We start from the raw sequence: 139,621 nt of genomic DNA, 5'->3' as shown, positions 1-139,621 counted from the left end.
CAAATGATTCCTTCATATAATTTTAAGCCCTTTGAGTTTCTTCTGTCTCAAAGGGGCTGTCAAATTATCAACAGTCATTAAACATAAATGCTTTGCTAAAGCTGGGAATAAACAAGAAAAGCAGGTGTGCAGAGAAGGAATCCGTTACTCTGAGAAGGAATCCTGATTCTGAACATGCAGTCTGTTTGAGCTTTATAAACGATCCCATCTTAAATTGGGCGCAATAGAAGTAGACCGAAAGAGCTTTCTCTAATGAGCGTGCAGTGTGGGAGGTTATTTTAGTGTTTGTGTTGCAGAATGACCTCCTTATGTCTCCTTGAAGCCTCCACTGGTATAGCTACACTGCGATTAAAAACCCATGGCGGGCCCATGCCAGCTGGCTGGGTCTGTGAGGCTTCTAAATTGCGGTGTAGACATCTGGGTTCTGGCTGAAGCCTGGGCTCTAGGACCCTGTGAGGTGGGAGGGTCCCAGAGCTCAGGGCTGCAGCCAGAGACCCAATGTCTACACCGCAATTAAACAGCTTCTCAGCCCCAGCCCCGCATGCCTGAGTCAGCTGGGTTGTCTAATTGCAGTGTAGACATACTCTGTGTGGTGAAAAATCCCAGATCTTGTTAGGTCCTTGTTAGGTTGCTTTCCTCTTCGTTCTTCTTGACATTATAATTGGCAGTAACTGTAACTCCACATTGTTTCTCTTTCATTCTGACCGTTTGTCCTCTAGAAGCCATTTGAAAATCAACACGTATGCATGCTGCCTTGCCAGGAAATCCAGTGGTTTTGCTTTCACTTCGCCTGTGACTACATCAAGATCCATCTAATGCTCTGTCTGTGCTGGGGGTTAACCAGTGTTATCTGAACCACCTTTAAACCATGCTCCAAACAGACTCAGGCTTAAGTTTGTCTGGCCAGTGTGATGAAGGCCTAAGTTCCCTCTAAGCTGTGCAGCCACATGGCTGTGCGGCAGGCTATCAAGGGCCACGCAGGTGGGGAGAGGAACCTCTCCCCCAGGCTGCTGTGGTAAGAGAGGGCTGGTGGGGGGAGTCCTCTCTCCCCCGCTCCTCCCGCGACAGCCTGCACCTCAAACCTCTCATCCCCAGCCCCACCCCAGAGCCACCCTCCTATTTGAAGCCCTCACCCCCTGCACCCCAACCCTCTGCCCCAGTCCTGAACCCCCTCCCACACCCTGAACCCCTCATCCTCTGCCCCAACCCAGAGCCCACACCCGCAGCTGAAGCCATCACCCCTCTGCCCCAGCCCTGAGCCCCTCTCGCACTCCAAACGCCTCAGCCCCATTGTCGCCACACAGCACCTCCATATTGGTGGACATAACAAAATTCATTCCATACATGGATCTAAAAAATTAGAGGGAACATTGGTGAAGGCATACACTAATGGTTTTAAAACTGTTATAAAGACTACTTGTCTTCCTGTGGTCTATAATCTAATCTCTGCATAATAGAATGCTTTTAAAACATGATTTGATAACAGTTGTGCCCTGTTCACACTGACTAAGGAGACTTATGCCTGAAATGGTTTTATGCAGCATTTAAAACTGGTTTATGTAATACAGTGTGGAGACAGAAGAAGGGTGTAGCCATGTGTCTGTATCCCATGAGTCTGTTAAGTAGAGATTCTTTTTACAAAAGGGTGAGAAACAAGCATGGAATTCTGGGATTTGTAGTCTTCAGTCATAAAAGGCACAGAATAAGTCCAGCCAGGATTCCTGAAATCTCAGTTGCCATCAGTAACTAAAGAATGCTCTGGAAAGTGTGAGGTAGAAAGGCTGCCTATTACATTTGTAGGTAATCCTGCTGTTCCTGGGGAAGGATAGTAAGAGTGAGGCTGTAAAGTTTGGAATTTTCTCTGGAGTTGTTAACTTCACGTATTGTTACATGTTGGTCCTCATGGTGAAAGTTGGTGTGGCCTGCATGAACTGAGACCAATTTCTAGTTATTCCCCTTAAATGTGAATAATTTGAGCCCAGTGTTGCATAGGGCTGCAGTGCTATGTGTCCTACCGTATCTAATCCATAAAGGTGGCTTCCTCCTTCTCCAGGACTTAGAGCTCCTGCTTGTTGCCAGAGTGACTCGAAACAGTGAATTCTTTGGTACTTAAAGCATGGTGGACTTTGGAAGTGGTGCACTGCCTGACTTCACCTCTTAGTTTATAGAGTATTATTCTGAGTGCACAGAGTCAGGGTTTCTGTGCCTTATTCCTGTTGGCTAGCTGGAAAATTCATCCTGGAGAATGGAACGCAGGGTTTTTCTCCATTTCTCCATATGGAAGATACTATCTGTAACTATTTTCTAGCACCTGCGTTTCTCATGTAGTTTTTCTCTTCTATAGGATTATATTTGCCCAAGGTGTGAATCTGGTTTTATTGAAGAACTTCCTGAGGAGCCCAGGTAATGTGCTGTTCCTGAAGGATACTGTGAGCATTAACTTGGGATCTTCTCTGTTCTGTTTCCTTTTCCTGGGGTGGGAGATATTACAAACTAAGGGGACCAGTTGGACAACCTCTAATGATATTTGGCTTTTCTCAATGAAAACCTTGGGGGCCCAGCTACTTGGTTTTTCCAAGTACATACTTAACTCTCACAGTCTGTGTCCACAAATAAGTCAACATGTTTCCCAACCATGATGGTTAGAAGCCTGATATCCTGGCTAGTGACCCGTGGACCATTCAGAGAACTTTCTGCAGTCTTGACTGGACTTTCTCTGCCCTGTGCTGATGGGCTGCTTGCTCCAAACCCCTCTCTTCCCCACAGTCTTTTCATCTTAGCTTCACTCCATACTTCTTTTCTCCCATGCCTTGACCCTTCATCCCCCTGCCCTTTTCTTTCCTTTCCTTTTAACTGATCCCCTGCTAACTAACCCCCCCCCCAAAAAAAAAACAAACGAAAAACCCACCATGCAACTTAAATCCCATTTGCTGCCATCACATTGTTTACTCTGCTTGTATGTTCAACCCCTTCCCCCACCCTGCGTCTGTCTTGTCTAGTTAGTTTGTAAGCTCTTCAGGGCAGGACCGTCTACTGTTCTGTGTTGCAGGGTGCCTTGCACAATTGTGCCCTGGTCTTGGTTGGTCCTTAAGCACTGCCAAAATATACATATTAATTTAAATGAAATAGTAAGCATGACAGTATCTGATTTCTAACAGGTTTCAGAGTAACAGCCGTGTTAGTCTGTATTCGCAAAAAGAAAAGGAATACTTGTGGCACCTTAGAGACTAACCAATTTATTTGAGCATGAGCTTTCGTGAGCTACAGCTCACTTCAGCTCACGAAAGCTCATGCTCAAATAAATTGGTTAGTCTCTAAGGTGCCACAAGTACTCCTTTTCTGATTTCTAACAGTTTTTCTGCTATGTAGACAGTAGCACCTAGCTGTGGGTTAATCGGGGGTAGCTCCCCTCCGCCCCCCAAAATCTGAGAGAGCATATGATGTCTCAAAGGGCACTGTGAAGAAACATCCACTATTATCCATACACACAGCAGGAAGCAGTGATACACACAGTTATACAGAATGTGATCAGGATGTGGTTTTTGCCTTGCAAAAAATGCTTTAATGTGTGGACACGCTGACCTGTTTTGGCTGTAATGGTGTGTTTGCCAGTGCAGGTCACACGTAATGTGATTCTTGGTCTTGACTTGCAGAGAGAGTGGCCTTGAGATTTAAACAGTGCAAGGTGACAAGATGTTAAAGAAGTCCACTTACTTACACGTTTAAGAACAAACAAGTCTCTGCATACATCAACTGTATCAAGTATTCATTAGTTATTCCTTTGGATTGCAGTAGGTTTTCTAAACCCATGAAGAGGCATAGCTCCATCCTGAAAGGCAGCATTGTCTGGTAGATGGAGCTAGAAATCATGCCTAGCTAATCCTAGCTTTGAGAGTGACTTGCTGTGACATTGGCAGAGTCACTCAGGTGTTCTGAACCTCCGTTTACTCTGCTGTAAAACCAAGATAACATTTAGCACGCACATGAGCCATGAGGAGTAACGCTCATACGGCTTTTTGAAAGCATAGCGCTATGTATTCTCTTGTAATCATTTGCTAACTCTCATTCTCTGACTGGTCATGTGATTTTGCAGTGCAAAAAAGAGGACTGGTTCTGATGAGTGGGTTTCCAACAGCAGCATTAAGCATGTTTGCATCGTTGTCGTGTTGGCATCCTAAACCTTACCCTCATGGTGCTCCGGAGAACGTAGCTGAGTTGCCTAGGGGTGGAATGGGTAGAGAATGCTTGGCTGATGTAACAGGTGGGTCTTCCCTAGCAAAGTTACTGTTCTGCAGCTTCATGAGATGCGCACGAAGTGATCAGCAAGAAGGGGGGGGGGAGGTCTGAATGTTCAGGGAGGTAAGGGACAGCAAGAAGAAAAATTACACGAGTGATTGTGGTGGAAAACAGCAGCTGATGAGAAAATGTGTTGCCTGTGAAATGGTTTTGCACAACTCGTAAAGTGGTATGACGTCTGCCCCTACCAAGATCCCATCCCTTGGTTTCCACCTACTCTGCGCCGTCGCGAGTCCGCATTCCTGAGGCTAACCAATGCTGTTCGCTCTTCTCAGGAATGCTGAGAATGGTTCCAGCTCTTCCGCATCGACCAGCGATCAGAGCAGGCATCCATTCGAGGTGAGTAATAGCCACTCCCCATCCCCTACTAGATTCTTGTTGGTTTTGTTTTTTTTTTTCCTTGCCATTGAATCTGAATATTTCTGCAGGGATATCATTTTATATTGTCCCCCTGGATTCTGCCAAAGTTTGAAGGTAAATATCATCCAAGCGCTGCTTCTAGAACTCTCTAAATAGCCTGGCATTCTTCTCCGAGTATAGCTGAGTTTCCCCCATATCCCGTTTTTGTTAGGAGGAGCCATGCTGTGGTATATTGAACTGTTTATCTGGGCATGCCAGGGTCACCGTTTAGAGAGTCAGCAGTTAGCCTCCGTTGCCACACAATGGTATCAGAAAAATAATGGTTATTTCCTAAGTCTAATTTCAGCTGATGCTGTCTGCTCATTGCAGAGCCTCTGCTCAGCACAGAGCCCTCAGCTCTGATGCTGGAGCTGTCTGCAGAGTCTGGCTTTGTCTCGTCAGAGGCCTTTGTTAGTAGAAGTAAAAGGTCTCTCCTTGTGACCAACCTGCCTTGAATTCTCTTCGCTACAGAACGTGGATCAGCACTTATTCACCTTGCCACAGGGCTATGGCCAGTTTGCCTTTGGGATTTTTGATGACAGCTTTGAGTTTCCTGCCTTTGGGTCCAGTGGCCAATCTGAAGACAACAGGGACTCCGAGAACCGGCGGGAGAGAGAACACCAGTCTCGGCACAGATATGGTGCAAGGCAGCCCCGAGCCCGTCTCACTGCACGGCGTGCCGCTGGCAGGCACGAGGGAGTCCCAACGCTAGAAGGGTGAGAAGTGCTTTCTAATGCTCTGCTCAGTGCCCAGGGCTTGCTTTTCTTTTTAAGGTGGTTTAGCTGAGAACCATAACATTTGTTTGTGTTATCCATTCTCGAGGACTAGTCCCTTATTAAACACTTCCTACATGGAGTTATTCTCCTTCACAGGTGCCTTACTTCCTATGCAAACAGCTGCTTTTGGGAGATTACATTTCAGCTGGAATAGAACCCTTATCCAGCCTGTATCTTGAGTGAAACTGACTTGCTGGCCGTGGTTTACCTGTACTCTACAATAGATCATACCGCAAAGAAGGGAATATGCCTGGGAGCTTTTAACTAAAATATGCCCTAGACTGAGTAAGCATCTGTCTGCCCTGATTCTTTTCCTTGAGCATGGTCACTTGTGGGCAAAGCAGCATGAAAACCAGCTGATGTGTCCGATCACTGGTGAATTTCTCCACTCCTTACAGTCAGCAGCTGGAAATGATGCTACCTCCCAGGCCTATGCTAGAGTGGATTGACTTTTCTCTAAGTGCATCCCAGAGACACTGTCCACTTCCCACTTTTGTGTAGAAAAATGGTCCTCTCTGAATAAAATCCTTTGACTTCTTCCTGTGGCAAGAAATAAGTAGTCACTAGGATGCAGTTGCACTTTAAACCGGATACTGCATCTTACCTTTCGTTCCCCCTGATGGTACCACAGTATTTCCGACCCACTCTGGACTTCAGGGCTGTTTGTGGGATTTAGTGGATCCTAGTTCTTCTTTGATCTTGATTTTGCTGTCTTTCAGAATCATACAGCAGCTGGTCAACGGCATTATTGCACCTACGACAATACCAAACCTAGGACTAGGCCCTTGGTGAGTTGGAGTTACGGGCTACTCTACCTAAAGGTCTGGTTGTGTGCAGCCCCAGTGGAGACTAAAACCCTGTTGTCTTTATTCTTAAAGGGGAGTCTTGCATTCGAATCCAATGGACTATGCCTGGGGTGCCAATGGCTTGGATGCAATTATTACACAGGTAAACCTGGCACCTGTTCTATGCCTCTGCCACTGGGGGATGCTCATGTGCAGTGGTTGGTACTGGGGTGGAACCCTTTCTCTAAGAATCTACCCTTCTCCCTTCCATAGAGGGATAGCACTGACATCTGTCTTGGTTAGTAGGGACTCACAGTCCAGTACGTCTCCAAAACCTAGCGTTGAGTCAATGTGTGTAAAAGTAGCTACAAGAGGTGCTCAGGTTTGCACTCCATTGCCAGGGAAAATGTCTTTTGTTTTCATGATTCATGTGTCTTGAAATGCACAAGGAGGAGGGCTCTGTTTACTTCCCCCTGCAGTGGCTTATCCTTTCAGTAATGGTTTCTTAAAGGAAGCAATGTATTTGAAAACACAAGCTCTGCGCCTAGAGGGAACAGTATGAACAGAAACATGTTTCAGTCAGGGCTTGGCTGCGGTTCCAAAAGACAAGCATGTTGTCCTGTCTGCCGCAAGCTGACAACCTGTTTTATGGCTGTTGGTGGTTTAGGGAGGTAGAAGAGGGGGACCACGCTTGATTCTGCTCCTGGTATTCCTCATGGTGTCCGATAACAAAGGCATCCATTAAATTAAGAGGAAATAATTCCTTTAGCATATGTTTGGCAAGTGGAATTCACTGCTGGAGAGTTCTAAGACCAATTGTCATGACTGGGGCATGGGCGGTCAGACCTAGTGGTTGGAGCAGGAATCTGGAACTAGGAAGCAGCCCAAAGTAGGGAGATCCCAGCTGCAGGCACAACTCCCTGTTCCTGTGCTGGGTTTGTATAGAAGTTGTGAACCAATCAGGACCTCCAGCGTTCTGCCAATCAGATTCCAGGACTGGAGTCCTCTGCCAGGGGCTTCTATTCTGGCAACTGCTAGCAGATCCCTGGGTGGCAGGTTGGAACTTACTAGCTCCTAAGAGCCCTGTGGACCAGGGTTCAAGACTTGTGGTTTCCGCCATCAATACATACGTTAAATTTTGTGCTGAGGGGTGTCAGCTGGTCCATTCAGAGGTCAGGGGGAATCTTTCTCCTCGATGCAGCTCTGCAAAGTTGCCCAGGTCTGTGGTGGGGAATTAATATTTGAAGCATCAGGAGTTAGCAAGCAGTAAAGGCGGGATACAGGTGACAGGACACGGTTAGATGGCTCAATACCTTGGCCTAACAAATCCTATGTCCCATCCAGCCAGTGTCGTTGTCCTGTACCATATGGCGTTTTGTCTTTCAGTTATTAAATCAATTTGAAAACACTGGGCCGCCTCCAGCAGACAAAGAGAAGATCCAAGCGCTCCCCACCGTTCAGATAACAGAGGAACACGTAGGTACGTCCCCTGCCTCCTTCACCGAGGAGTCCAATGAAGAGCTTTGCAGAGCTTTCATGTGGTTTTTCCCTTGGAATTTTCATGTTGGCGAGTAATCTATCATAGGGCAAAAGAATTCCGGAGGCAGAACTAGGCACAGCTCTCTCCTACTCCTGCCTGAACAGAAGTACTGTAACGCTGATAAGTTTGCAGTAGGCCGTTAACTGCCCCATCTTTAAAAGCTAATGTAGCTAGAGACGTATAAAGATTGGAGCCAGCACAGAAATTGGCCGACTGTCTCAGTCTCCCAAGTCTGCAGCCTGTCTTGGAAATGAGAGGTCTTTACTATCTCCTGGGCATTGTCGCCTTTTAGGGGAATCTCACACCCAGTGGCACTGCAGCGTAGGACTGGTGGTGTAGAACAGCTGGCAGCATGGTTCCCACTACCTAGAGATCTGCTCAGGCCTCATTTTAAAGCCCAGACCGAACCTGTTGAGTTGTTTTCATACCTGACCCAAACCTGATGCTTTAGTTGGGTGCGTCCCATCGGCTTCGTTTCAGGTAGCAAGGCTCTCGCTCACACTGCTGCCCCCACCCTCGCTGTGCCGGACTACGCTCTCTGGTCTCCACCCCCACACTCCACTCACCCCCCGGGAGGTTCTAGCCATGCCACTGCTGGGTGCAAACAGTACGTGACACGTCGCACTCTGCTGGGGCTCCTTCCTACAGGACTGGGGAGCCCAGTCCAAGGCATGCCCCTGCAGGGAGCGCGGCTGTCTGGCAGCGGTTTCAGACAGCCCCCGCGCCTTTGGCCACAGGGTTTCCTGGCAGGCAGGCAGGACGGGGACAGAATCCAGCCCACCTGCCTGGCTAAGCCACCATCATCCCACGTCTGCTGTACTGTGGTGTGTGTCTCCCACCCCTACCTGCACAGCAGTGCACGTGGGCTCCTGGTGCATTCCAAGGCTCCTCTCTGCATCCTGGTGCTGCCTGGCTTCCTGTTTGGGAGAAGTGCGCGGAGCTGCGCAGCTGTCCGCCGACTCCTTCAGCCACTGCTGCCACCTCCACTGAGCTCTGGGGACAGGGAACCGGATCCTTCCCTTGCTCCCTCAGAGTCCAAACCAGAGTCTGAGAGCGTCAAGTTCTTTTCAAGTCTGATCTGACACCTGGAGTCAGGTTCTGGTCAGGTTGCCAGCCTCTGCCGCTGTGTCTTCTAGATGGGCTATAAGCAGCATTAGATGACACCGTGGTAAAAATGCACCTGGTGGGGCTGCAGCAGTGTGAAATTCTCCTGAAACTATCAGTGCTGATGCAGCCACTGCATGTAAAAATCTCTTGGGAGCAGCGAATAGTGTGTGCTGGCCGTCATAGCCGTGCATAATAAAATGCCGGACAGACTGGCTTACAGGAAGAGAGATTTGAATCTGTTAGGGTTCATATAGAATTAGGCTTGGCAGACTTTGATTTTTATTTTTTATACGATCAGTGTTTATCTTTAAGCAATTTTTTTTCAGTTTTTTTATTTCCGTTTTCACAATGGTGGGAAATGATGGGAGGGATCGGTCAGTACTTCTTTAATGATGGTATTTGTTGAGACTCAAAGTTAGTTTTATAATTGTTAAAATACAAATTGTCGACCTCGCCTGTCAAAATATACAAGGTGAAGTTCCATAACTCAAATTCTAATAGGTTCTCAAACTGCCTTTTTCTTTCTTTACCAGTGTGTCAATTTTGATGATTGTTTGATGATTGACGGAAATATTTTTTTGTGGGTTTGTGTGTATGGTGACATTGACATTTAAAAATAAAAATCGAATCCTTCCAAGCCTACATATGAAACACTGGCAGCAGCATGTTGAGGAAGGGAGTAAGAGAGAAAATATAGGTAAGGAAGGAGAGGAATTTGGGAATAAGGTGGAGAGATACAGGCAGCTATCCCAAGTGACAGAAGCTCTGGAGGCAGTAGCTTTCTCCCCAGTGCTGGGGAGACTGTGAAAGGCCAGTTGCCAGATGACCTAAGGCAGGAATAAAGAGTCAGTCAGATGAGCTGGAGCACGTCCCTGGTGAGTTTTCAAAGCTGGACAGCTCTGAACCAATTTCTGAACTGGCTGGGGAAGCCAGCGCTCATTCCGCTCCCAAGCGGTGAATGAATAATACCCAGTCAGCCCTCTTTATTCCTCGCTTTGTGGTTTTGTGCCTTGTAGGGTCTGGGCTCGAGTGTCCTGTATGTAAAGAGGATTACACACTTGGTGAAAATGTCCGGCAATTACCCTGCAATCATCTATTCCACAATGGCTGTATAGTCCCCTGGCTGGAACAGGTTAGTTACACCAGCGCCCGGATCCCTTTGATGCAAGGGGAATATTATATACTCTGGCCACGTTCCATTATACTGTTCCCATTGGTAAATATTTCTATATCCTGCTGATGCCAGAGCATGAGCAGCCTTTTGCCTCTGAAGAAGGAGGTAGGCAGTAGCATGACTGGCTGTTACTTGCACTGTTCCCGTGTCCTATGTCTAATCCTTTCTCTCCTGGCTTTTTTTTTTTTTTAATCTCCAAAGCACGACACATGCCCCGTGTGCCGGAAAAGTTTAAGTGGACAAAACACTGCCACGAATCCCCCAGGACTCACAGGGATGAATTTCTCCTCGTCATCTTCCTCCTCCTCCTCCAGCTCACCAAGTAATGAAAACTCATCAAACAATTCATGAATCCTAGTCCAGCCCCAATCCTGTGTGCCCTGTCCATAGTCCTTCCTCCCTAGCCAACGTAAGCAACTAAGGGCCTTCCGCAGCGGAGCAAGGGGGGAAACCAAAACCCAGAAATTCCCTCACGAGGCCCCTGGTTCTTCAGAGACGAGACACCTCCGGCTCTCCAGTGGGGGGAAGATCTCTGAATTCATCGCGTCGCCATGCGGACTCTTAAAACTGCTGTGAAAGACCGTTAAGCTTCACAGATTGGAAACCCAAGGTGCTGAGCTATTGTCTGCAACTCCAGCTGGGGGAAGGTGGTTTGTATGGTTTTGAGATTCTGCTCTTTATATTCTCTCCCCACGCCCCGCTCCTCCATCCCTTATGCTTTGAAGTTTTAAACCTTTAAAATGACAGTGTAACAAAATCCAGTTTGCGCCGAGGATCTCCAGGTGGGGAGGGCGAGTGAGGGTCAGGGAGTTGCCACAGAAAATATGAACTCACGGAATAGACCAAGCTATCCTGCCTTCCCCTGCCACAGTCCCTTTTTGTTTTCTTTATAACTTCACCCTTCTCATATTCAACACAGAAAGGGTTTTTATAATTTTAAATTATTACTGCTGTTAAATAAATGGACGTTTCAGCTCAACAAGAAGTTATGCATGATTTGTGGATAAATACAGGGTAAGCTCGTCTGAGTGCTGTACGATACCTTCCCAGTGGCTGGCCAGTCTGTGCTGAGATCATTGTGCCCTCCTTCCCTCCCAGTGTGCTGGTACACAGTGACTTCTTTAGCACTAGGTTCCTACTGACCAGCACCCGTGTACATTGCCAGCCTGCAAATCATCAAGCGCTGTCGGCTGTGGGATAGAAACTTGCAGCATCTTTGTTCAATTTCTGTATTTCTACCCCCCCTGCCACCCCCCGCAGTCCTGCCCTTCTCTCACCCTGGATGCAGAATGTTGGCTGCAGGACTGAAATTGTACCCAGAGCGAGGACCAGCCGAACGCCATCATGATCAGATAAAATACAGAGCAAGTGACGCTTGGAAAAAAATGTATTTCAAAGCTACTTCAAAATACAGCTGCTTTAAAAATCTCCAGGAGCTTGTGAATCAGTTTCCTTGCAAGAGTTGGTTTGATGGGGGGAGGGTAGTGGGGGGGGGAACTTTTGTCCTACTGTTCAGGGGCTGGGGGGCAGGTTTTGATTTGGTATGAGCTTTTTTAATAAACTGATTCTCTCTGGAGAGAGGAAGTCAGAGCAGGTATGCTCAAAGTTATGTTTTCATGGGTTGTGGGCAGGACCTATTCATTTACTATTCTGATCACTTTAAAACTTCAGCTTCAGCGGCGGATGGTATGATCCTGAAGGCATCTATAGTAGGAACCTGTGTAGTTGGGGGTTTTCCAGGCCTGCCTGCTGGAAAGAGGGACCTGCCCCATGTAAAGGGGAGGCTGTGACACAAGCTGTAGCTGGAGGATTAAGTGAAGCAACTGATCCCATGGAAGACCCCAAAGAAGCACCATGGGTGTGTGGATCCAACTGAGCTCTGAGGCTGCACAGTCAGCAGGGAGCTAGGTGGGAAGTCAAGCTGTCGGACCATAGAAGATGCTGTATGATGTGTCTTCAGGGTGAGAGGCAGAAGCTTACTTCTGGCGTCAAGTGGAGGATTCTCAAAAAAAAAAAAAAAATCTTCTCTTGAAAGCTGGCCACACTGACATAGTCTGGCCGTAGAAAGAATTCTGAAGTCTTAGCCGAGATCCATGGTGGTGAGATATGTAATGTGTGTTGAAGGCCTTCATAGAAGTGTACGTAGGCAGGAAGATAGGTAAGGAGTCTGCTGTAGAGCGATCCTTTTCCTCCAGGGCGGGTCCGTGTGGCAAGGTGCATGAGTATTCTCTCCTCTCCAAGGCCAGGTTGACAGGTTTTACCAATGTGGCTATGTCAGGAGTGTGAGGGGGAAAAAATCACCCCCGTAACTCACGGCTTTGCCAGCAAAACCCTTTGTGTAGACACCTCTTATACCGCAAAAGGGACTCTTGCTGGTATAGATAATATCATTCGGGGAGATGGTTTAACTCCACAGGCAGAAGAACTCCTTTTGCTAGCATAAGCTGCACCTCCCCTAGGGGACTTTGCCCAAAGCTTTTGAAATGTGGACTAGCCTCAAGTAATGTGAGTGTTCAACAGGAAGAATCTGTCCTACCCTGCGAACTCACAGCTGCAGTTCTGTGTGTTGCTGGTAGGTGGCGCAACAGACCCAGAGGTGTCAAACAGTCTGGTTGTGGCAAAGCTAAAATGTTCTGAGAGCTGAAAAGATGATTGGGGGGGAAAAACCATTCGTCATTCTTCCCCTCTAAAGTGGTGCTCTGGGTTACATGTTACAACCGCAAGCTGTCTCCTGTTCCTTTCCCAGGTGTCTCATGGCAGTCAGCCCGGTCATGTATTGACCCAGCTAACCTAGCCTTCAGGTGAAGGCTTTTAGTCTGACTCGGGGGCCAAGGGGGCCTGGCTTATACCTTTAGTTAAGGTCTGTGGCTCAGGATGTAAATTTTAGGACTCTGCACTCTCTTAGCTCCGCAGCAGAGCTACCACGGGGCTCATTGGGAGGTTTGCACAAAGGTCAAGGAGAGGATCTGGCCTTTATGTCGTAACAAAACTTTTTTTTTTTTTTAGTCCTTGACATTGTGCTAAGAAGGGAAATATGCTCCTGGTTAAGACCAGTGGCCTTTCTTCCTCTTCCAGCCGCCTTTCTCCATTTCTCTTCCAGTCTGTCACCTCTTTTCCCTCCCTTGCAGTAACTTCCAGTCTCCCACTGGTGGATCCAGCTCCCCTTCCCTTGCCCCCCTTCCGTCTGCTAAAACCAGAAATAGCTCACCTTGCCATCTAAAGTGTCGTTGGTCATGTGCGTTATCGCCCCAGCAAGGTTAATGGCAAGCAAGGGAGTACGTACCTATCTCATTGTTTCAGGCTTGCTGCAGACTCAGGCAGAGACCGCTGCCTCAGCTGCACTTGGTGCACATTTGGAAGGTTATCTTCGTAACCGGCGGGCTAGAAACCTTTTTATAAAATGAAAGTTTAGACTCCAGATGAGCCATGTGGGCCACATAAATGTACCATGCTGGCCCGTGGCTGTATGTTTGACACCATTGCTATAGGATGTGTAGTGACAAAGGCCAAAGTGTGCCCCGTTGTGATTAGGGCGATCCATATAAAATTGACTGCCTTCCATATATCCCTGCCATAGTGTATTTCCATTGGGGCAAACGCAATGAGAACCAAAACCTAACTATCTGAGCTCTGAGTCTTTGGATCTCCTGGCAAAATCAACCTATGGACCCTTCCCTGACTGCTCCAGTGCTCCTCTACCCAGACTCTTGGGGTATGTTCTGCTTCACCTGGAGTTTCCCTGTGTCCCACCGGTTCCCCATTGCTTAATGTTGCCAGGCTACGATACTGGTGACTCCTCTAAATTGACTTGTTGTCCTAAGGCCCCATTGCTAGTTGGCTTTTAGGGCAGTCCCTGTTTTTAGGATTCAAGGGTAGAAGCTCGGCTGTGCTCTGAAAGGTTGAGAATGCAACCAGGAAGCCATGTGCACTGTGGAGAGTGGGAGGAGCTGGTAGACTGGCTGCTGGGCCCACGTTGACAGTCTAGTGTGTGAAGTGGAGCCATGGGAGAGGCTGGTAGGATGACTTGAGTAATCCTGCAGCTGTACTTTCTGTTCCAGTGACACTTCATAAAACAAACTGGCTGTTACACGCCAGCTGGGTCACTTGGATTGCCACACACTTCAAACCCTCTTGTCTCACTTCTTGGTTGCCTTGTGCTGTTGAAAATCTTTTGCCCTGTTTTCATGTTAGCTTGACAGCTCCGGGTGGGAAGGGAGGTATGGTATTCCGGGTATCCCCTTTAGAGGGTCGTGCCAACACCTCCACAACTTTCAACGGCATCTGTCTTGAGATGCTCGCAGAGGTGCCTTGTGCACCATGTGTTGGCTTTTATAGATTTGTTAAAGATGCATTGGGGCAAGATGGTTCTAGCCCTGCTTTGTGGAGAATGCGCAACTTCGAGGTTGTTACTGACATAAAGGAGGGACCAGTGCCATGAAAACCCAGGGGCTGTTTTAAACACACAGCGGTGATGGTTGTGGTAGTACCCAAAGCCTCAGATCAGGAGTGGGAACCCTATGTCTCCCAGAGAGTTAAATCATGGCAGCATAACCCCTTCCCGTTAAGGATGAGGTTTTCCAAAGAGTTCTGCTCCCACCTCGGCAAGTGGTCAGATGTTCTCAGTGGGGATGCTGCTGAGTCCTTAAGAAAATCAGTGCTGAAAATCTGTCCAGAAGGATATTCGTTCCCTCCAGTTCTTTATGTTCTGTCATGTGCAGGGCATTGGTCCATCCTAGTTCAGCTGTGCTGTTGAGGCTGCTGGAAGTCTAAGGAAACCCTTAAGCACAGGTCTGTGTCTTAAGATCCATCCTCCCTTGGATGGATCTTAAGGTTTGTCTAGCACCTCTTCTTAAACGGTTTCGGAAGGAAAACTAGACCATTTTGCTAGAGGATGGAGCTGCTAAAACGTTGGGAGAAAAAGCCCAACTGTGAGTGCAGCGCATGGCCACCGAAAGCGTGTCTGGGATTCACAGCAGGGTCTAATCCAGCGAAGCCCAGGGGAGCTACTACACCTGAGCAGCAGTGCTGGAATGTTTCTCCTGTCATGCTCACCAAGTGGACAAGTGTCAAAGTTCCTTTGATCTTTCAAAAGGCTGGTATCTTCGAGACGTTGCATCAGGGTCGGTGGCTTGTTTGGAACGTCCTGAGCTGGAGGGTGAGGCTGGAATTTTGTCACCAGGGCTGCCTTGCTTGAGGGCCAGCTCTCTCAGCTCATTGATCTTGCTTCTGAGGATGAGTGGGTTTAGACCCAGGATGGACAGAAGAAAGCATTTATCTCATCATTAAAACACAGGTCTGGGAGACAGAGGTAGGTTCTATACCCAACTCTGCCATCGACTGAGACCTTGAACACCTTTGCTGTGTCTTCCCACTTGTAAAACAATCCACTCCACATAGGGTGGCTTAATTCATTCATGTTTCTAAAACACACAGTCTCTCAAACTGCCAGAAGGCTTCCAAGAGTTTCCTCGCCAGCTGTTGAACCTCAGCCCCTTGTGGCTAACGGTGGTGGTGTGAGACCTGATTCCCTTTAGCAGAAGGCACCATGGGGTTAATGCATGAGCTTTTCCCCTGAGCACAGACCTGTTCTAAATCTGGTTTGGTGACAAAGCAAACAAGTCTGGCGGTTTCCGCTCCAGTCACCGTGCACATCTGATGTTACCAAATGACTGTGCAGTTTTGATTCCCAGAATCTGGCTCAGCAAGGGTGTTGCAGAACCGTGCACTGCCAGAGCCCTGTGTGGGACGCTGCCGTGCTTGTGCTATGTCTGGTTCCAGCCATCGTCAAGATCGCTACATTCACCCAGTTGTTTCCTTCAAAGGAAACTGGAGTCAGCGCTGTAGCCTGTGCCCCTTTAAGGACCGAGCTGCCTTCAGACACATGAAGGATGACTCTGGCTAAAGTAAGAGACTTAGATTCTGGATACCAGGGTTCGATTCCCTGCTGTGCCACACACCTTGGGCAAGTCATTTGGGCTCAGAGCCTTAAAGGTTTGGGATCTGGGCCTTGATCTCCCAGCCTCTGTAAGCTGGAGATAATAGCACTGTCCTACCTCAGAGGGGTGTTGGGAGGTGATGCCTTAGGTGGATGGAGGTCAGATTACTCTTGAGTGCTCAGTAAGGGGGCTATAGAAGTAGCTCAAACCAGCACACCTGCATGCCTTGAACTGGTTGAGGTGCAAAATGAGGCACTTCCTGGAATTGTTTTTGGTTGGGGGCTGGGGTCCCTGCTGGGCAACATAAATGCCCATGACTAGGGGATGTAACCAACTAATAAAATCTAAAGCTTCCATCCCGCGCTGTGTTGCTCTGGGTTTCATGGAGAGGGAAGCCTTGCGTGTGCTTTTCTGACCAGAACCGCGCTCCAGCATTAATCCCTGAGATGGGAGGTGGGGGCAAATAGATTTCTCCTGCAGCTGAGATCTCCTGAACTGTCTCTTAGTGGGTGAGATCAGGAGCCCTGTGCTCCGCATGGGATCACAGGTGACCTTTCCTGCTCTGTAAGAGGATGCTGCTGTAGTAGGGAAGCTGTTGTCCCAGTCTGATGGGGTGGCTTGAGTCCACTAGCCTCATTTAGTTACTGAGAAACTGGGCTACTCTGTGGAGCTTGACTTGGATTCCTACTAAATAGCAAGGGGTTTTCCCTCCTCCTCTTCCTGCACCAGGAGGGGAAGCACAGTGATTAGGATCAGGCAGCTGCAGTTACTTGATTCCACAATGGAGCCTTTGATGTCCTGGGCACAGCCCCATGCCCCGGTGTGAGAGGCTGGCAGCAGTAAAATGAAGATAGGCCAGTTCGTGTACCAGCACAAAGGAGCAAGTCTCTCTGCTGCATCTGAGAGAGGCCCTGTGCCTCCCGAGATCAGAGGGGAGCCTGTGTACTATACACCTAAGATAGGAATTCCTTGGTCAGGCTGGAGCAGCGGTGTGGTGTACTGGCTCTGACCTGGGAGTCAGGAGATCTGGGTTCTACTCCTGGCTCAGCAACTGACCCCTGTGTGCCCTTCGGCAAGTCACTCTCCTCACTCTGTGCCTCAGTTTCCCCTCCTTTGTCCTCTCTCTAGATTGGCATCCCTTTCCCAAAGAGCTCGCACTCAATGTACAGCACCTAGCACCATTTGGTCCTGATCCCAGATGGGCCATGTCAATGTTCCTGTATCACAGATTATGATCCCTGACAGGGCTGTTGAATCACAGTTCCTTGCCTCAACATGGTCACAGCTGGAGTCCACCGGTCTGCAGCCCACCTTCCAAGTAGTTCTGTAATGCTGGGCGCATAAGCAACATGTTTTCCTCATGCTGAAGATGCTGAGACTCCCAAGTGATTGGGTGGCCTTATGAACGGGAGCATGCTGGACTCCACAGGGGGCAGGCTCCTGCTGGAGAGTAGTAACAGAGCTGAGCTCGTCCATTAGTGGTGGCACCCACGCGCCATTCGCAGTTACAAGGGCATGCACACAGAGAGCGACTTTGAACCGCTGCTTCCTAGCAATTGGAACCCATCGTTGCCTTTCTCCACCTGGCTTCAGACCTACCTTGTTGGCTTCCCCTGGGCCTAACCAGACAGCCCAACCGGATGGGCAGAGTCTGCTGCTGCTCTGGCACGGAGGCCTTGGGTGAGAAGTTTCTCTTCCGGCAGAGCTTGGTCTGGGGGGTGGCGACAGTTAGGAAATCCAGTCACTGCCCCAGTTCGTGCTGCTGATGTCCAGAGAAGGGAACTTCCTCCCAAATACAGATGGTAGCAGCAGGGTGACTCCTAGCGCAGTGATGCGTAGAAGGAAGCACGGGTGTCTTGCTTTCATTGCGGCAGGGATTGCAGGCTGGGCTGTAACCTGGTGAACACAGGCCAAGAGCACAGTCCTCTCAGCACGTGGGAGCCCTTTGCTTCCCTCTGATTGTCCTTATCTGTGGAGAAAACAGCGAGGAGTATGAAATCCAAGCGGGTTCTGGGAATGTTATCAGTGCTATGAAGTGAGATGGCCCTGGAGTACCATTGATGAGCTCGTGGGGCTGTTCTTGTATCTGGGGCCCTGCCTTGCCCTGGCCTCCTGGGACGTGTTTGGCTGTGAGCGGACCCTGAACTCACTCCCTATCTTATCTCTGCCCAGTCTCTCTGGCTACTTCAGTCTCCTGAGGACCCTTCCCTGAGGATGTCTCCTGCTGTTTGACAAGAGCTTAAATGGAGCCATGGCTTTCACTTTCTCTTGGCTCATTGCCTGTGGATGGGGGAGGTGGTACCCATATTAATGGGACCAGCGGGAGGTCACATCTGTTTATCCTGCTTCTTTCCCCTTCTACCCTACTCTGACAGCTGGGACCAGCTCATCATCTGGACCAAATCTGGCCGTGCTCAGTGCTGACCTAGTTAGGTCCTTACTGAGGATGCCCAGTGGTGGTCATGAATCCTGAGGATCTCGGCGATGAGTCAGAGCCGCCCTATAGAGGGTCAAAAGGCCCCATTGCCTTGATCCCTTTACTGGGCTGCATCAGGATCCAATGTCCTAGGGCAAAGTGAGCTCATGCCCATTTGGGCCTGTGCCCTTCTTTGAGCTGTGGGCTGTCAATCTGACCCGCCAGGCTCTACGCTGGCCACGGGGCGTCCTTCATGGGGCTGTGAACGAGCAATGCAGGGCAGACAGCTCTGCTGCTTTAAAGCCCTCTCGGCCCTTTGGTGGTGGGGGAAAGGGACACAAGACAAGGACTTGGAAAAGCAGGAGTCGCTGGTTCTTTTCAAACCAGCCGCGCCCTGTTTCATTTCATCGCACACACGCGCACGCACCTCCCCTTAACTTTGCTCTTCAGGACAAATTCCATCACCCGTCTTGATGCTGTACCTAGCTAATACTTCACACACACAGCATTTGACACCTTCACCAAGGTATCGAAGGCAATCACTGCTGTGCGTGCCCTTTCAAGAATGGGCCCCTCTAGCTGCCATGTTCCAGAGCTGGCCGCCGTCCACTCTGTCTCGCAAAGGCACAAGTTGTAGACCAGTGATTTCAGCTTTTGGAAAGCCAAGCGGATGCAGCACAGAGAACCCCAAAGAGCAAAACTACAGAGATTTTACCGCTCGTCCTCCAGCAATGACACAGCCCTGTGGCTACTGTAAAAATATGGAAGAGTGCTTTAATTTGCCTGGACGCTTATAGACATACACTGTATACACGTGCATTGATACATAGTTTAACAAAAACAACCCCAAAGTGTCTGGCTGTTCCCACTTGGGTAGCTCAGCCTCACGCCATCTGTGGTCCTCCTTTTGAGGGAACAATAGTTGGAGCATTATGCCCAGAGATCTTGGGGCCTGCTGCGGGGGGACGGGGGAGCTGCCAGCGCTCAGGGTGACACAGCAGGATCATTCCACTTCCTGGTCCACGGGGAGCCAGTTCTATTCAAGGGGGAGCCAGCGTCCTGGCTCTGGTTTGGCACTGCTTGCTGGAGAGCAGGTCCAAAGCAGTGGTTTTAAATCCTTCGCTGCTCCCCATGCTGGAGGGCAGGGGGAGAGCCCATCTCCTTTTTCGTTACAAAAAATAATAAATAGCACAAAAAAGTCCTTTTAAAAAAAAAACATACAAACCCCAGCCCGACTCGGTCCAGGGCGGCCGCGGGCGTCTCAGGAGACGAGCATGGGCAGGAAGTGAGTGGAGAGGTGTTGACGCTGCGTCTTGCCCCCCTGCCTGGGCTTGCCCTGGCCGTTGAGGGCCAGGAACATGTGGTGGTCCCCATGGCGCCAGTGTAGTGAGGCGTAGGTGTTGTAGCCGTTCTCCTCGATGCGCTCTTTGAACTTGCAGTTGGGGTTATACTCCTTCTGGGGAGACAAACAGGACCGTGAGTACGGTGCGGCTGGGGGGGTGCCCTCTGACGGGGGGGCTGGAGCAAGGAACCCCAGGAGTCTGGGGTTATAGCCCCAGCTTCTGACCGGGAATGAAGTTCAGAGGTTATAGGAGGGGACTAGGAGTCGGGGAGCTCGTGCTCCAGGAAGGGAGTGGGGTCTAACCGAGTAAGCGGCCAGGAGGCAAGACTCCTGGATTCTTCTCCTAGCGATGTGCTACAGGCCCCCCAGCAGTGAGGGCTTCCTTCCAGCAGGCTGCCTGTCTCTAAGCAGCTACCCAACCCCTCTCTTGGCAGCATCGGGCACAATATCCTGAATGCCAGGCTGGGCCGAGCAGGGTCCTGCTAGCTTCTATCCCAAATTCTCCAGCCGACCAGTCTGATCCCTGGTCCAGAACGAAGCCACGAGCCGCACTCCCCACAGAGCATCATCCGAGGAGGAGGGGAAACAGCTTGCTACCTACCGACCCGTATACTTTCCCCTTCTTGTTCATGGCCAGGTAGAAGCCCGTGTGCACGGATTTGATGGCTACGACACCCACTCGCACCGACCGGATCTCCAGGATGCCTGGGGGGGGGGACGGGACAGAGAATTCAGGGCACTGAATTGGGAGAGTGTACCCGTGCCGCAAGCGGGCGTGAAGAACAGCTGGGCTGCCATGGCGCAGGGCCAAGGCGCTTCATTTCGTTAGCCAGCAAAGCACTGTTTTGTACGAGTGCTGATGGAAGCCATCGCATTGCCTGCTACTGAAATGCAGCCACCTCTGGGGTGGAAGGTGGCAGCTGTTTAGCAGCTTATTACAGCAATACCACTCAATACCCAAGAAGCCTTTCATCCAATTCAAACTTTTCAAGGGAGGCAGCGTGCAGGCGGCTAGGCTGGAATTTGTCGAGGGCACCCTTGTGTGGAGGGTTCTAGCTGGACCTTTGTCAATGAGGCTGCCGGTAGCAAAACATGTTCCTACCGCTCCCTTCGCACCCTGCCCGCATGTACAATGCAGGTGTTAGCCCAGCTTGCCTGACCTCTGATTTCCCAGTAATGGTCCCCAGGAGGCTTGAGTTAATTGAATGCCTCCCATCGTTAAAGACTCAAACCATCCCCAGCAGCCCGAAAGCTGAGAGCCAGACAGCTGCTGTCACGTGACTAACAAGGCATTGCATTATGCAGTGAAGCTTGTGTCTCCCCAACAGAAGCTGGTCTGATAAAAGATATTTCCTTGCCCCTTGAGAGCGTTAATGTGTCACTGGACAGGGGAGCGACTGGAGGCTGGAAAGTGAACCAGTGAGTGACTGAGTTACAAATTGCTGCATTGAAATCCCCTGGCCGAGGAGAGCTTTAAGGCGGGATGGCGGGATAACCAGCAGTGCATGGCCAAAGCGCTTACCATCTAAATAGACAACAGGTGGGAGGTGAAACTGAGGCACTGCGCGCGGCAGTGACTGGCAGGGTCACACAGCAGGTCAGGGGTGAGACTAGAACCCAGGTCTCCTGACTCCCAATCCAGTGTGCTGGGCACTGGGCAACACGGCCTCCCAATTATTGGTTGCGTTGCAGGAGCACCAAGAGCTTCCCAATCAGAGATCAGCGCACCACTCCGCTAGGCGTCCGTACACCCTGTGAAGAGAGCCCGTGTTCCAAATAGCTTCAATCTAAGCCAAGGCTTTGGCCACGCTGGGATTTTTGGGCTGAATGCAATGGGGACAGATGATGCAATTTCACCGAGGAGCTCTTTGGCCAAACGCTGATCTTGGTTCTTCTAGTGAAAATCTGGAGTCAGTCCGTGGAGATCAATGGAGTGACTCCCGATTTTCAGCAGTGTAAGATCAGAAATAAGTCCAAGGTAAGCCCTAGACTGCTTCAGAGCTCGACAAGATGCTTGTGTGATATGTTGTTTAGTAGTATTCATTATTTGTCTTGTGATAGCCTGGGGCCACACTGCACTAGGTGTAAAAAGGAGAGTCCCCTGCCCAAAGCACACAGTAGAGAGATCTTTCAGTTCCTCCAAGCCTGGAGAGGTTTCTCCTTCCTGCCACAATACAAAACAAAAAGACCCTTTGATTCAGAGCTGGAAAGGAAGACTGGGTTTGCAGAGCTCCGCTCTGGGGCCTTCATCCTTCCAAGCTGATCCAGCCCATAGCACAGAGCTGCGCCATATGCACTAAGGGAGAGAAATCCAGTTTCCTTGGGTTGCCCGGCCTTATCTGTAGAGTGCTGACTGCGTGTTCAGTAGAACTGCTTGCAAATTTTCCAATGCCCGTTTTCCGTCAGAAAATGCGGACTTCACGGAACTGGCAAAACGTATCGATGTTGCCGACACTGGACAGGAAATTATCAAAGCGATTTGTTTTGACTTTATTGTTTCAACTTTTACAGTATAATTTAGAATACAGACCAAAGTCAAAATATTTAGACTTTTAATATAGCACAAAATGAACTAAAGTCAAAATATCTCCGTATTGTGTCGTTTCGATGTTTTGGAAATGAAATCGAGGAATTTTCATTGTGTGATAAATTAGGAAATTTTGACTTTTCACTTCGATTCAGCTCAAGAGATGATCCTCAGCTGGTGTGAAGCAGAAAAACTCCATTGACCTCAATAGATCTACAGTGACTTTATGCCACCTGCAGATCTGTCCCAAAGCCTCTATCCCCAGGAGCTCAGACAACACCGAATGCCCTGGAATGCACAAAGAAAACTGATGCATCCGATGAAGTGAGCTGTAGCTCACGAAAGCTTATGCTCAAATAAATTGGTGAGTCTCTAAGGTGCCACAAGTCCTCCTTTTCTTGCTGCGAATACAGACTAACATGGCTGCTACTCTGAAAGAAAACTAATGTAGCTCACCAGACTAGTTGGTGTCTGTCCTGATAACAAGCATGTGTGGATGTTGACTGAGCTAATCAGTGCAAACAGTTCCTGCCCTTGTCTGTGCTTAGGAGCCAGCTACTCAGACTGCTGCCAGCTCTCCTGAATGCAGACAAAGTCCTTAGAGTGATTTGTTTTTATGTTGCTAATACCTAGTGGTTAGATGGAGCTCTTTTGTCAGTAGATCTCAAAGTGCTTTACAGAGGAGGTCTGCATCATTATCCCTCTTGTACAAATAGGGAAACTGAGGCACAGAGTGGTGGTGATTTCTTCTTTTGTACGTGCCACAAGTTGACTGTTTGGCCCTCTAATGGCTGCATCATCGAGGGCACCAAGGTGTTGCAGTCCCCCCCCCCCCAATCTTCTAAACGTGCACTCCTGCCCCACATGTGGAACTCTCTGCCTCACTGCCCCACCCTCCCACGGGGAAGATTGGACTAAGTCACCTTTCTGCATTGTGGTAGCTGCTCTGGCCCATGCAGTCAGCAGCCTGTGGAGCCTAGTCTAGGATCTGCATCCCAAGTTGCAAGCAGGTAAATTAGGACTACTGAAATTCATCAGCATGCCGGTCTCTCGATCCCAGAATTGCTGCCACTCTCCGAGGACACAGTTGTCAGCCCTGATGTGCCATGATCCATCTGGGATTGGCACGGGGCATGAATGTGAATGGCTGCTACAAAAGGATGGCGCCTTGTCTAAGTTTTGGGGGAGCTCTGTGTGCCAGTAGATACAAATTAAATATTAATGTGTGGCGAAGGCAACTGCAAATGGTATGTGTCACTGCGTTCAGTTCCACATCAACCAGATGCGGATGCTGCCTTCTGCTCTAAACTGCTCCACCATATTCTGCTGGAGCGAACATCAGCGCCAGGACCAAGGTCTGCAGAAGGTTCCTGCTAGCTTCTGAATCAATGGCCGTGCGGGAGCTGATCTTTCCTTTGCATTCTGCATGGGAACAGTGTGTTCGACTACAGTCCAGTTTGACTCCTAAAGAAGTGAGAACAGGCTAGAAAGAGATCGGACTGTCCTCAGTACAAACTGTTAAGGGTTGGCTGGTCAGGTAGAAGTTTCTCCCAACCTTGCCACTCTTTCCTGGCTTCCAGTGGGGACTAGGGGTTGGCCTGGTTCTCAGGTGCCAGGAGCAGCTTTGCTCCGTCCTGGAGTTATCTGCTGAGATTGACCAGAGCTCAACAGGAATGTTTATTGCTTCAATAAAACACCGTTTGTATCAGTGTTTTTTCTTTCTGTAAAATGCTCGCAACCAAGGAGACAAATTCCAGTTGCCCTCGAGAGCCGGGAATGGGACGAGATGCCCCTTAAGCCCGACAGGATGCTTTGAAACAGACCATTCCAGGTGATGTTAGGCAGTAAACTGAGCACACGGAGGATCCAGAAGAATGGACTCTTCCAGGGATCTGCTCTTGCCCCCAACATATTGATAAATGATCTGCCCCCCCCCTCAAGGCCATTCAGGTATGCAGATGACATCTGCCTCGGTTCAAGAGACAGACTTCCAAAAGATTGGGGACAACCTGAACTAAGGCGTGGTAGCATCGGACTCTTGCAAGAAGTGGAGTCTACAGACCCAGGTGTCAAAGACTGTGTGGTCATACTTCCATCTGTGTCACACCAATGCTTCGCAAGAGCTCCACGTCGTCTTGAGTGGAAAACAACGGGCATGGGACCCGCTAGCCGTATATTGAGGAGTAACTCCTAGCTTGTATGCTTACCTCCAAAGAATGCCTCACCCACATAGCTGAGAAGATTATGAGCAAAAATGACCCCCAAATAAGCTTCCCAGCTCAACCTGGGGGGGGCAAATGCGTGCACACACTGTTCAGCTCGGTGTTAGCTCTCTGCTGTGCTCCAGGGTGGTTAAGCTCTTCCCCCACCAAGCTAGTTGATGTCCAATTGAATCAAACAATGAGAATAACCAGGATTACGAGACCAAACAAACACCGAGTTGCTGCTGGTCCTTTCGAATATCTGGTCTGCTAACATCAGGCGTCATGTTCCAGCACAAGAACTGCCTGGACAAAATCCAGGAGACCCACAACTGCCATTTGTCACAGGGATCTGGGAAGTGTCTCACCACCATGAGCAAAACTAAGGAGGGACGAGGAAAGCTGGAGGTTCAGGTAGACCTTTCCCAAGGGCCTAGCACAACTGAGTCACAAGAGGTGCTGTGAGCGTAGGAACGCATGCAGTCTGGTACCGCAGAGGAGGAGTTGGGACTCGCTGTGTGACGCGGGGTGGATAGTGTTCTTGGTGCCTCATGTGGTCAGCCAAGAAAAATCCCTGGGATGAGATTTAACAGTCTGTTCGGGCCCTATAATTTATGCTCATCGTCTGACTTTCTGCATGACACAAGCCAGAGAACTGCACCCAATAGGCCTTAGAGGGGAGGGAATTCCCCTCTCCTTCTCTACCAGCCCAGCAACTTGTGCTGGGAGATCCTGGGATGAAAGGTGCTGTACGAAAGGAAAAGCATGGTTCCCATCAGGCGCTGGCTGTGGAATTGGGATTTTTGTCCCCTTGCTATGTTCTTTGATCTCCACCTTGAAAAACAGGCCAGCACTTTGATCACGAGCTGCACGGCCCGTGAGATCAGGCCTGCCTTTTCTGAGGAAGAGCAAAGAACAAAAGCATCTCAGCTTGTCCCTAGCTGCATTAGCCGCAGCCACAGCCGTCCTTTCACGCTGTCAAGGAGATGAAAGTTGGGGACGGATTTCCCTGCAGGGAAAAGTCCAGATTTGTTGTGTGATTTATTTTCCCCTCTCCCTTGGGACCAGCTGCTTCCCTAGAGCCAGGCGCAAGGGATCTAAGCAAAACCTCCACGTGGCTGGAATAAATGGTCAGTCTTTGACCAGCGCTGACCCCTGATTTATTTCCTCCTAATTAGCAGCTGTGTTGTGTGTTTAGTCGAAACGTGGTTCCTGATCTTCAGGTACGGACCCCGCTGTTTAGATCATCCCGGGCTCTTTCACCTCAGCGCCCTCCCAGGGGTCCTTCGTCAGCTCCCGGTGCCTTTGGGGTCTGTGAAGAACAGGCCCTGCAGGCTAAGGGGAGCAGAGAGCCTGGCCCTAGTTCCTGGCTGCTTTCGCTGAGTGGCAGGGGGGGAAAAAACATGAAGAAAGAGGAACTGAAGGGATTAAAGTGGTAAAACTGCAATTCTTCCCCGCTCCCCAGTGTCGCTGGCTTCGGTTTTTTCCAAACTGCTGCTTTTCCCTTCCTCTTAGGAAACTCCGGCCGTGTCCTAGCTGCGTGAGCCACGTCCTCGGTGACTGACCAGGCCCAGGATGACTTCCTCATGTCAGCCTGCAAATCGCTGACCCACCTTCCAAGGAGGGAGAGAGAGAGGACGCAGCCTTGGGCAAAGAGGGGTTGGGTGTATTTGCAGCGTGTATACGTGTGCATGGGTACATGCTTTGCATATGTACATGCTACACGTTACCTGCATAAACAAATCCCGTACAGATGCTCTGCCCATATACAATAATATGTGACATGCATTACACATGTACCCTGCCCCTGTACACGTTGTGCTACGTATGCAGTGGAGATGTACGTGCCACGCACGTAGCTTGCACGTGTCCACATTTCATGCATTGCCCGACAGGGAGGCAAAGGTGCAGTGTGTCGGTGTGAATGGATGGAGGGGTGTGCAGGCCTGCGTACTTGTGAGAATAGGGGTGGAGGACGTGTGTATACGAAAGGGAAGGTGGGGGGCTCAGTGCAAGGCCGGGGGTGTGTTTGAACGAGAGGAGGAGATGTGAGAATGGGGGTGGCAGAGGGTGTGTGCACATGGGAATGTGGGTGGATGTGAGTGCAAGTGGAGGGAATGCAGATGGATGAGTGGGGGGGGTGTGTGTGTGTGGACAGGGGTGGGGGGGGATTTATGTCCCGTGGATTGTTAGCGGGTGTCTGAGTAGGTGGGGGTGGGGGAGTACATGAGGAGAAAAGGGGTGCAGTTGTAATACACAACTAACCTGGGCTCTGGCTCTGTGCTTGGCCAGAGGTGGGTGAGTGGCTGGCAGATCTCCTAGCTGAGACACTAATGCAAAAGGCATGTGGCCAGACAAGGCAGGGTTTACAATGGAAACACCCAGCACAGTTTCAGGAAACTCCATCTCCAGATTCCCGTAGCTCCTGCTCTGGCCAAGACCCTGGGGGTAGCGAGCCTCCGCACGGACACACGGCTCCGCCCGTGTGCTGCTGACTCCTTCACCGCCCCCAATGCTGGCACTGGCAAGCTGCACTGCCCTCACCGATGCGACGCAGCCAGCCTTACTCAGGGTCCTTAGCACCACCCCCTCGCACAGTCGTGTGAGGAGAGTTCATGTTGCCTTTGTCGGGGGCCCGAGGATCTTGCAGCATTTTGCAAAGGGCTAGTTCTCACAACGCCCTGGGGAGTGAGGTAAGTATTTTCAGTCCCATTTTGCAACTGGGGAAACTGAGGCACAAAGGGGCTGTGAGTCACCCAAGCTGACACAGCAAGTCAGCAGCAGAGCCAGGCCCTCAGGTCAGGAGCTCCTGGCCCGCAGGTGGTTGCTCAGACTTCTAGACCATGCTACCACTTCTATTACTATGCTACACTCTTGGGAAATCCCAGCTCTCCTATTAAACCCAGTTCTGGGGCGGGATCTCCAGTCTCTGTGTCCATTCTCCACAGTAGTGGTTCCCTAGGAGGGTGTCTCCTTCCCCCACGTACCGTGCTGGAGGCCTGCCCTCCTTAGCACCACCACACCTCTAATGCTTGAGCGAAAGGAGTAACTCCCCCAGGCTCTTACCCTCTTTTGTGGATTTGCCACTAGAGGGGGACAAACACACTCCTACCAGGAGCTACAGAAGCATCCCCCTTAGTGGCTGTGGCCCTGGGAGGAGAGAGTGTGAAATCCACTCAGTGACACTGACAGACCCTCTTTTCTTTGGGGCAGGTGGGGTTTTCAGCACAGCGTCCCGCTTGTTCTTTGTATCACTGGAGGAGCGAGGGATCAGAGCCCCATTGCACCAGGCTGGATGGGGGTATATGCCCCACACCGGCATTGAGAGGGGTTGTGGGAGCTTCAGCACTCAATCAGCCTACCTGCTGGCACCTGGAGGGGGTTAATTAAGCAAGGCCACCTAGAAAGGAATCAGGTGAACCTCAGCTGCGGGAGACCCAGGAGAGAGGAAGCAAGAAGGCGCAGAGCAGTGCAGGAGACTGGGAAGGGCAGAAGGGGCTTAAGATTGTATCTGTGGTTTGGGGATTTGTGGGTGAGTGCTAGGGAAGAATGCTGGGGCGTACAGCCCTGAAGGAAGGGTGAGGGCTGAAACCTTGGAGCGCCGGAGGGAAATACAGCTGCCCGGTGGTCCCAGGAGGGGGCTGTGGGGAAAGGCCTACTGCCAGCCCAGGGTAGGAAGACGCCTATGGGAAGCAGCAGGGATGAGTCTGAATAGACAGACCCAGGCTGTTCCCTACAGGCTTCCTGGGCTGGAACCTACAGGAGAGAAGGGGCCTGGGCTCCTCTACCAGCCACCAGGGAAGGTGGTGGAGAAAAAACCTGCAGAGACAAGGGGATCAGGACTTTTGAATACCCCAGGACAAGGGTGAGTACGGACCACGGGGCCCAGAGTCGTGGGTTGCAAACCTGTCATAACAACATTGGACATTTGCTGTGTTGGATTTTCTCTTACCCCGGAAGGCGTGGAAACAAACTACGACCTGGCCGAAGAGTTGACCCTTGCAGGGCTGGAGCAACCTTCGGCAGGAGCATTCGAACAAAGCCTGCTAGCCCTGCCCCGCCACAAGGGGGCCCACCTGCAGCGAGTCCACCCTTCTACTCAGGCACTGGTCGATTGGTCCTGCCCCAAAGAGTCTGCCGTCTAAACACAGGGGAGGTGCAAGGGGCAGGTGCAGACTGCAGTGACCCTGCAGGGGGTGCCGCATGATGCACGGACGGAGCCACGCGTGCAGCGGCTTAAAGGACACCAAGAGAGAGCCCAGGGTTGAGTCAGGGAGCCAGGTGCATTTTCGCAGCTGCCGCCTGACCTGCTGTCCTAGACCTGGAGTTTCCAGCCAAATCTGGTCTGGTTCATGCCTCAAACATCCCTCGTAAATAGGGCCAGAGCAGGACCACCAGGGGCAGGCGAGCGGCTGTGCGTGATCACAAGGCAGGAAGTCTTTCATTAACGAGGCCAGCTCAGAGGAAGCCTGGCAGCCTCTGAGGATCAAAGGTCACCTGGCTCTTTATTGTTTCCGATTGCACTTCACGGATGGGGAAGCTGGCCGGGAATTGGAAGGCACCTGGCATCCTGCACCCCTTGCAGAGGCTTGGGGGAGCGGGGGGAGTGGGTCTAGATACCCACTCAGTGCTCCCCAGCTCAGTCCACTGGTGTATTTGCAATCAATCTCTGTTGTTCTGATGGGCCAGCACCAGCAAGCCAGAATTCTCCCCCATTGCCCCAGGCCCCACATGGGGGGAAGGCAGAGGATGTGCTCTTACTCTCCAGAGAGAGGGAAGAGCTCCCAGGGGCGACCGAGCAAATGAGGACGGGAGAAGTGGCAGGAGCTGTCCTTGGTCAGGGTAAAGGAGGTGGGTGGGAAACTGGCAGGAACTTTGAGCAAGGGAGAAGGCTCCAGACCCCATAGGAGGCAGACAGACAGACAGATGCATGCATGTTGGGCTCCACAGATGGATGGATGGACAGATAACAATTTAGGCCAAATTATTTTACATGAAAGGACCATTCAACATGGTCCCAGTTGGGGTGGCTGCAGCGGCTGTTACAAAGGAGTTGGAGAGAGGGGCAGGCTCATTTCTGGAGCTGGGGAGAAGCTGCCATAGATTTATATGCCAAGGGGGTTCTGGCCACATCCTCTGGCCCTGGCGACCAGGGCAGATTGTTTCCCGCAGCACCCCCTGCTGGCAAGGACAGAGATTAGTCTCTCTCGCTCTGGAAGCAGCCAGCAGGCGCCTTACTTTGCTTTGTGCCACAGCGTCCTGACGTAGCTGCAGGCGAACGGACCCGACGCAAGCCCACCAACTGCCGACGCAGGGCTTGCTCCAGCACCCATGGCAGCCTGTGGACAGGCTCCTACTGATGGCAAGGGAGCAGGCCCAGGACCCATTGAGGAGGCCCATTCTGTTCTCCCTCTCCTCTCCCCCAGCACCCCCGGAAGCAGAGGATAAAACCTCCGGTGGGACTTTCCGTTCCAAACCCAGCCGCTGGGGCATGTGCCCCGGGCTTTGCTGCAGTGGGCAGCTCCCAGGACAGTGGGAGCAACGCAGGGGGATCAGCAGCTGAGTCTGGGTTAGCTCAGCCCAGGGGTGAGCGGTCACAGTGCTGCAAAGCCACGCCCCTTGCTGGCGCAGCACTCCTCGTGGGCTGGTGCTTGGGCTCCTGGGGCATATCCCGTGCTGCAATCAGCCTAGCTGCTCTCTGATTTCCACCCCCCCCCCAGTGACTTGTGGGAGGATTTGTCTGTCTTTCCAGGCACCCAGGGGGGATTGTGGAAAGGCATTGGAGGACAGGAAGCATTCGAGTGGTGCAAGCCCACATCCTCCCTGCAAAGAGGGTGGGTTACCAGCTGGGTGAACCCAGCATTCAGGACAGGATGGGCCAGGTAACCCAGGTTTAAAGCACCACAGCCCTAGAGTTTTGTGTGTGGAGGGGAGCCAGGATGGGGCATCTCCCGAGTAAGACCCCAGCCTCTCTCTTTTGTGAAAACATCTCCCTTAGATTTTCACACTCAGCTGGGCACCACTTCATCTCTTAGCATGAGCAAAACTGGGCTCCATTAAGCAACTTTCTCTGTCCCTGTTTTGCATACAGCACACCGTCCCCAGTCTCTAATTTTGGCTCATCGCGGCCATTAAAAGGACACGGTCAGGATGAAAGTGGTGTTTTACAAAGACCAGTGCTGGCGAAGCCTGGGATCAATGGGAGCACAGAAACTGCTAGATCAGACTAAGAGCCCATCACCCCGTCTCCAACAGGCCCCAGCACCAGCTACTTCAGAGGAAGGTGCGTGAAACGCTGCAGCAGGCACTTATGGGAAAATTTCTCTTAAGCCCCTCGGTTATTGGTTGGCTTCTGTCTAAAACGGGAGGGGTCAGATCCTTTCCCAGGGAGAAGGGAAATTTACCTCTTCCTCTGTGGCATTTGCCACCCACCTGTCGCAGGGTTGCACTCGTACCCAGGAGCCAGGACCTGGCGCTGGCTAGAAACCAGTGAAACCGACCGGTCGTCTTTTGCACGGTCTGAGCAAAGCCCCGAGCAAACAGCCTGGGTGGTGAGAAGCTAATTAGGTGGCTGCGACTCCAGTCAGGTTTAATGATCCTCTGCGACTGCTGCTGTTAACAACAAAGGACGTTTGCTACTCTAAAAATAACACAAGCGGGTCTGCTCTCAGTCCCGGCTGGATCTGTCCTGGGAGTTCAAACCCGATAGTGTCTCTGTGCCCTAGCCCAATAAAATCGCCACCCCAGTAAAAGGCTAGATCCCACCTTGGCCAGTCTCAGGCTTAGCAGCGGGGGCTGCACAGCAATCAGAGCTCCCAGGAGGAGCTGATCTGGCCAAGTTCCCTGTGGGAGGCTCCAGGACAGCATATGTTTCTGTTGCGGCAGCGTCCACACAAAGTCCGTGCCCCCCCACATCACCCCAGGCCGTGCTGTTAGCCAGGGCCGATATGGAGTCCCTGTTCTGCCTTCATTATTCCTTTCCAAGCCTTCGGCTCCTGTTGGGGAGCTTGGCAGGAGCGAAGGGCGACGCAATCCTCCCACTTGGGCCCTTGGTGTTGGCAACCATCAGCTTCAGAGGAAAGACATGGCTCTGCCACTGAGCCCCTGTGTGGAGTCAGGCCCGTCGCTCTGTGCCTCAGTTTCCCTAACTGTACAATAGAGATCATCCTTTGTCGGTCTTGTTTCTTATGATTGTAAACTTTCTGGGGGAAGAGTCTCTCTGACTGTTCGCTTCCCAGCACAATGGGGTCCAGATTTCAGCCGGAGCCTGTAGGTGCTACTGTCACACCAATAATAAACTGGATCAAACTCACAGGGAAGGGTAACCCTGGCCGATCTGGGCCATGTTAGTCATCACCTAGCCACGCTAGGCTAGACTCCACCCTCGTTAGGGTCAGTGGAACTGCCTGGATGCAAGCGAGGACAGGATCCAACTCCTGCAGGAGTCAACCCCTCAGATTGTGCACAGATCTCAGGCAGCTTTCCCGGCTCCAGAGCTTTTCTCTTCAAGATACCATCAGCCTCCCATCCCTGTCTCCGTGGCCGCATTTGGGGGCCAAGTCCGGCCAGGAGCTGCAGCGCTGTTATCAAGGACATGGGAGAGGGGTGGGGACCGGCAGAGCAGGGAGAGAGTGGAACTGAATCAGGACTTTGCTTCCACAGTGAAAATATTTACAGCTGAACCCTGATGAACTGAGACCCTCCAGCATACAGGGGCCACTGGCCACCTCCTCCTGCCAGCAGCCTGGTGTGGCCCTCCTGATTAGAGGCTGGTGGAGAAGGCAAAGAGCCAGCCTCATGCCCCAGGGAAAGGCCTAATCTTGTGTTGTTGTTACCGTCTCCTAGCATCAGGCTCCTCCCCACACCTCCTCTCTGGGGGATGCAGGTTACCCTGCTGTAGCAAAGCAGCCAGGCAATGGGATGCTCCTGATACCCTTGCTGTGATTTTCCCTGATCCTTCCTTAATGCACTCGAGATGTCATACCATAATGCTGTCCGATCTGGTCAGGCTGCACGCTATTTGGGACAGTGGCCTCACCTTCGTATTTGACTATTAAGTACTCGGGCTCTATGCAAAGGTATCATAACAGCAATATCTGGCCTCCTGTAACAAACACAGGCCTCCATGCATCTGCCCAGGCCTCCTGACGTTAATTAGGATGCGGTTCTGGGCACTGACGCAAAGGCAGATGCGCAAAGTTCCTTGCTGCATTTCAGGGCCAGTCTGTTGCACAGGGAGAGCTGGGTAGAATTCCAGGCGTCTGGGAAGCGGGCTTGGAGTGGGCCAGGATTAATGTAGCGGAGGGGTGCTAAGACTAGAGGATGCCTCAGTCTGCAAAAAGTCAGACCTGGATTCTGAGCCTCCCGCTCCAACAGAAATTTGGTTCAAGCCCAACTCATCTTAAGAGCGATTCTTCTAAGTATTAACACTACAAGAGCGTCTCTAAGAATCATAGAATCACAGAATATCGGGGTTGGAAGGGACATCCAGAAGGTCATCTAGTCCAACCCCTGCCCAAAGCAGGACCAATCCCCAACTAAATCATCCCAGCCAGGGCTTTGTCAAGCCTGACCTTAAAAACTTCAAAGGAAGGAGATTCCACCACCTCCCTAGGTAACGCATTCCAGTGTTTCACCACCCTCCTAGTGAAAAAGTTTTTCCTAATATCCAACCTAAACCTCCCACACTGCAACTTGAGACCACTACTCCTCGTTCTGTCATCTGCTACCACTGAGAACAGTCTAGATCCATCCTCTTTGGAACCCCCTTTCAGGTAGTTGAAAGCAACTAGCAAATCCCCCCTCATTCTTCTCTTCCGCAGACTAAACAATCCCAGTTCCCTCAGCCTCTCCTCATAAGTCATGTGTTCCAGACCCCTAATCACTTTTGTTGCCCTCCACTGGACGTTTTCCAATTTTCCGTTTTCCAATGAGGCCAAGATCAGGCACCTATTGATAACATATAGAGAATAAAAGAGCCCAAGAATTTACAATAGTGTAGCCAAAGGGCAGGGAAAAGGGATCATTATCCCCATTTTACAGATGGGGAACTGAGGGCCAAAAAGATTAAAGCCCAGGTCCTCAGAGGTATATAGCCCAGATCCCATTCAAACCAATGGGAGTTAGATGCCTAAATATCGTTGAGGATCTGGGCTTTAAAGTGCCTCACCCAAGGCTGCACAAGATGTCAGTGTCAGAGCTGGCAAGTGAACCCAGATCCCCCGAGTCCCAGGTCACAAGCCCATCCTGACCCTCATTAGCAGCAGGCAAGTGGCCCTGTGATCTAGTGTGAGCTCGTCGCTGCATGGAGCTGGACAGGTGACTCAATCACAGGGCAAACAATTGCTGCAGGTGCCAAGTACAACCAAAAAGAGCATTATTAGCGACCAGACAAGAAGCTGCTGTCCCGATGGCCTGATGAGGCCAGGTGTTGATTGCAGGGGCTGGGCCTCAGGGCTGGGATGCGGGGAGAATTGGAGATTTCCGGTGGCCTTGCAGGAGATCTTCTAGTGCATACTTACAGCAAGATTTTCAAAAGTGATGCAGTGAGTTTGGGAACCCAACTTGAAGCTACTTTAGAGAGCAGGTGCTCGGGTCCCTTCTGAAAATCAGGCTTCTCTGAAGCAGCTCAAGCTGTTGCTAATCACTTCTGAAAGTCCGGGCCTTACTTGAGTTTCTGTGAGAGATGAGCCTGAATCCGAACTGGAATAGAAACCTGGATCCGGCCCCATGGTTCATGGCTGCAGCTAGAGCCAAACTCTCCCAGCTCTGCTTTAAACGGAGCTTCCCGTCTTTGAAAACCCCTGCTCTCTTCGTGACGCATGGTCCATCCTGCCTGTCCTTGGGTAAGTCGCTTCCCCGCTCGGGCCTCAGTTTCTCCGCCTGTAAAATGGGGATAACGGCGCCTACCCACCTTTGTGGAGCACTTTGTGATCGAGCGATGGGAAGTGCTCAGTGTGTTATGGTTATGTTCGTGCTCGATCAGGTGGTCTCAATGCAATGAAAACTCCCGCTGCCTTTGATGGCATTCTCTCCCTGTAGCAGTGGGCCAAACAGCACTAAGTAATCCCCGAAAAATTCCTCAGAAAAAACACCTGCCGCAGCATATCCAGCACACCACCTCTCCACTCTGGCATCCATATACACGGATGCTCCCCAGGGCCTATGTACATCTCTGAGAGTTAACATGCTTGTAATGACCCCGCTGGGCAAGCACCTCTCCTCATGGTGACTCTCTTCCTGTTATTTTCCTTTGTGATGGGAGTGGGAACCTGGGGGAACCCGGGCTCCAAACAGCCAGACAAAAGGACCGGGTCCACCAGCAGGGTAGGAAGGATCAGGGCCCGGGGGGTGGGGATAGGACCATTAATAACAGGTCCACCAACAGGGTAGGAAGGATCAGGGCCCGGGGGGTGGGGATAGGACCATTAATAACAGAGCTTTCCACCTTCAAAGCCCTTTACACACATTAACCAAGCCCTCCCCGCCAAGTCTTGTCTCCCATGTCACAGACAGGGAAACTGAGGCACGAGGAGGCAAAGTGATGCACCCGGGGTTGCAGCCAGAGGCAGAGCAGGGGTGAGAAAGGACCTGTTCCTGGCTCCCAGGCCAGTGCTCAAACCACTAGCCCCTGATACCTGGGGCACAGGCCTCTAATGTCCCCTGGGGACTCCCCCACCCCAGTGCCCTCCAGACTCACTGTTAGGACTTTCCTTCCACCGTGTGCCTTGCACCTTGCCACTGCTGTCGATGCACAGGAAGAAGTGGGTGGCGCCGTACAGCCTCCTCCAGCGCACGTCGCCCTCCAGATGATTATAGCTGCGGGGGCGCCTGCTGGTGGCCCCCGAGCGGTTGCTCCCTGACGGGTCCCCGTGGGCCGATCCGGCGAGCAGCGAGAGGGCCAGGCAGAGCCAGAGAGAGCAGGGGCGGGCCAGCCCCCGCCGCCCCATGGCAGTCCCGGGGGCAGGAGGTCCAGGCGGCAGGCGGGACAGGTGCGACCATGCGCTACGACGGGTTCCAGCACGTGCCCGGGCTCAGGCTGGCGGGAGGCGCGGGGCTCGTCGCCAGCCCAGCCAAGAGCTCCCCGGGGGCATCCCCGGTGCCAGCTTCCCCGCAGGGCTCCTAGGGCAGGGGGGACCCCCACCCCCACCCCCACCCCCAGGAAGGGGTCAGCGGGCAGCAGCCCCTGGGGAAGCCCAGCCAGGGCAGGCAGGAGCGGGCGGGTGCCCCCAGCCCTGGCTCCCTGCCCGGCCGCTGCTGGAGTCAGGCTCAGAGCGGGCGGCAGCGGGGACTCCCGGGCGCCGGCCGCGTCCCGGTCTCAGCCGCGGCAGGAGCAGACGCCACGCGGGGCCGGCCGGACCCGGGGACTCCTGCCATTGACAGAGCCGCCGCTTCTCCGGGGGGGGGGGGGGGGGGGGGGCTGCCCGGCGACGTCCCAGCCAATGGCAGCGGGCGGAGGGCGGGGCGGCTCCTCTCATTCATAAATCTGCGAGGCCTTTAAAGGTCTGGGTGCGCGCGTGTGTGAGTAGATCTGTGTCTGCACGTGTCTGCATAGAAGGGGGGAGCGTGTTTGTCTGCATTCGTGTGTGTGTGCGCGCGGGCATATGTGTGTGCATGTCTGCGTGGGCGTGTGCATGCGGGTGTAGGTCTGCATGTGTGCGTGTGTGGGCGTGTGCATGTCTGTGTTTGTGTGTGTGCGTACGTGTGTACATGTGTGTGTGTGCACGTTTGCGTGGGCGTGTGCATGCGGGTGTAGGTCTGCATGTGTGCGTGTGTGTGTGTGCATGTTTGTGTGTGTGCGTGTGTATCTGTGTTTGTGCGTACGTGTGTACATATGTGTGTGCATGTCTGCGTGGGCGTGTGCATGCGGGTGTATGTGTTTGTCCGCAAGTGTGTGTGCGTGCATGCGTGCATATGCATGTTTGCATGTGTGTGTGTGCGTGCATATCTGTGGGGGTGTGTGCGTACGTGTGTACATGCATGTGTGTGTGTGTGCATGTTTGCGTTTGTGTGTGTGTGTGTGCATATCTGTGTGTGCGTGCGTGTGCACGTTTGCGTGGGCGTGTGCATGCGGGTGTATGTGTTTGTCCGCAAGTGTGTGTGTGCGTGCGTGCATATGCATGTTTGCATGTGTGTGCGTGTGCGTGTGTGCATATCTGTGGGGGGGTGTGCGTACGTGTGTACATGCATGTGTGTGCGTGTGCATGTTTGTCCGCCTTTGCATGTTTGTGCATGTGTGCGTGCGTATGTGCATGACTGTGCGTGTGTTTGGGATCATGTGTGCCCATGCATGGGGCTGCCTGTTGCCCTGTCCTTGGTGCAGTCACTTGCACACTTCCGACCTTATGTCGCACGCCACCAGGGCTCCTTCCATCCTCTGTTGCACCCCACAAGCTCCCTGTGTGACCCCCCCCTCCTTCCCTTCAACGTCAGGGACTCCCTGCAACTGCCCCCTCAATCGCCACCTTGTCATTTTACATCCACTTGGCGCTAGTGTGAATGGCTGGGCAAGGGGCAGTGACATGGAAACTCAAGCGTGTGTGTGTGAGAGAAAGAGAGACAGAGAGATGGTGTGCACCACAACTTTCTCAGTTCTAACCTCAGCTCCGCCACTGACCCTGGGCAAGTCCTGTCACCGTGCCTCAGTTTCCCTATCTATAAAAGATGGACTATTCCTCACTTGGGTGACCAGATAGAAAGTGTGAAAAATCGGGATGGGGGTGGGGGGTAATAGGCTCCTATATTTAAAAAAAAGCACTGAATGTCGGGACTGTACCTATAAAATCGGGACATCTGGTCACCCTATTCCTCACCTCACTCGCCCCGGGGAGAGACGTGTGCATGTGAGTGTGTAGCTGTGTCCTGACATCAGTGTGTCGTGTTTACCCCTAACACACACCTGAGTGTTCTGCCTTTTTCACACCAACCACAGCTCTTCTTTGGCTTGTCGTTCCCGTACATTGTGAGGTGGAGATTTGTTTGTGTGCCCAACAGGTGGTGTGAAAATCGGTGCTTATGTTTACACGTGTGAGCGAGACACGGGAGCTGGGGTGGGGGTGGGGGGAGCCTGAGAAGAGAAACTCACCGAACCTAGCACAGAAACACGACACGCAAAACTGAGTTTCTTTTCAGAGACAGGCTCCGGGTCACCCTCCCTGCGCACAAGCCAGCTACACAATTCCAAGTCCCTCCCTCTAGATCCTGAGACTGCTGATGGTGCATAAACTGCCACTTAGATACCTAATACTTACCTATCCTCTCTTACCACTGATCCTGACTCCTCTGCGTTTGAAGGAGGCACTAGAGAGGAAAAGTTGTCCAGTGCTAGCCTGGGACCTCGGAGACCTGAGTTCAATTCTTCACTGACTCCCTTGGGCAAGTCACTTAATCGCTCTGTGCCTCAGTTTCCCCATCTGTTCAATGGGGATGATAGCACTGCCCTACTTCCCAGGGGGGCTATGAGGATAAATACATTAAAGATTGTGAGGTGCTCAGATACTAAGGCGACAGGGGTTATATAAATACCCTGGACAGACAGCTCTGGAGAGGGGGGGAATTGGAAACCGCCAGACCGCTTTGGAGAATCCAGATCAGCATCTGTACATCTGGTGCTGACCCCGTCTGACTCTCTGCACCTTCTGACGCACGGGCCCGACGTCTGAACCCAGGGATGCCCCTTGGCATGGTGGTCTCCGCTGTGACACATTGTGTTTTGCTGGGCCATGCGGAGCCTGTTCCTTCCCAGCAGCAGGAGATGAGCTTCCAGGAGGCCTCTACTGTCCTGTGTTGACAAACATTCTTCTCCCTAATTAGCAGCAGGGAGGGAAACGAGCACAAATATTCCTGGGCTGACCTGACCAGTTTTTTAAGCGCCTAATAGCAGCCCGTGAGTCACAGCTTGTCACCGGGGATATTTCTGCACCATCTGAGACAGAATTATGAGGTCCTGGAGCAGGTCCTGGAATACCGGTACTGCCGGCAGAGTGCAGCCTTGGGTATGGATGTGCTAGTCACACACACACACACACACACACTGCCGGGCATGTGACTTTGGCAACACAAACCCACCTATACGTGTGACTTGCATACGCTGATCAGGTGACTCACGCATACACACGTAGGTACTCACGCACAGACACACACACGCCCGCTGGCCCCGTGGTGCGTAGGCGTCATTTATGTGTGCACCCGCGACTGCTGACCCCTGCCACAAGGACATGCTCATGTGCACACAAACACAACCCTGGGACTGGTGCGTGCCCATGCGAGTGCTGCTCTGTTGTGCACACGGAGTTGCTGGTGGTGCGGCCTCTCATGGTAATTACCACCGGCTGCTGCCTCCATGAAACAACCCCCGTCCAAAAGTCAGTGTGGCAAACCCTGGAGTTCAAGCCGGGTCTTGATGCACCAAACCCAGCAGCGAGTGCTGGGGGATACGGGAAGTCTACAGCCTTGTCCCTCCCAGCTGCAGCTGTCTTTAAACAGGCTTTATCCCGAGCCAGCCCCCCAGCCCGTAGAGCAACTGCAAAGCCAGCACTGGCCCTGGCTGTGGCCGTGGAGTCCCAGGGCTCGTTCAGCAGGCTCTGGACCCTTTCTGATCCTGGGCACTATTAAGAGATATTGGCCCAAGCGGTGGAGGCTGGTTTCAGCTTCACACCATGCAATATGTAACCTCCACTGATCAGCAGTGACCTTGACCTTGACTCAGGCCACGTCTCCCTGTTGAGTCTGAGCAGCTGGATTGTGGCTTTTGGTGCATCTGGCTTCACTTTGTCTTTTAAAACAGCGGGCTCCCTGCAGTGCCCATTGCAGCCAATGGACATCTTTTCTCTGGCTTGGGATCCAATCCCTAGGGCTGGCGACAGGTCCTGATTGCCAGCCCCAGGGGACTGAAGGCCTCTGTCCAGCAGCAAGAGACGCTTTCCCAGTGCTGCCCTCTGTTGATGGGCCTTGCCCTGACATGCAGGGGAGAGGAAAGAGCGTCTAGGAAGCCCATGCAGGGCTTGATTTCTCAGCTGAGGCTGCCAGCTGGGGTGTCAGCCGCAGTGGGATTCATTGGTGATCCAGGCAGCTGTTCCCTAGGCTCTGCTAGCGGGATGGGAGCAGCCTTGGTCACTACCAACGAGGGCTTGATTGGAAGGGGTGACCCGCCCCATCACCTTCCCAGCCCTATAGAGGGTCACTTTCCTCTCCTGCTCCCTACCCCTACTGTGGTCGCTGTCCGCTGTTCGGATATAGATATTCAGGCCTGTCTGTAAAGGCCAAACTCTAAGAATTTAGGTGTATTCCTGTCACTTAGCTGGTTCTAGAGGTATAAAAGAGAGAATCAAAATCACTGTCTGACTGTATAAGGCCTTTTCTCACTGTGACAGTCTGAGGCCCTGTTCTTAGGCTAAGGACTTTGGCTAAACAGCAGAGGCAGCCGTAAGCTGGGAAGCGACCGGTCAGATCCTCACATTCCAAACTAGTCTCATTGAAATAAGGTGCAATTGGGCTGTGAGGAACACAATCCTGTCCTGATAACGCCCATCGCCTCCAGAGAAAGGGAAGTCCCTCGAAAATGTAACAGGAAACTTAGTTTGATAGCATCCTGTCTGGCAAGAACTCACTTATCAATAGCTGGGATGTGAAATCCCCATTTCTGTGATGTTCCATCATTGTAGTCCCCATTTCCCTACTGTTTGTCTGTACAATCTCTGTCTGGTTCTGTGATTGTTTCTGTCTGCTGTATAATTAATTTTGCTGGGTGTAAACTAATTAAGGTGGTGGGATATAATTGGTTAAATAATCATGTTACAACATGTTAGGATTGGTTAGTTAAATTTCAGTAAAATAGTTAAGGTATACCTAAGCAGAACTCAAGTTTTACTGTATAGTCTGCAGTCAATCAGGAAGTAAGGTGGGGGAATTGGAATCATGTTTTGCTAATGGGGAGAACGGGGACACAGGTGTAAGGCTCTGTGGTGTCAGAGCTGGGAAGGGGGACACTAAGGAAGGAAACTGGAATCATGCTTGCTGGAAGTTCACCCGAATAAACATTGAATTGTTTGCACCTTTGGACTTCGGGTATTGTTGCTCTCTGTTCATGCGAGAAGGACCAGGGAAGGAAGCGGGTGAAGGAATAAGCCCCCTAACATCTTAATGCCGTGACTTGGATACATCGCATCGGATAGGTGAGTGGCAGCCTGTAAGTCCCCCTCCTCAACAGTCCATGCAGCTGCTTGGAGGGGGTATCACGAACTCTCGTGATGGTAGTTGTGGGTTCTGGCAAGCCAGGGTAAAGGATTTTTTGGATAAATGGATAAGGAAGAAACAGGGCCCATACCAGGTGCAGGGGGTCAATCTGGGATGAGATTAAAAAGGAAATGGAGGAAGTGTTAGGGGACCCAGAGGGATGGGGGTGGCTGAGGAGCCCACCCTCCTTGGTATATGGGTAGTGGAAGAAAGTCCCTGCCCATGGGGCCTGGATGCCTTCCGGGGAAAGGAGGCACTTCAGCCCGCTTGTGAGAGGTTTGAAGTAAGGGCAGCATTACGGGAAGCTGCCAGGAATCTTTCAAGTTTGGTGCTGCTTCAGCCAGGGCTGCTGAAGGGCTGTAAATTAGTTAGGGGTGGTTAAAGATGATTTGGCACAACAGGGTTTAAAGTCAAAAGCCGAGTTAACAGACGATCTTTAGAGACAGGAGCTGGGACTTTGTCCTGTGGGAGTGGAGAGAAAGAAGTTTCAAAGTGCAGAATGGCAGGGTTTGCAGGAGCAGGTAACAACCCGCACTCTTCTCCCAGAGCCAGACCTGGGGCTAAGGGTTCCCAACCATTTCAACCCAGGGAGCCTGCTCTTGGCTCAGAGCTAGCTATGTCCTTTCCTTCTTTTCCTTCTTCTTTTTCTCAGTTTACTTAATTTGCTGCTGGTAGCCTCTACTTTAAACTGACCTGACCGGCTTAGTTGGTTTCTTTCCACCTCTTTCCCCACCTCTCCCCCTGCCTTTCCACACTTTTTTGTTTTTCTGAAGTTTTAATGGAGGGTACTTTGGATACTTATGTGAAATGTTTCAGGTTATTTTGGACAAAGTATGAGGGAGGTCTGCTGTATTCCACTGGAATTTTTGGAGTAAAAGATCCATGGGAATCCATGGAGACAAATGTTTTACTGCCTCTTTGAACAGTCTCAGGGTGAAGGCAGCTGTGTGACAATAATTGTACTTCGTGGCTAAGTTGTTACAGCCAAATTGCACGACCTTAAAGAACTAAATGTAGGAGTAAGTGATTTAAAGAAGTGAGTGAAAAGTTACAAATCGCTTTTGCAAAAATTGATAATACAGGGTTTGGAGGAAAGTAAACATTTGGGAGTTGTGGACATGGTGAAAGGTAACTGTTGTGAAGATGTTAAAGAGTAACAGTTGTGTTGTTACAAGAAGGAAGTTTTTCTTTAATGATAAAACCCAGTTCTATAAATGTAACTGTATGTGCAACTCTGTGCAGTCACATTGGATGGAAGCTTGGTAATTAAATTATCCAAGGGGGTCAGGTAGAGTGGCTACTACCACCACTAGGCTTCTGTCCCCAGAAGCCTTTACAGCTGTTCTGAGGGAAAATGGGCCCTTTTCCCACAGAAATGGTCTAAAGGGACTGCTGCCGGCAGCAGGTGGAGAGAGAATCTGAGCAAAATTATTTGACTATTGGGTAATGTAATCAAAATCACTAAAGGAATGTAAGGGGTTTCTATTGGAACGTAACTTGGCTGCCCCTGGTTGTGTCTAGTTGTACAAGATGGGAGTGTAATCGGGTATAGTTGTGTAAAAGAGTAATTCCACTACAAGAAATGTTAGGCAAAAGAGAATTTTGTGTGTCCATAGGAAAAAGAAAGGGAAAAGGGGAGGAATGATGGGAACACTAAGCCTTGGGGTGACTCTAGGGGATCGGACTGTCGCTTTGGTGGGGGGGCATAAAAACTCTGTGGGCATGGGGGAGGCAGTTACACCTTGTGTAAAATTAATATGGCTAATATAATGTTATGAAGGTTAAACTATGGAAGGAATGTGCATTTTCCCAGGACATGTGCAGTGTATATTGGAGAAGGGCTAAAAAAAAAAAAAAAAATGCAAACAAAACATGGTACTTAATTAAAATCCTATTAGGCTCCAAAAGGAGTCACAATAGGTTGTCCTTTCTTTTTCAGATCTCTGTGTGTTCTGGAGCAAGAGATGAAAGTGGAAAGTAATCAGAACTCTGGTGGAAGTGGAATGTTTCCCTTTTAAGACAGTCTCTGAGCTGCTAATAGCTTTGGATCCAAAAGCAAGCTAGAAAACCTCTGTGTAAATGCAAATTACCTAGCTGATGGGCACAAAGGAGCTGCAAATAATGAATACATCTGGTCAGCAAACAAGCTACTAGAAGACTCAGATTATGGCCTTCCAGGAAAGGGAGGTGAAAAAAACAAGTCAAGCTTGAAAATAAGGGGAACAGGTTAACCCTAAGGGGTGTGTGTGTGTACAGCTAAAATCTAAAGCTGTCTCTTAGCTATTACCTGAGAATAAACTTAATGCTTGGTACAGCAGAGAAACTATTGCAAACCTGGTCAGTTGTACAAGAGGGGAAACTGAGGTACACCACCTCATGAATTTCATAAATGACCAGTGAGTGGGGTAATTCACTAGCCTGACTATAGAACAAAATAAGGACAGCCTGGAGGTAATTCTTCTGTTTTTCCTGCAATTAGCAAGGAAATCTGTGAAAGGAAGTGGTATTATTATTAAGCAATAATCTGTCCCCACTAGGGGGTGGTGGAAATTGTTTCTTTTGTTTTTCAGACACTCTACAAGCAAGCTGGCGCCAGTGGAAAAATAACCGAGAATACCACAGATCTATGTTTTGTGTTGTTTGTCTGTGGTGTTTGTCTTGTTGCTAGCATTGTTGTGTTTTAATGAACAAAAACCTCATGACATGAGTGGGGGATGGCTTCAAAAGGCTGACCTTGGGGGGAAGATGTGTATGGGAATGCAAAATGCTCAGCTAGGAGGCCAGCACCTGTGTAATAGCTACCATCGTACCTGGAAATGGAACAGCATCTAAGGTGGTCCCCACAAGCCCTATGGAAATAATGAGAAGGGGAGGAGCTCACTGGGAATCAATGGAGGGGTGTGCAAAATGGTGTAAATCAAGAGAAGATGTTTGGATGTGCCCCTCTCCTATGACTATGGAGGAGCAGGATCAATGATCTATGCAAGGGGTGGACAACTGGGTGTACTGTGTATAAGGTGTTTTGCTGGGAATGTACATCTTACTGGGGGCACAATTACACCAGCCCACTTTGTATGGTTAACTGTACTTGTGTTACGTTGCATATGGAGATAACCTATAAGTAATGTAGTAAGCCCTCCCCACCCTGCAGTGTACTAGACAACCCGGACCCAACCTTCTCGGGCCCTCTCGAATGGGAAGTCCGGAAGACTAATTGGAATAGGTGTGGTATGCCCGGACGAGAGAAGGTGCAGGGCACTAGACTACCCAAGGGGCAGTGGGACAAATGGAATATCGACACCTTCCACCTTGAGGCCTGGCCCTGTCAGGAAATGTGTCGCCATATGTCCTATGCTTTTCCAGGGATACCTGCGCAGGAGGATCCCAAAAGAAAAAAAAGGGGTGGAGTGTTAGGATATAGATATTCAGGCCTGTCTGAAAAGGCCAAACTCTTCAGAATTTAGGTGTATTCTTGTCACTTAGCTAATTCTAGAGGTATAAAAGAGAGAATCAAAATCACTGGCTGACTGTATAAGGCCTTTTCTCACTGTGACAGTCTGAGGCCCTGTTCTTAGGCTAAGGACTTTGGCTAAACAGCAGAGGCAGCCGTAAGCTGGGAAGCGACCGGTCAGATCCTCACATTCCAAACTAGTCCCATTGAAATAAGGTGCAATTGGGCTGTGAGGAATACAGTCCTGTCCTGATAACGCCCATCGCCTCCAGAGAAAGGGAAGTCCCTCGAAAATGTAACAGGAAACTTAGTTTGATAGCATCCTGTCTGGCAAAAGAACTCACTTATCAATAGCTGGGATGTGAAATCCCCATTTCTGTGATGTTCCATCATTGTAGTCCCCATTTCCCTACTGTTTGTCTGTACAATCTCTGTCTGTCTGGTTCTGTGATTGTTTCTGTCTGCTGTATGATTAATTTTGCTGGGGGTAAACTAATTAAGAAAAATTGGAAAACGTCCAGCGGAGGGCAACAAAAGTGATAAGCGGACTGGAACACATGATTTATGAGGAGCGGCTGAGGGAACTGGGATTGTTTAGCCTGCGGAAGAGAAGACTGAGGGGGGATTTGATAGCTGCTTTCAACTACCTGAAAGGGGGTTCCAAAGAGGATGGATCTAGACTGTTCTCAGTGGTAGCAGATGACAGAACGAGGAGTAATGGTCTCAAGTTGCAGTGTGGGAGGTTTAGGTTGGATATTAGGAAAAACTTTTTCACTGGGAGGGCGGTGAAGCACTGGAATGGGTTCCCTAGGGAGGTGGTGGAATCTCCTTCCTTAGAAGTTTTTAAGGTCAGGCTTGACAAAGCCCTGGCTGGGATGATTTAGTTGGGGACTGGTCCTGCTTTGAGGAGGGAGTTGGACTAGGGGACCTTCTGAGGTCCCTTCTAGCCCTGATATTCTATGATTCTAAGGTGGTGGGATATAATTGATTAAATAATCATGTTACAATATGTTAGGATTGGTTAGTTAAATTTCAGGAAAATGGTTGGTTAAGGTATAGCTAAGCAGAACTCAAGTTTTACTATATAGTCTGCAATCAATCAGGAAGTAAGGCGGGGAATGGGAACAGGGAATGGGAGTGGGGAAATTGGAATCATGTTTTGCTAAGGGGGGAATGGGAACAGGGATACAGGTAAGGCTCTGTGGTGTCAGAGCTGGAAAGGAGGACACTAAGGAAGGAAACTGGAATCATGCTTCCTGGAAATTCACCCCCATAAACATTGAATTGTTTGCACCTTTGGACTTTGGGTATTGTTGCTCTCTCTTCATGCGAGAATGACCAGGGAAGTAAGCGGGTGAAGGAATAAGCCCCTAACAGCCGTCTGCCCCCTTCTGTCCAACCGTGGCTTTCGGAGGAGCAGGACAGGGCAGTGAAAAGGGAATGCCAGCACCCTGTGCAGCCTGGCAGCGGGAACCCTCGTGATGGTGAAATGCTGGAGGAGCCCGTGCAATGCCCCTGGGTGCAGCAAATGGGTTGAACAGTGACACCCTGAAATGCAAAACGGTGACCAGGCTAGAAACAGACAAAGAACCAACCATGCGGCACTGGGAATGGACCTCCGTGGGAACCCGCCAGGGCTCCCTGCCCTCCTGATTCCCTACAACAGGTATGATTCTTACCCTAGCTCACCGGCTGACCTCTAAAACAGCAGCCAGAGGATCACAGGCTGCTCCTGAGTACCCGGAATAGGCCTCTTGTCAGCAAACCAGAGCACCCAGGTGAAGTGGGCAGGAAGAGAGTGGGAGAAACTTATTGATCCAGACTGGGGAACTGGCTTCTTGGAGCCTGGGGGCAGGAGAGGAGGGGAAGAAAGATCGACAGATGGGACTAAACTAAGACCCCCAGATCTTGCCACCCCGGATCTTTGGGGCTCAGATCCTCAGGCGAGTGGGGATGGACAGCTAGACAGACAGGATCAGGAGCCAAGCTCTGCAGCCTGTGTCCATCTCTAAGTCAGACAGACCAACTGATCTCGTTGTATCTTTTATGTTATCGCTGGAGATTAAAGGGTCCAAGGTTTGGTTTCCTGTTGGGGCAATAACTCTCCTATAAACTCTCCCTGCTGAGGAGCATTCATCTCCCTCCCTCCTGAGTCGGGCGGTCAGGTAGAAAGGGTGAAAAATTGGGACATTTGTTTTTTTTCTGGGAGAAGGGAAAGTTGCCTATATAAGACAAAGTCCATAATATCAGGACGGTCCCTATAATATGTGGATGTCGGGTCACCCTTATCCCAAGGGACCCAGTACAGCTTTTCTGGCGGGTGCCACGCTGGGGGCTGGGAGGGAGAGGGCAGGGGCCGGGTGAGTTAGGGGCCTGGATCCGGATGATGCAGAAGGTGCTGGGACCTGACATCTCTAGTGATTTTCCCCATGCTAGGGTTTGATGGATCGGTTTCCTTGGCTAAGGAAGGCTCTGGGTCACCAAACAAGAGCGGCTTACCCGTTGCCCGCTGGACAGCAGCTGCAGACGTGGTGTCTATTGCTGGCCCAAAGGAAGATGCTCAACTGGGCTGGGTGGCTCAATGCTCTCCGGGCAGCTTTGGAAACAGAGATTGATTTCCTCCCACCCCAAAATTATCTCTGTGCCAGCCAGGGATTCCTTGCAGCTCTGCTCACCTGCCTGCAATCAGTGTCACCTGCGGCTTCTAGGAGGCCTTCTGAGGGCGCCACCCACTAGCCCCCAGGCTCACCTGCCCACATGAGCATCCTGGGGGTGGGATCAGTGTCCGCCACCCAGCCTTGGGGCCCCACCCCCTGCAGTGTCACTCTGCGCTGGTGTCAGCCATCTGCAGTCTGAGCTGCCTGCAACGGGTGACACCAATATACCCCTCGCTGCACCTGCCTGCTACTGAACTGCCCCCTACTGCACATCGGGTCACCCCCACTGCAAGCTGCCTCCCCCTGCACTCTTTGTAATCAGCATCCCCAGTGTCCCCAGAACTGGCTGCTCAGGGAGACTGAGGTGTCAGGACCCCCCTGCTATGAGCCACCACCAGGACTTGGATGGGCCCCATTGCTGGCTGCAACTCAGGGGCCATCCCCCGAACCCGAAGCCCTGTCGGGTTGGGTTTCCAGACCTGGCAGTTTAACAAGAATTCCAGCCCCGTAAATCTCTCTGCAGCTGTGTCCCCCGTCCCCCATTATATAATGGTTATAAAGGCTAATCTGATCTCTGTGCAGTGCCCAGGCCTTTGCGATCGGACCGGAGTGACCAAACCATGGCTGCCTGGCAGGGGATTGGTCATAAGGTGTGCGTCCTCTTCCCCAAAAAGTGTAACTGGCTTCCACAGAGTCACTCCAGATTTGCACTGGTGTAAAACGCTCAGGGAGAGCAGTCCCCTCTGGCCATCCCTGCCGTTGATGTGACTCCCAGCGTGGGTGGGTGTTGTGTTTTCACAGCCACACCCTGCTGGGTGTTATTCGATAGGTGCCTATGCAGATGCGGAAGCCCATTGCTGATTACTGTTTCTTGCCAATTAGCAAGGAGGCAAACAAGCCCTAATGAAGCTAGGCCACGGGCTCCCATGATGCACCGTAGCCAGCTGGCTGATGGGTGATGCTCGTTCTAGTTCTGCCAACAGCAGCCTGCTCGAAAGGGGTCCTCAGTAGATTTAAGGGTCTTTCGCTAAAGTGCTTCCCTCTGCTGTTCGGGGACATCTCTGTGTGTGAGAAATGGGAGGGGTGCAAAATTCTGGGGTTACTGTGGTCAGAGCAGTGGGCTGGGAGTCAGGACTCCTGGGTTCTGCTCTGAGCTCTTGGAGGGGAGAGGGGTCTAGTGGTTAGAGCAGGGCGGAGGCTGCGCGTTGGGATTCCTAGTTTTTATTCCTAGCTCTGGGAGGGGAGCATGACCATGAATTAACCCCATCTACCTTGGGACAGAAATGCCCCAAGACGTTGGAAGAGCTGTCAAACCGTGTTCTTTAGGACATAATCTGGTCTGTAACTACAAGACCACAGGCTGAGCCCTAAGGTGGGGGGCAGGTTATCTCACATCTGCCTCTTGCATCATTTCTTGCACCTTCCTCTACTGCATCCGGTACTGGCCCCCGTGGCAGGCAGGAGGGTGGACTAGAAGGACCTCGGGTCTGATCCAGTCTGGCAAAGCTGATGGTAGGACATCGGGCGGGGGGGTTGTGTAACCATTAGCCCTTCCCACCCTCCAGCAGGGTAGGTGCTGGCATGCCCCTCTTTCAGCTCCCCAGGGCAGTCCCTGGAGCAGACAGCAGCTCTTGTGTCACTGGAGGTGATGCTGACTCAGCTGAGGAGTGATCCTAATGAGCAAGAGGCCTCACCCCAAGCAGGTGGCATGCAGCGTTCCTGATCCTCTGTCTGCACCGCGGTGGCATTTTCGAGGCTTGCCTTGGCAGGAGTTTATTTGCAGGGAGGATTCTGGTGTCACCCAGGTGGATTGTTCCCCTAGAAATGGCTGGCTCAGAGGAGAGGCCTGTGGAAACCAAGCAGAGAGTGTGGGTGACTGGTCAGAACAGGGGAGCAGGGCAACAGGACTCCTCCTGGGTGCTGTTACTGGCTCGGGGAGAGGAGCGTTGTCTAATGGTTAGAGCAGTGAGGCTGGGAGTCCAGACTCCTGGGTTCTGTCCCTGGATCTGGGAGGGGCATGTAGTCTAATGGGTAGAGCAGTGGGGCTGGGAGTCAGGATTCCTGGAATCTATTCCCAGCTCTGCCAGTGACTCACTAAGCCAGTATGGGCAGGTCGTTTCCCTGTGCCTCAGTTTCCCCATCTGTAAAATGTCTGATAGCTCTGACCTACATCACCAGGAGTTATGATAGTGTAGTATTTGGCTCTCAGAGCTGAGTCAGCTTCATCATCCCTCATTTTTCAGACAGGGAAACTGAGGCCCAAAGAGGGGAAGCAGCTCGCTCAGGGACAGACAGCAAGTTAGTGGCAGAACCCAAAACAAAACCCAGAGCACTCGATTTTCAGCCCGGTGTGCTATGGACTACGCTGCCTCCTCAAGGGTTTGCAAAGTGCTTGGAGATCCTCAAGGCCGATTAAAGCCGATGGGAGTCTGTGGCCCTGGGTAGAGGGAGAGGGTGTGTGCGCCCTCTGCTGGAACAGGGGTAAACTTCCAGCTCTAGATTTAAATACCGGCTTGATATGAGGCCTTGGCAATGCAGAGAGGCGGTGAAGCAGAGGATGGGAAGGGAGAGAAGCAGGGGCTGCCAAGGAGCAGGCTACATGAGCAGAGGGGGCTGGAAGTGGAGGATTTTACAAGCCAGGGGCCCACTCCTGCCCTCTTCCCTTCTCGCTAATGGAACTACAACCCCGGATTTGAACCGAAGCGACCTGCCGAGGGTGCCCGGCGCGACCGCGGGCCGGCCGGGGAGGGTGAGAGCGAAACGAATCAGAGGAGGAGCAGCCCGGGCCGAGGAGGAGGGCGGCTGAGGGGGAGAGGGCAGGATAGCAAGCAGGAACCGTGACTGCCCTGCGAGCAGCACCAGCCATGCCAGGAGCTCTCAAAGCCCCAGGAGGACACAGGGGCAGAGGAGGGCAGGCAGCAGCAGCTGCCATGGGAGAGGGTCACAGGCAGTGCCCTGCGCTCCCAGCGCAGGCCACCAGAGGGCGCCAAAGGGCGGCCCCCGACCCTGCACTGCATCCCGGGAGTTGGAGTCTCCAGCGCCGGAGACAGCCCCGCCTGGTCTGTGCCGCGGCGCGGTGCACGCCGGGACATGTAGTTCCGCGGTGCCCGGGGGTGGGGTCGGGCGGTGAACTACAGCCCCCGGCGGGCGGTGCGGCCTGCGCGTGCGCGGTGGAGCCGGCGGCGAGGAGTGGAGGGACGGAGGGAGGGATGGTGGCCTAGCGTGGCCCGGGGCATGTGGCGGGTGCTGAGGCTGCGGGCGGCGCTGCTGGGCCGGGGCCCGGGCTGGCTGCGGGGCCCAGGTAACGGCGGGTCCACACGGAGCGGGGGGGCCGAACCCCCCCGCGCCCCCTCCCCCCCCAACGGGCACGGGGCCGGGGGGGGAGCTGAACCCCCCGCGCCCCCTCCCCCCCCAACGGGCCCGGGGCCGGGGGGGGGAGCCGAACCCCCCGCGCCCCCTCCCCCGCTAACGGGCCCGGGGCCGGGGGGGGGGAGCCGAACCCCCTGCGCCCCCTCCCCCCCCAACGGGCACGGGGCCGGAGGGGGGAGCCGAACCCCCTGCGCCCCCTCCCCCCCCAACGGGCACGGGGCCGGGGGGGGGAGCCGAACCCCCCGCGCCCCCTCCCCCCCCAACGGGCACGGGGCCGGGGGGGGAGCTGAACCCCCCGCGCCCCCTCCCCCCCCAACGGGCACGGGGCCGGGGGGGGAGCTGAACCCCCCGCGCCCCCTCCCCCCCCCAACGGGCACGGGGCCGGGGGGGGAGCTGAACCCCCCGCGCCCCCTCCCCCCCCAACGGGCACGGGGCCGGGGGGGGAGCTGAACCCCCCGCGCCCCCTCCCCCCCCAACGGGCACGGGGCCGGGGGGGGAGCTGAACCCCCCGCGCCCCCTCCCCCCCCAACGGGCACGGGGCCGGGGGGGGAGCTGAACCCCCCGCGCCCCCTCCCCCCCCAACGGGCACGGGGCCGGGGGGGAGAGCTGAACCCCCCGCGCCCCCTCCCCCCCCAACGGGCACGGGGCCGGGGGGGGGAGCTGAACCCCCCGCGCCCCCTCCCCCCCAACGGGCACGGGCCGGGGGGGGGAGCTGAACCCCCGCGCCCCCTCCCCCCCAACGGGCACGGGCCGGGGGGGGGAGCTGAACCCCCCGCGCCTCCTCCCCCGCTAACGGGCACGGGGCCGGGGGGGGGAGCTGAACCCCCCGCGCCCCCTCCCCCCCAACGGGCACGGGGCCGGGGGGGGGAGCTGAACACCCCGCGCCCCCTCCCCCGCTAACGGGCACGGGGCCAGGGGGGGGCTGAGCCCCCTCCCTCCCAGCAGCGTGGTGAAGGTGTGTTCCCAAATCCCAGGTATAGAAGACAATGGGGGCCCCTGAGCCTTTCCCCGTTGCCCCTGCACAGCACCGGGGGGCGGGGGGGGAATCCCCTCGTTGATAGCCATGCTGGGGACGGGGTGTGTGATCTGCTCCTCGGGGGTCGGGCAGTTGTCAGTCTCCTTTGCACAGTCCCCATAATGGGGAAGAGGCTCCCCTTCCTCTGAAGCAGTAGGGTCCTTTGGGGAGCAGCCCGGGAGGCTGGTTCTCCACTCGGCTGCTGCAGCTGCTGTCCCGTCCCTGTGCTGCTGAGGCTTCTCGATGCCCAGTGGGGCACGTGCATGGACCAGGGGGGCCTCCATGTGCGTGTGTCCGAGCTGTGCCTCCATCCAGCCATGTTCGAAGGGGCATACAGGGAATCACTGAAATGCTGGGCGGGAAGGGACCCCCAGAGGTCATCTCGTGGGCAGAGCAGTGACTCCATCCATCTCTTCCACCTCGCCCTCATTGTCCCTTTTCGCTGCAGGAAGATGGACCATGATGAGAAATTACTCCTCAGCCAGCGCAAAGGAGGAGGCCAGGAGGAGAGGCGCCTGTGGGAGGGCTGAGCTGCTGGAGGGTAAGTCGGAAATGCGGGGGAGAACCAAAGGCATCTGTTCCCATAAGAGTTCCCCCCCCCCTTCCCTCTCCCAGAGCAGTTTGGGTTTCCTGGTGAGTGGGGTTTATGTGCAGACCTGTAGCTTGGGGGAAAATGCCCCTGTGGCAGTGGGAAGGATCCTTCAGCCAACTCCGCCTGCTGGCCGGCCCATACGTTGATGTCAGGTTGGAGGTGTGCTACGTTGCAGGGGTTCTCAGCCTCTTCCCTGCTGTGACCCCAAGTTACAGTGGGGCAAAGTTGGGGAGCCCTCCCATCTAGCCGTAAGGAGGGGGAGGGTGGTTGCAAATGCTCCTCGTAGTGCAGTGGTTCCCAACTGCATGATACGGCGAACCACCAACTGCATTTGGTCTTTTTTTTGTGACCCACCATTACTTATATGCAGCCCCAGCCTTGCAACCCTAATCCTGGCCTGGTGTGGAGGGGAGCCCCCAGGGTGGAGGTTGGAGTTGGAGAGCAAACCTGCCCCTCATTCCCCCTCTGCTTCTCCCACAGCAGCAGCTGCGGGGCTGGGCCTGGCTCCCTGCTCCAGGCATCCTGACCTGGCATGGGGGGTTGTGGTGCCGCTCAGGTTTGGCCTAGCCCCGCAGGCCAAGAGCTGCCACTGCAGGGTGAGTGCAAGGCGGGCTTGCCTAAGTCAGGGCCCAGTGATGGATTAATCTGGCTCTGGATGTGGCAACCTTCTAGCCACCCCCCTGGTAAGGCAGGACCCACTGCTGGGAAACACCGCTCTAGGGGGTCAAGGCTATCTGCCTTTGCCCACTGGGGCACCTTGGCCAAGGCACTTTCCTTCAGTGGGAGTTGGGGATCACACTCGCCTCACCGAGGTGGGGAGGGATAACTCACTCGTGTCAAAGAAGCGTGTCAAGCTAAGAAGCTGGGGTGTGTGGGGAGCGACGAGATGCTTGATTGGTGAGGGAGGGACATGGATGGAAGTCTGTCTGCAGTGACCATGTTCCCTTTAATTCCCTGTTCGCTCTCTGGCGTGTTTTCTCTGGCAGTGCTGGAGGCTCGCGTCAAGCAGCTCCAGGCTGATAACGTCTCGGAGGTGACAGTCGACCGTGTGGACGTTGCCCCGCTGCGGAAGAGCAGCTTCCAGCATCCTGCACCAAGCCCAGCAGGGAAGGAGCCTGCTCCGAAAGTCAGGGATGGGGGCGTCTCCTCTTCCAGGGGCCCGTCCCAGCCCAGCCGCTGGGTTGAAAAGCTGAAAAAGGAGAAATGGATCAAGCATAAGAGACAGTTGAAGCTGGAGCAGAAATTCTCTTCGGCTGCCTCACCCCCTGGTGCAGAACGAACTAGCACGCCAGTCTTGGAGCCATGCAAGGATGCTGGAGCCAAAGAAAGCCAAGGCCGGGCCAAAGCCATTCCCCCAAAGGGAGGGACAAATCCAAAGGTATCCGGCAAATCCAAGACCTTGCGTGAAAGCCCCAGGGCTGCGGTGGCTCCTGCCCGGGGCCCTCCCAAGCTGGGCTCCCCTGCCAGCCCCTGTGCTGAGCAGGGATATGAATGCAGCAGACTGGAGGAATTGCCCGAGATAGGGGAGCTAGAAGGGCCGAAGGTGCAGTGGGAACCCAGGCCGCGGCTGGAAGACAAGGAGGGCAACAAGTATGGGAGCATTCAGCTCCTCATCATGTCCTTCCTGGAGAGCTGCCTCTTCCTCCGCCAGCCCGAGAGGGCCCAGCAGTGCCTGATGTTCTACCACCGCTCCCATGCCAGGAGGAAGCTGCTGGGCATCAAGATGTATGACATCCTCGTGCACGGCTGGGCTAAAAAGGTACCTTATCCCGGTAACCCAGGCTGGTGTGATGGGGCGCTCCTCCTACAGTGGCCGCAGCACACAGATGTTTGAGCTAATGGCGCAAGCTGTAGCTGCCAGCTTTTAGATCCGGAGGTCCCAGGTTCGATCCCTGCAGGGAGCCCAGCCCGGGCATGATTGCATCTCATTTCAGCACGCACCCTTGAGCCAGGCCCACGCGTCTGTTTTGAATAGGAGATGGCGTGTTTCTCAGGGTGGAGTTTTCTGAGCCATTTGATCATATTAATTCATTATTGAAATGGTGCAATCAGGGGGGATTGATTTAAATCATCAAGTGGGAAGCCTCGATTTAAATCATCGATTTTAATCAATTTTTCTGTTTGTACTTCAGTTATTTTCTAAAGAAAGGTGCGTTCTCATTGGTTGATATAACCATTAAAACATTCTAATTGAGAACAAAATAAGAGCCTTGACGCTAGATTTAGTACATCTTTTTGCTACCTAGGTGGGTACGCTATAATGATATACGTTTATCTAATCAATTATATCACATATTTTCAGATTCTTATTAATTAATTGTATGTTTTTAGTATGTTAGAAAAGTGATCCATTGCTTATTTACTAGATAATCAACTTTTTGCTGATGATTTGTGTCAAGCTGCATTAGGATGATAACTGAAATTTAATTAAACACACACAACAGCATATCAAATTTATTTTCATTAAACAAAACAAGCCCTTAATACAGGATATGACTTATTGTGCCATATTTTTAAAGCTTGACCAAAAACGTTAGATGTTTCCCCCCTACTTTTTTCTTTATATAGAAAAGCAGCCTTTCACTCAAAATTTCTGATAGAGGCTCATGGATTTAGCATATTTATTTCCTATTTAAATATTTTAAGAGATTATAATAAGTTCAGGCCTTAACATATTTTGTATTAAATTCAGATTTAATTTTAAACAGGTTTATTTTTAAAAAGAAAACAATTTAAATAGCAAAATCAAAAAAATTCAACAGACTCCAATGAGAGACTGCTGAATTGGAATTAATTTGCAAACTGGACACAATTAACTTAGGCTTGAATAGAGACTGGGAGTGGATGGGTCATTACACAAAGTAAAACTATTTCCCCATGTTTACCCCCCCCGCCAGCCCACTGTTCCTCAGATGTTCTTGTCAACTCCTGGAAATGGCCCACCTTGATTATCACCCCCCCCCCCCGCTCTCCTGCTGGTAATAGCTCACCTTAAGTGAAAGAAAAGGAGGACTTGTGGCACCTTAGAGACGAACCAATTTATTTGAGCATAAGCTTTCGTGAGCTACAGCTCACTTCATCGGATGCATCGGATGAAGTGAGCTGTAGCTCACGAAAGCTTATGCTCAAATAAATTGGTTAGTCTCTAAGGTGCCACAAGTCCTCCTTTTCTTTTTGCGAATACAGACTAACACGGCTGCTACTCTGAAACCTGTCGTTTAGACAGTTGACAAGAAGGTGTGAGGGTACGTAACTTAAGGAAATAGATTCAGTCTGTGTAATGACCCAGCCGCTCCCAGTCTCTATTCAAACCCAAGTTAATGGTATCTAGTTTGCATATTAATTCAAGCTCAGCAGTTTCTCGTTGGAGTCTGTTTTTGAAGCTTTTCTGTTGCAAAATCGGCACCCTTAGGTCTTTTACTGAGTGGCCACAGAGGTTGAAGTGTTCCGGAATTTAGCCCTGATGGGAAGGAGCGGCTTGCCAGCTGTGGGGACTGGGTCCTTGGTGCTGGTACAGCATGGGGAGTGGCAGATTGCGTGCCTCCCACACACAGCCACTCAATGTGTCTCAGCTCTGGCTGGACTGGAAGGCGTGAGGGGGAACAGGGGCTCCAATGCCCTTTCAGTCTGTCACCACTGGGGCCAGAATGAGGCCAGTTGGGATGGTGGTTTGTGGGTTGCTGCCAGTTGTAATGCCCACTGGGACTAGTCTGAGACCCACCACACTTGGCTCATGCAGGGCCCCTCGGAGCCATTCGATGGTGGAACCATTCAGTGCCTGGGTTCAGAACAAATCAGGTTTAATCTGGAAGAGAAATGGAGGGGCTTGGAGCTTGAATTGATCCCTCTCCCTTCTCTTCTCAGGGCTCCTTGAACCAGATTGGCCGGCTCTTCTTCATGCTGGAGGAAGCTGGCCTGAAGCCCAATCTCAGCTGCTACGCAGCCGCTCTGGAGTGCCTGGGCCGCGCTCGAGCCCCCGCCACGGTCATCCAAAGGTAACTGGCCGGGTGTGCCCGGCGTGCTATGTAAATAACAACACTGCCTCTCCCTTTTCCACTGCTTCCCCTGGCTCGCTAACGGCTCGGGGAGCTGCGTGGGATGAGTGGGGGAGGCCTGCCTTCTCTGTGGAAATGCAGATTTCGGGGTTGTAGCGAGCTGCGCTGTGGGGTTCCCATTGAACCAGTGGGCATGGGCGGGCTGGGACATGTCCTCCCAACCTGCCGCGGGGGGACGTGCAGCTCCGTATCTCACAGTGCGGCACTGAACGGGAAGCAGAGCGCGGTGGCAGTGGGATGGGACGTTGTGCAGGTGCTCAGGAGGGGAGCCAAGAGAAGGAGGCACACAAATCTCAAGCCCCTGTATTAGTCCGTGCTAGGAACAGTCTCTCTGGAGCTGCTGGGGGATGGGAGGTTGGAAAGCAGTGAGCCTCTGCAAACAGCTGGATCTCCCGCCCTCCATGCATTCATGGGCAGCTCCGTAGACTCCACTCAGAGCCTCTGCCTCTGGGATGAGCCGCTGTCCTGCTGGGTCTGTCTAGGTGCATTCCTCCAGGGCTTTCTCTAGTTAAAGTCTCTTGTTAGCCATGTCTCGGCAGGTGAGGGTGACCCTGCCATCTCCCCCGGTTGCTGCTCCACCATCTCTCAATGGCATTTGTGTGCTCTTTCTCCTGGTTGCTATGGATCGGTGCCAGAAGCTGTTGTTAGCCCCAGGATATCAGTCCTCGGGATGACGGGCGTGGCTTAACAAGGATTCGTGGTTGAAAATTAGTATGTGGGAAGCACTGGATATGAGTCAAGGCAGCACGAAAGAGCTCTTAAAAATAATAAATAGTGTTTTTTTATTAAAAGAGTCTGAATCCAGGTGAATTTCTGTGGCGGGATGTCTGTCACCTGCCTCAAAATGGGGCCGTTGATAGCTTCCTTGCAGTTCTCTTTGCATGCTTCTTGTGACTCAGTGACTTTATGGCAGTCTGTATGTTCTTGGCCATCTTGCGTGTGGCAGACGCCTCTTGTTAACTTGTCCTGGGTCACCTGTTCAGAGCTCAATTGTGTTGATTTCTTGCCTGCACAAATCTATAAAAACATTTGCATGTCCCTTTGCCTCTGAGCATGTCCTTCCCCTCCTTCTCCCCCCCCAAAAAAGATTCAGAATGGACCATCCTGTATTCAGGACTGTGTGGTTTAATGGGTAGAGTTTAATGGACTGGAGACGTGGCTTCTATTCCCAGCTCGACCACTGAGCTGCTGGATGGCCTTGTTCCATCTAACATCTCTTGTCTATTTAGACTGTAAGCGCTTTGGGGCAGGGACTGTCTCAACTCTGGGTCTGTAGGGTGCCTAGTGTGATAGAAGCCCCAACCAAGATCAGGGCCCTAGGTGCTACTGTAATACAGGTAGTAATTAGATATTTCCAGTGTACCTTTTGTGGATCACTCGCTGTAGTGGGGTGTTTATTGGCCAGCTTTGGAGAAAAGAGGTCACAGTGACTTGCACTGGTGTAAAATCTTCCATCATGGAGGATCCCAAAGTGCCTACAGTCTTTACGTACAGCGCCACTGAAATGCAATCACTTCTGGGGAGGAGTGTGGCAGCCAGGTGCACAACACGCTGCACTGGGAGGAGTTTTGGCAAAGGGTGCTGATGTAAAATGCCTTGGGATCTTTCCTGCTCTCACAGGACAAGGCAGGACCTCAGTTTTCCAGGTGATTGGCTTCACTTGCAGTCAGAGTTGAGGTTAGGACAGGGAACACGCCGCAGTTCTCCCAGCAGCACCATTCATCCACCGTTCATCAGCCTCTGCAATGAGCTTGCCTGTCCTCGCTCAAGGTCAGCTGTCTACAAATCTCCCTGCCTGTCATGTGCTGTGTAATGCTTGGGGGGCCACCAGATGGCACTCTGAGCCTGCAGCTTTGTCTGCACTCTGCCTTGCTGGTGTCCCAGAAATCTTGGTGGCTTTAAATTGTGGCTCTCAGACTCCAGGATTGTAGCTACTATGAGCAGCAGTGACTGTTTAACCTTGGGAGCCGAAGGGCTCCGTGTACGGGAGAGATTCTGATGCCAGGGCTCTGGGTGGCTGCAGAAGAATCCCCAGGCATGGCAGCACGGGAATGGAGATGGTTCTAACCCAAACCACTGGGTTCGCCTCCTTAAGTCTATGCAGCAGCTGGCTTTTATTCAGTATTGTGGTGGCCTGAGTTATGCCCACAGCACCCCCAGGCTATTGTCCAGATAGCTCGATGGTAAACCCACAGTCCGACCTGCTCTGCATGAGCATCAAAGATCCCACGGTGCTTATGAAAGAATAGTATCCAGTGTGCTGGTTGGCTGCTGCTTTCCACCCCAGAGCAGGCTGCCTTTCAGCACCCTCTATGCAAGCACTTGCCTCTGCCCTTCTAACAGGCATGGGAGGAGCTGAGCCTAGGGCTGCAACATGGATATTCAAGTAGCTTCCCTTTGTCCCTCCCCTTTGATCTCATGACTCCATTGCAACCCAACCTCATGGGTTTGGAATAGGCTGAAATTCCCTGGCCCTCGGTCACACTGACAGCTGTCCCACTGCCATCCTTCAGTTACACGCTCTCTGCCCTCTACCAGATGCCACCCGTCTGCAGCGTGGCTGGGAGCGAGCTCTGACGAGATGTGATACGAGGCATGTGTTGGAAGCAGGCTCCAAGGTAACAGTGGGATTTGCCTGCTTTGCTGTTAGAGTAGGAGAAGGATCCTCCAAGGGAGGAAGGGGCATATTCAACTCAAGCCCTTGGTCCTTTAACTCCATTTTCCAGCCTCTGCTACTTCAGAATGACAGGTGGATGCATGAGTTTGGAGGTGATGAGACCTAGAGATTTTGGGGCTTCAGTTCTCTCTCCTCCCAAGCTTGCAGTTGGCCCTGTAACCCCACTAGGTCAGGCTGTGACTTCGTTGCATCTGTCCGGCTAATCAGGGTTAGGACTTGCTTGGGAGACCCTGCGAGAAAAATCCAGAGCGCTGCAGGAAATGGTGCTAGTTCACTAGGAGACGCGCTGCCCATGGAGCCAGTGGCACCTGGCTTTGCAGCTTGCGAGGTCTCCTGTCAGATGGGACATAAAACCCAGGACCTGACCGCTCGTGTGATCTTGAATGGTCAGAGCAGGTGTGTTAGCCCCAGTCGATTTCCGACATGGGTACATGAGCTGTGCCTCTGCCTGGCTTCAGATCCACTGTCCACCTCTTGTGCTAGGCTGCTGTATGCCGTTAAACAACTGCCGTGCCCCAACACAGCAGCTGGATTTCAGTAATTGGTGATGTATCTCTTCACTTACGTAGGGCTGAATCCTGGGCCAGTGGGATTGTAGGTGTGGGGCACCTCTCAAGGTTTGACCCCTCATAGGTTTCCAAAGTGCCTTGTGGACAGTGCTGGGTAAACCAACACAGCAGAGCTGGAATGTGCTTGGCAAGGGCGGTGGGTCCTGCTGCAGGGACGAAGCCCCATGCATGGCAATCAGGCCTTCGTATTTCCAGGCAGCATCCCGAAGCTTCGCCGTAGGAGCTAGGTCTCTCTGCTCAGCTCTTCACGCATGGAACATGAAGGTTAGGGTGGATGCAGAGCAGGGACAGTAATGGATGTCATAGAATCATAGAATATCAGGGTTGGAAGGGACCTCAGGAGGTCATCTAGTCCAACCCTCTGCTCAAAGCAGGACCAATCCCCAACTAAATCATCCCAGCCAGGGCTTTGTCAAGCCTGACCTTAAAAACTTCTAAGGAAGGAGATTCCACCACCTCCCTAGGTAACACATTCCAGTGTTTCACCGCCCTCTTAGTGAAAAAGTTTCCTAATGTCCAACCTAAACCTCCCCCACTGCAACTTGAGACCATTACTCCTTGTTCTGTCACCAGCTACCACTGAGAACAGTCTAGATCCATCCTCTTTGGAACCCCCTTTCAGGTAGTTGAAAGCAGCTATCAAATCCCCCCTCATTCTTCTCTTCCGCAGACTAAACAATCCCAGTTCCCTCAGCCTCTCCTCATAAGTCATGTGTTCCAGACCCCTAATCATTTTTGTTGCCCTCCGCTGGATGCTTTCCAATTTTTCCACATCCTTCTTGTTGCGTGGGGCCCAAAACTGGACACAGTACTCCAGATGAGGCCTCACCAATGTCGAATAGAGGGGAACGATCACGTCCCTCGATCTGCTGGCAATGCCCCTACTTATACATCCCAAAATGCCATTGGCCTTCTTGGCAACAAGGGCACACTGTTGACTCATATCCAACTTCTCGTCCACTGTCACCCCTAGGTCCTTTTCTGCAGAACTGCTGCCGAGCCATTCGGTCCCTAGTCTGTAGCGGTGCATGGGATTCTTCCGTCCTAAGTGCAGGACTCTGCACTTGTCCTTGTTGAACCTCATCAGATTTCTTTTGGCCCAATCCTCTAATTTGTCTAGGTCCCTCTGTATCCTATCCCTACCCTCCAGCATATCTACCGCTCCTCCCAGTTTAGTGTCATCTGCAAACTTGCTGAGGGTGCAATCCACACCATCCTCCAGATCATTTATGAAGATATTGAACAAAATCGGCCCCAGGACCAACCCTTGGGGCACTCCACTTGATACCGGCTGCCAATTAGACATGGAGCCATTGATCGCTACCCGTTGAGCCCGACAATCTAGCCAACTTTCTATCCACCTTACAGTCCATTCATCCAGCCCATACTACTTTAACTTGCTGGCAAGAATACTGTGGGAGACCGTGTCAAAAGCTTTGCTAAAGTCAAGGAACAACATGTCCACCGCTTTTCCCTCATCCAGAGCCAGTTGTCTCTTCATAGAAGGCCCTATCCACTCTGAGACCTGTCTGTCGTTCAGCTGGCATTTAGCCAGCCCCCGCCCCCCTCCCATTTAGCTGCATGGGTAAGACCAGGGGGTCATGATCCCCTGCAGTGCCTGGTCCTGACCCCACCTCTCCCAGGCTGAGAACCCCTGGGACAGTCTCCCATGGGTTGCACAATAGAAACTAGTTCATTTCAAACCCTCTTTGGCTCCCGCTCCCTCTGTTAACTGAAGGCATTTTGCAGGTCCCGTTTGAAAGGCTCCCCGTGGACTACGCCGGCGCTGCCTGGGGGAGCTGGCACTGGCCAGCCAAGCTGAGGCCCTGCCCCAAAGAGCCCATGGCTGGGGCACTGCAGCACAGATCATTGGGACGGGGTGTCTGTGGCGTGAGGCTTCCTGGTTCACTTGGGAGTTCGGAGGCCTTTGGAAAGGGCAGAGGGGTGCATGGGATAGAGCCAGCTGTCTGGGGTGGCATGAGAGAAGGGCAAGGGATTACTGTGTCAGCAAAGCCGCCCCCCTCTTCTGGCCAGGCAGTGCGTCAAACCCATTCTATGTAGCTGCCCTCAAAAGCCTGTCAGCTCCTGCCCCTGGTCTGTAGGTCTGGGCAGCGTGGCAGCTGCAAGCCTGGTAGCAAGTGACAGAGAGGTTCCAGCTCCAGTGCCCTGTCTTGGTAGGTGTCTGCATTTCTCGGTGGCCAGTGTCTCCCGTTGTGCTGGCTGACCCCTGATTGTGCTTGGGAGGAGGAGAGGCTACAGCAGACCTGGTCCAGAGGGACTGTTCCACTGGGGCTCCCCAAGGTGGGACTTGCTCTGATCCACCCGGTTCCTTTCTTCTCTCTGGTGTGCATCTTGCTTAGTCTCTGGTTCCCTGTTTGTACCATCACTTGTCCCGTACCTAAACATTTATCCTTTTCCTGGGTAGATATTCCCTCCCTCTCCTCTGTCCCCCGTGCTGATCCATACCTATCTCCCCAGATGTGTGCAGCAGCTGGAAGAGGATGGTTTCCACCTGGACGAGCTCTTCAAAGACACGGTCTACGAGGAGGATGAGCGGGAGATGGTGCTGAAGGCTGTCAGGATAATCAAGCCCAACTTTCAGCCGCTGTCTCTGCCCCACTCAGAAATCTGCACTTCTCCTTTGCTCCGGGATTTCTACTCCAAGGTAAAGAGGGGCTGCTGGGCGCCCGTGCCCGGGGATCCTGCAGGGCTAATGACACTTTCCCTCCTTGGGATAGGCTATTTGGGGCACGGAGCCCTTGTTATTGGGGTGATTGTCACAGAACTGGTTGCACGGACCACGAGCCCCTTGAGTGAACCAGCAGTGTGAATGGCACTGAGCACACACACATGAGTCCTTCCAGCATCCCCGAGAGGCAGAGCCAGCTTTAGAGATGGGGAGAAAGGAGCTGGGAGTATAAGTGACTTGGCCAAGGCCAGAGAGGGAGGCCTGTGTCAGAACTGGGATGAGAATTCTCATATTCCTGGCTCCTAATCCTGTGATCAGTCCCATTCTGCCATGCTAAGAGCTGGGGTTTGGTCCCTCCTGCATGTCTGCTAGCTGGCGGTTTGGCTCCCAAGGTGCCTAGGTTGAGAGCCATGGAAAATGGGGCCTTATGTCTTAGGAGGGGGGGAATCCACTGCCCAAAACAGCTGGGAGTTGTGCCCACGCCAGGTGTGTAGGGTGCTACCTCGTTGCTGGAAATAAAGCTGGCAAAGGCATGGAAGCATGACATATGACTGCAGCCTCTGTGTAGCCATCAATCAATCGCAGCATTTTCATACAGGGTCTCTTCTAGTTTGGCCAAGCGCACGGAAAGGGGAGAGGCTGCGTGGGGCCAGCCCCCTGGCAGCTCCCTTGTTCTGCTCATGAGGTTGGGATTCATAATTGACAGGAGTGGCTAATGATGACCCTCATCTCGCTATCAGCCCTGCTGAGGAGGCTGTGTGGGTGCTAGCCTGGGACCAGGATTTAGTGCCTTGCTCTGCCACAAGTCACTAGGGGTCTCTGTGCCTCAGGTCTGTAAATGAGGGAACTATTTACACCTGGGAGCGTCCAGCCGCTGAGTGACGGAAGCACCCGAACGCGCTGTACCTGAATCCAAGCACTCACCACCTCTGTCTTCCTGCAGGAAAAGCCGGTCTCCTACCCCAAGCTGGACTTCTCGGTGCGCGAGCTGCGGGAACGCTTCCAGCATCAGCTGGAGATGGAGGCTTCCAACACCATAACCATCAGCTCTGTGGAGTCGGCCAAGCCCCTGACGGAGCAAGCCATCAAAGCGGTAAAGCCTGGCGCTCGGTGGAGCTAACGCAGGCGTTGTCCTTGCCCCCCTCTTAGAGCAAGGGTTGTAATCGGAGTTCGGGTTGCTCTGTAGAAGACGTGCCTCTGGCTCGGCCAGCTGCATGTGGGAATCGTTGGGGGTGTTCTGCAGGAGGTCAGACTAGGCGATCAGCGTGAGCCTTGTGGCTGGAGATCCCTGGCTATCCAGCGAAGTGCTGCTGGAGCCTTAAGCCCAAACCGTGCTGGGGTATACAGCAATACTGGAAAGTCAGTAAATACCCACAATTCAAAGCTAAAGAACCTCACTAAAAACAAGCAGGGGACTACATCCCCCCCGGGTGTAACCCCCTGCTCCACTAGGTTGGGTTTGTGAATGGCTCGCTCTGGATTATCTGTGGGTGTTCCATGCAATAACTGATGCCCTAGGGATAGGGGAGTCGAAGCTGTTCTGTGCACTGTGTAAACAGAATGCCCAGCTGAGAGAATGCAGAGATTGAAGGCTGGAGGATCCCTTTGCTTGGGGAGTGCCCCCTGCTGGTGCATTCGGGGAAACACTTCCTCAACTCGCTGACTCTATGGAGCTGCTGGTGGTTGCATTGGAGGACAAGAGAATTAGAGAAAACGTAGCCAGAGGCAGGCAGTGAGAGAGAGGAGGTGGCAGCGAAGTTCTGGCCCTGATACTTGGAAAGGGGGTGAGAGCCTGGTGTGGATCTCTAGAGACCAGTGGAATGGGGAAGCCCACCGGCAAACTCCTGTGCCCTCTGTTAGCCCACACCTGCCTCTGCGCTCTCACCGTGCGATCGCCGAGCAGCTGACCGCCTTGTTTGCCTGTGTGCAGCGGGAGCTGTTGACCACGCTGCGCTCTGAGTGGCGGAAGTCCCTCCTCCAGACCCTGCGGGAGTCTAAGATCCACATGGCGAACAGGAGGTCCTGGCAGATGAGCCTCTATCCCTACCTGTGCTTGCTGGAGGACGAGGAGTACGTGGACATCATGCTGCAGGTAAGACGCCTTCCCCGGCCCCATTAGGCCACTGTGCAGGAACAGAAGAGTCTCGATGCCACTGAGTGCCCCCGTGGCCGATGAATCAGGCTTGCAGCTGTGCCGTGGGGCACTGTCATGGGGGAATTTGCATCTGGGCCTGCAGAATCAGAGCTTGTGCTGTGAGCCTGGACTAGGTATTAGATCAGGGCCACGTTTGCGCCATGTGCTGAGTAGCAAGCCCATGATCTCTCCCAGCTGCTCCTTCACCCTGATCTTGGCTGTGTCCTGCTGCCTTTTGTCTGTCACACTCTCCCTTTGCTGTAGTGAGCCTGGGTGGTGCCTTTAACGCCCTGATTGATTTGCCCTTCTCCCCTAAGACCCTTGCTGCCTCCCCCTTTTCAGAGCCTCTCCAGCCTCCCTCCCCAAGGAGAGTCCCTGCTGGTTTTAGCTAAAGAGCTGGGCACCAAGATCTACAACAAATATGCCGTCCGGAAGAAATTGCGCAGCCGCCTGGTGGAGAAGATCCGGAAGATCTATGACGAGTACGTCCAGCTGCTGGCGAAGGATGCCCAGGTAGGCCTGTCTTAGCTCCCTGCCCCAAGGGTGAGGGGTCCCCCAGGCTGGTGGGCCGTGGCGGCTGGGTGTGATAGAGACAAGGGCAGATGTAGCTTCCATGACCTGGACCCGGGGCCTTGTCTCAGGCTCTCCAGGCGATCTGCCCCAGTAAATGCAAGCAGCTCTTTGCGGGGAAGCAGCCTGGGCAGCAGAGTGCTTCCTGTGGGGGCAAAGGGCTGAGTCTCTGTCTGCAGGATGCAGGCTTGTCAGGCTTTGGTGTCCTGAGTACTGCTCCCACAACACCTAAGATGTTCGGGATTTTCCAGAGGCTTTGGGGTTTGCTGTCAGACTAACGCTCCCCACTGCAGGACTCTCGACAGCTGAGAGCTGGAGGAGTCCTTGACCTAGGACTCGGTAGGTTGGAGGCTGTCTCCCAGAGACTGCGGGGTCTGGAGGGCAGACTCTGCTTCTGCAAACGTCCAGGGCTTGTATCCTGGGAGGACATCTCGGGAACTGCACTTTCCGGAGAAGAGGCCACGAGAGCTAACGAAACCACTAGCCTGTCTGGTGTGCCTGCCAGACTCTTCCCACCCAGAATGAGCTGTGCTGGCAGAGTCGGAAGAGTCGCTCGGGCACTGATTGCCCAAGCTAGATCTTGCTCTGGCTCAGGAGTGACCCTGGGTTTGTACAGCATAAGCGCTGCTGGTGAAATTGGCTCTCCAAGCCATGTATATGAGTGGGAGGTGCAGATCTGGAAAGGCGAGTGTCGTTGCAGGTCCTGCTGGAGGTGGGCTGGCAGAAGCTGCTTGCAGGAAGGCGGCCCCTTTCCTGTCTGCACTGACCATGCCTGTGTGTTTTTGCTCCTCAGCTATCCCTCCTGTTAACATTTACACACAGCATGGCTGTCCTGTGGGTGTGAAGGGGGAGGAACGCTCCTCGGCATGGCTTGCAGACACAGCGCGTGTCCTCAGCTGCCCCTCTCCAGAAGGCCCCAGTCCCTAGAGGCAGCCCAGAGGATAATCTGACCCAAATTCCAGACAGCTCAGTCAGCCCCAATTAATCTCTCGAGAGAAATAATTGCTGCTCACGCTGGGCTGTTTTCCTCCTACTTCCTCAGCTGGATAGTTACCTGCCACGGGAGTACTGGGAGAAGCTGGAGGCTAGCTCGGGGTCCTCCCTGCTCAGCAAGGACTGCACCTGGCCTCACATCCTGATGGTGCAGCTGGGCACTCACATGGTGGAGCTCCTCGTGCAAGTGATCAAGGTGCAGAGCAACATCCTGAACCCCAGCTTGGAGGTGAAACTCATCCCTGTCCTGTATCACGTCTACTCCTTCCGCAGCAGCCGGCAGGTAAGGGCCCCGGGGCGGGGAGGGGTCTGTAACCAGGCATCTGGACCCTCCATCAGAACAAACCTGCTAGATCATCAGGTCTGGCCTTCTGCCAGCGCCAGGTGTGGTCCCCCCATCCCTCTGGGGAGGCATCGCTATTAAACTGAACATAAGAACAGCCATACTGGGTCAGACCAATGGTCCATCTAGCCCAGTATCCAATGCCAGGTGCTTCAGAGGGAATGAAGAGGCAACCATCAAGTGATCCATCCCCTGTCATCCACTCCTGGCAAACAGTGGCTAGGGACGCTCAGAGCAGGGTGTTACATCCCTGCCCATCCTTACTAATACCTGTTGATGGACTTCTCCATGAAATTATCTAGTTCTTTTTTTAACCCTGTTATAGTTTTGGCCTTCACAGCATCCTCTGGCAAGGAGTTCCACAGGTTGACTGTGCGTCGTGTGAAGAAAAACTTCTTTTGTTTGTTTTAAACCTGCTGCCTATTAATTTCATTGGGTGACCCCTGGTTCTTGTGTTATGTGAAGGAGTAAGTAATGTTTCCTTATTCACTTTCTCCACATCAGTCAAGATTTTATTAGACCTCTATCATATCTCCCCTTAGTCATTTCTTTTCCAAGCTGAAAAGTCCCCGTCTTTTTAATCTCTTCTCATACAGAAGCTGTTCCATACCCCTAATCATTTTTGTTGCCCTTCTCTGTATCTTTTCCAATTCCAATATATCTTTTTTTGAAATCTGCGCACAGAATTCAAGGAATTGGCGAACCATGGATTTATATAGAGGCATTATATTTTCTGTCTTGTTCTCTATCCCTTTCCTAATGGTTCCTAACGTTCTGTTAGTGTTTTTGACTACCACTGCACACTGAGCAGATGTTTTCAGAGAACTATCCACGGTGACTCCTAGATCTCTTTCTTGAGTGGTCACAGCGAATTTAGACCCCATCATTTTGTGTGTGCAGTTGGGATTATGTTTTCCAATATGCATTAATCAATATTGAATTTCATCTGCCATTTTGTTACCCAGTCACCCAGTTTTCTGAAGAGTTACAAAGGGATCTCCCAATCAGCTTTGGACTTGACTATCTTGAGTAATTTTACCACCTCACTGTTTACCCCTCTTTCCAGATGTTTTAGGAATATGTTGAACAGTACTGGTTCCAGGACAGACCCCTGGGGAACCCCACTACTTACCTCTCTCCATTCTGAAACTGACCATTTATTCCTACCCTCTGTTTCCCATCTTTTAACCAGTTACTGATCCATGAGAGGGACCTTCCCTCTTATCCCATGACTGCTTACTCTCTGAAAGTCTCTTAAATACACTGTATCACCCTTGTCCACATATTTGTTGACCTCCTCAAAGAATTCGAATAGATTGGTGAGGCATGATTTTCCTTTACAAAAAACATGTTGACTCTTCCCCAACAAATCATGTTCATCTATTTCTCTGTTCTTTACTATAGTTTCATCCAATTTCCCTGAAGTCAGGCTTACCGGCCTGTCAGTGCCAGGATCGTCTCTGGAACCTTTTAAAACAATTGACGTCACATTAGCTATCCTCCAGGCATTGGGTACAGAAGCTGATTTAAATGATAGGTTACATAACGCAGTTAGTAGTTCTGCAATTTCATGTTTGAGTTCCTTCAGGGCTCTTGGGTGAATCCCATCTGGTCCTGGTGACTTATTATTTTTTAATTTATCAGTTTGTTCCAAGACCTCCTCCAGCGACACCTCAGTCTGGAATGCCTCATACCAGCAAAGGGCTATGGTCAGGCACATGTCATCTTAGTTCTAGTTCCTTTCCTTCCTCTTCCCAGCTGCCCTGACGTGTGTGTGTGCCCATTGTGTGACTTGCATGCATGCTCTGTTCCACTAACCAAAAAACTTCCTCCTCTTCCTTCCCTCCCCCCTATTCAGTTCCTGGCACACCCCACAGCCTCCCCAGAAGGACAGAGGGTCATAAACTGCCCCCCACGGTTCAGACACCCAGACCCGCTCCAGCTGGGACACCCGTCTTGGCCTCGCCAGCTCCAGGGTGTTCAGCAGCTTCTGCTCCTGCAGCCCCACTCCCGCGTAGCTGTGATCCTTGCTCATGTGCTGTGGGTTAAATGGATCAGCAGGTTTAGGGCAGCCATGTAGGTTGAATGAACTAGAGTCTGTCAGTTTGTCTGGCTCCGAAACGGGGGCGCTGGGGTGAGAGGCCCCTTTTCCCAGCAGCGAGCGAAGTGAAGCCGCAATGCAGCGTTACAATAACTTTGCATTGTGCTGCCTGCCTGGACTCTCTTTGAACCCAGTCTGAAGGGAGTTGTAGCCTCCTGTGTCGCTCCCTGTCTCCCCGCAGAGCTTCACCCTTCTTTAATTCTACCCCCCCAGATCGGGTTTATAAAGCCCCATCCGATCCTCACCCAGATCCTGTCAAATGCTGCCGAGACCACATTGACTTTCGACTCCTTTGTCATGCCCATGCTGTGCCCCCCGCTGCCATGGACCTCGCCACACTTCGGGGCCTACATCCTCCTCCCCACCAAGCTGATGCGCTGCGTGGAGGGGGCCATCCAGCACCAGCTCCTGCTGGAGGAGTGTCCTCGCAGCAACCTGCACTCAGTCCTGGATGCCTTGAACCAGCTGGGCAACTGCCCCTGGAAGATCAACCAGCCCGTGCTGGATATCATCATCTCCATCTTCAACGCCAAGGGCAGTGAGAAGCTGGACGTCCCACCGCCCATGTCGGAGGCCCCCAATCCATCCATGGCCCTCCACATGGGGCCCAGCACTCCCTGGAGCAAGTCATCCCTGAAACGTGAGCTGACGCAGTGCAGGAAGAAGACGGCGGAAATGTACAGCCTGCGGATGGACGCCCTCTACAAGCTCTCCATAGCCAACCACATGAGGGATAAGGTGTTCTGGTTCCCCCACAACATGGACTTCCGGGGCAGGACCTACCCCTGCCCGCCCTACTTCAACCACTTGGGCAGCGACATCACCCGGGCCATTCTGCTGTTCGCGGAGGGAAAGCCACTGGGGGCGCGTGGCCTTGACTGGCTCAAGATCCACCTTATTAACCTGACGGGGCTGAAGAAGAAGAACTCTCTGCGGGAGAGGCTGGCCTATGCCAACGAGATAATGGAGTTGATCCTGGACTCTGCTGACAACCCCCTGACGGTATGTAGCCGGGGTGGTCTCTCTGGCTTTAGAGGGAGCCCAGAACAAGCCTGGCACTGCTAGCCCTCAGGGAGAGGCATCAGGAGCTAAGCGATAAAGCGGTAGCCTGGAATCCAGGACCTCTCGAGGCTGCTCTCAGCTCAGGTCCACATTACAAGCTTGTGCGGGCAGAGCTGCGTCGGTCAGAGGTGCAAAGAGCTGTGATTTCCTGACCAACCCAGCTGTGCCCACAAAAGCCCCAGTGTAGACACAGTTATACCGGCAGATCTGTGCTGTTACTGGGGTAGCTTGTTTCGCTCAGTGGGGCTGGAATAAACTCTGCTGGCAGTAGTGCAGGTTTGCTGGTAGAAGCTGTGTTCGCACTAGGAGCGCTTGGCTGGTATTGTATGTGGCATCGCTACCCTGGCAAAGCGCCCCTAATATAGACGTGGCCTCGGGATCCTGTGAGAGAGGATCTTGACCTGTGCCCAAAGTGGTAGCCGGTGGGTGCCTGCCCACCCTGGGTGGCTTTATTAATATTCCAGTAGCACCCTGGGGTCCCAGTCCAGATTTTGCTAGGCCTAGTGAGAGACAGGCACTGCCCTGAAGCTCTTCCAATCTAAATACAGGCAACAGGAAGGGTTGAAGAGGGATACTGAGGCTGAGACCAGGTCTACACTAGAAACTTTTGCTGGTATAATAGTGTTAGTTAGGGGTGTGATCGGCAACATTTTTATACTGGCAAAAGCCTTCGTGTCAATGCGGTTATACCGGCAAAAGGTGGTACTGCCTGTTTCGTTTGGGGAGCCGGAATACGGTCTACCAGCAAAGCCCGTTTTTGCTGCTAGAAGCTGCGTTTCCGCTAGGAGGTGCTGCCGATACAGCTGTACCGGCAAACCTTTTCTAGAGTAGACTAGCCCGCCGAGGGCTGGAGCGACTTGCCGGAGGTTGTGCCTCAGGTCAGTGGCCCCTGGTTCTGACGCAGTTCAGTACCCAGGGACTCTTCTGCTCTAGTGCTGAGATGCTCTTCCCTCCCCTCCTGTCCCTCTGCCCAGGGCAGGAAGTGGTGGATGGACACCGATGAACCCTGGCAGGCCTTGGCGTGCTGCATGGAGATAGCCAAGGCTTTGAGATCACCAGACCCCACAGCCTACATCTCGCACTTCCCCATTCATCAGGTAAGGGGCCCCATGACTGTGACTGTTGGATTCCTCCTGCATGGGGCAGAGAGCTTGGGGAGCTAACAGAAACTCCGGGGGGAGAGGACAGAGGGATGTGGGAGACTCTGGGTCTCAGGGGTACAAAGGCTGTTGGAACTGCAGTGGTGCTTGGGTTCGACCTGTAAGCAAACAGAACCTAATTCGCTCCCCTGGCAAGGACCAGGCCACTGTCAAGTGCTTCTTGTTCCAGGGTATGGACAGGAAGGATCAGCGTGCACAAATCCCTGGTCTTTTCCTCATTAGCTGCTGGGCCTGTTATCTGGATATTTATATGGCTGCCATCCCCATAGTATCTAAACCTCTCCCAAGGATCTGTAGATTCAGTCTCACTACACACTCCTGCGGACTAGGGAAGCATCACTAACTATGCTGTGCAGATGGGGAAACTGAGTCACAAATCTGAAGTGACTCACCCACGAGTTTGTAGCAGAGCTGGGAATTGAATCCAGCCTGACCCTGTGTTGCTTTGAATCAGACAGGCTTGCTGCAGATAGCGGTCGTGGCTGCAGTCTCTGAAAGGCACTGCAATTACTTGGTATATGCCCCTCGGGCGGGGGATCTCTCCTGCTCTGTAGCCAGAGGGCTTATGTCAGCTGTTCCGTGTCCTTGCTCATCTGGTCTGAGGGCTGGAGCAGAGCAGCTCTGCTGGCTGGAAGGATGAAAGCCTGACTCTGGATGAGGGCAGAGATGGTTCCTGTTGCGCTAAATGACGTGAGTCCAAGTGCTTTGTGCTCACAGCAAGGCCAGGCCCCAACCGGGCAGTGGAAGCAGAATAACCCTGCGCTTGGTCTACTCACGCTGCCTCCTCGCTAGCGGGAGCTGCCCTTACCATCCAGAGAGGCGCTGCAGTGGAAAGGCTCAGTTGCTCTCATTAACCTTAGGCCAGTCCTTTTGCCCTGCTCATTTCCACAGCCTGAGTGCACCAGTCAGAGGCCTGTGTCGTCAGAGGATACTGGGTCATTAGCATTTCCCTGCAAAAGGGTCTGTGTTTCTCCCCTTAGAGGCTGGATGGCCCTAATGGGAGCAGGGAGAGCACGTGTCAGAAACTAACCCTAATGACTCAGATCTCATTGAATGGGGATGGGGGCAGAATGGAAAATCAAAGATCAAGCAGAGGTGCCGGGAGTCACCTAACAGCTGACCCATCAACCTCCCATTGACAGAAGCAGTTCTAACGTGGGGGCAGGGCTGCCATGGGCCTGTGGATCCCACCTCACATGTCTGCGAGGCTGCAGGTGCCCCAGGTGGGATGGGGTGGTCCTTTCTCTGGATGGCTTCAGTCCCCCCGAATATAGACGCTGTAGCAGGAATGGTGGGAGGTATTGAGCATCAAGGCCTCTGCAGTTCAAAGTGTGTGTTGCAGGGTGGATTGATTGAAATTACCAGGTGGAAAGTCTCAATTTAAGTCATCAATTTGAATTCACTTTTCTTTTTCTAAAAAAGAGGTGCATTCTCATTGGTTGAGATAACCATTAAAATGTGTTGATTTACAGCTGAACAGAGCCTTTTCATTGGATTTGGTACATCTGTTTTCTGCCTGGGAGGGACTGCTAGAAAAATGTACATTTATTTAAGCAATTATACAGCTTAACATTTTCAGATTCTTATTAAATGAACATTTTTAATATGTTAGAAAACGGGGAATAATACATTGCTTAGTTACTAGGTAATTAACTTTTTCCTCATGATTTGTGTCAAGCTGTCTTACGATAGTAACTGGAATGTAACAAAACACACAGCAACACATAAACATTAACACCCTTAAATGTTTTGGACACACAAACTTCTCTTATCAAAACATGTTTCAGATTTTCAACAGAATGGTTTATTAAACAGAGGGATTAACCACAGTCAGTGAACTAAACTGATTATTTCAGGTCAGCCTGGGAACATTTTCAAATAAGCCTAAATGAAAGTGACTGGAGCTTAAATTCTTACTTGCCTAAGTCTCTTGAAAATGAGACAGTCTCCCAAGTTACTTAGGTGGATCTTTTGTGCCATGTTTATAAAGCTTGACTTCAGAAGTTGGATGTTAGAAGTTAGATTTCGTTGGTGATTGGTGCTGCTTTGAGCAGGCGGTTGGACTAGGTGACCTCCTGTGGTCCCTTCCAACCCTGATATTCTATAATTCTATGTTTATTGCCCTGATTCTTTCTTTCAACGCAACGTTTTTGATAGAGGCTCATGCATTCAGCATGTTTTTTGTTATTTAAATGTTTTAAGAGATTATAATAAGTTTAGGCCTTAACATATTTTGTATTAAATTCAGATTTCATTTTAAACAGATTTACGTTTTTAAAGAAAATGTTGTCGTTGTTTAAATAAAATAAGACGAGTCTGATTTAAATAAAAAAAAAATCTATTTTAAAAATGTTGTTGTCAAAAACATAAATTTTTATCCACCCTGCCATGTTGCATTTTAACCACTCCCCACACCCCCCATTCATGCCAGGCCCGTTTTTGCCCGTGTTGTCCCAGGCTCACCTAGGTCCTCTGGCAGCTGTCAATCCAACTGTTGTGGGAGATTACTCAGTGGCGAGCATCTGCAAAGGAGGCCTGATACCTGTCTGGTCGCCTAGACTGCAGTGCCACGCTTGGGACAGGTCAATGTTGGGTTTGGTAAGGGTAAGGGCCCAACCAAAACCCTCAGAGCTGAACACCTCAGAGTTTTGAGAGAGCTGAGATCTGGAGCAAAACTCTGGCTCAGATGCCTCTTTGGTTACAGGAAGGTTTTCCAAGCAACAGAGGAGAGGCAGCCTGGCACAGTGGCTAGAGCACTGGTCTGGGAGTCAGGAACCCTGGTTTCTATCCCAGGCACTACCACTGACGTGTTGTGTGACCTTGGGCAATTCCCTGCCCTTCTCTGGGTCGGTCTTCCCTCCCACCCTTTTTGTGTCTTATCTACTTCAATTGTAAGCTCTTCTGGGCAGCCTCTTACCATGTTTGTACAGCACCTAGCGCAGTGTTGCTCCTATAATACAAACAATACAGAATAATAATTAACATGTTTCCATTCTTTTCTTTTTTTTTTTTTAAATTCCAGTGAAAACTTTCTGTGGGGGTAGAGAGAGGGGCTGATTTTTATAAACGTCCCATGCCATGTTTGCAACTCAGTCATTGCAGCATTGGGCTAGTGCTTGAGACTCGGACAGTGACACGGATGGGAGGTGAAAGGGAAACCAATGAGTCCTTTGTCCCTGCTGGAAAAAGTAAAAAAGCCAAAACGGTGGAAAGTCAGCATTAAAAATTCTTCTGTCCTGAGCAGTTTCCAGCGACATTGGTGAGGGCATGAAAAAGTCAGTGGGAATGGGGTGCCTAACTCCCTTAGGCTTCACTGAAAATCTCAGCCTTGGTTTTTAACCAAGCAGTGCTCCTTTAAATGGCCAGGCTCTCAGTCCCACCCTTTGTTCTTCCTGCTCCTAGGACGGCTCTTGCAACGGGCTGCAGCACTACGCCGCACTGGGGCGCGACGTCATCGGCGCCACCTCGGTCAACCTGATACCATGTGACATCCCCCAGGACGTGTACAGCGGAGTGGCCCAGCAGGTGGGACAGAGCCGATAACCCTGGCAGGTCCCTACGGTTCACCCCTCTGCTCAGACCCACCGTGGAGCTGGTGGTCAGTGTCCCCGAGCAGGACAGTGCAGTGGGAGAGGAGAGGCTGAGATAGACAGCACTATCCACCGAGCTGGCTCAATAAACATCAACTGACTGGAATCCAGCGCTTGACTGTCCCTCTCTCCTCTAGAGGGAAGCATTGTGGTGGCCACAATGAAAATCCAGATGAGGTTGTGCTAGAAGTGTGGAGGGTGTGATCACAGTAGACAGAGAAGGAGCTGGGACCGAGAAATCACCAAGCCATGAACCGTTCCGAGGCTTCCTCTCTCTGGTTTTCCCCCGTGTGCAGATGGGGAGTTGGTGAGACAGGGTCTCCAAGCAGCAGGGAGATGCTCTGTCTGAGTTGCTAGCACCTGGCCGGCACATAGGAGGGGAATTCTCTTTCTTTTGGGCAACGTGGGAAACTAATCTCCATGGTACATTCAGTCCTCAGCCTCTCTTGCCAAGTAAACCCCAGTCTCTGAAGTTTTGCAATATGAAATCAGCCTGCTGGCAACTGGACTGAGACCTGCCACATTCATTCCGCACACAGAAACTATCCTTAGCTCCTATCTAGAGCTTTTCATCTGTGGATCACCATGGTCAAGTGTCGTTATCCCCAATTTTCAGATGGGGAAACCGAGTCACAGGGACCCGCTCACCCAGAGGTCACTGGCAGAACCGGGAACAGAACCCAGGTCTCCCAAGGCTTGGTCCAGTGCTCGATCCACTCGGACACACAGTGGACCTGACAACCATCGGGTGCTGTGCCAGCTCAGGGGTGGAAAGGCTCCGTATCACAATACCAGTGCCCTGAGTCAGTGTCTCTGTGGTCCAAAAACTCCCTAGTTCCTTTAGCTAGTGGCCTCTGTTATCCAGGGTGGCTAGCATGGAACACAGTGTCTGTCGTGGGTGTTGGGGAGGGGCAGACCACTGGTCTTGGCTTGGTTTCTCCAGTCTGTGTAGAGGGGGTGCAGCCCAGCTGGGCCTTGGGGCTCCCTCGATGACCCTATTCCTATGTGGGAGGGTAAGCGGGTCCTGATTCAGCGGCGGCTGGATCACGGCATCTCCCCCTTGGTTCCTCTCCACGCTGCCCTAGGTAGAAGAATTCCGGAAGCAGGACGCCCAGGAGGGCATGAAGGTCGCCCAGGTCCTGGATGGCTACATCAGCCGCAAGGTGGTGAAGCAGACAGTGATGACGGTGGTGTACGGTGTCACCAGGTACGGAGGGAGGCTGCAGATCGAGAAGCGGCTCAAGGAGATAGACAGCTTCCCACAGGTAGGGCGTTCGCCCCGGCTTCCCCTCTGTCCCGTCTGACTGCTGCCACTGGTTCCTGGCTGAGTTTCATGCAGTGCCCGTTTCCCTGGGGAGAGATTTCCCTTTTCTTCCCCCCCAGCACGATCCTGCCCTCTGGGTGCTGCTAAGCTGGATCCAGGGCAGGGGTTCGGCTAGTGGGGTGGAACGGGAGCCAGCTTATAGGTGGTGGCCTTTTGCAGGATGGGGTGGATTCTTCAATCAGGTGTATCCTGTCCCTTTGGTTTCCAGCATTGTCATCTGTTGCCCAGCCTCTCTGGCAGTAATAGGCCTCAGCTGGTGTCTTGTACAATACAAGGCTTGAGAAACTGCTGCTCCCTCTGGGGGCCGTATTGGCCCCCCGGAGCCCCCAGATGTCTGTCTCCAGGCAACTTACTGGTGCCTGGGCTGGGCTAATGGCACCTCCTGCAGAGCAGAGGGTTCCCCTCGGCACGTCACAGCGGCTCGTAGCCTAGCGCTGTCCCTGTTACTTACACGGCCAGTAATGCAGCGCAGAGGCCAGCAGGGTGCCTGGTGACTTGGCCCTCCGCTGTGGGAGAGGAGAGTTGGGTTAAGTGCCGGAGCTCAGCTTCCTCTCTGCCCGCTCGGGAGCCAGATCAGGATTCGGATTCCCAGCTCCCCTGAGCTGCAGTGAGATTTGGGTCTCAGCTAGCCCAGGTGGGAAGGCAGGTTCTCCGAGGCAGTAACCCTGGAGGGGAGGGAGACATGTCAGCAGCAGCTCATCCGGGCTGTGGTCCTTCGCGTGAGAAGGCAGGCATGCCTTCATTGCAGGGACTCCCACCCTGCCTCTGATCCACACAGGAGTACGTCTGGGAGGCGTCGCATTACCTCGTCCAGCAGGTGTTCAACAGCCTCAAGGAGATGTTCTCAGGGACTCGAGAGATCCAGGTAAGGTCCCTGCTGCTTTTCTCTCTCTCTCTCCTTCCTGCTTTTCCCCTCGCCCCCATCCTCTTCTGGCTTCCCCATATGCCGAAGATTGCAGCACTGCAGAGCTCCTGGCATCCGCTCCTGGGAGCGCTACAAGCAGGCTGGAGAACAGGAGAGGAGCTGGGGGGGCAGCCCCTAGAGATCCCGTGTCTCCTCCCGTCACCCCGGGGAATGCAGCCCAATCTCTAACACCAGCCCTGCTCAGGAAGTGAATCGGGGCCACTAGATCCGGTGTCTCAAGCAGCAGGTCTCTGTCTGATCCAAGCCCCACAGGAGCATTCCTGACCCCCGCCCCCACTCAGGTGGAATGAACCCCTGGGGGGTGGGACCAGAGGGTGTTGTGCCATCCATGGTGGGCTCAGAACTGCCTGTGGTGGGTGGGGACATTATGGGGTGAATCTGTTCTTAGAACCCCTGGAGTCACCGGGGCTCTTGGCCCACTGAGTCCCCGTGCTCTGGGGAAGCTACTTACTCCAGTCTGTCCCTGCAGATCTGGCTGACGGAGAGCGCCCGGCTCATCGCCAAGTCCGGGAACACGGTGGAGTGGGTCACCCCGCTGGGCCTGCCCATCGTGCAGCCATACCATCGGGCCAAGTCTACAGTGGTGAGTGCCTCTCGGTGCGGAGACAAAGGGGAGCAGAAGTACTGGCAGCTTGTGAGCGGGGTTCTCAGTCTGGAACATGGGGGATCTAGATCAGTGCCCCGCCAGCCACCGCCCTGGGCCAAGGGCATTAAGGGGCAGCGCGGCAAAGTCTCCAGCCAGTGCACATGTGTAGAACCTTGTTCTGTACGTGTGTGCACACGTGTGTACTTGTGCACAATGCTGGGATGTCTCCAGCCAGCGCAGATCTACGCAGAACCTTGCTGCGTACACGCACGCAGAATACACCGGGCTGTGAAGACTCCAGCCAGCAGGGGTGCCAAATCTGGTTGTGTTACACATGCAGGTCGTACAGTGAAGTCTCCCGTGGGGGTGTGTGGGCGGGGAGGGTTTGTGAGGGATGGGTATGGTGTCAGGCTGCTCTCTCTCCCCCCCCCCCCCCCCCCACTGACTCACCGGGGTAATTAACTTTTCGGACTCCGGGAGGTGAGCCCAGGATGAGAAATGAGAAGTGGTTCCCCAGGATTCATGTGACTCACTCTCGCTCCAGTCCCACACTCCTCCCCGCTGATCCCCTTCCTCCTCCTCCCCCCACCCGTACAGTCCTCTCAGCAGCTCTCTCCCTCCTGCTCCACGTGATTCAGCAGCTGAGATTCTTGGGGGTGGGAGGAGTTTATCCCTGAGAGGAAGAGACCAGAGGGGGACTTGTATGAGCACCGACATGCAGGGATGAGTCAGCGCTGGGGCGGGGCCAATGTTGGAGCCAGCATCCTTGGGGCGCTGAAGGGTGAGTCAGCGGGACGAAGTCAGGATGGTATTTAAGAGTAATGGAGCTGGCGAGTAACCAGGGCTCCCCAAAGGCTCAGTGACGAGACCCCCACATGGTACCGACGTGGGCATATCAGCAGGGAAACAAATTCATGCTTGCCCACCTGCACACAGAATCTGCCCCATCTCCTAGCCGCTGGCATGCCACGTCCCAGCAGTTACGGGGCAGTTCAGGGTGGCCTGCCTGTCTCCAAGCCGCTGATTTGTTCAGCTGCATTTCCCAGTTCTGCTGGTGAGATAAAGGCCTTTAAAGCCAGTGAGCCAGGCGCTGAGCACCTCCTGGGAGACATGCCGGCTGGTAGGACAAAGGCTCCTACCCATTTCCGAAGATCTGAAGTAGGCTGTTCTAATCTGGCCATGAGCTCCCTGCTCTGGGAGCTGGCTGGGCCAGTTCTGGTCCTAGGCTCTGCACGGCGCATGCTGGGGGCCTGTTGCTGGCATGATCCGCTCTCCAAGAGTGGCGTGCCTGGGACTCCCTGGGAACGGGTGATTGTGTCTCTCTGCAGCTGAGTCCGGTCTCTGTCTCTCTCTAGCTGAACAGCACCATGCAAACCCTGAGTCTGAACGTGCGCTTTGACGCCAACCAGTAAGTACCGGACTGCAAGTGCTCGGAGCAGACTCTACATTCCTTTCCCCAGCCTGAGTGATTTCCTCCCCACTCCCCACGGTGCAGCCTGGAGCTGGGGGAGCCCTGGCCTCCAGGCGGTTTGGAGACAACGCCCCCCCCCCCCCCCATCAGCAGAGCTTGGCAGATGAGTCCCCAGTAGGAGAGAGAGACACTGATCAGGGCTGCTGCTGGTATTCGCACACTCCTGCTTTCCTTACGTCGTGCTGCCCAGTGCAATGCTCAGCAGGAGTATGGGGTGGCAGGGGAGGAAGGTCTGGAGGGAATCCAGCAGCGTCTGTGGACAGCGCTGCGGGTGCAGGGCCGTAGCACCCGGCATGGGTTTCCAGGAGAGGGAAACATCTCCTACCTGCTCCCTTGTGTCCATGGACCAGTGTGGGGGGCAGCCCCTAGAGCTCCCATCGTCCCAGGGAATGCAGCCCAGGCTCCATCCCCATCCGTGCTCAGCCCACTGGATCCAGTTCCTTCTGATCGTGCAGCCCTGGTTGGCTTTACCCTGACAGCAGGTCTTGGGTGCTCTGCCTCCCCGCTTTTCCCCTCCCCTGGCCGTGGCGGGCAGCCGGGATGTCTGACTGTTCCATGCTCCACTGCAGGAAACCGGACACGGTGAAGCAGAAAAACGCCTTCCCACCCAACTTCATCCACTCACTGGACTCCACGCACATGATGCTGACGGCCCTGCATTGCCACCGGTAGGGAGCCCCAGGGGCAGGGCCGCCACTGCTAGCCCTGTGCGACTCTGCCCTCGCACCCCAAACTTGGGGGGCGGGTGGGAGGGGACAGACCGCGAAGTAAACAAGGGGCCTCTTACTGAGACCTGGGGAATCGGGTCCTCGTCTGGGGCACAGCACTACGGGCAGCAGGGAAGAGTATTTCAGAGCCAAGATCTCAGCTGTTGTTAAAGCAATCAGCTGAGCGGATGCGTGGGGGATGTGATCTGGGCGGTTGGGGTTCCGTCTCGAGTCATCTTTGGGGCTACTCTAGCATTGGTGGAGGCGAATCCGCAGGGTTCAGCTGCCCCTGCCGGGGTCCAGCCCTGCTCCTACAACTGCCAGCCCTCCCCGCCTGGGTCTGGGATCAGGGAGGCACCGTACGCAGGGCACTAGGCAGTGCCACAAGGGATGGCAGCCCCCAGTTCAGCTCACGCAGGCCCCGGTGCTGTGCCAGCAGGAGGGTTTGGCTGCCCGAGGCAGGGGCCTGGGCTGACATCAGAGAAGAGGGAGGGTCTCTGCAGGCGGCACCTGATCTGGCTGCTCTGCTGCCTTTCAGACGGGGCCTGACATTCGTCTCGGTCCACGACTGCTACTGGACCCACGCGCTGACTGTGGATGTCATGAACCAGGTAGAGACCAGCCCCCCCCCGTGAGCAGAGCCTCTTGCACTGACCCAGCGTGTCCTCCTCGAGGGGGCTCGGCAGGTGCTGTCCAGCCCCTGGCCCTGGCTCACGTCTCCTCCCCCCCACCCCAATGACGTGGGTCTCCTTTCCCTCCCCCACCCTGTAGCCTGATTGGCTGTGGGTAACCAAGGCGATGCGCCCTGCAAATTACAGAGTGCCAAGATGGCACCTGCTGTTCATGTGTCGTCTGATGCCCCTCAGTCCGCAGCCCGCTGCTGTCCCAGCCCTGGGCTCCCCATGCGCGTAGCTCTGCCATTGACCCTCGCTCGTAATGCACGGCCCTTCCTGGTGTGTTAGCCGTGGGCTTCCCTCCATTCCCGTCCCCCTGCAGCTCTGCTGACACCCCTCATTCTCAACCCGCTGCGCTCCGTGCTCTGCAGACGCACCCCACGTTCAGCCCCATGCGAACAGGTTAAATGGAATTTGTCTTCGGGTGAGAGGGCTGTTGTATTCCACTAACTTGTGACTTCCGTGCTCTGCCAGGTGTGTCGAGAGCAGTTTGTGGAGTTGCACAGCCAGCCCATCCTGCAGGATCTATCCAGGTTCATGCTGCAGAAATATTGCACTGACTCCCTGTAAGTACCCAGCTCACCCACCCTCTCTGGGGCTCCTTCAGGGGAACTTCCTTTGTTCACTGCACTGTGTAAGTTATGCAGCCCCACAGCCTCTGGCTTGGAGCCTATCCACGGTATCCTTCCTCTGGCTGCCTCTGGGCTGCTCTAGGACAAAGATGGCTCAGTGGTTAGTGAGCTAGGCTATGGCTCAGGAGACCTGGGTTCAGTCCCCTGCTCTGCCACAGATTCCCCATGTGACCCTGGGCAAGTCTCTCTGGGCCTCAGCTCCCCATCTGCAAAGGAGGGTGAGATCACTGCCCTGCGTCAGAGGGGCTTTGTGTGCTGAAAGTCCATCGAGGTTGGCAGGCGCTCAGATACTCTGGTCAGATGCGGGCAGCTAGGCACCAGAGAGCGATACTGAGATAACAGGAAGATGCTTAGCTGCCCAAGTGGCCACATAGGGAGACTCTTATCTTGAAGCTGATCTGATGGTTCCTTTGACACCGGGGACCTGTCACCATCCCCTTGGCTCAGAGCCATGTGCCCACAAGCTGCACAGAGATGTGTGTGTGATTCAGGCTGGGAGCAGAAAGGGCTCACGTTCCTATTTAACACCCCTTTGTGTCGTGGCTTTTTTTGACCCAGGGGTGAGTGGAGGGACAAGAAGTCCCTCGAACACAAGAGGCTGGTGCAGCTGCTGTCCAAGGTCCCCGAGACAGGTATTGTTATTATCCATCGTGGTTATTACGGCAGTGCCTCCAGGCCACCCGCGAATGCTGGGCACTGGACTAACGCTTGCCTCTGGAGTTGGTTTCCGGGGTGGCTCCCAGGCATGAGCCCTCTGACGCGAGTGATTGGAATGAGCCAGCCCCATAACCCTTTCCCAGCAGTAGCCATGTTTCTGATGACCAGTGTCTTTTTCAGTTCATCCCGCAATGGGCAGGAGGAACCTGCGAGACAGGGCACGGCGCTGTGCTCGGTGGGTGAGAGATAGAGGCTTGGTCTATACACCTAAAATGTAGGTTGACCTAGCTGCGGTGCTGGAGCGATGTAGTCAAGCTGAGCTAAGCCCTGGTGTAGACACAGCTAGGTCAGTAGAAGAATTCTTCTGTCAACTAGCCTCTTGGGGTGGGGCCACCCTTTCTGTCACTGTAGCAAGTGTCTGTAGAACAGCGGCAGGGCTGCAGTGGTAGTGTAGACTCACCTTAGCCTGCTGGATCCTACTGGGGATCTAGCTTGGTCCCTAGGGATCCATCTCGCGCTGCCAGGAAGGCTGGGTGAGCGTCACTGTCTTCCCTGTGCCTGGCTGCCAGCCCCGCCCACCCCAGCAGAATCTCCTCCTGGTCCCTGTCCCGAGGCTAGAGTGGCCACACGGCTGGCTGCCCTCTGGATGGGCCAGACGGGAGAACCCCGAGCTCGGCAGTGTCTTGCTGGGGCTGTTAGCGCTGGCGATCTGGTAGGACGTAACCCCCCCTAGAGCAAGCTGCCTTTGGCTCCCACCCTGGCATCCAACTTGCCATGCGAGCCCAAGCCAGCTGGAGAGCAGAACCTAACTAGCTAGCAGAGATAATGGGAGGTCACCAAGCAAACAGCCCTTGTCCTGACCCACTCTCTGTCCCTGGCTGGTTCTTCTGCGAGGCCTGGTGCACACAGAGCTAGAAGCATCCCTGCCCTAGTGCTGAGCCCTTTCACAGAGCAGCATTGCACGCACCACAGCCTAGGATGGGGGATAACTGATGTCCTGGGGTGGATGTCCTAGCTTCTACCCCCCCGGTAACTCTCTGCCACAGGGAACGCATCCACGTGCAATGGGTCAGGCAGCAGGAGGGGTCCTGTGAGCAGTGTGGGCCCCCGGCATGCTCTCTGCCCCAGGTGGGGTCAGGGAGAGTCGGTCTGATTGCTGCTCTGAGCTGCTCTCTCCTCCCTGGAGTAAGGGGGATCTTCCAGAGTGAGGGGGGATGGGATGTATTGAGACTTAGAATTTAAGGCTGCAAGGGCCAGTGGGATCGTCTAATCTGAGGGCCTGCATAACACAAGCCAGAGAAGCTCACCCAGCGATTCCTGCATCCAGCCCATATCTTGTGGTTGAGCTAGAGCACATAGTTGAATCCTTTCCCCTAGAATGCTAAGAGATGCCCCCGGTCTCCAACCTGTGCAGCCCCCGCTCTGACCTTCCCCCTGCTCCTTCTTCCCCTCCAGGTGACTTTGACCTGCAGAAGGTGAAGGAATCTACATATTTCTTCAGCTGAAACGGACGTGGGCAAGGCCCTGGACTGTCTATCGAATGCTGGCTAATTGGATCAGAGGTGCCAGCCAGCCGAGTCCAGGGTGGGGCCTGGCTCACAGCACCCCATAAGAGAAGAAGGGGAGACACTGTGTCCAGCACCTCGTCCTAGGGGCACAGCAGACAGCTGGCCCAGCGAGGTATCCCCCAGGGGATGGCTCGGTGTCTCCTCTTTGGAAACGGACCCTGCCTGGAGAGCAGGAGCATGGGGCTGCCACTAGGAGGCAGGATCTCTGCTTTCCCTTGTGCCAGGAGGGGCGTGGCGCTGCCTTCGTATGGCTCTTGCCAGCCCAGCTCACCCGCTCCTCCCTCTGTGCCTAGGGACCTTGATCTGGAGATCACTGGCTGCTATTTTCCCTCGTGACTGGGAATCGCTGACCCAAAGATGAGATTGCTTCGCTCACCGGGAGCTTCTGGCTCCAAACTAAGGTGGAAGGCAAGGGGCTGATTGGGGACTGGCATTCCCTGTGACCTCAGCCTCTCTCACAGCTGGGCCTCGGCAAGGGGCCCCTGTTTGCTGCTGGTAACTCAGGTGCTCTAGGCCAATTGACCTGGCCTCTCTTCCCCCTTCGCTCGCCCCCGCTCACTACGCGATGCGTCTGGGGAGGAGGGCATCCTGCAGATGGATCCCTCCAGGCCTGGCTTTGGACACCGTCTGGGTCACCCATGCCAGGCCGGAGTGCTGTCGGTCTGTGGAGTGAAGGGGGCTGCGGGTCTAGGATCCCAGTGAGACACCTCTCTTCACTGGACTCGTAGCTGTAATGGTGCCTTTGTGGGCTAGCCGAGCGTGCCTGGGGGAGCGAGCTAGAGAACTCCTCCAGGAACAGCAGCAGCTTAAACCAAAGGCCCCAGAGTGCTTTAGGGTTCCTGGCCAATAAGCTGCCTTTAGGGAATAGCCACTTCCCTGGGGAACAAGAACCTGCCAGTCCCTGGTCTCTGCAGCTGCGTAGGACTTTGCTGGGGTTGGCCAGGGTGCAGCACTCAGCCCGTCACTCCGTTTCCGTTCCTTTCCCCTAGCGGAGTTTGGGGGGTGGGGGAGACGGCTCCTGGGGTGCTGCGCCTCACCTGGTTCCCCAGGGGAATGGTTATTCTGCACTGGGGGCAGCCAGTCATGACTGTAATCCGGAGGAGCCTCCCGTACTGATTCACCCTCTCTCCCCGGTACGTGGACTCCTTTCACTCGGCGTGCTTTCCAGCAGTGTCTCATTTTCGGGGATATCGACGGTTCGGCTGCACAGTCTCTGGTGGGGCCGGTGTGTAACTGGAGCTTCATGTGAAGCACTGTACATTAAAGCCCTTTGAAACTTCTCCTCTCGGGGCTGCTTTGTTAGCAAGTGTGATTGTATTCCGGTGGTGTCTGGAGGCCCCAGCTGAGATCAGGGCCGGTTGGGCCCAGTGCTGCACAGTGAGAGCGCGTCCCCTGCAATCGAAGAGAGAAAGGGTGGCAGGGGAAACTGAGGCACAGAGAAGGGAGGTCAGTGTCAAGAATATAGAACCCAGGGCTCCAGACTCCCAGTCCGCTACCCAATCGCTGGGCCACGCTGTGGATCTCATTGTGTGGAGGTGTGTACGATCTGCTGCACAGATGTGTACGCGTAGGGGCTGCCTTTACCAAGCAGTGCGCGTGCAGAAGCCGCACCGTGCTGGCAGCACCGCACAAGGCCAGGACCCGAAGCCTCTTGAAATTAGAGCAGTGAATTGCTCAGCAGGATGTAAGGAACCCAGCCGAGACTGCTCTCTGCTGTGATGGACGGTACCTGGGCTAGATGTGAATCTGGGCTTTGGGCCTGATTCTCAGTTACACCAAAGCCTCTTCCCCCTCCCCCACACCAGCAACAGCAGGGGGCCTTAAAGTGTCATTACACCTGCAGCCTGAGTGGCTTTAGGCTCACTGAGATTGAGGCCTGTTACCTCCAGCAGCACAGTATCTGCCGACAGTTTGGGGCGTCCGTTCAGCACAAACCAGAGGGGAAAGCGCCACTTCCCACGGCACCCGGCTTTTCCTTGGCGGTCTCCCACCCAGTCCCCTCACTGTCCCCATCCCGTGGAGGTTGAGTTCAGTGCAGTCCCTCTGCCAGGACGCTGATGAGCTGAGAGTTGGTCAGTGACATTTGATGTGGCCCCACTCTTCACACGTCCCTTTTCCAGGTGCATCCTGCCCTTGTCACCTCTGTTCTGGTGCAGGCAGCTCAGTGACAGACAATGATGGCACAGACCATGGTTTGGCTTGTTCTTAATCGACCTGGAGATACTTTGTTTTTTCCTTTGCCTCCAAAAGACATAAGCCATCTGCCATTTAACACCCTTCAAGTCCTTCTTTGCAAGTGTGCGGTTTTGCACTAATTAAGAGATTTGCACCAGTGGCAAATAACGCCAGCGGCTCCACTTCCAATGGGCCTTAGATTCTGCCTAGGCTTCTAGGTGGGTTAATGCGGGACAGGTCCTGCTCCTTGGGCTTTGAAAAATGGATCAGACCTTGAGAGAACAAGACTATGCACAGAGACAATAGTGAGCGTTCTGGAAGGGGATGTAAGTACTCATGCTTCAGGACTTAAGCCTACCTCTAATGGTGGGGTCAGGAGGAAATGTTCCCTGGGGGCAGATTATTCCGTAACTGGCTACTAAAGTTTTCTTGCATCTCCCTCTGAATCAACTAATATTGGCCATTATTGGCTAGATGGGTTCCTGGTCTGATCCAGAGGACAGTTCCTCTCTCATAATCAGCGTGTAAACCCCTCCCATCATGACCAGCCTCTTCTAACAGTCAGAAACTGGTTAGGAGAGGCTGGTTAGAAACCGAGCTGTAGGATGTGGCCACTCCTTGCCCTTGCCCGGGGGGGAGTGGGGGGAAGCAGGTTGCCAGCTTGGTGCTTACAGATGAGAAGCTGAGTGCTGGAGAAACACAGTCTGCTCTTCAGCTGTGCAAGTAGCCAGGCATGTGTTCCAGCCGAGCGTGTGGAGATCTGAGTGACGGAGGGCTGTTGTTTCATTTGTTCTTTTGCTGGCGTGTTTGAGTTTGGGAAGGGGGGGGGGGGGGAGAGGACTGCAGATGCCGCTAGGGCATCTCAGCAGGCTGCACTGAAATGGGATCCGCTGATGACTGTGCTGAATGCAATCAGAATGAATCTTGGGGGTGGAGGGGGATGCATGAGGAAATGAAGGGAAAGCCCAGATGCCACATGGAGGAGGTAGGAGAGGCCGGCTGGAGGGTAGTTCTGGGCTTCTCCCCTTCCGCTCTATGGAGAAAGGTTAAAGATATGGTGGGGGACCAGCTCCCGAATCCCCCCTGCCTCCTCCGAAGGGAGTGTGACTGAGCGCATCTCCTCTCCCAAGGGTATTTCTGCATCTGCCTGACTGCCCTCCCCAGCTGAGTGACGCAAGCCCTTTGCCGCCCTCAGCCCTGCTTGGGCACCTTCACGGCTGGCACAGATCCCTCCCTCCTCTGCCCTAGGGCCATGGTAGCGGGATGCAGAGGGTATCGCTTCTCAGCCAGTCGCTTGAACCTGGCTGGGGGCAGTCGTGGCTGCTGTGGGATGCAGCTTTGATGCTCTGGATTGCAGTGAGCTGATGGGCTCTTTAGTCTGCAAGGATCTACATCGCACCACCTAGCTTGGTTAGCAGCCTCAGCAGCGAGGACTAGACAACCCCAGTCAAGAGCAACCAGGGGCTTAGGCACCAAAGCCCTTGGAAGTCATTGGAAAGTTTCCAACTGACACTGGTCTGCTTTGGATCAGGCCCGTAGGCAGGAAGCTGTATGGGGTGAGGGGAGCGTGTGCTTTGGAGGTGGCAAAGACTTTCTCACGCTCTCCCTCCTAGCTTAGCAGCCTTATGGCTCTTTGCACCTTGGAAATGGGCCTTTTCCAGGGCTGATCCCAAAGCCAAGCCAAGGGCCCGGGATCTCCTGCCAGGAACCCATCGTGAAGGGGTTTTTCCTTGAAGCCATCGGCTCTGATTCCATGCCCAGCAGCCCTTATCATGTGTCTGTGAATTGTACAGGCTGGGGAGGGGAAGTTGAAAGCTTTGTAGGGATGGTGCCTCCTTGGGTTTAATTGTATCCATCTTGGAGGCTCAAAAATGCTCCACAGACTCTCCCTGTAAGAAGGACTCAGTTACTAGTAAATTGCAGCCCATGCTGGGGTGGGATGCGGCAGCGTGAGGCCTTGAGGGAAGACTCACTCCTCTGATTGAAGGCACAGCAGGGAGGTGTCTAGGGCTGTGTTTGGCCGGGGCTGGGGTTTGGCCAGGGCGTGACAGTGATTGGGGCAGACAGGGCCATGGGGGGCCAGGGCCTGGGTTTTATGCCCTTTTCCTAAGAATCCCCAGCTTGAGCGTGCTGGGGGCTGTGCGGGGAATGGACAGGGCCATAGAGGGGGAAATAGCAAACGCGCAGCAACATCACCGGTGGAGAGGTGGGAGTTGGCCAAGGGAAAGGTCCCACCTCCTATTGCCATGAAGGCTTGTCCCATTGGTGCGAGCCAGTTCACTAGCTCGCAGGGCTCCGGCTCGGGCTGCTTCATGGCGGTGTAGACTTCTGGGCTTGGGACCCTCGTACCACCTGGGGTCCTACCGCTTGGGCTCCAGCCCCATCCCCTGGACATGAACCCTGCAATGAAACAGCCCCTTAGTCTTCAGCTGCAGTGGAGAGTCACTTCATCTCCCCCTTGCCTCCAGCTCCCAGAGGGCCCTACCAAATTCACAGGCCATTGTGGTCAATTTCCCGGCCATAGGATTTTAAAAAATCATACATTTCATGAGTTCAGCTATTGAAATCTGAAATTTCAAGGTGTTGTGATTGTAGGGTCCTGACCCAAAAAGGAGTTGCGGGGGGGTCACAAGGTTATTGTAGGGGGGTTGCGGTACTGCTTCCCTTACTTCTGCGCTGCTGCTGATGGCGGCTCTGCCTTCAGAGCTGGGCTCCCAGCCAGCAGCTGCCGCTCTCCAGCTGCCCAGCTGTCATAAGCATACAGCTAAGGTAGCATAAAATCCCTTCCTTGCCTGTAAAGGGTTAAGAAGCTCAGATAACCTGGTTGGCACCTGACCAAAAGGACCAATAAGGAGAGAGGATACTTTCAAATCTGTGGGGGACGGTTTTTGCTTTGTGCTTCTTTTGTGTTCTCTCCGGAGACAAAGAGAGAGACCAAGCAAGTAATCCAGCTCCTACTGAATGATACATATAAAATTACAGAAATAGTAAGTAATAGCAAGGAAATGCGTTAGAGTATCTTTCGTTTTAGCTTGTGAATTTTTCCTGTGCTAAGAGGAAGATTTATTCCTGTTTTTTGTAACTTTAAAGTTTTGCCTAGAGTGGAATCCTCTGTTTTAAATCTTATTACCCTGTAAAATTATCTTCTATCCTGATTTTACAGAGGTGTTTCTTTTACTTTATAATAAAAGTTCTGTTTTTAAGAATCTGATTGGGGTTTTTAGTGTCCGAAAAACCCAAGGGTCTGGTCTGTGCTCACCTTGTTTACTCTCAAGCCTCCCCAGGAAAGGGGGTGAAGGGACTTGGGGGGATATTTTGGGGAAACAGGAACTCCAAGTGGTCCTTTTCCTAAATCTTTGTCTAACTCACTTGGTGGTGGCAGCGATACCGTTCCAAGGAGAAGGAAGAATTTGTGCCTTGGGGAATTTTTTAACCTAAGCTGGTAGAAATAAGCGTTAGGGGTCTTTCATGTGGGTCCCCACATCTGTACCCTAGAGCTCAGATTGGGGAGGGAACCCTGACACCAGCTCTGAAGGCAGTACAGAAGTAAGGGTGGCAATATTGCAGCCCCCCTAAAATAACCTTGTGACCCCCCCACAACTCCCTTTTGGGTCAGGACCCCCAGTTTGAGAAATGCTGGTCTCCCATGTGAATTCTGTATAGTAGAGGGTAAAAGCACCCAAAAGACCAGATTTCACAGTCCATGACGTGTGTTTCATGGCTGTGAATTTGGTAGGGCCCTGCCCATAACACCTCTGTTCTTCCCAGGGGGGATTGCGAGGCTAAAACCCATAGCTGATTGCACAGCGCACCCCTGTGATGCTAGCGGCCTGATCAGCACCTCGGTAAGCAGTGGGAACAAAGGCCTCTTGGAGCAAGCTTTGTGTTTGGCAAGGGCGGTGCCCGTCCAACCTCCACGTATCACCCTGCTGGGCATATGACTGGCTCTCTTGCGCCTCCTTTCTCTGCAGCAGCCCCTAGGGTGGGGGGGATCTGGTGTAAATGACTGAACCTGTGAGTTGATGAGACTGCACAAGCAAGGCCGACGCCTTCCTGAAATGCCCGTTGTTCCTGTATCTGACAAATGAAGTGACGTTTTAATTATTTACAATGCTTCTGCGTCTCCCGGCAAGTGTTTTGTAGTGTGTTTTGTCACAGGAAGGGAAATGAAACCTCCCTGTCGCGTGCTCTTGTTCAGTCACAGTTCACACTCCTTGAGGGAGGCAGCTGATGAGCTGAGCAAGATTCTGCTGCAGTGGGAAGGAAAGCAACGAGTGAAACTCAGTCTGACTTCTGTTCCCGTCCCACAGTTGTGGGGTGCTGAAGGGAGAAAAGTTTTGGGTGTAGTGATGAGTAGGACTCTAGTTTGTTGTTAATTACCCTGTGGCGCCCCCAGTGTTCCCTTGCCACACGGGTCAGTATCACGGTCTCCCTTTTACAGGTGGAGAAACTGAGGCACAGAGCAACCCAGTGACTTGCTCAAGGAGTCAGTACTAGAGTGTGGGCATTGACCCTGGATCCTTTGAATGCTGGCTCAGTGCCTTAACCACGCCGCCATCTTGCCTCTCTAGCTGGCAGCTTCATTTCAAAGCTGATTGTTCTAGTTGCAAACTCCAACTGGGATCAGACAATCGGGAGGTGGCCCAGTCATGTTCTGCTTCTAAGATCTGCAGCCACGATGTAGCTCTGAGCTGTGAGAGCTCTGCGGGGCTAGTGGGAGGAAGGGGGATGGGTGTATCAGTAAAGCCAGCTGGATAGGAGGTGAGGATGTAGAGTAAGAGGGTGACATGGTTTCATATTTGTCACTTTTCTGGCTGGAACTGCCTCTTGAAAGGAAAACGCCCCCATTGAAATCTCTTCTGAGCTGAGCTGGTACCTGTGAGTCACACCGGTCCACCTACCCACCCAGGCTCAGCGCCACAGTGCTACTGAGTCATGCTTTCCCTGCCATGCTCCTGCGCTGGGAGCGACTCCCCACCCCTTGCAATAACCTCTCAGTGCCAGGTACCAACGAATCTTTTCTCTTCCCCCCCCACTGCCCTTTGGGAGGCAGAGTAGAACCTAATCCCTGCACCCCCTAATTCACACACAGGCTGAACAGCAGACAGGGTGCTCGGGAGCGTGTGTGTTCTCCATTACAGCCCCTTTTGCAGTGCTCTGGTAGCATCAAGGGCCCTTAAAGTGGGTGGAAATGACCCCCTGAGAAGATCCCATGCCCCGAGGGCATCCCTAGCTGACCCAGAACAGGTGCAGAGCCACAACCTTGCCCTACTCCCAGTCTCTGGTGTAGCAGGTGTGTTGGGGGCAGAGGCTGTGGACTGTGGTTATTCTCCGCTTCCTGGGGGAACTTAGGCAGCAGATTACAAATTGCAGCAGCCCCCAGGCTGCTCTGGTTTACACTAGGACCTGCCCAGCTCCAGAAGATGGGGAGCACCAAGGCTTATTAAGACATCTAAACGTCCCCCAGCTCCTGTTCAGAGACAGGGTAACTGAGACTAAGCCATAGGCCTCCATTGCTCTTGGGGAGAGACTGAATTTGTCAGGTCTCAGCTCGAAGTGGCCAGGGCCTCCCCAGTGCTGAGACAGTTCCCAGTGCCCGATCCGCTGCACAGGAGACAGGTTGTTTGCTCGGGATGCGGTGAAGCATCATGAATAATTGAAAGGAACCTGTGCTTGCCAAATATCTGAACAAAGTACATTCCAGGATGCATTAGTCTGGCTGTTCTTATTCTAATGGCTCGCCTGCTCTAGCCTAGTCGGTCACAGTGGCACACCTGCTCGTTAGCGCTCGCTAGCAATGGTTTTTTGTTTGGTTTTTTTTCCCAAATCCCCAGACTGTGTCAGCTGTCAGGCCGTGCTGCCGGTGCGATGGTTCCTTTCCTCTGAAGTGATACCCCTGCTCTCACTAGCTATTTAGGGGCTGGGATGCAGATCCGGAGGGGCTTTGGAAATTCCCAGCTCAAATGTGTTGGCTGAAAAGCATCTCACTGTGACACCTTACAGAGATGAGCCTAGATCCTCAAAGGTTCTCTAACCCCCATTTATGTCCATGGGAGTTGGGCACCTAAATACATAATTGCATCACCAAGTGCAAAGGTAAGGGTCTCAGAGCTGATCACGCATCTGTGGGGTGTGTTTTTTTTTTTTAAGGTAGAGTCCAGGCCAGGTGGATCAGCTGCATTCCAGCATGGCTTGTGGTTGGGCTGTACCTTACAGGTGGGAGATTAGCAGCAGGTACTGACCACGGTAACAGGCCTAGCCTGGCTATGCATCTTAAGCCGCTCTGAGAGAGCCTCGAGGGTGGGTGGTGAGGCAGTTTTTTGTTACTCACTGACTAAGTTCACGGGCAATTTCTGGTCATCTCTTCCAAGAGACTGTTGTGGGCTCAGGCGGTCCTGGGGGTCACAGAGCAGATGTGAGCTGAATCCTTTCCAGGGCCAGAAGGGACCATCTCGCTCATGCAGTGTTCACCTGGCGTGAGCAGAGTGACTGCGACCCGAGTAAGGGCTTTGTGTGGGTCTGGGTCCTGACCTTTTCACCTCCTCCTATGGGCTACAGAACACCATGTTGCTCAGCAGGAGCCCCTCACTCCCCTTTGCACAGGGTGGACGGGTTTGTACAGCACCTAGCGCGATCCTAGTCCAGGCCAGGGGCACATCTGTGCTATTGCACTACAAATAATAAACTGCCTTCTCACTGCCTGCAGCGCTGGTGCTGCCCTGTCCCCCCCCAGCCTTCGCCATCTTATCTGGGTGTTTGCGTGGGGAGGCCTTGGCACTGCAGCGTCCCCTCCTGAGGCGGAAAATGTGTGAGGCCTGGGGCAGGACCAAGACTGGAAATAAATGTTCAAGGGTGAGAGTAATTAACCCCCTGGACCGTGGGGTGGGACGGATTCGCCATCTCTGCTACTTTTCAGCTCAAGATTGGCTGGTTTTCTAAAAGCGCCGCTCTAGGCATTGTGGGTGGGCTGGCCTCTGGCCTGGGCCATGCAGGAGGTCAGACTAGATGAGCACAATGGTCCTGTCTGGCCTTCGATGCTATATGGCACCCCCCCCATGTTTGGGGGACCAGGGGTGTGGTCTAGCAGGAAGTGGGAGTCAGGATTCCTGGGTTCTGTTCCTGACACTGGGTGGAGAATGGGGTCTAGTAGTTAGAGTAGAGAGGCGACTTGGGACTCTGGACCGCTGCGTTCCCTTCCCAGCACCAGAGGTGGGGGGGGTAATGGGAGCTGGTTTTCTAGTCCCAGCTCCGTGTCCTAATTTAGAGACCTCAAACAAGACATGTCCCCTTCTTAGTCCTGCCTTGGTGCAGGGGACTGGACTAGATGACCTAGCGAGGTGCCTTCCACTCCTCCATTTCTATGAGTCTTGCAGCCTCAGTTTCTCCATCTGCAACATGGGAATAAAAAGCTTGTGAACTGTCATTAACCATGGGGAAACATGTGGGCTAGGGGCTACAGTGAGACAACCTTGGCTGGGCCCACCCCAGCATGGCACAGCCTGGTCGTCTTCCCTGTGAGGGGCGAGAAGCTGTGAGATAGTGGCTCTTCTGCAGCCCGGGAGGATGGTGACGCAGCAGCCAGGGTGTGGATGGCCTTTCAGGTGATCAACCCAAGGCCTGAGCTGCTTCCGAAACCGGGGTCCCATTTCCCAGCATTCAGTGTGTGTGCGTTGGGGGGTGAAGAATGGGGGGGGGGGGGGCTTGTTCCACAGCACTGTGGCCTCCCTGGCCGCGTGCTCCTGGCAGAGCCCATGCCGCAGGAGTGGTGTTAGCATTCGACGCTGTCCTTGGACCAACCTTGCAGCTGAGCTGCATGGAGGCTGCTGTGGACAAGTTCTGCGCACATTAGCGACGGGCTGATGCTGCTCCTGCAGCCGGCTGGACTCAGCTGAGGGTGGGAACCAGTGCGGGGGATATTAGAACACAGAATTGCATGGATCCCGAGGGCTGAGCGGAGGGGGGAGAGCCGAGTGTCACAGTGTGCAAGGGCCTGGACAGGACTGGCTATTAATTACCTTCCTTGGCTGAGATAACGTGCGCCAGATAAGGCAGCCTGCTAAAAGCTTGGGTGAGCAGAGATGGGGGGTGGAGGGGGGAATTGGATAAAGGGCCCACCAAAGCAAATGGGTGTTAATAAGCCTGAGAAGCCATTAGGAACAAGAGCCATGTTAATCACCCTTCGCTTCCTCAGGCCAGAGATTGCAGCTGGTGCGTTGTTTTTCTTGTCCTGCTGGAAGAACCAAATTGAAAAAGATGGGAGGCGAGTCGGACTAGTCCCTCAGCTTTTCTAAAGGGGCGGGGGCGGGGGACGGGACGGGATCCCCGGTGGAGATGGGTGCATTTGGCCGTGAAGCTGCAGGCCCAGGAGTTAAGGCTCAACTTTCCTTTGTGCTGGTGATGCCATGAATCCCCACGCCGGCTGGATGCTGCCTTAGCGCACGGTGGCGTTACCCCGCGGGGAGCACACCAAACGCCAGGCTGGAATGTTCCAAGGTGCTGGACCGAGGGGTGTGGGTTTGAAATGTCTGCCCTCAGGGTTTGCAGTTTGGTTCAATGGCTCTCAGCCCCTCCCGCCATACAAATAGTTCCTGCACCCTGGAAGTTGGTGCCCAGCTCATAGGACCTGAGGCAAGACTTAGGGAAGAGTTTCTGGCCTGGGAGGTCAGATGAGGCATCACATCTGGCCTTGGCATCTAGGACCCTTAGGTCTATAGGAGGGGGTGAGACTAGCCATGGGGGGGGGAGAGAGAGTGTGTGTGTGTGTGGGGGGGGGATAGTGCCACCCTGTGCAGGTGGAGGATAAAGATGGTCTTGGACCAGTGGGGACTAAAACACATGACGCCATTGCAGTGGGCTGGGCAGCTCGGTGCAAAGAGCAGCGCGATCCGGCCTGCGGATTTCTTTAGATACAAAAATCCTCAAAATGAGGCTGTTTCCATCTTAATATCTCCACCTGGCAACAGAGCTGGAGAGAAATGCAGCAGGGCGGTCCCAGCTGTCCCCCGCTTCTGACAGCGTACCCTACCGTGCCCGTGGCTGAGAGAGGCCAGGACTGGAGTAGCTAGGCATGCCCCTTCCCTGCTCCCTACAGCACCTCCTCCTGGGAAAGGCTGCAGCTGGGGTTGCTCCTCTCCAGAGCCAGCACCCCAGTGGGAGAGGAGCCACTGTGAGCACCCTGCCAGGCTGGGAGAGAGGGCCTTGATTTCTCTGCAATGCACTTGGAACTGTTGCAGCAAGCCTGGGCTGAGGAGCGGGGTTGAAAAGGGGGTAGGGGATAGACAGAAGCAGGGGCAGCCGGCTGGAGTGGAGACGAGGGGAGGAGAAGGCCAATGGGAATGCGACAGGCAGCAGCGAAAAGAGGACGGACTCCTGCGTAGCTCTGCCAGGGCTGTCATGTTTATTGCACAGGATGGTCTGGATGAAAAAAAAGTGGATTCTCCGACGGAAACAGGTGCCAGTGACACAATCCAGCCGTCTCCATAGCTACAGGGCGCTTTGATTGGCTTTTGGCACCACGAGTTCCGTTAGCGGTTATACATTCAACATGAAAGGCGCAAGGATGCTAAGAATACAGGCTTTAGCACACACAGCGCACCTGCCTCTGCCTTCGAAAAGGTACCGGCTGCACGTTAGCGTAACAAGGATATTAGTAAGTAGTATCGATCATAAGAAACACGTTGACCGTTTGTCCGCTCCTCGCCTTGGCCGCTGTGGATCAGACCTCGAGGATTAAACGCCTCAGCGCCGGCCAGGCGTGACACAAATTCTACTCACCAGGCCACGGGGTTGTGCTGGCCCTGTCCCCCAACTCATCAGTGCCGGGACAGGGCTTGCTTTCCGACAAGCCTCTTCCAGGAGGTCACAGCCGCCACGGGCTGGAGTCTGCTGCCCCAGCTTTTGCTTTTAAAAATGCTTAAAAATGGATATTGTGTTTAATCACGCCCATCACCATTAGCCATCAGTGCCACTTGCCCCGGGGCAGTCCTAAGAGAACCAGGCATAAAAAAATTCATACACAAAGCACTAACGCACCTTGGCAACAAACTCAAATCAAAGGCGAGAAAAGCACAAAAAGGATCGTCCCCTTCCTAAAAGCTCAACTCCTGCTGGCCTAGAAAAACAGATGCTCTTCCTCCAACGCCCAAGTCAATCCCAGCACTTTGCACCGGACATTAAGAAACCTCCTGGGGACTGTGCTCTTCAGATCCCCTTTAAGGGGAGAAAAATTATCACCTGCTTCAGCTCAGGTGAACCAACCTGAGTCTGAGATTCCAGGGAACATGTACTGTAGGGAGCCTTCACAAAATGCAGAAGGATGGATACCCCAGCTCTTCCCGGTCTCTGGCTCTAAGGAGGGGAGGGGCTGTGCTGTAAGTAAGTCCAGGCAACCCGGCAGTAAGTCCAAGTGCAGCTGCACCAGGCATCGTTTGCTTTACCTTCTGCATCTCCCCTCCCCACGGCGTCTTACCTGGGAGGAATCCAGGTAACACAAGAGATGGGGTGGCGTGAGCCCCTTCTCCCCTAGGCTGAGCTGGCTTTGGCAGTCTGGCCCCTACCTCAGCGGTGCAGTTTAGAACAACACCAGGGGGGCAGAACACGTTTAGGGTCCCTCGTAGCAGGGGAGCGGGTGGGGCAAGGCCTGGTGCCTGCTCTGGTGGGAGTCAGATATAGGCTGATTTATCACACACCTCTCTGAGTGGCACCTTGAGTTAGTTCTGCCTCCCCTAGGGAGGCCAGCCTTGAGAAACGGGGGCAGGGGGGCCTGGAAAGCAGCAGTCCTGATGCCTCCCAGGGTGGGAAATCAGTGAGCATGAGATCTTCCCCCTACCAGCTGTGGCAGCTGAATTCCAGCCCTGTACATGGAGGGAGGGAGAGACACCCCCCTACACACACATGCCCAGAGCTAATTCCTCCTTCCTCCCCCCGCCCAAGCCCTCAACCAGCTTCTGCTCCCCCGCAACAACCCCTACCTTCCAGATGCGGACAATGCGGCGCCTCCCCACACATGCAGACGCACACGGGACAAAAGACGCACACAGCATGCCCAATGGCAAGAGACAGAGTGCTAAACACTGTGAGGCAGCTGGAAGGGTAGGGGCAGGAGCCCCTGCTGAATTGCATCTGGTCCTGCCAAGATGTGGTAACCTGCCCAGCCATACACGCCCTGCACTTCAGCTACAGAGATGGGCCCAAGCTGCTAAATTCAGACCCAAGCCCTCCCAAGTTGGGTGTTTGGCTGTGGAGGGAAAGGGGGGGGTCTTTTGACCCTGCCTCTAATGCTGTCCCCTTGGCTGGTGTAGCCCCCAGATCGAGGGGCTGATGGGAAGTGGGGGCCCACTGCCAACCCACTCTGGATTCATCATTAACCAAGCCCTAGCCCCAATTCCCCCACCCCTCATTTCCTTTCTTATTAAGCTAACGGGCATTTTGCTCCCCCCAGCACGACAGAAGCTCGCTCGGGAATTTGCTTTTGTAGGACAAAGCAGGAGCTGCCAGTGAAAGAGGCTTTGCCCTGAACACCCTGCACCCCACACACAGCCCCAGCAGCCTGCAGGCCAGGGGCCAGGCTAGGGGCCGAGTAGGATTTGTGTCCTGTGGCCTGGCACAATTATTGCCGTGATGAGGGTGGCAGGAGGGAATGGACGATGCTCACCGGGCCCGGTGCTTTCCGTTTCAATATTGCACTTGAAAAACAAACAGCCGCCCAGGTTGCAAAGTGCCGATGTCAAGAGGGGGCAGCCACCCATGGAGAGGGTGCCCAGCCACCTCCTGGAGCCTGCCTGCCCTCTCTGCTCTGCCAGGAGTTCCCAAAGCCAACCCTCTCCTCTTAGCATCCCCGACCCTCTCATGCCCAGGTCTCACTTACCTTCAGTGTCACGGAGCAGCCTCTCGTAGAGGCTGGTATGTGAATTGATCGTACTGCAGAGACAGCAGGGAAGGGATCCAGATGCAGATCCTGCAAGGGGCTGAGCACACGACTCTCCTGCCACTGCAGTGCCAGAACCACAGAGGGGGCACATGGGGCCCACCGATATAGAGAGATCAGAGCAAGTTTGCCCTAGGACCCTCCCATGGGAGAGGGGGTGTTAATCAGTGCCCAAGTGGGCTGGCTCCAGGCCTTCAACTGTTCTCAGTGTGCGTCCTGTTGTCTGCAGGAGCCAGCTGAGATGCAGGTGCCAGGCAGCCGTGCCCTGGGAAGGTGAGGAGACGGGACAGCAGAGCGCAGGGATGCCAATGGATAATAATACTTTGCCCATCTCTGTTGCAAGGCTCGCAAAGCACTTTAGTTCCCAACCCCTCGTGCGGTCACGTAGGTAAGTATTATTATCCCCATTTTACAGATGGGAAAAACCGAGGCACAGAGAGGTGAGGCGACTTGCCCAAAGCCACACAGTGAGTCGGTCCAGAGCCAGGGACTAGACCACCCAGTCCCTCGCTCTGCCCTTTAAACTATGTGGGGGGAGGATGGGAGAAGAAGGGGAAAAGGGGTGGGTGTTGAGCAGCTTGACATTGATTTTTCTATTAAAAACATAGAAAACATTCAGCGAGCGAGATGTGACCTGGGGCCTCCTGGCCGGGTGGCCCCTTCCTAGGCCCCCGGGCCAGGCAGCAGAGGCTGGAAGCCGCTCCTTGGAACAGAGCGAGGGAGGTGTAAGCAAAGGCATGAGGGAGCCTGATGGGACCCTGGGGGGTGGGCAGGGGGAAGACCCAGGCTGGGAGTGGGGCTAGGGATTGCACTAGTCCCTGGGGAAGGAGATCCCCTCCTCCCTGCCTCTGACGCCAAGGGGGTGGGGATGAGGCGAGGCGCTGTGGAGGGAGCAGAGAGGGGCCAGGGCATGAGGCAGGGGCGATAGGATGAGGTGTGGGGGGGTGGCGAGGCAGAGGCGTCCAGCCCCAAAGGCTAGTCCAGCAAGGGCAGAGGAAGTGGCAGCCCCAGGACGCGCCTGTCCTCACGGGCCTTTGCAGACAGAACCACACGGCCACGGTGCCCGTCCCCTTCCAAATCCTCCCCCCCCCCCCACGCCCCGGCATCCCCGCGTGCGGCACAAGGGACAGGCTCAGGCTCACATTGGACACAGGCCGGTGCCAGGAGGCAGAACACATTGGGTGGGGAACTTGGCGGGGCCTGGCAGGGCACAGCCCCCTCCGGCTACTCCTCCCTATCCCGCCAGGCCCTGGGGGGGGGTGTGTGTATATATATATAATATACAGATTTCATAATCAAGAGATTAACTAGTTATGGCTTCTATGGTGCAGTCAGTGGATTTGGATGGACGATGCTCTTCACACGGGCAGTGGCAGCGAGCAATGGGTCTGGACTTTGGTCATAGACGATTCATCGGGGCGTGTGGGAGGCTCGATGGGACCTCCCCCGGCCCAGGGAAGGGCAGGGGGCCTCTGCCCACGCCTCTCCGGGCACAGCGTGTGGTAGCGATGCCCGGCTGCTGTGCTCTGTACAGAAGGGGGGGCAGGCCCCCGCTGGATCAGAGGCCCCGGCTGCAGGTTTCAAGTCAGGGGGTGGCGAACCCCACGGTTGGCTCATTAACCCTTTGATTTCCACTCCCCTAGGGAGTGAGCCAGGGCGGGGCCTTCGCCAGTTGGAAACAAGCAGGCGGGAGCGTGGAGACAGGGTGGAGATTGCAGCTGCTTGGCAGCCCCACCGTTACCCTGCTACCCGGGATGAGCGGGCCTGGAGCAAAGGTCACAAGTTGGAAGAGAGCCTGGATTTGGCCGGGTCCGAGTCGGGGGCACTGACCACCGAATCCTTCCGGGCGCCACTCGAGTCCTGCTGGCTGCCGGCTGCCCCCGCGTAGACAGAGCCCGTGGACATCTGGTGGGATAGGGCCACGCGGGGCGGCACCGCCCCTCTGAGCCCGGCCTGGGGGCCCGAGCCAGGGGAGGCCGAAGCCTGGACCCCGGCCACGGAGGTGCTGGACTCGTGGGCCGAGGGCGGAGGGCTCTGGGTCATGGTCTGCGAGACCCCGTGAGGCAGGGAGGGCTGCGAGGCTGACAACGGCCTCGACTCCTCGCTCAGGCTGCTTGTGTGCAGGGCCTGCGTGCTTTTGTGGACGGCCAGCCGCTGGGGAGAGCCAGGAGCCGTCTGCTGAGTCAGGGAGAGCTGGGAGCCCGACTGACCCGGGGCGGCGTACGGGAACGTCCGGCTGGCCCGGGGGCTTTGGGTCGGAGGGCTGGACACCACCGAGGCGAAGGGGCCGGTGGAGGGGGGCCGGGGGGGCGGCTGCTGCTGCGGCGACAGCTTCTGCTGGAGCAGCACCGGGGAGATGGAGAAGGGGCCGGGGACGCCCTGGGCAAACTGCAGGCGCCGCATCATCCTGGGCGAACCGAGGGCCACGGAGCTCACCAGGGGGCTGGCCATCTGGGGGCAGAAGCTCATGGCGACAGCCTGCTGCAGGGAGGCAATGGCCGAGGTCACCTGGGGCTGGGCGGGCGTGTAGATGGCCGTGCGGTGCTGCAGCTCTGCCTGCTGCACCATCTCCCGGTCGTACTTGACGATCTCCTGGATGATCTCGTTCTCCTGGTTGTTGAAGACCCCAGAGTTCAGGTCGTGCTGGACCTTGTGCAGCAGGATGGAGTTCTTCTTCCCTGCGGGGTGGGGAAGGGGAAAAAGGGGCGGGGGGGTTAGTCACATCCCCATCATTGTCCTCCTGCACGCGGTCCCCGCAGCCCGGCCCTTTATCCCGCCCTGACCCCTCTCCATGCGTCGCTCGCATTGCCACAGCCAGCGTCACAGGGCAGCCACGTGCCTCCCTGTGTCCGGACCTTCTCCGCCCCGCGACAGGTTTGATGGCCGTAGCTGGGTAACGTTAACGGCTCCCCAGCCACGGCAGACGCCGCAGTCCTGGCACCCTACGTGGCACGATATTTTTCAGACAGTTTATTCGATGAAAAGTGCCGTTCGGGTCGACCCCAAACTGGTCGCGAATTTGCTGTGAATCGTTCGGCCGATGACAAAAAGGGAGGAGCGGGGAGGGTGCGGGTGCTTCACCGCCCCCTGCGATACCCTTTAGCCCAAGGGTCAGGGAACCCATCAGGGATGTGCGAGAGCCAGGATCAAATCCCAGCTCTGGGCACAGACCTAAAATGAACCTTTTCGAAGGACCGAAACGTCTGGAAAATGTTAGAACTGTCACGGAACAAAAGAATCATCATGTACCCAGCTCTGGCCTATACGTGCTTGGCTCGTCCTCCCTGGGCGGTCCAGGGCTGGTCCTTACAGCCTAGGTTTTAAATGCCCCAGTGACCATAAATCAGCCTTCACTGACAGCCCCTCTCGCAGCCTTTGGCTGCCTCGCTAGCTGATCGGGACGCAGCCCCCAGCAAAAGGAAAATTCCCCCGGCTGCAGGGAAGGGGCATGGGGGAGTCTCGGCGAGCCAGGACTCCCCTGGGAAGGGTGGGACAGAGAGGAATGGGGCAGGAGATGAGATTGAAGAGGGATTTGGGGGAGCAAAAAGGAAACTGATGAGCAGGTGTGCACGGCTCCTTAGTCCTCGGGCACCCAGGGCTGTCAATGCCCAGGCTGCCAGCTCTGCAGGACGCCCCTGGGGATCCAAAGAGGGGAAGGAGGCAGGAAACCGGAGGCAGGCAGAGGAGGCTCTCCAAGCCCAGCCTCTGCGAGGAGGGAGCTAATCTAACTGGCTGTTCCCAGCAGGATTTGTGGGGCAATTTTAAAGAGGGAACAAGGCCCTGAGGTCCAACGCCCGACTGAGATCCAGAGAGGTAGCCACCCCTCCCCTGACCTGGGGAGAGAACCCGACACAGATAGCTAGGACTGCAGCCCGCACGCCAGCTCATACCCACGCTCTCCCTATTAATGTCTTGTGTCCTCTATCCACCCCCAAGGCCTCCCCTTGTCTTTGCTATCACTGCTTCTTCCCACTTCAACTGCTCCCTGGGACATTCTGGTTCCAGGGCAGCCAAACTTCTGCAGAGCTCCTGGAACTCAGCTCCAGAGCAGCAATTGGGCCTCAGGAGTCAGGCCAGAGGCTGTCCCCCAGGTGGGCCCCCTTTCCATCGGAGGCCTGAGCCCAGGAGTTTTTGCACGGGGCCTGGGCAAGCCAGCGTGAGAGGGGATGGGCTCCAGGAGTGTCTCCCCCGCATCGTGTCCCCAGCTCGTGGATCGGACCAGCATCCCTGCCCCCCCGGTACCTATGCGGTCAAGGCGGTCGATGGCGACGGTCTCGAAGGCCCGTCTCATCATGGGGTGCTCCTCCAGCACCTCGTTGAAGTTATCCACCGAGAGTGAGTAGAGGCGGCAGTAGGTGTCGGCCCGGACGCTGGCCGTGCGGCGGCCCCTCGTCAGCAAACAGATTTCTGGCGGGGGTGTGGGTGAGAGGGGGACCAGGACGTTACCATAAAACTGTGCCCGCCATCAGGAGACGTCACACGCTAACACAGCCAGCCTCGCAACCCTCCCGGGAGACACAGGGAGCAGGCGCAGAGAAGGAGCGACCTGGCCAAGTCTGTGGCCCAGCCAAGAATAGAAGCCAGGAGTTCTGGCTCCTGGTCACAGCTTTAAACACTAGCCCACGGCCCCCTCCCGTGGGAACCAAGCGCTGTCCTAGTGGGGCTTGCACAGAAGGCCGCTCCCACTTACCAGGGACGCAGCATCCAGCCTGGCGAATGGCAGTGCCGGCCCGACGCTTGCCATCCCCCCGCAGCAGTGTCCGCGGAATAAGGCCATCGAGCACGGGGGCCTCCCGCGGGCACTCACCTCCGAAGTAGGAGCCGTCCGAGAGCTTCATCTCCTTGTTGCCCTTGGTGAGGACACTCACCACGCCGTGCTGGATGAAGTACATCTTCTTGCCGATGGTGCCTTCGCGGATGATGTAGTCGCCCGGCTGGAAGACCTCGAACTTCAGCTTGGTGAGCATGGCCGTGACGAAGTTGGGGTCCGCGTTGGCAAAGAGGGGCATGGAGGCCACCAGCTTCCGGCAATTGAAGTTCACAATCTCCTATGGGGGATGTGGCGGGGAAGGGGGTGAGTGGGAGGAAGAGACGGACCCAGGTACCGAAAACAAAGGCAGGAGGACAGGAGGTGGGGAGAAGGGGGACCCTTGTTTCCCTCGGGCTCCTCCCCCCAGCCTGGCTCTTGGGGTACGGCAGCCCCCGCCTCGCTCTAGGGATGACACCTGCACCCCGGGGGCCTCCTCCAGCCCCCAGAGAGGGCTCCTCACCTCCCGCAGGGGCTCGTTGAGCTCGCCCAGGATGCTGTCCTCATCGAACATCTTGCCCTGGTATCGGTGTTCGTAGTAGTCGTGGATCTTCTGCCGGAAGTCGGCGGGCAGCTTATGGAAGGACATGTACTGCTCCACTTGCTTGTACTGCCAGGGGGAGAAAACCAATCGCAGGCGTTGGGTGCGGCCGCGGGCAGAGAGCCCAAACGTCCCGCACCCCAGCGTTTGGTTCCGGGTCAGCCCATCCCAGAGAGCGGGGCTATAGCAGGATGTCCCAGCAGCCTGGAGGTGTCTGGAGATGGGGCTCGGGGTCAGGGCCTCTCAGTTATTCAGACAGTGTGGGTGGGAGCTCTGTCATCTGGGGCCTTTAGCAGAGGTTGGTGCAATCTCAGATCCCGCCCGTCCTGCAAACCCAGGGGCAGCAAAGGCCGGTTCCTACCTGCCCCCGCATCACCCATGGGCACCAAACCACTGGCACCCGGGGAGCTGTGTGTGTGCTGCTGGGTGCTCTTGGGGCCCTGGTCCCCTTGCTGTCAGCTCCAGCCCCGAGCCCTGTCCCAACAGCTACGCTCAGAGACACCCCCCTCCCCCCGAGAGAGCCACAAGCAGAGCCACTCGTCTTTGCCCATCCACGCTCGCTCCCGGCCAATGCGGGGCTCCTGCTCCTAGGACTCCAGCCAGCCGTTGGCAGGTCTCTCTGCTCGCCTGACACTCTCCATGGCTGTCTGGCTCCTCCACCCCTGCACAGCCTGTCAAAGTCCCCAGCACATGAGTTCCCAGCCTAGTGGTGGGGGGAAATTGCTGCTTTTCACCAGCTCACCTTCATCAGAGACACAGCGACAGCACCCGGCTCCCACCTGAGCCCACCCCCCCACCTTCCTTTCTAATGAGCAGCATGGAAGGGGATCATAGATAGCTGGACAGCTACAGATGCAGGAAAGTGAGGTGCGGGCAGCTGAGGAAGGGAAAGGCCGGGGGGGGAGAGGGGGCAGAGTTGGAATCCGCTCGGAGAATCAAGGGGTCTTGATGGAGGCTGATGTGCTCAATCAGCAGGTCGTTCTAGCTCAGCGAGATGTTTTACATCTAGAGCAGCAGGTGGTTCTAGGTCAGGAAGTTGGTTCTGGGGGTTCCAGCTGGGTAAAGGCTCTGATCAGCGCTTCATTTGTAACCAAAGAGGTGCCAGGGCTCAAGCAATTTTTTTTACTTTCACAAGCTATGCGGCAAACAGAGGCGCCGGGGGCTCTGACCTGCCCGGCCCAGAGGCGCCGGGGGCTCTGACCTGCTTGGCCCGGAGGCTCTGACCTGCCCAGCCCGGAAGCGCCGGGGGCTCTGACCTGCCCGGAGGCGCAGGGGGCTCTGACCTGCCCGGCCCAGAGGCTCTGACCTGCCCAGCCCGGAAGCGCCGGGGGCTCTGACCTGCCCGGCCTGGAGGTGCTGGGGGCTCTGACCTGCCTGGCCCGGAAGCGCCGGGGGCTCTGACCTGCCCGGCCTGGAGGAGCTCAGCTCTGGCAAGCTCTAGCCCAAATTAAGCCTGGGCTGTGATAAAGCAGGAGTTCTCAGCTGCCGTGTGCTAATTTCTTTGACTTTCCCACCTCAGCACCAGAGATGGGGTCACTTTCAGCAAGAATCTGACTGTTTGCCCAACCCCGGGGTCCCAGTGAACTGGGAATACAAGGCCTGAGCTCCCCCCCACCCCCACCCCCCCAGCCATTTCTGAACCTCTCCCCCCAGGCTTTTGGGAGATTGAATCCCAACTTGAAGCTGCACCCCAATCTCTCAGCTTGGCCCCTCTTTCTGCTGTGGGCTGGCACCGTGACCCCCATTGTACCGATGGGGGAAATGGAGAAACAGAGAGCCCCAAGGTTAGACAGCGAGTCAGCAACCCAGGCGTCCGGCCTCCTGCTGGTAAGGAGGCGGGAGAATACGGGGGGGGAGGAAGGTGGATGGGTGTGGGGAGTGGGAGATGGGGCAAGAGCTTGGGGAGTGCAAGGGAGCATGGGGGGGAGTTGGAGGGTGATAGGAGGAGTTTGTATCCACAGCTGAGCTGACGCCATACCACGCTGCAGCTCTCTGTAACTGCTGCCCATGAATTCGCTCCCCTCCCTGCCACGCTCCGGCCAGGCCCCTTGGCTGCTGCCTGGCGCTTGGCACAGAGCAGCTGCCTGGGCAGCCTCACTCCATTGCAGCAATTTGCCAGTGTCACTTTCTCAGCTCCGGGGGTACAGTGGGGAGGTCACCTTGCAGGGAAGAGCCGAGAGCAGCCACTCGGGCCTGGCTGCTCCGCGACACACCAGCCTTGCATCCCGCTCCCTTTGGCAGCTGCTCCAATCTCTAGCAGCCCCGGGAGCCCCGTCTCTCCCTACAGGAGAAACCCATGCAGCGAGGGAGCTTGGTCCCTGGTTCTGGGATGGATGGAGGCAATAGGATGGAGTGAGCTGGAAACACCCTCTGGCAGAGGGACAATCATGGGGGCCAGGGAAGCTCTCCTGACCAGGGTCCCAATTGGCGCTGGCAGGGCACGGCTGCCAGGTAGCGCCCCCCACGCTGCCCCTCCCCGTAGCTAGTGCTCAGTGGTTCTGTCCTTACTGCAGAAACGGTGACTTTTCACAAATGGAAAGATCTAAAGAATCCAGGAAAAGCCAAACCCCGCCCAGCTGGTGCCAGGAATCCAAAACTCCCCCTGCCAGCAAACCCACAGGCCCTGGCCTGGTTTCCACGCTGCGTCCTCCTGACCCGAGCAGTTCAAGCAGTTTGTGTTTTATGCCCGTGTTGAGCTGTAGCCTAGGAGGTACCAGCCCTGGAATCAGTGCAATAACTGGGCTCTGCTGGGACACTGAGTTCCCCCATCCTGGGGGTACCCAAAACACCCCCCCCTCTCCCAACTGCTCCTGCACTGAGCCGGCTGGCACAGCCCCTGTGGCCTGGCCTGGATGGCGTAGTTCAACCTGCCTAAGGATAATTCTGTACAACAACAGGACTGGTTTGATGCCACGTAATCCCATTGCCAGGGGGTCAGAGAGGAGGGGATGCCTGGAATGGAGCTGCAGGATGCAGGGATTCGACTCCCCGTCATCACTTTATACAAACAAAAGGCAGCATTATTAATGGTTAGAATGGAGGGGCTGAGAGTCAGGTCTCCTGGGTTCTCTTCCCAGCTCTGGGAGGGAGTGTGGACTACTGGTTAGAGTAGGGGGGGTTAGGAGCTGGAATTGTTGGGTTCCATTTCCAGCTGTGTAGAAGGACGTCGTTAGAGCAAAGGGACCCGGAGCAGCCACAGTTCCTGGGACCGGTTATCAGCTGTTCTGGACCCACAGGAGGAGGACACGCAAACCTGGGGGCGGTCCTGATGGTAGCGGTGTGGGTGGCCGACAAGCCAAATTAAGCCTCTGACTTGCCTCCAGGTCACTCTGTGATACAGCTGGAAGGGAGCCCAGGAGTCCTAACTCCCAGGTCCCCATTTGAACCACCAGACCTCGCTCCCATCCCAGAGCAGGAAACAGAACCCAGGAGTCCTGACTCCCAGCCCCCCGGTTGACCCACCAGAGCACACTCCTTTCTGCGTGGACACTGTGGGGAGGAAGGGGGAGGGGGACTATTTATTCAAAGAGCTGAGCTGTGCCCGCAGCCCCGAGCTGTGCCCGCGCCCCTGAGCAGCTGCCCGTCCACGTCGCTCTGATGGCAGAGCAAAGTCACCACCTCCTCCCCTCCTCCTGGCTCTGGCGCGCACCAAGGACATCCCAGCTTTGTCTTGGCATCTGTGAACAGCCCGGCTTGGTCCTACACTGGGACTGCAAACGCCTCCGCATCGACCCATCCCCTCGGGGGCTGGAAAGGCATCCAAACCAAGCCATTGCCAGGGAGACGGGCACTGGGCCGGGGGCAGGAAGCTGGGTGCCCGAGGGGCCAGGAGGGAGAACGCAGTAGAAATGGGGGTGCGGAAGAGGCTCTCTCAGTGGGCCAGATCCTGGAGTCCTCACTAAGGAGCTCAGGATCTGGCCCCTTCTAAAGGACGCTCCGTCTGTGGTGTAAGGCTCATGGGGCACTCGCCATACAAATGCGGGCCCTCCCACCGAGGGAGGGGTCTGAGCCGTGAGCAGGGCGGTCCGTCTTCCTGAGCAATGCGGGGTGGGCAGGCTCCTCCAATGAGAATCCCCCCCCGCCACTCCAGGACCCAAGAAGCAGCTGCATCCCTGGCTGCTGGAGGAGCGACTGCCATGCGCGCCCAGCCCCACGGGAGCCCTCAGGATTCCAGGCCTGTCTTGACGAGCTCCCCAAATGCTCCCTGGGGAGGCCATGTTCCGGCAGCGCGGGCTCCCCCGGGACACCGGCTAATGAAGGGAAACGGCAATCTGGTGAGGATGTAAACTCCGGGGTTAGCAGCAGGATGATTAGTCACCTTGCGGCTCACAGACCTCCTGCCTCTCAGAACACAGCCAGGATGGGCCAGCCCCCTGCCCCCACGACACAGCCGGAGCAAAGGGAGATGCAAGTTTTCAAAGCCAAGATCTGTCCCCAAGAATGCCACGCAGCCAAAATTCTCCTGCCTGAACCAGGGGCCATCTGCTGGCGTTTTCCTAAACCTTAGGCCCTGTTAATCCCCCTCTATAATGCCAGGCTGCCTTCAGCCCAGCACTCAGCCTGCATCCCCCCACCCCTGCAATACGACAGTGCAGCCCACAGACCCCGTGGTTGCCCTGGCTCATCTTGCGTGGCCCCGGCTTTGATCAGGATGCCCCACTGCACACTCGGATCTGAAGTCTTGAAGTCATCAATGGGTTATGCATGTGTTTTAAAGGTAACGGGAGATGCACCTACTCTGTGTTATTTAAAAGAGTTGCATCTGGTCAATTGCGCTCTTCCAACACGCCTCTTGGCTCCCTGTTCATATAAGGGCACTGGTTCCCCCTTAATATAACAGCTCAGTTCCTGCACTTGGGCTCATGATGGCTGGGGCTTGTGTCTCCATGTGCAGGTCTGAATCCCCCTTGAGCTACTGATCCTATTGGAGACACTATTGCTGTCCATGGTCCTGGACTCAGTGCTATTAAGTGGAGATGACTTGAAAGTCTCCCTGTCCAAAGGTACCCTGTTCCACCTCAGAGAAGGATGTTGTCTAAGTGTCAAGAAAACCCTCGCTCAGCACATTCTCTGAAGACAAGGGTCGCTCCCTGGAACTCATTTACAGTGGACTTGAACAGAGTCAAAGTCTATCCACAGTGCAGTAGGACAAAGCCCCAGTTTGCTTCCAGGCACAGACTGCAGTTACAGCAATAAAATACATAATATCCTGTATCCCGAAACGGTCAACACATGACATCTAGCGATTCAGTTCGCCTCCCCATGCAATGCAGCCACCTCTGGGGTGAAACGGGGGAGCTGTTTGACAACTGCACTGAACATCAGCTTGGAAATGAGGAAAAAAAACCCGCACCCAGCTGAAATCTCAGAGGGGGAATTCAGGGGGCAGAAGGTAATCATCCAGGCAGGAATTCAGCCCAGGCACATGGGCTAACATCCCTGCTCTTTCAGAATTCCCAGGACCTGGGGATCAAGTGAGCAGGGCCTTGATGGGACATTCCATGGGTAGATAGTGCCCCCAGGGCGCAGCATCCCCCACTCCCCAACATGTGCTTTTGGGGCCAACACAGAACAACCTGGGCTCCCCTTGAAGACAGCTCAGGAGGTGCTCAGCAGCACTGCACAGGATCGGGCCCAGCAGAGCACCGGTTCTGTGATCACCATCGGAGGAGGACGTGGTTATCGCAGTACCCCCAACCAAAGCACCTGGGTCAGTCACCCTGCATCCCATTCCCCGCAGACCTGCACCATCTCCAGTGTGAAAAAATCTTCTAGGCTTCCCACTCAAACACAAGCCACAACCCGCCCCTCAGCGTGACACTCTGCTCTTCCTTACCTTTTCCTGGTACTGGCGCCGGGAGGAGTCCAGCGACTGGATGAGGGCGGTGGCGTGGCCGATGAACATGGCGTAGCAGGTAGCTCCGACGATCATGCTGAGCATGGTGAGCCAGATATCCGTCATGCTCTCGGGGGCCTGCTTCCCGTACCCGATGCACAGCATATGGCTCATTGACATGAACAGGGCAAAGGAGTACAGCTCACTCCACGAATTGTTCTGCAAAGACAACATCAGCAGCGACGAATAACTCCCGTCAGAGGCATCACTCAGCCTGCGCGTGCGCTCCTGTGTGGCTGTGGAAGGAGCTGCTCAGACCCAACTCTCCGCTTCCCGGAGACCAGCTGATAAAAGACAACTGCTCTCTCTCTCTGTGTGTGTAGTGAGCGAGTGAGAGATTGTGTGTGGAAGCGGCTGCTCAGATCTTCCTTGGGACCTGCTTTTAAAACACAACCACTCTGCTAGCGTCTTGCTGGGGCGCCGGGAGACATGATTTTGGACCCAGCGTCAGGAAGAAATAAACACAAGGCGGTTGGAGGTGTCTTTCCGACGGTGCCCATAGAACATGCTGCCTCTCTACACTTTTTGCATAGTATCAATGGAAACAAGGCGCAATCAGTCCTGCCCTCCCCCGCCCCGGTTTAGTTATTTGGATGTTTTTACTGGTTTATGAAAACGCATGCATCCCCGAGCGCATTTTACAAAAATGAAAATATTATCCATAATTTATTAACGACCGTCAACAACGCTCAGGAGCAAACCCGAGCTTTTGGGAAATGACTCTTCAGCCTAGAATAGCACAAGTCCACGTCATCAGCCAAAGGCTTGAATAAATAGATGGGGCCTTATACTATTCTGGGTGACCGAGGAAGGGAACAGAGCATAGAGACGAGGGCTGGGCAGACAGGGTGAGCAGCCCAAGGTCTAGGCACCACCCCGAGTGGGATCCACAAAGGTAGTTAGGCGCCTAACTCCCATTAATTTCAATGCAATTTAAGCACTGAATTCCACCCCAAGTCCCCGTTACGTCCCACAGAGTAGCATCTTCCCTTCCACGCCAAGGGCCTGATCCTGCAGTCCTGCCTCAGGCAGGACTCTCATGAAAAGCATCTTGCAAGATGGCAGGATCAGGCCCAAGTCCCAGCTGCATGGGAAGGGCCGGATTCTCCTCCTCTGGTGATTGGAAATGGGAGGAGCCACCAGGCCATGAGCCATAAACTCCAGGGCTGCCCAGCTTAAAAGAGGGAGAAAAAATAATCAGTCTGTGCGTAGATTCCCATAAACCGGCTGGGTTGAAATCAGAGGGAAGCGGCAACCCTGTGGGCCAGGCTGGGAGGGGAGAGGGCAGGATCATTCCTGTCCCTTCCAGATTGGCTGGGGAACGCGCAGGCACGCACAGACCCCATTCACACACGCACGGCCATTACAACGCTCTCACACACTCCCCATCCACACACGCTGGGCAGCTTAATCTCCCACTGTTACTATTACCACGCACCCCCCCCCCATCTACACACAGACTGCAACAACACCTCTCACGATCAGCATCGGCAGACACGTACACAGCTGAGTCACCACACACGGACACAACCATTGCCGCATGCATACACAGACACCCCCAAATGGCCATGCACATGCTCTACCGTACACCCCCCTCCCCAGGGGCAAGCCAGCCTCTCTGCACACACCCCAGTGTTTGTGTCCGGGCAGCAGGGCGGAATCCGATGAGCATCCACATCCATGTGCAGACACATCGGTGCATCACATGACCACGCACGCATCCCTGGTATTAACGATTTGTTTCAAAATGCAACTGACCCAGCCTCAGAGGTCACATGTTTAGGTTCAAAATAAAGACCAGAGCTTGGAAGGAGAACGCCCGAGTCCCTGGGTGCCAATGGAACTCCACCAGCAGGGGGCGCTGCTTTGCATCGGCAGCGGTCGGAGCTGCATCTTAGCTGCGGGCCGTGCTCTAGTTGCATAGTCCAGCTTGCAAAGGCTCCTTCGAAAGATCTGCTCAGTACATTTTTCCAGAGGCCTTTAATGCACCTGGACCCTTTTGTTCAGTGTCCGGTTCCCAATCTCCTGTCTCCCTATCACCCCCACATAGATCCACCCTTGGCTTGGGAGCATTTTCTCTTTACTCTGCCTGTCACTTGGCTCCCAGAACCAGGCCGACGTGACAAGGGCAGGTTTATATAATCTGTCAGTGAGCTGGGACTCTGCCAAATCCTACTGATGGATGAGGAGCCAACAGAAGCCAGTTCGGTTGGGAGGGAGGAATGCGGGTTCCTGTGAAGAGAATGAGCTCAGACAGTCTGGAGGGCACCGAGTTTATTAAAGGACTTGTGCTGGAATATTCGGCTTGTGCGGCAGGAGAGAGAATGCAAGAAATGAAAAGCTACCAGTGTGCTGGGAAAGCAGGATGTAGAGGGGATAGTACATGGACACCCGTAAGCGGAGACCGGTCAGCATGCCGTTCTGGGGAAGGTGTGTTATAACGGTCAGAGCACAGGTTTGGGAGGCAGCAATTCCTGAGTTCCAGCTCTGTGCCTCAGTTTCCCTTTCTGTAAAACAGGCAGCGCACCTCACCTGCTTCACAGAGCGGTGTGATGCTCAATTAGTGCACTCCTCAAAGCAGAGAAGTATGTGGAATTAAAGCGTTGCACTGAACTATTGTTGACGGTAGCTATATCTGTGATGGGTCCGTGAGGGATAGAGAGATCCCCTCGAAGACAGGGAAGCTTCATTATTCCTTTCCTCTGTGATTACACAGTGCCACAGAGAGGACAAGTGACTTGTCCAAGGTGACACAGCAAGTCAGTGACAGAGCTGGAAAAAGAACCCAGGAGTCCTGACTCCCAGCCCCCAGACTTCATCCCATTCACTGTAACAGAATCTGGAGCCCAGAGCCAGAGCAACCCACACCTTCCAGCTTTACCTTGCCTTGCATATTCTATTCTGTTCTCACTAGAGTCTTATACTGTGCCCATGAACATAGGAGCTGAGCTCCTTCCAATGAGGCATAAGCAACTGGGCTAGCATCTGTCCCATGTGGTTTGTTCTCTCATCCTCTCCCCCAGGGGAGCAGTGTGCATGGGAGTGTCTTGGTTTGGAAATTTTAATCCACAGGCTGCTCCATGCTGATGTTAGAGAAGGCAGGTCAAAGGACACTTGGAGTAGAAGGTGGGGAGGCTTGGGATGGTCCTCGTTTCCTGGAGGAGTTCGTCCCACGGTCTCATACCAGACCCCAGACAGCTCCGTCCTCTTCACAGATGCACTTTCCCCTTATGGCAGCCACTAGAGCCCCAACCTTCACCCCATGGTGACCTGGGGTTATCTTGAGGCTGATCGCTGGCCTTTCCTATCGGAGGTAATGGCAAAACTACCCTTGGCCAACTGGGCCCCGATCTCGGCTGGGCCTCTTGTTAATTCTCACGCTGTCATGGACATTGAATGCGTTATGTGCCTCCATGATGTTCTGTCCTAAGCCCAATCTGGCACGTGACGAGGTAGGATGACTGTGATGGACAGGAGTCTATCAACATCATGCAGCCATTGTGTTTCAGGTCTTCCGTGGGGCCTTTTCCATCTTTCTTGCATTAGGTACACGTCCAAGGTCGTTCTCGCCGGGAAGTTGATAGGCATTCGGAGCAAAAGGCCGTACCACCTGAGAACACTGGGCAACCATTGGAGAGAGCAGGACCTGTTTAGTTAGAAGATGGATCTCTTCATTTGACTTGAATTCCAACCATTAGACGCTTTTGATCATTCGGCCATGCTTCCCTTGGACGGTGTTCAACTTCTTTCCAATCTAAGTGCCACAGTAATACATCTAACAACCACTACTGCCACTGGCCAGCCAGCATCTCTGTACATGCCCCAACATTTGTCTCCAGGCAGTGGGGTGGAATCCTATAAGCATCTACATTCATGTGCAGAAAGTTACGTGCATCACAATCCCACTGCACGAGATCCACACGCACACATAAAGGCATGTACCCACCCCATCAATAACACTGACAGGGCCCGACACTCACATACGTGATATGCCCCAAGACACACACCAGGCTTGTTGTGCTAGGGGCTTGGGTTTCGGTTTCAGGTCGATCCTCGAGGTCGTGGATCCTGCTGAGGAAATACCTTCCCCTTCCTAGGCTGGAAAAAGCCTTTCTTGTGTCTCAGTCATTGCAAGGAAAGTGGGGGTGGAGGGGAGAGAGACGGAAACCGTAAGACATGGAGGAATGAAAGCGGATGAGGTAAACAGAGAGGGGAGGAAGAAAGGGATTGAAACAGTCAGAAAGAGAGGAAGGCAAGGGAGGAAAGGGGAGAAAGACCCAGATGGAAGGAGGAAAACACAAGGAGAGAGAGAGGAGGAGATGCAGACTGGTTACAGAGGATAGATGGAAAGAGAGGAAGGGAATTGTGTGTACAGAGGGGGAGATCTGTTAATGATGTTGCTGCAAGGCCGCGATAATGCAATTAAAAGCACGTCCCATTATTTATTAATAGCAGTTTTATTGCTGGAGGAGAACGGGGGGAGGAGGGAGGAAGCAGAGAGAAGCCACAACATCTCTGCTCTGTCTTCTATTGCTTAGCTCCCCTGAAGAAGGGAGTGGGCTGTGTACTTCCAAGCCATAACTCTCTGCCAGTGACACAACACCCGGCCTCATGGCATTGATTTGGCTTCCAGCCCCTTTGGCTAATGACGCACCAGAGCGGGAGAGGAGCAAGCCCTGCTCCCGTGTCCATGACATGACAGCGAGACGTATCCTCCTGCCTCCCCCAGGACAGCTCAACTGGGAGACTGGCTCCGCTCCCCGCTGCACCAGCTGGCTGGGGGCTAACTATCACCTGCCCCACAGATCACAGCCAGGATCCCGGAAGCTGCCCCCACAGCAATGGGGAGGGAGCATCCTCAGGGAGGTTTGAGACTCTGCCATGTGGAGTCGCCAGAAGGGGGCAGGGATGGCAGAAGGCAAGTGTCTGCCCATCACCTTAGCAGGAGGAGAGGGGTTCTGAATGGGTCTTGGCTTCGGGAGATCCAGCTCCCAGCACCCTTTCGAGCTGATGCGACTCCAGCCCGAGAGCACCCAGATGCCGGTGTGCAGCGCCCCTTGGCGCCAGAACGCAGGGGACGAAACCGGAGGGAGCTCAGGATAAAAAAAGCATCGGAAACAATGAAGAGGTTTGCAGGGGCTGCAGGACTGGACCTAGGCTGGCTAAGTGCCGGGGACAGGACATACCCTTCTACACACATGGGTGGGGTTCAACCCCAGGCAGGGAGAGGAGCCACTGGGGGGGAACTGGCCAGAAGTCACGGGATGAAACCGACCAAAGACTATTTTAGGCTGACGGCATAAGGCTGGAGGAGTCGTCTCCTACGGGATGTGGTGGGAGCCCCGTTCGCTCGGGATACTTTGAACTAGAGCAGCCCAGCCCCAGGAGAACCGGGAACCGGCTGGCCCTGGCCGGGGAAGGAACCTTCGAGCCGGCCCTGCTTAGCACCATGTCCTAGCTCTATTTGCTGAGCAGGAGGTGGCTCCCCCCTGGCACTCACCACCATGCCGTTGATGGAGACCCAGCAGTTGCTGGGGAAGTCCTGGAGCATGGGCACGAGGAACTGGAGACAGCCATCCCAGTGACACAGCAGCAGCATCATGCCGATGAGGTTAATGATCCTCATCACCGCGCTGGCCAGGTCGTAGGTCATATGGAAGATCTGCCAGGGGGAAACAAACAGCATGAGACCACGGTGCCCAGGCCCAGCCAGTCCTCCCCCTGCTGTCCCAGCCTGCACCGGCCCACTCCAGGGGGAGCAGCACCCGACAGGGGGTGGGGGGTGCTGCAAAGCAGTGCCCTGTACCAGGCACACAGCAGCAGCTTCCCTAGCGGAGAAGAGTTGCAGGGTTCATTGGGGCCTTTCACTCCACTCTGACCTGGGAGATTTGCAACCCCCTCCCCTGAGCATCAGGCTCATCACACTCGTGTGGCACCTGATTCCAAGCCAAATCTGGTGCTCTCCAAGGGTTCCCGAACCTGGGCTGAGCTGGGAGTTTGCAACCGAAACCGGGCAAGCTCCGCAGGGCTCCGGCAGCAACGCTCTGCACGGCTCCAGGCCCAGCCGGGGTTCAGGAATCACCTGCTGTATGTTAACAGAGAGGACTTCTTTCCTTCTGCCCCTCACGTCCTCTTACACACAGGACCAGAATCAGGGGGGTCACACAACATGGGCAAACTGGTGCCTTGTTAGCCTGCAGCCACCTGGCCAAAGAGCTAGGGACTATTTAGCTGCCCTCATGGACCATCTGTACTGTCTCCATATGCCTGATAGCAATGCTGGGTCGGTCGGTCGGTCAGTCTGTCTCTCTCTCTCTCACACACCCCCTCTCGCCGCTTGCTTGTTATATCCACAGTACAAAGAAAGCCATTTCACATGGGTTCTGATTCACAGCTGCTCATGACGCTAACGAGCCAAGACAGGGCTGCTTAGCACAAGAAGCGCCCGCTTCGAAATTCCCAGATGCTCAGGAACCATGGGTTCAAATCCCAGCTGGGTTAACTGAGCTGGTCACATTTTGAAGGGGAATATATCGACTTCCACGCAGTGGAAGGAGACTTTAAAGCGCAGAGTTTTTGCACCGACATTAAAGACACCAGGGCTCTTTCTTTATGGGAATATTGGCAACCCGGTTGGGCCAATAGGGCAACAGACTCCTTTGGCATGAGTGGCACTGTTTATATACAGGACGGGCACATGGCTGCACGATGCTGGCAGATGCTGCGTTCTTCTTCTCATGAATAAGAGCAGGAACTCTGCAGCCAGCGGCCGTTGTGGGCCCATCTTTTCACTGACATTTGTTCGCTTGAAAACGGCCTCTGTTCCCGGCAGGAGCCTGCCGTGATTTTAGGCACCTGGGCTTTCCCTTCCTCCACTGCCACAGTCTGGCTACATGTGCTTTGCGTTTAGTCTTCCTGCTCTTGGGCCCCGATCCAGCAAAGCTTGAACAGCAACGATCCCTAGCTCTCCTCAGCAGATCATAAAGTGCAGGCAGTACCATCACCCCCATTTTACAGATGGGGAAACCGAGGCACGGAGCAGGACGGGACTTGCCCAAGGCCACCCAGCTGCCCAGTGGCAGAGCCTGAAACAGAGTCCAGGTGTCCTGAGTCTCAGCCACTAGGCCACCCTGCCTCTCTCTCCAGCCTGTAAACTCTGCTGCCTAGAAGGGATGAATCGTGGGGTTTATGGAAAATGTGCTCTCTTGCAGCCAATTCCCCTTCCAGGACCCTGGGCTCCTGACGGATTAAAGGCACCACAGGATTAAATACATTGGTCTCTGGGGTAACACGAGACTGCAAGCATCGTATCTCCATGTATGTTTAACCGGGCCCTCAAAAATGATACCACCTCGCACTTTCTACCCGTAGATCTCACGGCACTTTCCAAAGGACGGTCGTTACCCCATTGTATGGATGGAGAAACTGAGGCACACGGAGACGTGACTTGCCAAAGCTTAACCAGCAGGAGTAGTACCTAGGTGTCCTAGCCGGTGAGAGGAATAGACTCCAGGGGCCCTAGCCCAGGGAGTCACATCGCCTCTCTACTACTAACTACTACTCCAATGACTCCATTTGAGTTACGCTACGGCTGGATTTATCCCCCCATGACCCCTCAGGGGCACACCCAGAGCTCCCCCAAACTGAACAGGACACAAAGCACTTGGATCTCCCCCCACTCCCAACCCCATTTCAACATGCTTTTCACCCCCATAGGCCTGGCAAATCAAACAGAGAAGCCCATCCACCAAAACAGCAGACTGACCCTTTCCTCTCCTTCCCGCACCCAGGCAAAGGCCACTGTGAAATCAGGGCATGTGCGGGTGGGGGCGGGGGGGGGGAGGAGGAAATTATGCCATCCGAGTACCAGCCTCATTGACAGCAGAGATGGTGCAAAATTCAGAGCCAGATTTCCACCCTCAGGGCTGTTAGGATCCTATTCGGCCTGTTCGACACACGGGGCTGAAATGCGAGTAGCCTGTCTGGCTCCAGGTTCGAATCCTGAAAGGCCCAAAGCATAGGGAAGTTTGCTTTGGAGGGCGGCGGTTGGGGAGTCTCTAACAGAACAGGCCAGCAAAGGACACGGATATGGAAGCGGGTTCTCACCGCGGAGCTAGAATCATTCGTGGTGTAACTCCCAGAACATAACCAGGTGTGACGGAGTACCAGGAAGGAATCAGACCTCTGGCGTGGAAATTCACTGGTTAATTTCGGTGCTGGGGGATAACAGGGCTGGTGATGAGAATATGCGAGAGTCCCATCACCAGGGGACTCTGCTAGCAGCCCCCACGGGCTGTGGTTAGCCAGCTGCTGTGGGCCCAAGTCCCAGCAAGTTAATCCCACAGCAAAGCTCCCCCTCCCCTCCACCCCCAGATCATTGGAACGGGGTGGAAAAAGCCAGGGGACTGAATTTCCCCTCTCACACCAGGTGAGCTGGAGGGTGGGGGGCTCATGGTAGCAGGTCTCAGGAGAAAAAGAAGCAGTTCTTTGCTATGCTGGCATAACCCTGTAGTGTAGACGCAACCTACAGTGATAAAAGGGGTTGTGCTATAACCGCACAACCTCCCCGAGCGATGGATTTTTCTCACCCTGAGCGCCGTAAACTTAGACCAGCCGAAATCTGCACCTTGCACAGACAGATCTTATGTTACTGCCCCATTAGGGATAGTTAAGAGCTCAGCACCTACCTAGAAATGCAGAGCCCGCAGCATTACCGGCCACCCTCCAGGAGGCAGGCTGCACACAAGTTTTAACCTGAGCGCGAGGCAGGGGCCAGCGATGTGAGCAGACTCCGGGGAGCTGACTCCGGGGAGCTGGGATCCTCCGTTGTAACGCAACAGCGCCTCCCACTTTGAAGACCTGGGGCACATCATTTCGCCACCGCTTTCCAGCATCGCCTTTCATTGGGGAATCCAGCTCACGCTAGGGCCTGACTTTAACATATCGCGCTGAGCTGCCCCTGCTGCAGCGGAAGTTGCCAGGAGTTGTGGGCACTCTGAAAATCAGCCCCCAGACCTCTCCAGTTGGGCGCTAAAAACATATACCACTTTTGGGAGCGTGGCCACTAGTCTGCCTCAGTTCCCCCCGCAGGAATAACAGCATCTCCTGCCTTGCCAGGGCTCTGCGAGAATGAGGTTGCATTTGCCAAGCACGGGGAAAGATAATTAGCACAATTTTATCAATGAGGGCTAGAAATGGACCCACGCCCACATGAATGGGCATCCTTCGGCTTGCCGGGAAGATGCAGGCCGGGTGCCTAAATCTGCGTTTGCTAAAGAGCGGTTGTGAGCAGTGAGAGAGTCACTTTGGGAGGAGACCTGAGCAGGCTAGAAGAGGAAAGGGGTGGACCAACCTTTTGCACGGTGCAGGCACGGGGTTTCAAAGAGTCTGCATCCTGCCAAGCTCAGAGGATAAAACCTGGGCCAGGCTGACTGGGGGATCACTGGGTATGACTGAGGCCCCCAGCCAGCTCCACACAGGGGCCTGCCCACATGGATCAGGACCTCAGGCTGACTGGGGTCTCACACCCAAGGGTGCATCTAGGATGCATCTCACAGTTGTTAATGCACTGATCGTCACAGCAGCCCTGGGAGTAGGGAATGGCTGTTAACCCCATTTCACAGATGGGGGCTCAGACCTGCAAAGGGATGTAGCGATTTTGGAGCACTCGGCCTTCAGTGACTTGCCCAAGGAAGCCCGGGGCAGAGCAGAGAATTGGACCCGGATCTCCCAGGGGCTAGCCACGGAGCCACCAGTCCTCTCTTGGGCCCATGCCTAGGGTTAAGATGTGAGGCATCATAGAGGGTTTTAGCCTCTCGAGCGGACAGATCTGGGGTTCTCTCAGGGAAACTGCTTTGTGTTTCACTCTCACTGAAGGAGCCACTCACTCAGCTTCCCTCACTTATCAAACACTGGGGGCTGGGCAGGGCACAGCGGATCCAGCCATGGCCCTCTCTGGCAGCAGCCCTTTCCCACTGGTGGTCGAACTCCCTCCTCCTGAGTGGAGCAGACGGGACAGGGCCGCATTGGGGATGCCACTCCTAGGGGCACCACGCTCTGCAGCCCACCCCTCGCCCAGAGCACCCCGGCAAAGTGGAAACTCAGTGCAGCTGCCTGGCTCCTGAATCCCACTGGGCTTCTGTTTCCAAGGCCAATGAGACAGGCTCCTCCCCTGCCTGGGGCTTTTCTAATATGTGACACTTTGTACGGCACCACCTGGCTGAGGATCTCAAAGCAATTGACAAACAGGGAGCAATTAAGCTTCACAATACCCCTCCCCCAGTTTTAGCCCTGTTCCACAGATCAGGAAACTGAGGCACGGAGCAAGGATGTGCCCACTGTCACATAGCGAGTCAGTGGCAACTGGCAGAAAGTCAGCTGGGACTGGACCCCAGGAGTCCTGCCTCCCAGCCTTGTGCTGAGGCACCAGACCATCCTCTTCCTCCTTCTCGCACTACAGAGGGGGTGCAGAGCAGGGGATGCAACACGTCTAAGATCACACCACACACCAGGGGCTGAGCTGAGAATAAAAGCCAGAACACTTAGGCTGGAGCTGTGAACACTTACCCCTGTTCCTCCCCAGCATCGGGTGCATCCTAGCAATTCCTACATGCTTCCCCTGTTGGATCCAGCATTGCCGCCGCCTGAATCAGGATACGGGCCAGGACTGACCATTTTACCCAGGACTGTCCATAGCCACATGACAGCACACAGGGGACTAACCCGTGCCAATGACTCATGGCGTGTGGCACAGGAATTAAAACGTTTGTTCCTTAGCTCAGAGCAACTGTTGTTAGCTTACATTATGGCACGACAAAGTCCCCAGCTTGAGAGCATCATGAGTTTACCCCCCTTTATCACCGGTGACGTGATCCAGTGGTTAGAACCAGGGGGAGGTCGGGGTGGGAGAGGAGACAGTCCAGGACTTGCTTCTGCAGGGGCCTTGACAGTGTGAAAACACGCATGTCAATAAACTCAGAAGATAGGAGCCAGGAGGCAACAAACAGGCAGGAACACGTGTGGGGGGGGAGTCGGGGGGGGGGTTATGGGTGTTTCATAGCACAGTCTCCCCACAGGTTGAGGGTGAAACTCCCCTGTCTCCAGGAACTGCAAGAAGGATCCTGCAGCTCAGATCTAAGCTAAGGCTTTTCCATAGCACGCCCAGATGCATGGGATTTTTACATTATTTCCCAACCCACATCTGCCCTGCACCCAGCATCTTGCACTGTTTCAAAGACCCCAGAAGGGAGATATTAAACGTGCTTCAAATCCTCTCACTCGCCTCTACCTAGTTTAATGCCCAGACCAAGGAAGCCGTCCCCCCCTTCCCCCCCAACATCACTAGTGCGTGAGCCTGGCACCCCCATCCCACCGCTGCAGGGCTGGTCTCTGGAGCCAGCCCTCCTCAACCAGCTCTGCGATCTCTCAGCAGCGGCTTGATACAGGCTTGTAACTGCCACGTATGAAATCTTAACAGCGGGAGACGCCAGCCTCCAGAGCATCAGTCGCCTGGCGGGTCTGGGCACAGCTGGGCACTGTGGGACATGGACCACTCTGAAACCGATGCCGGCCATACCCCACCAAGGGCACCTCCGGGAGAAGCCAGGGGAGCCACATTTTCTATCTAGGTTCTTAGAGAACAGCCCATCCCTGTGGAATCTGAGCCCGCACACCCGCTGGCAGGACTGGGGGGAGCAGAGGGAACGCTACTCTGCACTGCGAGAGGAGACAATCTAGGGAGTCTCTGACAACAGAGATACCGCTGAGTGTCCACAGCAGGGCCTGGGGTAGGCCAGCATGTCCCAATGGGAGTGTGTTTAAAGGGGAGGGCGGGGGGCAAGGACAAACCTCTCAACTGTTGGCCATCATCCAAACTTCCAGTAAAAACCCCCAAGTCTCTACCTGTTAGAGCAAACCTTGTAAACACGCCCCACATGGGGCCAATGCAGCAGCATCTGCATGAGTCTGCAGAGAGCCTGAAACAATTGCTTGGATGTGGGAATGGTCCTTTGTTTCCAAGGGTGACGATGACACTGTAACATCAACACGTCATTATGACACTGGGTCATCCAAGAAGAGGAAGGATGAGTCCGGGCGGGGAGAGAGACAGGAGGGGAGAGGGATGAATGAAGGCCTTTAACACAGCACGGGGCGGGGAGGGGGCATTCTCTGGTTGTCAGGGCTCAGCTTTCAGAACGGTGGGACAGAGGCACGTGGGCGGACCATGCTCACACAGCACGCAGGGGATTGACTTCCCCACCGAAGGACATGGGACGCTGCAGGTAACCAACCCCTCCCCCCAACATGGCAGCGTGTCTCAGAGCCTGGGTCAACTGACTCGGACTCGCGGGGCTCACACTACAGGGCTAAAAACAGCAGTTTAGACGTTCCCGCTTGGAAGGAAGGAAGCAGGCGGCACGAAATTAAACATTTATTACAAACGGCCACCCGCCATGGTTATTAAGAGGAGCTATCTGACGGGGAGGGAGCTGGCCACAGGCAGGGCTGCTGCATCCATGCACGACACTGACAGGAGGGGAAGGAATTACAGACGGAATAGATGGAAAAAAGCTAACAGAGCAGCTAGTGCTGCCGGCCGAGGCTGGTTTCCTGCCGTCGTGCTCCTGGCAGGTTAAGGAACAGGGGATCCAGGAGATGGGGGTTCAGTTCCCAGCTCGGACACCAACTCCCTTGGGCCAGTCCCTTTCTCTCCCTGGGCCTCAGCGCCTCAGCTGTAAGCAGAGATAAGGAGTCTTCCCTTCTCCCCGGTTTCAGCTCGTTAGCTGGGGGCTTGAAGTAGAAGAAAGCCCCACTTGAAGGCTCCCAAACTATTGAAAGGGATATTACCCAATTCCTGTGTACTACCCAGTGGTTCTCAACCGGGGTACCCGTACCCCTGGGGATGCGCAGAGATCTTCCGGGGAGCAGGACATCCACTCAGCTAGAGATTTGTCTAGTCTTACAACAGACTACATAAAAAGCACTAGCAAAGTCAGCATAAACTAAAATTTCAACCATTGACTTGTTTACACGGCTCTGGGTGCTGTACACGGAAACGTAGGTACAGTATTTATATTCCAATCGATTGATTGTATAATTATATGGTAGAAATGAGAAACAGCCATTTCTCAGTCACAATGGGCTGTCATGCTTTTGTATTTTTATGGCGGATTTTGTCAGCAAGTCGTTTTTAAGTGAGGTGAAACTTGGGCTACACAAGACGAATCAGACTCCTGAAAGGGGGACAGGAGTCTGGAAAGGTTGAGAGCCCCTGTGCAGGGACTCAGAGGGAGGGGCAGGATGGGAGAGACGGTGGATGATGCACAAAAGTGAGGCCCAAAGCAAGAATCTGGATCCACTCTGTAGCCCTGCATGTATCAGCATCAGCTCCCCTGCCCGTCAGGTGCAGGGAAGTAGCTCCCCGGAGCTCTGGGCAACAGGGGGTCCCACAGACCCTGTGCTTACGCAGAAGGAGTCGCCTGCGTCCAACAGAGACAAGGGAGTGACAGAGCTGTGCTCTCCCCCTAGTGAGTTGGGTCCGGTGCAGGGCCACTCTCCCTGCTGACAGGACTCGACAGCAGCGAGCGGGCTGTCAGCTCTGATCCAGTGTGAGCGGCGCTTCCTTGGCGGGGTTCCTCACAGCACGGAAACCTGCAGCAGGCCGCATGGGGCAGCTTCGGCTTTTTGGGTCCCCGGCCAAGCGTTCCAGCAGCGACCCAACCCAGGGCCCCGTGTGTGGGCCAGGCTCAGCAGAAAGCAAGCCCAGAAGCCCATGCTGCCCTCCGAGCTGGGTGTGACCCCCCAAATCCCAATCTCCCTTTAGAGCAGGGGATGCCACTTGGATCCCAATCCCTGCCCAACCCCAGCAAGGAATCGGTGCGCTCCCTGCGGGCAAGGGCAAGGTGAGACCGTCCCCGCTCCTGGCCTTATCACACCCACAGCCTGTGACATCATGCTTATGACATCAGACGCGACATCACAGCCGGCAAACTGCAGGATGGTCTCTGCAGGCCCCAATCGTTCCCAAGTTCCCTGGGATTCAAAGGCCCCATCACTGTGATGTGTCAGCCTCTGCTCTGCAATGTGCCGGGGAAGGAATCTAAGTGCCCGATCCCTTGTCCCCATTGCCACCCAGAGAGGGTTTAAGGATTAGGTAAATGCCATCCCTATATTACAGGTAGGGAAACCGAGGCACAGAAAAGCAGCACAACTGAGGCAGTTTGGCCAGAGTCAGGTTTAGAACCTGGCAGCTCCTCGCTCTGGGCTCTGACCATTGCCCACCCCCCCCCACTGGCCCCCTGTTCCAACTCCCTTTAGACCCAGATCCCATTGCCAGGAAATCCTCAATTCAGATGCCATAAGCACCGACCCCGGTGGGAGGCAGACGCACGTGCGTGAAAACATGGCGGAACGTGCACAGACGTATCCGCTGCTCTTTGCTAATCAGCCACTGACAGCCAGTCTCCGTGAGGCTGTGTGTGTGTGTGTGTGGGGGGATCACGGGGGTGTGTGTGGGGGGAGCATTTGGGGTCACCTAGGCAGAAGACAGCCAGGCATAGCGTAGGTGGCACCATCCATGTAGGACTTGGCCAAGGCTCCCTTCCCAGAGCCAAGCGTCGGGCGTCCATGGAGCAGAGCTGAGATCGGGTGTCTGGCTCTAGGTCATGGGAAAACTCCTCCTAAAGTCTGGGATGAGGCCCAGCAAACCTGTCTCTCCACAAGGCCATCAGGAGCCGGGCGGGGAGCCCGGAAGAGAAAGGAGAGTCCGGGGCAACTGAGGCAGGCCCAGCCGAGGCGTCTGGGGCGCTCGCTCCCCTTCCTGCTAGCGGCGAGGCAGATGGGGATGGTTTTGAGAGGCCATCTTCGGATGGGAAGAGACGAGGGAATTTAGGGACAAAGCAGCTGCCTCTCACAGCCTCCCCCGTGCACGGAGATTTGTGGGGTGAAGCAAGGGGGCTGGGCTCAGCCAGCACAGAGCTAGGCATTTCAATCAGTCCCCTGTCAGCAGGAGGGCCAGGGCCCGACTTTCAGAAGGCAGCCCCAGGAGCCAGGAACTCCCAAATCCTAACGGTTTATTAGCACCCCCCTGCTCCCTGCCAAAACAACCACCCAGCAGGGGCAGAGAGAAGGGCACCTGCCGGGTGGCGCTACCCCGGCACTTGGCTCCTGTTTAGATAGGCCGAGGCTGGTGGTTTGCAGCCCTGGGTGGCCGTGACCTTCAAAGCTCAGCCCGGGCCCTGGAGCTGCCAGCTGCAAAACTCCAGCCCAGAGCCCCCGACCTCGCCAGGCTGGACTGCAGCGGAGAGGAGCGGCCGGGAAAATCCGGGGGGGGGGGGGGGGTCGGGCTCCTCTCTCCCGAGCTGATGTCACCGTGCCCAGCCTCCGCACTGCAGATCCTCTCAGCGCTGGCTGGGCGGCAGAGCCATTAGTCAATCCCACCCCTGCTGCCGCTCAGAGCCGTTCCCTGCGAGGAGAGGGGCACCGGCGCTGCCTTCGCACCCCGCATTCCCTCACCCGCTGGCTCCCCAGAGAGAGCCGCAAAGGGCGAGAGACGCCAGGGAGCTCACGGCCCACCTCGGTCCCCTGCCAGCCCAGGGAGCAGCGGGCGACGGGCCCCGCTCCCCGTCACACAGACGGCGATCCCACCGCAGCCACCAGCCCCTGCAACACCCACGCAGCAGAGCGGTCAGGAAACTCAAAGCCACACGCGCCGGCAACTGGTACACAACCCGCCACACACAGAGAGAGGCAACCGCTACACACACCGGCAACAGTACACACCACACGCGCCTGCAACTGGTACACAACCCGCCACACACAGAGAGAGGCGACCGCTACACACACGGGCAACAGTACACACCACACGCGCCGGCAACTGGTACACAACCCGCCACACACAGAGAGAGGCAACCGCTACACACACCGGCAACAGTACACACCACATGCGCCGGCAACTGGTACACAACCCGCCACACACAGAGAGAGGCGACCGCTACACACATTAGCAACAGTACACACCACACGCGCCGGCAACTGGTACACAACCCGCCACACACAGGGAGAGGCGACCGCTACACACACCGGCAACAGTACACACCACACGCGCCTGCAACTGGTACACAACCCGCCACACACAGAGAGAGGCAACCGCTACACACACCGGCAACAGTACACACCACACGCGCCTGCAACTGGTACACAACCCGCCACACACAGAGAGAGGCGACCGCTACACACACCGGCAACAGTACACACCACACAGGCCAGCAACTGGTACACAACCCGCCACACACAGAGAGAGGCGACCGCTACACACACCGGCAACAGTACACACCACACGCGCCGGCAACTGGTACACAACCCGCCACACACACAGAGAGGCTACCGCTACACACACACACAAAGGCTACTGCTGCACACACCGGCAACCAGTACACACACACACACACCCCGAAGCTACTGCCACGCACACCGGCAACAGTACACACACCATACAAAGGCAACTGATATGCACCCCACCACACACAGAGAGAGAGGCTACTGCTACGCAGACCAGCAACCAGTACACACACCACACAAAGGCAACTGATATACACTCTGACACACACACACACACACACATCCGCTATGCACACCAGCAAACAGTAAACACACCACACACAAAGGCAATCGGTACACACAATCACAAAGTACACACACCGGCAACAGATACACACACCAACAACCGTCACATACTCCCCACACTGAGACAACCAGCACATACACCGGCAACTGGCTACACACACACAAACTGCACATGCATGGCAGAGGCACATCCCAGCTCGCCCGCACAGCCCCAGGTGTACATAACACACCCCCCACCACCTCGGCAGCGTAGATGAGGGTAAGGGAGTTTTCCTACTTCTCAGATGGGGACTACGGGGTTTAGTGTAGTTTACCTACTTCTTTTTTTACCGCTACACCCCTAGCCACACAGCTACATGCCAAACCCTCACCTGCCCCCAACACCCGCATTTACAGTCACTCGCCCTGGAGCATGTTCCTTAGCACTTACACAGCACTTTGCAGGCACTTAAGTGCTATGGAGGCAAGAAAAAACAGCAATGAATCCTCCCAACTGTCTTTGTGAGACAGCCTGTTTTACAGAAGGGGAAACTGAGGCAGGGAGCGGGACGGGATTTGCTCAAAGTCGAGTCAGTGGCAGTGGTGCTCCGGTTCACTAGTCCACGCTGTCTCTGTGCACGAGGGTGGGAATGTGCACACACAAACACCTGTGCCTAGACACACGGAGACACGCCCAGCCACACACGGATGTCCATTCACATCTCTAGGCACACAAATGCACAGCACACACTTATCAGAGACACAATCCCGGAGGTACTCGCGTCTCCCCGTGCGTGCACTGGACAGCACACTGAATCCACACACGTGCTGCAGACACCTGCGTATTAGACTGTCAGTTCTCTGGGGCAGGGACTGGTTCTGTTTGTACAGCGCCTAGCGCAGCAGAGTCCTGATCCATGACCCAGGCTGCGGGATGCGATCCTCTCCCAGGGCTGACCTCCATTGGAAGGACGGGCCTGCCCAATTCAAAGGGAGCCTCAAAAGACACCACCCCCAAACACACACACAGGCGGTTGCAATGTACGCCTCAGGTAACCACAGCCCAACTCCCTCCCACACCAGACATGGATACGGAACCACAGGGGCAGGTGCCTGCAGGCTTGTCAGCTGGGCAACGCTCAGCCCGGGGCGGGAAACGGGGGGCGATGATACGCACCCTAACTACTCCCCCCACCACCATCACTGTCACCAGCCTCTCAAGCTGGGGAGGAGCTGGCTATTCAGGCTGGCACCCTTCATAGACTGGTGTCCCCAACCATGCCATCTCTGGGGGGTGGGGTGCAGGGAGCAGAAGGAGATGCAGGGGTAGTACATGGGCAGGGTGGGAAGGGCTTAACAATAATCCAGGCGGGCCACAAACTGAATGAAGGCAGGAGTGCGCTCTAGCGGTTAGAGCAGGAGACCGGAAGTCAGGATTCCTGGGTTCTATTCCCAGCTCTGACAACGTCTCGAGCAAGTCATTCGGTTCATGTGCCTCAGTTTCCCCAGCTATGTGGGATACCGCCAGGGATACCAGGAGACTTAGCTTAGGGTTGTAAAGCACTTTGAGCCAGCGAGACAATAAGTTAGACTCAATCCCATTATTACTATGACGACAAGAAAATCCAGGCCAGGACAGTTGTATTAGTGGCAGCCAGTCATCACCATCTGACGGAAATTTGGTGGCCTGTGTGAAATGAGTTTGCCAACTCTCAGTCCATTCCCAGCAGGCAGGGGCCCAAATCAACAAAACCCACTGCACGTTTGGCAGCAAGGACTGGCTTTGCAGAGGGGCTGATGGCATAGGGCTCTTCAGCTGGCGTTCTAAGCAACCAGCACCTTTGGCTACAGAGCCATAACTCGCCCCTGCTTATCCACCTCCTCGAGCTGAGGGGCCTGAACTCATCCATCTCAGCCCTTTGGACTCGGGGCGAGAGCGCCAGAAGAAGCTGCCTGTGCGCTGATGGAGGAAGGGAATGCAACCCAGCCAGCCTCAGAGGCAGGCAGGTGCCCAAAGGCCATCGGGCCAAGAAAGACCCCTTACCTCTTCCCACTGGTGGATGTAGCGGATAAGCCGGGAGAGGCGTAGCAGACGCAGCAGGCTGAGGATCTTGGTGAAGCGGACGATGCGGAGGGCCCGGGCCGTTTTGTACACCTCCGAATCGATGCCCTTCTCCACGATGAGGAAAATATAATCCACAGGGATGGAGGAGACAAAATCCACCACAAACCAGGTCTTCAGGTACTTCTTCTTAATCCTCTCCGGGTCCAGGATGATATCCGTGTTGTCCTCGATTACTATCCCCGTGCGGAAGTTCAGCACCAGGTCCATGAGGAAGAACGTGTCGGAGACCACATTGAAGACGATCCAGGGGGCCGTGGTCTCCTCCTTGAAGAAGGTGATGCCCACCGGGATGATGATGAGGTTGCCCACCATGAAGAGAAGCATCGTGAAGTCCCAGTAGAACCTGGAGAGGCAGAGCAGAAGGAGACATCACCAACAAGCCCTCTGGGTTCCCTCTTGGTTTACTGTGCTCCCCCGCCCCTGCCCATCCTCACAACAGCCTCCTGCAGGCGGGACCCTCCTGGGAAGCGGGCGTGAGAGGCCGTGGAGCTCTCCCTTGTCAGGGGAGGAGGCATCTCCCATGTGAAGGGAGCTCCTGAGCCCTGCAGAAATAGACTTCCGGTTGGGGCTCCGAGCAGCACAGGGTGGGGCGTCACCACGTAAAGGGTCGATTTGCCAGCTCTGCCCCGGAGGGGTGGTCTGATGGCAGCATTTAGGCACAGTGGGCACCATGCCATGTGGTGCCTTGACACCAGACAAGCCCTCATCCCACTTCGCTCTCCTCTCCCTTGCCCCCGCTCCCTGCCTCGTACCTGCTGTTGGGCTGCTGGGAAAAGTTTCCCCATGTGTCCCGTCCCTCCTGCCCCAAACCCAGCTCTCTGGAACCTGCCCCCGCTTCTCCTCCCTTCCTCCACCCTCCTCTTCATGTGGCTCTGTGCTTGTCTTGTGTAGGGCCTGACTGCAAACACATGCAGTCCAAGGGCTGGATGAGGTCACCCGTGGTGGGGGTGTCTGCCCCGCAGAGTGTGGATTTCTAACGCTAGGTCTGTGCACATTCAGGGTGCTGGATCAGCATGGGGCTGGACCATAAAACGGGGGCTAAGGGGATGGAAGGAAGACGGAGCAGCAGGAAATGGAGCGAGATCCTGAGGGATCTGCAAACCCCCATTGCTTGGGGCAACCAACCAGGCTGGGGGAGGCATTATAGGGACAAGGGGCATGGACCCCAATTCAGCAACCTGGGGTCTACTGGCCACTCAACTTCCTGAGCTCCACACGGCTCCTTCGTCCTTCCTGGCCATGCCGGGAAGGCAGTGCTGGAGCTGGGAACAGAACCCAGGAGTCCTGACTCCCAGTCTCCTGCTCTAACCCCTTGAGAGCGCTTCCCTTCCGAGAACAAACAGCTTCCTGCCAGATCGGGGCCCTCTGACCTGGGGCCATTCAGGGCCGAGAGGTGGAAACTCTTCAGAACTGACTCCAGAAACCCCCTCTCCCCAGCTCCACATGGAAGGGGGGAAGTGGTGGGCAGGGGAAGGGAGCCTCGCTCGCTCTCTCAGGGACTGCGTGGCCCCTCGTGCACACAATGCTGACAGCGGCATGGGCTGGCGTGTTGCATGGCAATTTATTCAGGTGCTTTTGCCTCCAGAGAGAGGCTGGGCATACGCTGGTTTGAATCACGTACAACTGCAGCTTAAGCCAATGCTTCCTGCAACCTCCGTCAGAAGGAGGGAGGCGGGAGGAGGGTCTACTCTCGCCTCCCCAATGTGTTTTCTACCCGTCCCCAACTCCCCCAGCCCTTCCCCGCACCTTCAGGCCAGGAACGACCTTTCCCAGGTGCCTGCAAGGTTGAAGCAGAGACCCACAGCCCCATCCTAACATCAGCATGCTGCTCCCGTCTCCTCGTTAACATGGTGCTCACTCGCTCACGCACCAACCCCTGGCAGCGGAGCAATCATGTGTCTGCGCAGGGGGGCTGGGGGCACAGAGAGACCGCTGCGGGTTTAACAGGCCGATGCTAAAGAAAAACCCTTGCACACCCTTCTCTCTCTGAATCAAGGAACGCAGCCAGTGGGCCGGCCCTCTGTCTGACCTCAGGGGGTCTCTGAGCAATTGGCCGTGTTGGCTAATTCCCAGCCTCTCCTCCCCCGTGCACCAGACACCTGGCTCGATAAGATAACGACACGGGGCCAGGATGCATTTTTTGCCGCCGGACATGGTGCTGCGGCGCCGACGACCCTCGTTTTCTGCACAGGAGACGGCAGGGATGGCATCACGGCAGCGAATGATGGCAATTTATTCGTGCAGTTCCTGGGGGCACCTCGCCGCACAAAAGGTCTCAAAGCCGCAGGACCCAAGCAAAGGCAGGTGCAAGCCACTGAAAACCCAGAGAGGGGGAGCAGACGGGTACATGGTCACTGCTGGCTGAGGAGCTAGTGTACATTTGGGGGAGGGCGGCTGGCTCTCCTCCTCCCCCGATAAAGGCTGGCACGTGAATAGAGGTGAACCTGCATCTTTCAAAGGGAAAAGCTAAAGTCCTTTTGCAGCCAGCCCCCTGGCCGTCCTCCAGCGACAGCCTGCACCTGAGACGTTCCCAAGGCAAGAGTTAGCGAGGTCACCGCTGCACAGTTATGACGTCAGAGCACAGTGAGGGGTGCGTCTCCAAGGTACCCTTCAATTATCCCCAGAGGCTGCAGAGGGAGTAGACACAGCGGAGAGGAGAAAGGGGCAGTAGGGTCTAGTGGCTTTGTACTGGGGCGCCTGGGTCCTATTAGCAGCTCTGCCTCAGCCTTCCTGTATGACCTTGAGCAAGTCACCTCATCTCTCTGGGTCTCAGGGTCCCCCTCTGGCCAGTCAAAGAGGTAGCGACGGGTGGCAAGAGAGCTCCACCAGGGGGGCGAGTACGTGGTTGGGATTCCAGCTACCCAGAGATCACAGGATCCAAGTGCCTCACCTGTAGGAACGAGGGTAGTCCCGCGACTCAGGTATTATCCCCATTCCACCAACAGGCACCTGAGGCAGAGAGCGGGAAGCGAGCCCAGGGCTCCCAAATTCCTATGTCGCACCTTAACCGCAAGACCACCCCCCTTCCTCTTCAAAGTCCCAGGGGGGACTTAGAGTTCAGGGAACGCTGGAGTAGGGGGAGACTGATGGAGGTGAAAGGCCCCCAGATCCATTAACAACTGCACAAGCCAGCTGGCCCCCTTGCCCCAAATTCTACACGCTAGATCCAAAAACACCCCGAAGACTCTCGAGGGTAGCTCTGCCCGGCGAGTTTGCAGCAAAATGCTCAGGATTCCAGGGGACCCGCCGAAGCAAAACTTTCTGTCCTGGCCTCCGCCCGCGTGCCTCTGGCTCACTCTCCGGGCGTGCCCAGCCACTTGGCGCCAACGCTCAGGGTGGCCGGCAGCCAGCCTCGTTCACACAACGCCAAGAGGCCCCACAGCGCTCGCTGGCCGGGACACGAGGCGAGTGATGGAGGCAATGGAAAAGCTCTTGCAAACTGAGTATTTAGAGAGCTGCAGTGGCTCTGCTAGACCAGGCTCCAGGCTGGCACTTGGGGGTGTAGCCGAGAGGTGGAAGGTCTGGGGCGAATGAAACGGCTGATAGACTGAAGGAAGAAGTCTTCCTCCACGAGGCTAGAGATGGAGGGGGCAATATCTTGCGTTACTGGCTGGGAACAGAACTCCCACCATAATACTTCAGAGCTAGTCTTTAAGTGCTTTACAGAGAATTCATTGAGTCTAACAGCACCCCAGGGAGGAAAGGAACATCGTGCCATTTGATGGGGGGAACAGAGGGGCAGATCCCCCAATGTAGCTCAGGGCCAGATTGCCAAGGGCTCAGCACCCACAACTGGAGACAGATTTTCAGAACTGCTCCTCCCCCGTGCAGGCCCCTAAAGAGTTGGCCAGAGCTGCCCAGCACCCAATGCATGGGGCTCTTGGGAGAATTTGGCCACCAATTCAGGTGCCTAACTGGAAATAGAGCTCTTTCGAAGGAAAGTTTGGCCCAGAGAGGTTCAGGGACTCACCCAAGGTCAGGTAATGAATCAGTGTCAGAACCAGGTGCGCAGCTGAGGGCTCATTGTAAACTGACCCCTCTTTACACTGCAAGTCCCAGTGGGCATTAGCCAAGCAGAGCTGTGAAAAACAGAGAGAATAAATCTAGACACACCGGGAAAAATTCTCCTCTGACCTGAATCCCATTGCAACCCCATGGGAATCAGGGCCAAATATGGCCCACTGAGACTGACAAACCAGCCCTGATCACTTACTGTGTTTTCAGAAGAGCTATGCTGTGTAATCGCATAGCAGAGCTGGGTAAAGCAAGTTAGTAAGTATTCCTCAGGGGAGAGTGAGCACGTGGAAGGAGGGATCCATTCCACACTACTGAAAATATAGTTTTAAAAGCAATTAAAGATGGGATATGAGCATGTAAATTCTGGGCACCTCTTCCATTAGGCACCCTGCTCCCTGACTTAACAGAAACCCAACGCTCAGGAGAGAATACAAGATTATGAAGACAATGGATTGCAAATTCTGTGGGACAGGGCCTGTGCTTTTTTGCTGTGTTTGCACAACACCTAACACAATGAGGTCCTGGCCCACGAGAGCAGGCCTACCCCAATACAAATCGTAAATAAAAACAGCACGGCCAATGCCAGTGTTCTCAGGGAACGGTGGGAAGGGAGTTACTTGTCCCAGAGGCTTCAGAGTTCTCGACTCCCTCGGCGCAGAAGCCTGCTGCAGAAGTTTGCACTAATCCTTTTTAATTTTGCCACTGGAATTTCAAGACTGCAGACGCAACAACAACAGAGCAAGCCATCAGGTCATCCCCATTCCCCCTACAAGCACTGCTTCTAGGATGTATTAGCAGGAGTGCTGTAAGCAAGACACGAGAAGTGATTCTTCCGCTCTACTCCGCGCTGATTAGGCCTCAGCTGGAGTGTTGTGTCCAGTTCAGGGCGCCACGTTTCAGCAAAGATGTGGACAAATTGGAGAAAGTCCAGAGAAGAGCAACACAAATGATTAAAGGTCTAGAAAACATGACCTATGAGGGCAGATTGAAAAAATTGGGTTTGTTTAGTCTGGAGAAGAGAAGACAGAGGGGACATGAGAACAGTTTTCAAGTACATAAAAGGTTGTTACAAAGAGGAGGGAGAGAGATTGTTCTCTTTAACTTCTGAGGATAGGACAAGAAGCAATGGGCTTAAATGGGAGCAAGGGAGGTTTAGGTTGGACATTAGGAAAAACTTCCTAACGGTCAGGGTGGTTAAGAACTGGAATAAATTGCCTAGGGAGGTTGTGGAATCTCCATCATTGGGGATTTTTAAGAGCAGGTTGGACAAACACCTGTCAGGGATGGTCTGGATAAAACTTAGTCCTACCATGAGTGCAGAGAATTGGACTAGATCACCTCTCAAGGTCCCTTCCAGTCCTCTGATTCTATGGTATGATTCCTCCTGGGCAGAAATCGCAAGCGCATTAGAATTCAGCACCAAGGACAGCTCACCGTGGTCAGAGATTCAGAGCAGGGAACATTTGTAAACTAAACCCCAGCAACAGAATGCCAGAGAAAATGAAACAGAGCAAGCAATCATCAAATATTTTTCCAGTCCAGCCTAAAATATGCTTCATTACCAGAGTGCAGAAAGCAGAAATTTTAGGGTGAGTCAAAAGAGTAAACAAGCAACACATGCCGGTTCTTTCCCTTCTATTACGCGAGTCATCCCCCCTACCATTAACCAATGCAATGTTTAATTAGCCATGATGCTGCTTGAAGATTAATAGCCATCAGGATAAATAAGGATTTAAAGACACAAAGAGCAAGGTCCTGATTTTCAGGAGTGCTGAGCCCCCACATCCTCAGCACCTTTTAGATGAGGCCCTAAGGCCAAAAGTGGCATACCAGTTGTCTAAGGTTAGGCTCCTATATCAATATTGAGGTACCTAAGTACAAACAGCCTGTTTTTCAGAAATGCTGCACACCCACATATCCAACGGAAGTCCATGGGAGCAGTGGGCCATCACCGCTTTTGAAAAAAGGAATCGGGCCACTTATTTAAGTGGGTTTAGGAGCCTAACTGTAGGAACCAGGTTGAAAAGTTTGGCCCCAGTGTTTAAGATACAGTGAGCCCTACATTATTGAACCCAATCTCAAATAGTCAAGTACACAAGGTTTCCAACACAGCTGTGTGTGACATTTCATTGGTTACCAATTTCCTTTACGGATCCTTTGGGGGTTGCTTTGCAGCATTCTTAGCAGTCATTAAAAAAAAGTTTCCAAACCCTTAAAACACGTCCCTGAAGCAGTAGCTGCTAGCTCATGTTCCTGATGAACAAACTACTAAGTCTGTCTCCCGTCTATCAATTATGACCACTTTGCATTAATTCCACAGCAAGGAAGAATCACCAAGGATATCAGTAATAACCAGTTCATCAGAGCGGTCTCTCAGCTCAGAGAGAGAGGGCACCATATAAATATGCAGCTAAGATGTCCCTTTAAAAACACCACCACCAGAAACAACAGGCCAGACATCCCAGGGAAGCAATACAAATTCTGGTAAAGACTACTAGAGCAGTAGCTGCATGCTTTGCAGCATCAAAAGCCACATGGGCAACTTGCCATGGGTATAAAGGGTTCAGCTAACTGGCACAAAATTGTTTATCTAAAACACACACCTGCCATAACACTTGCTTTGACATAGCCCTGCCTGGTAGTTCCAAAGCCATTGCAGGGTTTTCTTTTGGGTGAGGTCCTGCTGGGAAAGCATCTTGCTCAGGTTTATTTCCCATCTGCAGTTGCAGGGAAATGGTGCCTTTGAGTCAGATTACAGGACTCCCAGTCACTCCTTTGGCAATTTTTGATCCTCCGAGTAAACTCCGAGTATATCTACACCAGACAGTCCCAAAGCAAATACAGAGACACACACACATTTGCCACTGCAACTAACTGACTCATCCAAAGCGTATTGCTCTCGTTTCTAACGTTCCGGGGTTGTATGCATGCTTCAGGACTTAAACCAAGCTCTAACTACTAGAAATCAGGATGCACCCTAACGTGGGGACAGATTATTCCACATCTGTCTACTGTGGGGTTTCCTGCACCTTCCTCTGTAGCACCTGGCACTAGCCCCTGTCAGAAACAGGATACTATACTAGATGGTCCTTGTGTCTGCCCAGTGTGTTTGTTCCTACCGGCTGGCTGTAAAACTCTTTTATAACAACACTTGATGCTATTATAGTGTCTTATAAATCCACAGATCTCAAAGCATTTAGCAAACATGCTTTGGTGTATGACATCTCCTGACCCTCCTATGTCTCAATTTTACAGATAAACAGGATAAACTGAGGCTTAGAGAAATTAAGCAATTTGCCCAAGGCCACAGCAGAACTGGGAATAGAACCCATGAGTCCTGACTCTTAGTTATCTGTCCCATCTTAGCTTTAAAAATTTAGCTTCAACTGGGGATAAAAGTGCTAACTAGACACTTTTTAAAAGGCACCAGGAACAGGAAATAAATGGAGAGGGTAACACAAGACAGCTCATCACTGGGTGGGTCAATTCTGCATTATATGTTTCAGCATGTAATTTACAAGGTTTTTATCAGATTTGCAACTAGTGATAGGAAACAGCCACCCTGTTGCCTCCTAGTAATTCAATATTTGTGTAAATAGGAACTTTAGCTCCTCGAGCATATCTCCCCCTTGCATTTTGCATGAATAATTATAGTGCTCTGCCCGTGATGAGATACATTCTGCAAATGGGTGCGATTATGAAGTGATGTCACATATGCAGATGGGAATGATTTTATCTTAAAATGAGAAAATGGATCTTGCAAGGAAAACATTGCTGGAAACATATTCCATTATCCTGATCAGATTTTGGGATGAGAAACCGCATGTAGAGTGGAAATCAAATAAAGCCAAATCTGTATGCACCTTGATATGATTTCTGAGATAAATTCTTCACGGATTTTGCTCTCTCTGTGTATGTATCAAATCAGTGCATTTGTTCTTTTTATTCTGCACCTAAAGGCCCCAGGTGAGAGCAGAAGCCATTGCACTAGATACTAGCGAATGAGTCCCTGTCCACAAAGGGTTTATAGCCTAAATAAACAAAACAGACAAAGAGTGGGAGGGGGAAAAAAAAAAACACAGAGAGGAAGTGATGTGCCCATGGTCACACAGCAGGATGGTGGCAGAACTGGGAACGGAACCAGTGCTCTTGCCTCCTAGTTCTTTGCCCTCGTTGCTGCCTACCAGATGACCTTGTGATTGAAGCACATCACAACAACACACACATGGATTTTTATTCCCAATTCTAACACTGACTCACTGCATAATCTTGGGCAAATCTCGTAGTCCCCATTTCTGCCAGGAGCTCTGAAAGAGCAAAGCCTGGTGCCCAGGCAGAACCCCCCTGGCATCTGGAGTTTCTGTAACCAGGACATGGATTTGCGGACACCGAGCCCATTGCAGAATCAGGGACTTCAGTGTCTTGTCTCCCGTAAAATGGGATAGAAGAGGAGGAGATGTTTCACTGGGGAGTGGAGCCGCACAATGGATAGTGTTTGCAGAGCACTGAACAAAAGCGCCACAAAAGTGCAAGGCACTGTCTGCCCTCGGCTCTTGTTAAAACACAATTTTAAAGAAATGCTTAGAAATGGTCCCAACGTCTGACTGCGAGAAATAGCCCATGGGGAGCAAGTGTGTTCTTCATGGCACTATTCATTCCTAATTCTCTTAAACATAGCCCGAGCATTGCCACAGTGATCTCATTATGACAAGGTCAAGACAGACAATGGAGATGAGACTACAATGTCAAGATGAAACAGATCTCAATGCAAGTTGTGGTCTAATATCATTTAAACTCACCACCCCAGATAACGTTAGAACAAAGCTACGACAAATGGAATGAAGGTGGGGAGAAGGGGGGGGGGGAACAGGGGAGAGAGACACTCAGGGGCAAATTCTGACCTGAAACCACTGGGACTGAATTGATTTCTATGGAGTCGATCCTTCCCTTCTACAATGGTGCGAATCACGCTTTTTATGTTAGCTGCTTGTTCTGCATTAATGCCTCAAGACAAATGGTGTGTGGTGGTAATTGACAAGGAGGGCAAAGATAGAGCTCGCTACAACAGAGACTCATAGAAAAAGATTAATGACCCTACAGGTTGTTAGAATGGGATTAGTGAAGGCCATATATCAGGGAGCCTTTCCTCTGAGTATGTCAGTCATGTTTCAGCTCTGCAGCATATATGGCCCCTTCCCTGAGAGGGACCCACACCATGGGGAGTGGGGGAAGGGGATCCACTGGATAGGACCTGCTGGAGAATTCCTGTAAGGAATCACAGTCAGCAGACAGGAGCTACAGTCTTCTGAACTGGGGAAACACTACAGAAAAATTGACATGCACTGCGGCAAACATGTAACCAGAGGTCACCTACCAGACAGCCTGTACCTCCAAAAACCACAGCCCGATCCAATCCAGTGCCCCCTCTCCATTGGGAGTCAGGAAACCCGAGTTCCATCCCTTGCTAGGACACTGGCCTGCTGTACGACCTCAGCCAAATTGTTTCCCCCAGATTCTCCTCCCACCCTTTGTCTGCCCTGTCTCTTTGGGGGGCAAGGACAATCTCCCACTACATATTTGTACAGCCCCTAGCACCACGGGGCCCTGATCTTGCAGGTGCTGTTAGGATACAAATAATAAGTAAAAGCGGCAAAGAGTCCTGTGATTACCCACGAAAGCTTCTGCGCCAATACGTCTGTTAGTCTATAAGGTGCCACAGGACTCTGCCGCTCCTGTGGATCCAGACGAACACGGCGACCCCTGGGATTAATAATAAGGAAGATCCTCCAAAATCCCCACACACAGCTTTGGAACCCAGTTCAATCCTCTGCCGAGATGCCCATATAAACAGACAGAAAACAGCAGCAGAACCATGAAGGAAATAAAAGAGCCCGGTGGTTCAGGAAACAAGGTTAAGCGGCTACCACGACAGAGGGGCTGGAACGAACTACAAGACTGTCTGTCCGCTGCATGGGTGCTCTGGATCTCCTCCTCTCCAGAGGTGGAGACAGCCGGCATTGCTGTTAGACCCCCTCCAGCCACCCACTTACAAAATGCTGCCGGAGAGAGATGCAGGTAGAGCAGGAACAGCAAGGGAAGGAGGAAGAAAATGGTACCTAAGCGGGCTTGAGCACCCAGATGTCTGGTGACCGCTGCATCTTCTGTGCAATCTTTTGCCTTTGAGAGTGTGGGTCGTGGGCCACTTTTCAGCCCCCCAATAACAACTGCAAAAACCCACATAGCTGTACAATATTTGATCAGATCTCCCCTCCCCCCCCCCCGAGCAGCTTGAATTTAACTCTGCAAACACTGGGAGCATTCAAAGCTCTCCCGAGGGCTTGGCAAAGGAGGCTTGGGGGGGGACGGGGACAGAATACTGTATGACACGCCAGATGGAAAGGACACAGACACTGCTGCAGTAGCTTGCGTTCTGCTTTGTGACACCCAAGGGGCTCTAATCCCATGGCGCTGGATGAAAAATCTTGCTGGAAACCCTCGGCACTGAGGACCTGGCTTCACCCACCCTGGAGAATTAAAGCTAGGAACACAGTCTGGCCTCATTAAAACATCCTGTAGTGCAGGGGGGGAGAGGGGCAGAGAGAGACACACAAAGCTGCTGCATCACTGATGTTTAAATAAGGGGAGAGGCCAGATCCTCGGCCGCTGCTATGCTCACCCCACCTTCCACCGCTCCGTTTACGTGGCCAGCCCAGTGCTGATGGCAGGGAGAAGGAGATTGCCCTAAGAGGTGCAGCTTCCCTGCACCAGCTGTGAAATGTTAGACGGGGAGGGGGACGGGGGGGCACCATCGCCCACTGGGCTGAGCCACATTTTATTCCTGCTCCTTGCAGCTGCCTTCCCATTTCTGCCTCTCTGGGAGTGACCGTGGACAAAGCTGGGTCTCTGAACACTGCTGGGTCACTGTGATGGCTTCCTGTTTGGTTACAGGCACCTGGGTGGGAGGGCAAAGAAGTTCAGAGGCCTCCCTGGGCAGAGGAAAAGCCCGGCCCAGGGGCAAGGCGAAGGGATGCCCTTGTCAAAGGCACCCAGCTTGGATTCCTCACTCCCTGTCCCCAAGGGACGCCGTAGGCCTGGTGCCCGCTCAGATGGGGCTCTGTGGGGCTCTTGCAGCTGCTTCAGCTGGGGATCAGGGACTCCGTGCCCCCAGGGCCAGACAGGAGGGGAAGGTGTAAAACGGAGCCCGAGCTCCTCTCAGCCCCTCCACTCTCCAGGCACAGCTCAAGGTGCCCTCTCACCAAAGTGTCGCCCAGCCTCTCAGCCAGCCCTGGCCTCTCCCCCTGGTGCTCAGCTGCCTCCCCACCCTGGAGGGGCTGATCAGTGGGATGGGGTGAGGGGAGGGGGGAAGGAGATAAACCAGGTCCCCCTGCCCCTCTGGCTCCCCCAGAACCTGAAGTCGCTGTAGTGGTGGATGATCCTGTTCCCTCCCCCAACCTGGGCTCCCTGTCTCTCTCTTCCCCCTCCCCCATCCCGGGTTCACCCCCCTGGGCTCTCTGCCCCTCTTTTCCCCCCGCATCCCTCCCCGGCCTCCCCCTGTATTTGAGGTCACTGAAAGGTTGATCTTGCCCCTCTTCTTTCCCCCACCCCCGTATGCACGCCTAGGCTCCCTGCCCCCCCCCCCCCCCCCAGGATCTCCATCTGCCCTGGGGGTCTAGGACCAGAAGTCACTGTAGGGGTGGATGGTCCCGGTCCCTCCCCCAACCCTCCCCAACCTGGGGTCCCTGCCCCTCTCTCCCCCCCACCCCGGCCTCTTCCCCCCAGCCTCCCTGCTCCTCTCTCCCCCCCACCCCGGCCTCTTCCCCCCAGCCTCCCTGCTCCTCTCTTCCCTCCCCATCCCGGCCTCTTCCCCCCAGCCTCCCTGCTCCTCTCTTCCCTCCCCATCCCGGCCTCTTCCCCCCAGCCTCCCTGCTCCTCTCTTCCCCCCACCCCGGCCTCTTCCCCCCAGCCTCCCTGCTCCTCTCTTCCCTCCCCATCCCGGCCTCTTCCCCCCAGCCTCCCTGCTCCTCTCTCCCCCCCACCCCGGCCTCTTCCCCCCAGCCTCCCTGCTCCTCTCTTCCCTCCCCATCCCGGCCTCTTCCCCCCAGCCTCCCTGCTCCTCTCTTCCCTCCCCATCCCGGCCTCTTCCCCCCAGCCTCCCTGCTCCTCTCTTCCCCCCACCCCGGCCTCTTCCCCCCAGCCTCCCTGCTCCTCTCTTCCCTCCCCATCCCGGCCTCTTCCCCCCAGCCTCCCTGCTCCTCTCTCCCCCCCACCCCGGCCTCTTCCCCCCAGCCTCCCTGCTCCTCTCTTCCCTCCCCATCCCGGCCTCTTCCCCCCAGCCTCCCTGCTCCTCTCTTCCCCCCACCCCGGCCTCTTCCCCCCAGCCTCCCTGCTCCTCTCTTCCCTCCCCATCCCGGCCTCTTCCCCCCAGCCTCCCTGCTCCTCTCTTCCCCCCACCCCGGCCTCTTCCCCCCAGCCTCCCTGCTCCTCTCTTCCCTCCCCATCCCGGCCTCTCCCCTCTTCAGCCCCCCCCCAGGGTCCGGTACCTGAAGTCGCTGTAGGGGTGGATGATCCAGGCCCCCGCCGACTTGACCCGCTCCTGCTCCCGCTCCACCGCCTTCTGGGAGCCGAACATCCGCAGCGAGAACTTGTTGACCCCGGGCTGGAGCATGGCCCCGAACTGGCGCTGCATGAAGCTCGCCTGGCTGCCGCGGGGCTCGCCGCCCTCCTCCCCGCCGGCCCCGTCCGGCCCCCCGGGGGAGCCGCTCTCGGTCTCGGCCCCGCTGCACGAGAAGGAGACCTTGGGCTCGCGGGGCGGCTCGGCCTCCGGCTCCCCGCGCCGGCACTCCCCGTTCGGGGAGCCCTTCCCGGCCCGCCCGCCCATGCTGCCGCCCCGCAGCTGCTGCCCGCGCTTGGCCCCCGGGCCCGGCTCCTCCCCGGCCGCCGGCCGCTCCTCCGGGCCCGGCGCCCCGCCGCCGCCGGCAGCCGCCTCCCCGCCGCTGCCCGTCCGCATGCTGCAGCCGCCGCCTGCCCGCCCGAGAGCCGCAGCCGGCGAGTGGCGAGCCCAGCCCGGCCGGGGGCGGGGAGAGGGGCGGGGAGAGAGACAGAGGCTAGGAGAAGAGGGGGCAGGAGGGAGAGACAAGGAGAATAAGGGGAAGGAGGCAGGAGGGATGGGGAGAGGGAGAGGGAGACGAGGAGGAGAAGAAGAAGAGGGGGAAGGAGGCAGGAGGGATGG

The 139,621-nt window shown here is 54.3% G+C and overlaps 4 protein-coding genes across 8 annotated transcripts in view; 2 read left to right on the top strand and 2 right to left on the bottom strand.

The window, feature by feature from the left end:
- Positions 1–11,507, top strand: part of RNF126 (ring finger protein 126) — an 18,031-nt gene extending 6,524 nt beyond the window's left edge. The window contains exons 2-9 of the mRNA XM_073323861.1: positions 2,345–2,403; positions 4,572–4,635; positions 5,167–5,411; positions 6,191–6,259; positions 6,350–6,419; positions 7,643–7,736; positions 9,920–10,035; positions 10,279–11,507. Coding sequence (XP_073179962.1) covers positions 2,345–2,403; positions 4,572–4,635; positions 5,167–5,411; positions 6,191–6,259; positions 6,350–6,419; positions 7,643–7,736; positions 9,920–10,035; positions 10,279–10,428 — 867 coding nt within the window. The 3' untranslated portion in view covers positions 10,429–11,507. The remainder of the gene's footprint in view (positions 1–2,344; positions 2,404–4,571; positions 4,636–5,166; positions 5,412–6,190; positions 6,260–6,349; positions 6,420–7,642; positions 7,737–9,919; positions 10,036–10,278) is intronic.
- An 8,134-nt stretch (positions 11,508–19,641) lies between these two features.
- FGF22 (fibroblast growth factor 22) lies at positions 19,642–35,448 on the bottom strand. Its single transcript, XM_073323989.1, has 3 exons — positions 35,199–35,448; positions 20,373–20,476; positions 19,642–19,885 (listed from the first exon to the last, which is right to left on the bottom strand). Exons 1-3 carry the CDS (start codon positions 35,446–35,448, stop codon positions 19,691–19,693), a joined length of 549 nt encoding a protein of 182 aa, XP_073180090.1. The 3' UTR covers positions 19,642–19,690.
- A 5,729-nt stretch (positions 35,449–41,177) lies between these two features.
- Positions 41,178–83,583, top strand: POLRMT (RNA polymerase mitochondrial). 5 transcript variants are annotated; one of them, XM_073324547.1, is made up of 23 exons: positions 41,178–41,253; positions 42,672–42,919; positions 43,303–45,849; positions 51,673–51,765; positions 52,803–53,575; positions 55,681–55,811; positions 61,596–61,782; positions 62,750–62,899; positions 63,737–63,898; positions 64,283–64,453; positions 65,553–65,786; positions 68,161–68,949; positions 69,984–70,106; positions 73,572–73,694; positions 74,845–75,024; positions 75,862–75,948; positions 76,478–76,591; positions 77,950–78,002; positions 78,635–78,733; positions 79,311–79,383; positions 79,921–80,012; positions 80,637–80,710; positions 82,191–83,583. In XM_073324547.1, exons 4-23 carry the CDS (start codon positions 51,684–51,686, stop codon positions 82,238–82,240), a joined length of 3,747 nt encoding a protein of 1,248 aa, XP_073180648.1. In that variant the 5' UTR covers positions 41,178–41,253; positions 42,672–42,919; positions 43,303–45,849; positions 51,673–51,683; the 3' UTR covers positions 82,241–83,583. The 5 variants fall into 5 exon arrangements, with proteins under 5 accessions (XP_073180648.1, XP_073180646.1, XP_073180647.1 ...); XM_073324545.1 differs by having other exon boundaries at positions 42,672–45,849; XM_073324546.1 differs by lacking the exon at positions 41,178–41,253 and adding an exon at positions 41,668–41,768 and having other exon boundaries at positions 42,672–45,849.
- Positions 83,584–93,852: 10,269 nt separating this feature from the next.
- HCN2 (hyperpolarization activated cyclic nucleotide gated potassium and sodium channel 2) lies at positions 93,853–139,303 on the bottom strand. Its single transcript, XM_073323915.1, has 8 exons — positions 138,933–139,303; positions 126,295–126,718; positions 113,149–113,310; positions 107,589–107,807; positions 101,675–101,821; positions 101,212–101,452; positions 100,647–100,811; positions 93,853–99,082 (listed from the first exon to the last, which is right to left on the bottom strand). Exons 1-8 carry the CDS (start codon positions 139,268–139,270, stop codon positions 98,181–98,183), a joined length of 2,598 nt encoding a protein of 865 aa, XP_073180016.1. The 5' UTR covers positions 139,271–139,303; the 3' UTR covers positions 93,853–98,180.
- Positions 139,304–139,621: the final 318 nt, after the last annotated feature.

Source organism: Lepidochelys kempii, chromosome 25 (assembly GCF_965140265.1).
Source record: "Lepidochelys kempii isolate rLepKem1 chromosome 25, rLepKem1.hap2, whole genome shotgun sequence".
Taxonomy (NCBI): Eukaryota; Metazoa; Chordata; order Testudines; family Cheloniidae; genus Lepidochelys; species Lepidochelys kempii.
The sequence above is the reverse complement of the archived record's forward strand: the minus strand, read 5'-3'. Positions and strand labels throughout refer to the sequence as shown.

Excerpts from the sequence above, each read along its gene's own strand:
- FGF22 (XM_073323989.1), bottom strand. The coding sequence starts at position 35,448 with ATGGGGCGGCGGGGGCTGGCCCGCCCCTGCTCTCTCTGGCTCTGCCTG. Across the intron at positions 20,477-35,198 it reads GTGGAAGGAAAGTCCTAACA|GCATCCTGGAGATCCGGTCG; the intron begins GTGAGTCTGGAG and ends CCCCCCCCCCAG. Across the intron at positions 19,886-20,372 it reads AGGGGAAAGTATACGGGTCG|AAGGAGTATAACCCCAACTG; the intron begins GTAGGTAGCAAG and ends TTGTCTCCCCAG.
- POLRMT (XM_073324543.1), top strand. The coding sequence starts at position 50,075 with ATGTGGCGGGTGCTGAGGCTGCGGGCGGCGCTGCTGGGCCGGGGCCCG. Across the intron at positions 65,787-68,160 it reads CCTTCCGCAGCAGCCGGCAG|ATCGGGTTTATAAAGCCCCA; the intron begins GTAAGGGCCCCG and ends CTACCCCCCCAG. Across the intron at positions 80,013-80,636 it reads AAATATTGCACTGACTCCCT|GGGTGAGTGGAGGGACAAGA; the intron begins GTAAGTACCCAG and ends TTTTTGACCCAG.
- HCN2 (XM_073323915.1), bottom strand. The coding sequence starts at position 139,270 with ATGGGCGGGCGGGCCGGGAAGGGCTCCCCGAACGGGGAGTGCCGGCGC. Across the intron at positions 107,808-113,148 it reads TCTCCATCAACGGCATGGTG|AACAATTCGTGGAGTGAGCT; the intron begins GTGAGTGCCAGG and ends TTGTCTTTGCAG. Across the intron at positions 101,822-107,588 it reads GGCGCCAGTACCAGGAAAAG|TACAAGCAAGTGGAGCAGTA; the intron begins GTAAGGAAGAGC and ends TCCCCCTGGCAG.